Below are 144,179 nucleotides of genomic sequence, written 5' to 3'. Positions count from 1 at the left end.
CCGACAGGAAGAAGATGCTGTGATATGCAAATGATTAGCTTTTCAGAGCATTCACACAAGGTTGGTGCCGGTGGCGACACCTACAACGTGCTGACATGAGGAAAGTTTCCAACCGATTTCTCATACACAAACAGCAGTTAACCGGCGTTGCCTGGTGAAACGTAGTTGTGATGCCTCGTGTAAGGAGGAGAAATGCGTACCATCACGTTTCCGACTTTGATAGAGGTCGGATTGTAGCGATTGCGGTTTATCGTATCGCGACATTGCTGCTCGCGATGGTCGAGATCCAACGACTGTTAGCAGAATTTGGAATCGGTGGGTTCAGGAGGGTAATACGGAATGCATGCTGGATCCCAACGGCCTCGTATCAGTAGCAGTCGAGATGACAGGCATCTTATCCGCATAGCTGTAACGGATCGTGCAGCCACGTCTCGATCCCTGAGTCAACGGATGGGGACGTTTGCAAGACAACAGCCATCTGCACGAACAGTTCGACGACGTTTGCAGCAGCATGGACTATCAGCTCGGAGACTATGGCTGCGGTTACCCTTGACGCTGCATCACAGACAGGAGTGCCTGCGATAGTGTACTCCACGACGAACCTGGGTTCACGAATGGCAAAACGTCACTTTTTCGGATGAAACCAGGGTCTCTTCACAGCATCATGATGGTCGCATCCGTGTTTGGCGACACTGCTGTGAACGCACATTGGAAGCGTGTATTCGTCATCGCCATACTGGCGTACCACCCGGCGTCATTGTATGGGGTGCCATTGGTTACACGTCTCGGTCACCTCTTGTTCGCATTGACGGCACTTTGAACAGTGGACATTTCAGGTGTGTTACGACCCGTGGCTCTACCCTTCATTCGATCACTGCGGAACCCTGCATTTCAGCAGGATAATGATCGACCGCATGTTGCAGGTTCTGTACGGGCCTTTCTGGATACAGAAAATGTTCGACTGCTGCCCTGGCCAGCACATATTCCAGATCTTTCACCAATTGAAAACGTCTGGTCAATGGTGGCCGAGCAACTGGCTCGTCGCAATACGCCAGTCACTATTCTTGATGAACTGTGGTATCGTGTTCAAGCTGCACGGGCAGCTGTTCCTGTACCCGCTATCCAACTTCTGTTTGACTCAATGCCCAGGCATATCAAGGCCGTTATTACGGCCAGAGGTGGTTGTTCTGGATACTGATTTCTTATGATCTATGCACCCAAATTGCGTGAAAATGTAATCACATGTCAGTTCTAGTATAATTTATTTGTCCAATGAAAAACCGTTTATCATCTGCATTTCTTCTTGGTGTAGCAATTTTAATGGCCAGTAGTGTATTTTGCTTGTAATACTTCCGCAACCATGAACGGAAATAGAGGTCATACAGCTCAGCATTTCTGCAGGGGACTTCCCGTGACTTATTGAGTCTATGCTACGTCGAGATGCTGAGCTACGCCTGGAAGAAAGAGGTCAGACAGGGTATTAGAATTTGTCTCATGACTCTCGTCACGTCAGTGCATGTTGCCACTGTAATACGTGTGGATAGTGTACACGCTGTTGAACCAAAGCTCAGTACGAATAGCTCAAAATTTTTCGTCATTTAATTGTAGCTGAGTAGAGCTTCTGACTTGATCCAGGCGGATCGTGGTGACTCACTTATTACGGAGGATTAATTTCATGAACGTCGTTATGCAAGTACACACTGAGACAAAATATTATCACCGCCTGCAGCGTAGCTTGTCGGCCCATCTTTGGAACATAGCACTGGGATAATAATATGTAACAGGCATTCAGTCCTTGGTGGGTTTTCTGAGATACCAAACGTGTACGCAAAGGTCACGCATATACCTCGAATTACGGGCCGGTGGTCTATGAACACCGACCGTACCAATGTGTTCACACCCGCTTCAGATCAGGCGAATTCAGTGGCCATCAATGTGCGTTCACCATCGTGCTCCTAAAACACTGCCGCACGATTTTAGCCTTACGACGAGAGCTATTATACTCAGTCGCCGTCGGGACAACAGTGTGAAGGGACGCGACTGGACCGCAGCAATTTTCACGTAGACCAGTGGTGTCGTGGTGCTTTCGATTAGAACCACTGGTGCCATCTCAACCCAGATGAAACCTGGGTGACGGCGTACCGGTGCACGACGATCGTTCTGGTACAACAGGAAGCGTTATTATTCCGACAACCCGCGTCCACTGCAATTGTAATTGATAACCATATGTATGCCAATTCCCGTCGGATCACCGAAGTTAAGCGCTGTCGGTTTGGGCTAGCACTTGGATGGGTGACCATCCTGTCTGCCGAACGCTGTTGGCAAGCGGGGTGCACTCAGAGGTTGTGAGGCAAACTGAGGAGCTACTTGATTGAGAAGTAGCTGCTCCGGTCTCGGAAACTGACATACGGCCGGGAGAGCGGTGTGCTGACCAGATGCCCCTCCACATCCGTATCCAGTGACGCCTATGGGTTGAGGATGACAAGGCGGCCGGTCGATACCTTTGGTCCTTCATGGTCTGTTCGGGAGGAGTTTAGTTAATTTTTTAATCATATGAATGCCTAGTGTCCATTCTTTCGGACTTGTCCGTAAAAACACCCAGAATCCGCAGCTGTGACACACCTAATGTAAATTGAAGGTGGAGGCGAGAATAAAATAAAGGGAGACAATCCCTGCTGTCAGATGTATTGGGACATTATACAGAATCAGCGGGGACGAGTGAAAATGTGTACAGGGCCGGGTTTCGAATCCAGTATCTCCTGCTTACTAGACAGGTGCGTTAACCACAGCCCCACCTGGGATGCAGCATTATAGCAACTGCACGGACTATCTCGGCACGCCTGAGAGCCGATTCACACTTTCATTGAGCGCCACCTATAGGAGTCCCTGTCCATTTCCTCCGTGTTCGCTACTCTTGAGACTCCCACAGGAGGGTAGACGTATTTGTGCATCCGCACAGAAGAAGCTGGATCCATTGCCCAGTCAGACTAATCAATTATATGAATACGTCGTGTCTGTTCCTTCGCACATCTCAGGGTAGCGAACACGAAGGAAATGAGCAGGGACTGCAGGTAGGTGGCGCTCGAAGGCAGTGTGAATCGACGTGAGGCAAGCAGAGATAGTCTACGCAGTTGCGATAACGCTGTGCCGCAGTGGTTACCTAGTAAGCAGGAGGTCCTGGGTAAGAATCCCGTTCTTGTACACATTTGCACTCGGCGCTGCCGATTCCACGCAATATCCCCAGGCAGCTAACAACATCCTCCCATTCCTTTCCTTTTTTCCCCTTTCCTTCTTCAATTTACATGTAATTCGTAATTTCACTAACACGCAGACTTCCTCTGTTTCAGAATGTGCTGATCTGTGTACTCTAAGAAACTTGTGCCTGGACCTGCATTGCATTGTATCTGAAACCCCTGGGCTAGCAGGAAAGGGCGGATGCGGTTATATTTGTGGAAGGGGGCGAAAATAAGTTACTGTTATTTGCACTCAACATATATACTTTATTTCTTAAAACACAAATCACACAAGCAAGAACCGAAACTTAATTTACATCGGCTGAAGGCTACATCGAAAATCCAAGGCACAAGAACTAAGCAAGGAATTGAGGTACAGGAGTTCTTCTGGAGGTTTCACTTCTTCAAAACAAAAATTTTTATCTTTAACACAGATAGGCTGAAAGCCTCAGCTTAAATTTTTCCCATAGAACTCGGCTGAAGGCATCACATTAATCAAGAACAATGTTACAGCTTAAGGCCGAGACAAATATTTTCAAAGTTTAATCTAAATAGGCTGAAAACTCGGCTGAAGGCCGCATATCAACAAAACAATTTAACGGCTTAAGGCCTAGGAGGAAGAGCTTTCAATTTGAAAAGGCTGAAGGCCTTATCTTAAAATATTTCGTGTAAAACTCGGCTGAAGGCCTCATATTAAAGAATAACAATCTTATGACTGAAGGGCTAGACAAGGATTTTAAATTTTTAATTTATGAGAGATAAAAACTCGGCTGAAGGCCACACACCATGCAGAAAACAATTTTATGGCTTAAGGCCTAAAGGGAAGAGCTTCTCAATTTTTACTAAAATAGGCTAAAGGCTTTCTCCTAAAATGCTTCACATAACTCTCGGCTGAAGGCCACATACGAAACCCAAACAATCTCACGGTTTAAAGCCCAGACAAAGAAATTTCGAATTTTTAATTTAAGCTGGAAAACTCGGCTGAAGGACACATAATAACCAGAAAATATTTCTTTCGGCTTAAGGACTACACAAAATTTTTCAACTTTTGAAATGAAAAGGCTGACAACTCGGCTGAAGACCACATACCAACTTGAAACCAATTTACGGCTTAAGGCCAAGGCACAAGGAATTTTCAATTTTAATTCTGAAATGCTGAAACTCGGCTGAAGGCCACACATCAAACAAGAAACAATTTTTTTAAGGCTTAAGGTGTAAGAAGAAAAGCCTTGCAATGTTAGTATGCTAAAAGTCGGCTGAAGGCCACACAGAATACTTAAGACTAAAAATGAAATCATTATGTAAAACACAAGGAGCGGCGCTCAGAAGGTTCCAAGGATCAGTCTGGGAAGGCAACACTAATGCACGTTTAGGTGAGACAGGCAGCCAGACCGACAACCTCTTAATTGGAAGGCAACCCAACGCAAAGCCAGCCGAACAACCAACCAACAAGATCAGTTCTGCTCCACCCGACCAGCAAAATGACAACAAGATGTCAATAACACAACCTTCTGGATACTGGTGCCCAATCCTGCCCAGTCAGAATAAACGCCTAAAATTACCAACAACACCTCAACTGTCTGGCTACACGCCGCGCTGTACAGGATCAACACGATGAGGAAAATACACTGTAAAAAAGTAACTCAACGACCAGGGCTGGTGACCCGAACGTCAACGGCCACAAGGTAGCACATACCGCTGGTACACTTCACTAAGGAAGGAATGAATTAAGTTAAACACCACACAGGAAGACGGCTGAAATTCTAGCCGACTTCAATGGTTCAAATGGTTCAAATGGCTCTGAGCACTATGGGACTTAACATCTGAGGTCATCAGTAGCCCTAGAACTTAGAACTACTTAAACCTAACTAACCTAAGGACATCACACCTTAGCGGTCGCGCGGTTCCTGACTGAAGCGCCTAGAACCTCTCGGCCACACCGGCCGGCGCCGACTTCAATGCACACACATAGTTGCTTGCGGGGATCTCCCAGAAAGCGACAACCGGGATCAAACGAAGAGATGTGATAGCAGTTGAGGCTTGATAGTAGGTTACGTGGGGACTCCACTTTAGTGTCCAGGATCGGTGGGCGACGAACTTCGTAACCTTCGCAAGAAGCGCCTCACAACTCCAGCCGCGCGTGCACGCCGCCAGCGGCTCCGTTCAGACAACGCGCCGTGGAGACTCCCTCCCTGCTCTGCCCCAACAGACCGACCGCCACACACAGCACAGCCAAATATATCCGCCACACCAAAGATAGTACAGCTGTACTAGTATCGATACACGTTGCTGCTGCCACGCACAGAGAGAAGACAGCAACGTTATGGCGGTAGCAGAAGAGGAAATAAGACACCACTGGACCGGAACCAATGATAAAAAGACATGACGCGAGCCAGCCACAGCTCAGTATCATTAGATCTGCCACAGATCGCTGCCTACCCTTCTTTTTGCAAAGCACGCAAAACTCAGACATCTGTGGCGAGGGGTGGCCGTCCGGTATCTTGTCGTCTACTCGTGGTTTCACCGTCTTCAACCACTTTCCATAGTTGCTTGCAACAGCAGCATACGGGCAGCCCACTAATTTCGGGGTTTCCGAGGTGGCCTTCCCAGGAGGCAGGCAATAACAATCCGTCCTTCGTCTAAGTCGCATTTGTGAATGAACATCCCCATTAGCGACCCGTGCTTGTTCCCACAAAATTTCCGCATTGGTCTCGTGTCATCTTACTTATTACCTTCACTGTGTTACGCCATCGCATTTTATCTTGAATAATGAAACCAGTGGCTGTATTTTAATGTAATGTCGTTTATTCTTCATAAAACACGCTAGCATTTTCGACAACACATGGTGTCATCTTCAGTCCCCGCACGTAACCTGCCATCCACAACCGTTTCCATGTGCAATTAACTGAATCGTATGCAGTGGGCCAAAATTAACTCGATTATGTACCTTCCGCCCGCTGCATACGACTCTGTTCATTGCACATGGAAACGGTTGTGGATGGCAGGTTACATTCGCGCCCTGAAGATAACACCATTTGCCGTAGAAATTAGAAGCATGTTTTATAAAGAATAAGTGACGTTCGATTCAAATACAGCTGCTGGTCTCGTCATCATTATTCAAGTACTGTGTGTCCGGAGGCAGTCCAACCTGATGGATTACCAGAGACGCATTTTATCTGGTGATGGCCAGCAGACATAATGTTTTGAACAGTCAGCGTGTAGTGATTCTTTGATTCTTCATTGACAATTGATTTTCACCTTTAGAGTTGTATCGTATTTCTCATTTCTGAACAATTATCAATCGTCCCTGGCTTAACACAATTAGCACTATGTATCTATGTCTAGATGACTTGTCTGACGTAGTGGTAGTTTTGTTTACAGGCCGCTGCGTAGACCTATGACTGCAATTCAGTGAAGAGCGTCAGATAACTGAATATCATCCCTCTTACAAACGATCTGTAGGATATTGCAGCGTCTGTGTTGTTAAGAAGAACGTTGCAGTGCTCCTTCGGACATGCATGTATGCATGCGTCTCCGGAGGAACAGTAAATCGTTCTTAACAACACAGCTACTGCCTTACTGTATTTGGTCCAAATGACTCTGAGCACTAGGGGACTTAACATCTGTGGTCATCAGTCGCCTAGAACTTAGAACTACTTAAACCGAAGTAACCTAAGGACAGCACACACATCCATGCCCGAGGCAGGATTCGAACCTGCTACCGCAGTGGTCACGCGGTTCCAAACTGAAGCGCCGAGAACCGCACGGCCACACCTGCCGGCCAAAATTGTATTTGTCCCCCCCCCCCCCCCCATATCAGACAGCGACTTTCAATTAAAAATATCGTCTCCTGCACAGGAATGACATAAAGTGAGTATGAGTAAAGTTTGTGACGCAGGAACGATGACATGTGGAAGATGTGCACGGAGAGCCAAAGTCGTTCAGGCGACCGCTCGCGTAAAACGGGGAATCCGAGTTCGAGACCCGGTAGACCACAAATTTTCAGGACTCCGGCGCCTGTCCGGCAACAGGTACGTTTTCTGTTTGACTATTTTCCCATATTTACTGTCACACCTCGTAAAACACACAAAAATAATTTTAATATCAAATACATCCAAATGATTTAGGGAGTCGGCTGCATCTTTTGCCTGCCGGTCAGGGGAGCTCGGCAGCCTTTAATATATATATATATGTATTACTCCAAGTTCTTCCGTTCACCTTTAGATGACAATACCATCGTTACTACAGCGGCGGTCGACTTTAATTTATATGGTTAAGCCAGTTTGCATTAAGTATTTATCAATTGTACACACAAATTTTCTTCATGAACCAGCGGCGGTGGACTTTAATTTATATGGTTAAGCCAGTTTGCATGAAGTATTTATCAATTGTACACATAAATTTTCTTCATGAAGCAGTCTATCTATCAGTGAAAACAACTTAAAAATCACTACTGTAGTTAGCACAAACAAACAGAGAGAAACAGCGGTGCCGGTCTTTAATTTACATGTGTTGAGGTTATCACACGTGACAGCTGTCACGATTTCTTTTACGAAATTTCTTCCTACCTTCAATTTACTCTCTTCCAACATATCTTTAAATATGTATGCATGTACCGAGATCTGTGTTATTTGCTGTTTCGCTTTAATGGAGAAAGATCCGAAGCTGAGGATAGCGGAAAGTAGAACGATTCTGACTAGGGCCTAAACTGAAAGGAGTATAAGTTGATTTCTCGGCCTTTGCGGGTGATCTAGCCATTTTCGCCAAGGAAATAACCCAGCAGTTCTAAACATTGCTCGATAGAGTTCTCTGAGAAAGAATGATTGAAGGTCTCCTTCCAGAAAACGAAAAATATGACAAACATAAGTGACTTATGAGAACGGATGTTTTTAAACAGATACCTAGTTGAGGTAAACCAGCAGAATGTCTTAGAATAGGAACCGGTCAATCGAAGGATTTGTAAACTGGATCAGGAATACCACCTGCCAAAAAATTTCTATAATAAGAAGTCGCCGAGTATTGGTGCCAAGTTAAGACGTATCATTTGACAAACCATAAGGATTATAAGTTTCAGAGTCTTTGATTGTTAATAAATGGGGATTAGTAGAAATATTAGTCAAAAGAGAACACAGGATACAGAGGAAGATTTTAGGCAACAGATGCATTACCAGACACACAGTGAGGCGCCGCAAAGAATGTTGGAACAAATACGTTGGATTAAATCGAAAAGCTTGTCGTTCTTATTGGCACATATTCAAAATAACCGATGATCGTATAAAAAAAGAAAATCTGGAGTTTCAATATGTCAAAGGCAAAAAGAACTCGATGTAATCTTAAAGAAATACAAAATCGTGGGTAGGAATAAACTTATGCAAATAGTGGAAAAGAACCGAAAATACCTTTCCATTCTCCTGTCATTTGGGTGTGCAATAATGGTGTAAATACAACTGCTCTACTTAAGATTCACATCACTCCAGCTTAATATTCATTAGTTTGAATTCTGACGGAATAAAGTATGAGCCATTTCGAAATTCATAGAATAATGGAGAATCAACATTAATCAAAATACTGCCTCAGATGGCTGTTTACTAATTGAAGGTGATTTCAGCAAATGGTTGACTTGGCCGCAAAGTCCATCATCCCTGTCACCTATATCACTTGTGGCCAATCAGCATGGTCCAATAATATACTATGCTTGACAAATGATAAGTAATAACTGTAACTTGATAAATAATAGCTGCCGATTGCAACAAAACACCCGATTAATGGTAGTAAAAGGAAATGTAGTGAGTAGGACGTGACAGCAGCAACAAAGCCTGTGCACAAATGCCCTGTATGCTTTCGACAGTTTATACAGTGGTGTTTGAATAAGGTTGATGCGGAACCAATTAGTGCGACACTCCATGTGTTACAAGACATTATTTGAGTGATAACGATCGTGGACGAGCAATTGGAGCAATTGGACGGCTCGAAGCCGGCCGAAGTGTCGCTACTGTGGCTACAGTAATGGGTGAGTGCAAAAGTGTCATCTCGAGATTAAAAAAGGACACCGGCAAAGTATGTCAGTGGTCGCAGACAGGCCACCATACCACAAGAAGATCGATACACATCCCTTGTGTTAAAAGCGAACAGATATTTTACTATATGAATTGAAGGTGAATAGGGGAGAAACAAAAGAAAAGGATGTAATGATATCACCTGCATGAGGACTTCAAGAAGCATCAGAGGCGATGAGTGAAAATGTGTGCCAGACGAGGACTCGAATCCGGGATTTCCTGCTTACTAGGCAGCTGTGTTACCACTGCAGCACCCAAACACAGTGTTCATCTCAAATGCGCGGACTATCTCGGCACGGTCCACAGTTGACCCAGACTTACACCCATCACTACCTAGCGCTGTCCATCATCCACGTCCTCCAAGTTCGCTAATTTCAGATTCCAGCTGGAAGTCGACATAAATGTGCATCTGCTTTAAAGATTGTGGATTCATTGCCCACTGAGGCTACTCAAAGGAAGGTATAGTATCTGTTATTTTGAAAGCGTCCGGATTGTAGGTTATCGCAACAGTCTACGAGAGTCATTCAATAATTAAAGAGACAAATTGGTCTGGAGAAAAAACCGTTTATTTTTACAAAACAACACTTTTTCTACTTTTCATAATATTTCCCTTTAACATTTATGCACTTGTTCCAACGGGCTAGAAGCTTTTTTATTCCGGCTGTAAAGAACTCTTTATCTTGGTGTGTGAACCAATTTCCCACAAACTTTTTCGCTTTCTTGTTGTCCTGGAACCTCTTCCGACGTAATGCCTCTTCAGTGCATACCAAACAAATGGAAATCACTAGGTGCTAAATCAGGACTGTAAGGGGATGAGGCAGTACTTCCCAGCCCATTTTGTCGATGGTATCACAGGTTAGTGAGCCATTTGAGGACGTGCGTTGTCTAGCTGGAAAATCATACCTCTCCTCTGAGATCCACGACGTCTCTCTCTCATGGCTGGCTTCACTTTGTTCAAAATCAAATCCGATTAGTATTGACTTTATTCTACGCAGCTCTTCGAGATAATCACAAAAAGCTGGAACTTCAGCATCCCAAAACACCGTCAACATTACTTTTCCTGTTGATGCTTGGGTTTTGAATTTTTTCTTGACAGGTAAGCTGGTGCGCTTCCACTGCATGCTTTGCGTTTTTGAATTATGGGTCAAAATACTGAACCCAAGTTTCATCACAAGTTAAAATTTTGTTGAGGAAATGCTCACTTTCTCTTTCATAGCATTCCTTTGTGCACACTCTCAAACTACTTCCCTTGTGTAGCCGCGTCGACTCCTTTGGGACCCATCTTGCGCGTGTTTTACGGTACTTCAGCTTGTTCAAATGTGTGTGGGTTCTTAAGGGACCAAACTGCAGAGGTGATCGGTCCCTAGAATTACACACTACTTAAACCAACTTAAACCAACCTATGCTAAGAACAACACATAAACCCATGCCCGAGGGAGAACTCGAAACTCCGGCGGGAGGGTACTTCAGCTTGTTACAGATAAAGTTATGAACTGTGCCAGTACTAACTTAAATCATATCAACTATCATTTCCACAGTCACACGGTGGTCGGCACGAATAATATCATCAATTCGACTTTCAAATGAGGGAGTTGAAGCTGCAACTGGTCGGCCAGAACGGTGGTCGTCAGTCACTGAGTATCGACAATTTTTGAACTGCTCTACCCACTTGTAAAAATTTTCAAGATTCATACACCCTTCACCAAAACCCTTACACATTTTACAGTATATTTTCACTGGTTTCTCGCCTTCAACAAGTAAAAAACGAATAACAAAACGTTATTCAACTAAAGTGGACGCTTCAAGTGGACTCGCCTTGCTGAAATGTATTTCTGAGACTATAAACAAAACACTGTTGATACGTCAGCTGATCAGGGCTCATCCCAGTGATGCCAACATAAAGCCATTAAGGATACAAACTTGTCCTACTAACAGTTTTTTTCCGTGGACCAATTTGTCTCTTTAATTATTGAATGACCCTCGTAGTAAGCTGGAGATACCAAGTTCGAGTACTAGTCCACTAGTCAAGCACACATATAAACTCGCCGCCGGTGTTTCCACATGAAGTCCCGATGCAGCTGATATCAGTAGTTCCGTTCGGACATGTCCGAAAGAACAGACATCACGCATTGATATAAAACGTATCTTACACCGAGGCACATAGCTGCAGAGGCTGCAACTGCTGTTGGTACACATATCCGTGTCAGAACCATTTCGCAGAGATTAAATCAGGCTGCTCAGAAGCCAGTTAATTGCACACAACTTAAATACGACGTCGTCGAAGAAGAGGTAGTTGGTGTAGGGAGCATGTTGGTGAGCGTCGCAACAATGGTCCAATGTGATGTTCCCCGACAACTCCCACTTCGCTGTGGAGAGTATTCTGGCCACCAGCTGGTGTGGAGAGAGAGGGTAGCACGTTACACACGACAGATAATTCATTAACACCAGTGGTATTGCCTAGCATTTATGGCGTGGGTAGACATTATGCACAGAGGCTGGATCATGTCCGGCAGTTTAAGGGTGCATTAGTTACCGACATTCTGTTTATAGACGACAACGCCCCCCATACACCTCCGCTGAGGTATTGGGGCGTTGGACACACTGTGAAGTGATGATATTGAAAACGTCGATTGGCCTATGTACTTTCTGTAGATCATGCCTTGGTTGCTCTTGGCAGACGTGTTTCTCAACGAACACTCCTTTCCTGAACCGCGAAAGAACTTAAAACAGCCTTGAGAAATGAGTGAGACAATTTCCCCAAGGACTACTCAACAGTTTGGTAGGCAGCATGAATAACAGCTTCAATATGGCGTTAGTGCCCAAGGAGGGCCTCTTCCTCACATTAAGTGGTTCTCTGCAAATGGGCTCTCATTAAACTTTGACAAAACACAGTGTATAGAGTTCCGCACAGTAAATGGAATGACATCATTAATAAATATAGACATCGATCAGAAATCGCTAGCTAATGTAGAATATTCAAAATTTCTAGGTGTAAGCATTGATGAGGGTTGAACTGGAAAAAACCACACTGAAGATCTGCTGGAACGTTTGAGTTCAGCTACTTATGCTATTAGGGTCGTTGCAAATTTTGGCGATATACATCTCAGTAAATCAGCTTACCACGCCTATTTTCATTCTCTGCTTTCGTATAGCATCATATTCTGGGGTAATTCATCACTGAGTAAAGTAGTGTTCATTGCACAAAAGCGTGTAATCAGAATAATTGCTGGAGCTCATCCAAGATCATCCTGCAAACACTTATTTAAAGAGCTAGAAACCTTCACTGTAGCCTCACAATATATATATTCACTTATGAAATTTGTTATTAACAATCCGATCGAATTCAAAACTAATAGCAGTGTACATGGCTACAACACTAGGAGAAAGGATGATCTTCACTACTCAAGGTTAAATCTAACTTTGGCTCAGAAGGGGGTAAATTATGCTGCCACCAAAGTCTTTGATCACTTACCTAATAGCATCAAAAGTCTGACTGATAGCCATATAGCATTTCAAAGGAAATTAAAAGAATTTCTGAATGGCAACTCCTTCTACTCATTAGATGAATTTTTGGATATAGTAAGTGGGTAATTTCCCCACCCCCCAAGCAAAAAAATTAAGTGTCATGTAATTTTTGGTGTAATTTTATATCTTGTATAGACACCTTTTATTAACCTGACACGTTCCACATCATTACGAAGTGTCGTATTCTTGATCTGTGGAACAAGTACTAATCTAAACTAATCTAACCTACTGAGCGTTCGAAATCTTTATGTTGGGAGTCTGACCAGTGTCAAACATGAACATTATCCTGCTTTCCCATATGGTGAAATCTGTGCATTTTTCCTTATAAATATCTCAGCCCACCTATAATACGTATGTGCTGTGTTCCATGTCGTCGATTATTGCTTTTGATTATTCCTGTCCAACAATGTCTCTGTTCCTCAGCATTTATCAAACAGTGTACTTACTCTACTGACTTTTTTTTTTTTCAAAATTTGACTGCGAATTTTCTTTAACACACCGACGAGTGTATCGGCTACATATTTCATGAAAACGAGAATATCCACGAGCTGAAGCGACAGTCATTTATGCAGAAACAACTTCCTGCAATGGCATTGTTAGTCCATTTGCGTAGCCGTGGTGCTAGAGCGAACGGTATTCGCAGCTGTAATTGTGTCGAGCAATTTGACCGTGCATCGTTTAGCTGTGCTAACCCGTGTGTGCTGTGTCGGTTTCGGCAGACGATTTTACGCAGCTGTGGTGCGGCGGCGTTGTGAAATGAATAAACTGTAATTGCCTGGAATAATTTAAGCCCTGCGCCGGGGCGCGATGGGGTGGCTGGCTCGCACGTTCCAGCGGGGAAGCGCTTCCGCGCAGCCAGGCTGGGAGTGTGGACGTGTCCGCAGTTGCCGAGTCGGGTCACGTCAGCAATTAGCCGTGCGATGCCCCGCCACGAGAGGTTGGCAGCACTGCTTTGTAATCCGCTCTCCCTCCTAGCGCCCGGACTAATGTGCTCTTGTAGCTGCGAGCGGACGGCCTTGATTATTTGATTACTACAGCGGAACTGCGCCACAGCAAGACTCCCCGACATCGGCAGGTGGCTTAGTTTCCGCGCTTCGCGCAACCGTGTTCGAAACAATTAGTGGCCAAGAGCGAAGCTCCGAAGGATGCCCAGAATACTACCGTCAAATGTGCAGGTCTGAGTCCACTTGGACCGACAAAACGGCACACGGTTGAAGGAAGCTTGGCATATTTTTTCCCTCAAAATGATTTGCCAAATTTGAAAGACTTAATGTCGCTGTGGGAGACTGCAACACTAAACACCAAACACAAAAGTACCGACCACGTAGGAATTATCCTAACGGGATGAAAATCGGTAGATGTGATGTACATGTGCTAACAAATGATTACAATTTCAGAAAAATTTGATGATTCATTCAAGAGAAAGAGCTTCCCAAGGTGAGGAAGTCAATAATGATTTGGTCCACCTCTGGCTCTTATGCAACCGGCTTGCACTGATTGACACCGAGCGAGGTGGCGCAGTGGTTAGCACACTGGACTCGCATTCGGGAGGACGACGGTTCAATCCCGTCTCCGGCCATCCTGATTTAGGTTTTCCGTGATTTCCCTAAATCGTTTCAGGCAAATGCCGGGATGGTTCCTTTGAAAGGGCACGGCCGATTTCCTTCCCAATCCTTCCCTAACCCGAGCTTGCGCTCCGTCTCTAATGACCTCGTTGTCGACGGGACGTTAAACACTAACCACCACCACCACTGATTGACAAAGTTGCTGGATGTCCTCCTGAGTGTTTTCGTACCAAATTCTGTCCAAATGGCGCGTTAGGCCGTCAGATTCCCGAGCTGGTTGAAAGGTCCTGCTCATAATGCGCCCAACTGGCCAAGGTCGGGTTTTGCAAACACGAAGACAATCAATAAATACTCTTGCAGTGTGTGGGCGGACATTATGTTGTTGAAATGTTTGCCAAAGATGGCTTTCCGTGAAAGACATAGAAAAACGTCGGCGTACTGCTGTGCTGTAAGGGTGCCGTGGATGACAAAACAAAGGGTTCCTGCTATAAAAAGAAATGGCACTCCAGGCCACAGACTCTTGGTTGTCGGGCCGTATGGTACACCCACTACTGGGGCCTCTCCAGACACGTCTTCGGCATGCAGTTTTAAATACTGGAGTATAATTGTGTTCAAGGATGAGACCTGCTTCGAAATGAGCATCGATAACCAGTGAAGACGAAGTGGATAATTCCTTTCTGGTGCTTTTTTTTAGTGTAAGTTCTACCCATTAGAATTAACAGTTCCACGATATCTGTCTCAGTGAATGATACCGGTTAGAATCTTGGTGGTAGAAGAAATTTTTAGCACCAGCATTTGGTCAGTGGCAAGACAGGATGTGGGGTCGCCAAGTCCCTTTGCCACAGTGGCCTGCATTATGCTTCAAAATATTTCCAAACGACTTTAGTGGCTTTTCCCAGAAGAATGCCTTACCTGACGTAGATGCGAGCTGCATGAAGAGATGGCCAGTCGTCTTGGAGCACAGCGCCAACATTTGGGAATAAACTTTGTTCTGTGAGACAGATCTCATCATCCAAAATTGTCGCATAGTCCTTGGCAGCAATGCGAAATTGTGGAGTAACCTTAGGTCCCATGGAACACAAGTATATGGCCGCCCAAACTATCAAGGAATCTTTGCCATTTTGACTCTTGGGACGTAAACTCGGTCAGCCCTTGGAAACAGTGTGCAACAAGGCACATCCCACCAAATGACTTCTTTTTCACTGCTCCATAGTTCAGCTCTGTTGTCTACATAGTTCCGCGTAGTCAGCGCGTACACAACAGCGCAGGTGCAGTGCTCGTTCGTCTCTGCACTACGAGATGGCGCTGCCTTAGAGACGGACCAAATTCTGCTTCCACTGATCCATGTATTAATATGTAACGCAGCCAATGAGATTGCTGCTAACGTAGAACCTTTTCTCCTCAAGGATCACACTCGCGCAGTGATACTTGAATGCGCGAGGTATTATAACGAGTGTACAGACCTCCGATTAGTCAGTCTGCATTTTTCTGCACCAGTCTGTACCAGTCTGCATTAGACTGTACCAGTCTATAGTCAAGTTTCAGTCTGCACCTAGAATATTATCATATTCCTGTACATAGCCATGATGATAAATGTATAGACAGTTTGTCAAATATCAGAGATATGTGAGAATAAGATTAACATACCAAGACCAAAGGAACTTCAGATTGTCAATTGTAAATAGCATCCAGAATCAAGTTACGTAATGTTTATGCTTGTTATTATTTTAATAAATGTGTGTGAATATTAATCAAGTTCTGTTTGAAGTTGGTCACCGTCAATCTGCTACTCTAAGCGTGCAAGTGGCATTTCTATCGTCTGACCTAACGGCAGAAGATAAACACGCCACAATAAGACCACGAGACATATTGCTGACACTCGCCTACTTCGTTAGAGCGCCAAGTCAAATAATCTGATGGTGTGTGTACTGAAGGTCTTACAGTACGCACACCACAAGCTTTTATGGCTTCTGCACCATGTTTTCATGTTACGAGCATCTGCATCACTGTTCGGTTGTTTTGAAACTGCGGCCCACGCTGCAATTACCTGCTTATTGATCTCCTTTCATATTGTTTTGGTGCTGACAGGACTCGCGAGAGATACAGTCTATATTGAGTTTTGCAGCTGTCGGCCTATTATTTTTTGTCACAGTCCTCTTCGGTGACTGGCCATGATGACTCAACACACGCTTTTGATACCATGCCTCTTGGAACACCTCGGCTACGTTGGTTACGGAATAACCTACCATACGGGCACCAACGACTAGTCCACTTTCCAATTCACTTGGCTCCGACATAATGCATTCACAGATGCACAGAACTCAGCACGACTGATTCTTGAGACGTACTGAGGATATTGTACGGGTACAGTTTTGGTCAAATACCGCAACGAAACCCGCAGGCTTGGCTACCGTCAGCATTTATCTTCAAAGTACGTATTTTGTGGTGTCACCGAGCACGGGGTCCCGGGTTCGATTCCCGGCGGGGTCAGGGATTTTCACCTGCCTCGAGATGACTGGGTGTTTGTGTTGTCCTCATCATTTCATCATCATCCAGGAAAGTGGCGAAATTGGACTGAGCAAAGATTGGATAATTGTACGGGCGCTGATAACCACGCAGTTGAGCGCCCCACAACCCAAACATCATCATCATCATCTTCAGCTACGTCATTTGCTACGACCTAGCAAGGCGCCCTTATTTGCTATTTATCTTGTGATGCATGTACCGTCAGACCGATGTTCACCAATTATGGATTAAAGTTAAGTATTCCAACAGCTACGTACTTTATTTGCTAGACTCAAATCCTTTAACTGTTCCAGACCTCACGCCAGCCTGCGTGAGCTTAAACGCGTGCCTTTCGGCCAAGTCACAACATATTTCTCCCGGTGTTTCTAAATTTTTGTCCAAACGTTGTAGGCGTCAGTTGCTCGACCGAAACTCCTTGGTCATAAATAAATCCTTGTTAAATAAGATTTTGGTGACTGAGTGACGAAGTTCTTCACTTCAATGATTCTCTTAACAATCGAACCTTACCGCTCCTACGGCCACAGATCTACCGAACATAAAGTGCAATCAGGTTTTGAACGGTTACTGTTCATATTTGCTTGATCTAATGCGTTTGATTGAAGATTTCTAGCCGGCCGGAGTGGCCGAGCGGTTCTAGGCGCTACAGTGTGGAACCGCGCGACCACTGCGGTCGCAGGTTCGAATCCTGCCTCGGGCATGGTTGTGTGTGACGTCCTTAGGTTAGTTAGGTTTTAGTTCTAAGTTATAGGGGACTGATGACCTTAGAAGTTAAGTCCCATTCAGAGCCATTTGAACCATTTGAAGTTTACTACGTTATTGCGAGAGTGTAAGGAAAAACGATTGGAAAAGCTATTTTCGGATGCTGTGATTGTCAAACTAATTCGGCTCTAATCATTTAGACACGTAAAATATTTTATGTATCTTAAACAAAGCACAGAATCCTGGGAAGAAAAGACAGCCCCCACAAAGTGAGTGTCGGGAATTATCGTAGCACTATCGTGACTTACAAAGAATTTGGATGTGTGTGACTATGACTGCTATCTACCGTCAGCAGTCTCAAGAAATCTGATCTCGACGCTATTGAAGTAATTATTGCTGTTCAAATGGGTGCTTGTACAAGGGTTGCCCAGAAAGTAATGCACCGCGTTTTTTTCTTCTCTTTACTGAACGTAATGAGAATTACATACACGAAAGAGCCGGTCGGTGTGGCCGAGCGGTTCTAGCCGCTAAAGTCTGGAACCGCGCGACCGCAACGGTCGCAGGTTCGAATCCTGCCTCGGGCGTGGATGTGTGTGATGTCCTCAGGTTAGTTAGGTTTAAGCAGTTCGAAGTCTAGAGGACTGATGGCCTCAGAAATTAAGTCCCACAGTGCCCGGAGCCATTTGCACCATTTTGAACACACGAAAGAATGGTGTTTCATGTATACACAGTATTTTTCCATGTAATCTCCATCCCGTTCTCCAGCGCGAAACAAGGGCGTATATGCCCTGTCGGTACCAATCTTTGTCCTGGTGGCGGAGCCAGTGCTTCTCTGTGATAACTTGCTTTGCTGATTGACAGATGCAGCGCCAACTGCCGAGTCGCAATGCGTCTGTGTCTGTACTCGCGAATGGCGACATCAGCTTGCTGGAACATGTCAGGTGTGACAGTCGTCGATGGTCTCCCCGACCGCTGTAAATCGTGGAGCTCCGCCGAACCTCTTTCTGATGACCTCACCCTCCGTCCACAGCGACAAACTGCAGTTCTGTCGACAAGCGTTTGTGAATACTCCCCACAGTTTCTTTCCCTGCAGTGAGAAATTCAATGACGGCACGTTGCTTGTAACGTACATTTTGAAACTGTCCTACAACAACGCTATCTGTCAGAAGCGACGCAAACATGTCGCGCTTACTCAGGAGACTTCAAATAAAACATACCTAACGTTTCGCATTCGTAGAATTGTTTCCGAATAAGTAAAAAAAAAAATGTGGTGCATTACTTTCTGGTTAACCATCGTATTAATATCTTCAGAAGAATAATTTTTGCGAACAGATTATTGTAATATTTTATCCATGATGTTCCTTGCAATATACGCGGATGTAGCGGAGTCAAAAGTTGGCAAATTACCTAGCTTTAAAATGTCGGGAAAGTAGAATGCAAAAGAAAAGCATGCGATGACGAAGTATGTCATCTAGTAGTACTTTTGGCTCTGAGCACTATGGGACTTAACATCTTAGGTCATCAGTCCCCTAGAACTTAGAACTGCTTAAACCTAACTAACCTAAGGACATCACACAACACCCAGCCATCACGAGGCAGAGAAAATCCCTAACCCCACCGGGAATCGAACCCGGGAACGCGGGCTTGAGAAGCGAGAACGCTACCGCACGACCACGAGATGCGGGCAGTAGTACTTTTAATGCAGTCAGCATCCATTTCTCTGTTAGGTAACTTGTTGATACTTCAGGTAACTGAAGGACAATCATTTACGTTTATATTCTCACAGAAAAAGAGTCCGCGCCGAAATGGACGTCAGACGCAAACATTTTCGTATATGTTACTCTTCAAATACACAGAAATTTCATTTCAATCAAACGCGATTACTGTACTGTTTACTGTAACGACAGTGTATTAATTACTGTTTATAGTAGGTGGGTCTGATGTTTACTGAGGATGTGGCGCGTGAAACAAGGCAAATATTGGACGGTCACTCTCAGACCCAATTAATACGTAAGAATTTTATGAACGTTTTTCGCCACAGCAGATTCATAACAGACTTAATAGGTGAATGAAAAGATATGGAGCAAGATATGACCTCATAATCGACCAGCGAGAGTTTATGGCGATCATTTATGCTGTAAGATACTGTTGCATGCGGTCCAACACTGTTTTATGAGTGTTTGGGTTTCCTTATCTCTCTTCGAAGGAACGTCGTTAAAAGAATATTGGCTTTCTTGATCACGGAGAGGTCTTCAACGTGACATCTCGATGTCAGAAGAAGGAATGCACATGCTGTATTGTATTTTCCCACTGATCATTAGCGCTTCATACCCTGATTGTTTCCATTTACTTTCAAGAACTGTGCAATACCGAAACAATCAATATTCGTTTAAATGACATTCTCTTGCAAATATTAAAATTTATGATAAATATATGCCATTACAAAAAAGTTTCGCAGATTTCATATGATAATATCGACACGACAGCTGGGTTAATTAATTTTTTGATTTAACTAAACTGACATGAATTGTGGCATGCAATTAACTATTCGTCCGCATTTCCCAGATGCCTTCGACAAAGCCGCTTATAATACTGCAAGAATTAATCTTTATCTCTGTAGGGAGTTGCGCGCTATTATGGACTTTCGTGGCAGATTAAAACTGTGTGACAAACGGGGACTCGAACCTCGAACGTTGTGTTTTGCGGGCAATTATCTTGCCGAGTGAGCTAAACAGGCATTACACTAATCCGCCCTCACAACCACTGCCTCGACGTCGCTTTTTCTGGACAAAATAGAGGCAGCCCGTAATCATCCCCATTCCTCATTCTTTAAAGAATCGACCGCCCGGGCATAAAACAACTTCAAACTTCTGACTACAAATGAGTTAATGTGTTAGATATTTGGCATTAGGCAAGTTGTAGTTGAAAACACAAAACGCTAATTATGTTGCATTCATTAGTTTCAGGTTATTCACCCATAGACTAATGAAAAAATAATAATCAAAAGTTGTAACAAGTTGGAACGTCATGTTTAATGGTGAAGTTTAACCACATAAACGATGATGTTGTAATACGTTATAAACTGTTTTCCTTTCAGTATTCTTTGGGGCTGTAATGTAGGCGACAAAAAGCTTACAAAAGTGTCTGAAGTATATTCGAAGCTCGCTGAGAGTCACTAGGTGCTCTCATAATCAGACACTGCATAATTTCAACTCCGTATTAAGAAACGTGGGTTATTCACGCATCCCATTGTTTATGGAGTTAGAGTTCATGAACTGTGTGTCATCCAGTGAAATGGTTTTGTAGGAAAATTCACTGAAATATAAGAATACTGTGTCCAAGATGTCTTGGAAATCAGAGTAAGTAGTAAGGAAGTGGTAAATTAATGCGTCATGGGTGATGAAGCTTTATTACACCAACAGCGAAACAGCGAAAACATTTTTCCTTTCATTGTTCTGTGTAAGTTAGGGAGGAAAAGATTCTAAAACATTTGAAATTAGGAGAAATTAGTTGCAGGTGGATAATTACACTTACTTATACTAAACAGAAGTGTACAACAAGCGTGTCTGCCTTTTTTCTATTTTATCACGCTAATCTCTTGTACCACCTGATATATTTTCGTGGGGTTTTCAGAAGCGACTTGAGCGGAGTTTTGGGTGACCTATAAACTTTATTTGATGAAAATCGGATCACGAGAAAGGAAGATAACTTGATTTAAAGTTTCAGTTACAACGGTCTTGCATGCTTGTCTGAACACTCTAATTCCAAAACTACTGGACGAATATTCGTGGGGTTTTGACTGGTAACCTGAGTGTAGCTTGGGGCGACATTTAAGTTTTAGTTCACCAGAATCGGTACACAGAAGAAGAGATATCGTAATTTAAATCTGCCTCGTTAGTAGTTTCTATGTACAATCATCATGATGCATTATATTAAAGAACCAATAGATAGCACTGTTAGTTTCTTAATAGACCAAAATGTCAATAGATGGCGCTGACGATTTTTTTAACTCGCTGACAGACGTATTTTCGGAAGGTTACATCACTGACATAATCAAGCGCCGCACTCTTTACGAATACGAACTAATAGCTACATTATGTGATGAAAAGTATCGGACACCTGGCTGAAAATTACAATTTCTTGGCGCCCTCCATCGGTAATGCTGGAATTCAATATGGTGTTGGCCCACCCTTAGCCCTGACGACAGCTTCCACTCTATCAGGCATACGTTCAATCAGATGCTGGAAGGTTTGTTGGTGAATGGCAGCCCATTCTTCACGAAGTGCTGCACTGAGGAAAGGTATCTATGTTGGTCGGTGAGGCCTGGCACGAGGTCGGCGTTCCAAAACATCCCAAAGATATTCTATAGGATTCAAGTCAGGACTATGTGCAGGCAGTCCACTACAGGAATGTTACTGTGGTACAACCACTCCGCCACAGACAGTGCACTGTGAACAGGTGCTCGATTGTGTTGAAAGATGCGATCGCTATCCCCGAATTGCTCATCAACAGTGGGAACAAAAGAATGTGCTTAAAACATCAATGTAGGCCTGTGCTGTGATAGTGCCACGAAGAACAACAAGAGGTGCGAGCCCCCTCCATGAAAAACACGACCACACCATAACACCACCATCTGCGAATTTTACTGTTGGCACTAGACACGCTGGTAGATGACGTTCACCGGGAATTCGCCATACCCACACCCTGCCATCGGGTCGCCACATTTTGTACCGTGATTCATCACTTCCCACAACGTTTTTCCACTATTCAATCGTCCAGTGTTCACGCTCCTTATACCAAGCGTGGCGTCGTATGGTATTTACCGGCGTGATGTGTGTCTTATGAGCAGCCGCTCGACCATGAAGTTCAAGTTTTCTCACCTCCCTCCTAATTGTCATAGTACTTGCAGTGGATCCTGATGTAGTTGGGAATTCCTGTGTGATGGTCTGGATCGATGTCTGCCTATTACAGATTACGACCCTCTTCAACTATCGACGGTCTCTGTCAGTCAACAGACGAGGTCGACCTGTACACTTTTGTGCTGTACGTGTCCATTCATGTTTCCACTAAACTATCACATCGGAAACAGTGGACCTGGGGATGTTTAAGAATGTAGAAATCTTGCGTACAGACGTATGAGACAAGTGACATCACCTGACCACGTTCTTAGTCTCTTAGTTCCGCGGAGGGCCAGATTCTGTTCTCTCACGATGTCTAATGACTATTGAGGTCGCTGATACGAAGTACCTGGCAGTAGGTGGCAGCACAATGCACCTAACATGAAAAACGTATGTTTTTGGGGATGTCCGGATACTTTTAATCGCATAGTGTAAAGACTTAATCCACTGAATTGACTATGTGTATTAAAACTTAAAGACAATACTTTGCTTCTTTCTAAATGTTTTATTTATATTCATTGGTAGGAAAAGCGAATCTGTTATGTTTGGCTTGTGACTACGGTGCGTAGTCATCACAATTTGATGTCGTTTTCTTTAAGAATGTATCTGAATACACCATAATGGCTAATAGATTGAGTACTATGTGGTTTCAAAAATCTAATGAAGATCGTGAGGCGAGAGTTGGTGTAGCTCAAGAACATCAGGCTTTAGAAATGTTTCCAAAAGCGAGGTTCGACGTTACTCCAGTGGAGAGCGTTACGCGTGTTCTCGCTCCTCAGAAAACCTTTCCCTCCAACCTAACATCATAGAAGCATATTTTTTGACGGGAAGTGGCGCAGAAGTACGAGTTTTTACACTCCAAATCTTACTTATTGCTGACAGTTTTACATTTCGCTTTAAAAGTGAATTCCTTGTGAGCACAAGGCTGGGCGTGTTGCAGGCGTTGACCGTAGTGTCTTTCTTTTCGGACGTCCAGCTCTACGCAGATGTCTCCTGTTAGTGAAGCAAACAAGCCTCCCCAATTATACTAATTGAAATGCTGCATACAAGGACGCTTTGTAAGTCAAAAATAAATTCCGTGCATAAGAAATCACGGAGGCACCTCTAAACAAATCCTCGAGCCATGCCGGATTTCTCAGCTAGTTCTCAGATATTGGATGATGCAGGCTGGATATTTGGCGCTATGAGTTACGCAGCCTTAAGTCATGTAAACTGATAAACCAAAACATAACGACCACCTAATTAACAACTGAAAGATGATATCGTCTTCGGGCAAAACACCAAGCATTGAAGGGACGTAGGTGGTTCGCAGTTCTCAGCGTATGTTTGATTATATACCACAGCCGTTATGCAAGCGCAGTAGAATGTCTTCCATAGCATTATACTGCTTACACCAGCCTATGTGCATAGGACGCAATATGTTTCGAGCCAAAGTTCACTTCGATGAGGCGTTTATGAAGACGACAAACGACCTAGTTATCAAAAATGTGATTCACCGGAAGAGCCGACGCGTTTTCTTTGGTCGAACGTCGAATGCCGATAGTCCCGTGTCCCCTGTAATCGTAATTGACGATGTTGGTGGGTCAACATGTAACACGAAGAGGTGGTCTGCTGTGGATCTCCGTGTTCAACAGTGTACGACGAACGGTGTGCTCTAAAACACTCGTGCTTGCACCAGCATGGAGCACATTCGGCGAAGATGACCGAAGTCTCCATCTATCGTGCTTTACAGACCAGACAAGCATCCAATCCCCACATTCTCGAAAGAGTCGTGGACGTCCAATCATTTAGCGCCTAGTGGTAATTTCACTGCCTTACCTCTTTCCTTGTATGGGGAGTAGCACGTGAACACTCGACCAGATTCGCCGTTTTCGAGATACTTGTTCACAGACTCTGCCTAATAACGATCTGCCCTTTGTCAAAGTCGCTTGTCTCAAATGATTTCCCCATATGCAGCTCATGCCTTCGCTTGGGTGATCCCCGTCCGTGTCTGCTGCACTCACACACTTGTGTGTGCTGTCATCTACTGCTGGGCTCCCCATATCAGCGGGACCGATGACCGTCGCAGTCTGGTCCCTTTAATCCCACAAACCAACCCATATCAGCGATCTCAATAATCATCCGACATCGTGAGAGAGCAGAATGGGACACTCCGCGGAACTCACGGAAACTTGGAAATTTGTGGTGATATCTCATGGGACCAAACTGCTCAGGTCATCGGTACCTAAGCTTACACACTACTTAATATGACTTAAACCAACTTACACTAAGGGCAACACACACACCCATGCCCGAGGGAGGACTCGAACCTCCGACGGGTGGGAGCCGCGCGGACCGTGACAACGCGCCTCAGACCGAACGGCTACCCCGCGCTGCTCACAAACTTCGAACGTGGTCAGGTGATTGGGTGTCACTTGTGTCATACGCCTGTACGCGAGATTTCCACACTTCTAATCATCCATAGGTCCGCTATTTTCAATGTGACAGTGAAGTGGAAACGTGAAGGGACACGTATAGCACAAAAGCGTACGGTCCGTCCCCGTCTGTTGACTGACAGAGACCGCCGATAGTTGAAGAGCATCGTAACATGTAATAGGAAGACATCTATGAAAACTTAATTGTAGTGACACACCAAAATCACAATAGTAAACCGTTGTAGTTTCTACATATTTTATTACAATCAAAAGCATTACAAAATCACAATCACAATAACACAGGAGATTGCCCTACAAGGCCAGATCACTTGGACAAACAACAAATAAATTTCTTTAACCGGAACAAGACCCATAAAATTTGAAATTTGGATACGACTCGGTAAAGATACTCAGGTAAAGCTTTACTTAAATAGTACAAATGCCCATCAAATTCCCAACAGAACCCTCATTACTTCCAATCAGCTGAGGAACAGATGAACGGTAAGAACACAGATCTTTTAAGATTCGGCTAGGCAACTTTCCTAAACAAACCTATATACAAATAACTAAAACAATTAAGGAGGTGCTTTAATTTTGACCAAACCAATCATCAAATTTACTTACTCAGTTGATTAATCAACAATATTCTTTGATTACAACTAGAACATGAAATACCCCTAAATTGAAATTGCTTCAATATTGCGTGTGAGTTAGCGATAGACGCGAGCAGACCAAGAATTCAAATCACTACGAGAGAACCACGAGACAGAAAATCATATAGAAATTATTCAACTTTGCACTGCAATTGAACTTCAAATGCTGTAATTCTCCACCTGGAAGATGTAATCACGCGACAGTGACAACATAACACAAGATGTAAAGGAGAGGACAGGGCCTTAAATATGTCACTGCCCCCGTCGTGCTCTGCTCCCAGTATGCTCGCGTCGACCGCTGCCAATTATCTGTAACACAACACACATGAACGGCAGACAATATTCTGAGACATAAACTTCACAATCTTATCTAGAGGACATGTGAGCAATACAACTGAACAGAAACAAATTAGCCTCCGTGAGTTACTTGGGCTGTGCCAGCCCTTAAACTTTAATTAATAAATTCGATAAAAATCATGCCCTAAAGGTAAAATGACAAAAATTATCTCTGGGCACATTTACCCGCCAAACTACTAAATGAACCAGAAGGTAGAATAGAGGACGTATCTCGGCGTGTCTTGAAACGCCAGAGCCGGACTTACTCACTACTCGTTGACCTTCTAGATGCGTCTTTAACCACGCTTCATGTCGGTTGGTTCGGCGTAGCCACACTTCGTCAACTGCCGTCAAGAGAGTTAGTCACGACACCGAGGTAAGTGACAAACAATTACAAAGGATTTTTAATACACTATATTCAATTAAGCAGCACGCAACCCACCGAAGCAACTCGGCGACTCCAATCCAATCGGTCGGCGTAGCTCATAACAGACTCGAAGGAGCTTGTCCTTCCGACCTCTACGAAAACCAAATCACCATGGGGAGTGGATCTGCACTCACGACTCAACACGCCGTAGCCGCTGCCCCGCTCCTTCATTGTCGGACTCGTCCTCTTGCCGTCCTGCCTACGTACACAGTCCCACGTGACTCTCGCTCACCGCCGATCCCGACACACCTCCCCACAGAGCCCACTCGCTGCCGTTAAATCCGCGCCGTCAAAGATGAGCAGAAGACAAATAAGCATCGAAGTCGACTCAACGATCCAAAACGACGATCGATGGAAAGTGGCGCCAGAAACGCACCAGCTCAGTCTATCCAGACCATTACACAGGAATCCCAAACAGCACCAGGATCCACTGCAACTACTATGACAGTTAGACTGAAGGTGAGAAAACTTGGATTTCACGGTCGAGCATCTGCTAATAAGCCACACATCACGCCGGTAAATGCCAAACGCGCCTCGCTTGGTGTAAGGAAAGTAAACACTGAACGATTGAACAGTGCGAACACGTTGTATGGATTGACGAATCACGGTACACAACGTGGCGATCCGATGGTAGCGTGTGGGTATAGCGAATGCTCGGTGAACGTCATCTGCCAGGGTATGTAGTGCCAACAGTAAAATTCGGAGGCGGTGGTGCTATGGCGTGGTCGTGTTTTTCATGGAGGGGGCTTGCTCCCCTCGTTGTTTAGCGTGGCACTATCACAGTACTTGCCTGCACTGATCTTTCAAGCAAAATCTTGCATCCCACTGTTGAAGAGTAATTCGGGGATGGCGATAGCATCTTTCGACACGATCGAGCACCTCTTCATAATACACGGCCTATGGCGGAATGGTTACACGACAGTAACATCCCTGTAATGGACTGGCCTGCACGTAGTCCTGACCTGAATTCTATGGTACACCTTTCTGATGTTTTGGAATGCCGATTTCGTGCCAGTCCTCACCGACCGACATCAATACCTCTCCTCAGTGCTGCACTCCGTGAAGAATAGGCTGCCATTCCCCAAGAAACCTTCCAGCACTTGATTGAACTGTGAGAGTGGAAGAAGTCATGGAGGCTAAGGGTGGGCCAACACCACATTGAATTCCAGCAATACCGATAGAGGGCACCACGAACTTGTAAGTCTTTTTCAGCCAGGTATCCGGATGCTTTTGAGCACATAGTGTGTAATGTAAAACTATAAAAATAGCTGTATACGTGATCTATCAGCCATAAAACCACATGTAAAATAAACACCAAGATAACCGGATACATAACCCATCCCTCATGAATCATCTAAACCATGAAGTGTACCTTGAACACACCAGCCGGCTCCGCCGTGGTTTGGGTGGTTCATGACGTATGGGCTATGTATCCGATTACCTTGGGGTTTAGTTTATATTATATGTGGTTTTATCGCTGATAGGTCACGTATACAGCTACTTTTACTGTGTTACATTATATGTGGATTTATGATTGATGGCTCACATATTCAACTGCTTTTACACAATGTGATGATGCCTCCAAAGGGTGAAATGCGTCACTGACATTAAATAATGTCGCCACCGAGACTTTTTTTTTTCTTCTGATCATCTAGCAACAATTCTCCTTGCACGACTGGAGGGAATATGACCACACAAGCACAATGGAAACATATACTTCCCTTGTTTTTAAAACTATTATTTTCAAAATATGTGAATTTCTCCCGGTGAGTTAATTGTATCCAATGATCATTTCATTTTTATATTTGCAACACATTAAAATTTATTCATGGTTTTAGCGCTAAGTACTACTTGAGTCAATATCCCCCAAATTAAATTGTTTGTGTGTTATTTGAATGTAACATTTATGAAACTAGAATGATGACTCTTATGTTGAACAGCTGTTATACAAAGCACCTTCAACAATGAAAATATTATTTCCCGATTATTTTTCTACCTGTTGTTAGGGTATCTTGCATCCGCTGTTGTAGTCTTCCTAGTATGACTCCAATATGAATTTTTTTTATTTATTGAACGTATTTTTTACGAAAATAGCATCGTTAGTGTTACGTTAAACTGTAATGTTACATTAAACTGTAATGCACGTTTTTATGTTATTTCATTAAAATACTGCCAATGTATCCGGCGTCAATTACTTGTGGTCTATATGACCACAGTGGTACTCAATGACAAAAAAAATCATGGTACGATAATGACTGAAGCAGGAGAAATGAATTCAAATTTGCGCTCCGGCCAGGACTCGAAATAAGGTTTTTTTTTTGCTTGATAGGCAGAAATTCTAACCATCACACCACCACAGCACTATGATTAAAATTGCTGCACCAACTAGAAGTTGAGTCCCGTCTTCAAATCACATCTTCTGCTTATTTCCCGTTACATCGTCACTACTGTGATATCTTCTGCTTCAGTCATTATCGTAAGTAAAGAAGAGACTTGAATGTCTCAGGGAAAAATGTCACTATAAGAAGAATCATGGTAGTAGGAGGGTTAAGTAATTGTAATGAAGTTAATATAAACAAGTCCTTGAAGATGAACCTGGTGGATCGAAACTGGTAAAGCATATCTCTTTATAAACACAACAATAGCTAGTTGTTGTTTTTATTTCCTGGGAGAATGGACCTATAGTTTCACACTTTCTCAGTGTTATTACGCCATTATTATTTATGAAACAGTGTGTGGTGAAAGATAAGTAAAGTAATTTAAAGCCGACTTGCACCAAGAGCAACACAGTCCAAAATGCACTGTAAAGTGCAAAAAACCGCTGGTGCTTGCCACAACGTGAAATTTCTTGTGCTCTCTCAAAACGTATTTAGCCGTTCTCCTAAAGGTGTCACTCGGTCAGCTATATGAAAAACTTATTCGACATTGTCACCTTCGGTTACAATCAGTGCCAAAAATATGCTTCTATTTCCGTTACCAAGTCGTGTAGGACCGCCCTTTCTGCTGCTGTTCTAGTGTTGAGTATTCCTGATGGTCTACGATGTACGAGCACTGTCGTAGAATAGCGCAAAGCTTGGTTAACAGTGTCCACAGGCTGAACACAGATTGCCTACACATTCCGAGGTACAGCAGACAGCCTTTGCCGTTCGCCACGCAGCTCTCGTCGCCACAGCAAATACTGGGACGGCATCAAAGTAATGCTCCCAAACGGCGCGCTTTTAGCTCCGACGTGCATCACTGGAGTTCAGATGTATTACACACCTCGTTTGCTCCGGCGTTAATGTTGGAAAAAAAGCAGCAGGAAAAGCGACTACAGACACACAGCCGAGCCTGTACGCTGAAGAGGGGAAGAGTACGAGAGCAAGGACTGTGCCGGTGCAAGGTGGTGCACAGTGGCAGTCGCTACCGGACGATTATACACCGTATAAAAAAATGTGCGGCACAAATTGCAGGATATCTTCCTCCCAAGTAGCCAAAAAAATTATTTTATATGAACATGGGTCTAGAAACGCTTTGCTCCCATGTTATAACTCATTTATTCCAACTCATTAATCATGGGAAACATACAAGAACAGAACGTTAGGATCACGGGGAATATGCACTTTTGATGATGTCTGGTGAAGCTGTGCACCACCAGTGTTTTGTTTTACATGTCTCTGTTGCCATGCGACGCACGTCATTACTTGTTTACAGGTAACATCAACTGTTCCAACGATCCGTACAAGCGTTGCAAGGACACAGGTTACTATGTACAGTTAGTCACAGACTTGGCACGTGCAATGGCAGCGTACACAAATGCAGAGACGGCAGATGCCTGTTTGACGTACGAATTAGCTAACGGCAATAGCGCTCGCCCGGGACGGATTACCAGGACCCGACAGGAAGACGTTTAAAGCCATTGATCGTCGTCTTAGGGAACATGCGGTATTATTTGTGGGGGCATATGAAAGCTTTTGTGTATGTAACCCCAGTGCAAGGTGTTCAGAGTCGCAGTGCACGTATTATGGAAGGCTGAAAAACCATACGCAGTACCCAGGGAAACGACGGCGCATCCGAGATTCTCTACGACGGCGGGTTGATATACATATCAATGCCCACGGAGGACAGATTGAACATACCTTGTGAGAAAGAGTTGCATGTGGCATACTGGTGCGTTCTGTTCGAGCGTGTTTCTCATGATTAACAAGTTGGAGAAAATGAGATGTAACACGGAAACAAAGCATTTCCTGACCCATGTCCATATAACAAAATTTCTTCGTCTACGTGTGAGGAATGTGTCGTGCAATTTGTGCCGTACATTTTTGTTACACCCTGTATAGCAGCGGTACTTATGAAGTACGTTCCATGTCTGCAGACGAGAGATTTGGGCCATTTAGTTTTTTTAACAGTGTTGTGTCGATATCTGAGGAGCAAATGGAGCATTAGAATGCACACGTGGTACTGGCTAACGTTTATAAGGCTCGAAAGGATAATTCTAAGAACTGTCGAACAGTCAATAGGGAACGCGGTGACAGTCACAAGTCCTACGGGAGGACTATCAGACCCGTTAATCACGCGTTTTGATACGTCTTAATTACGTTGTCGAGGGACAACTCCTGTGTATCTGGCTAGCGGCTTTTCATGCGACGGCCACTAGTTCCCGAGAAAAGCGATGTCGAAAGTTTATGAGGAGCTCTCATATCAGTAACGTAAAATACGTTTCGATCGAACCAGCGTAAGGCAGAGGCTAAGGTTCACGGCTACCATGCTGGCGATACGGGTTCAGACCCTGTCGATGTACCTTTCTTTCCAGTTTCATCGTATAGGACATCATTAAACACTGTACGTCTCGGAAAAGTCAAACTCTGCCGATGTACCTTTCTTTCCAGTTTCATCGTATGTAAATACATTAAATAGAGTCTGTCACGAAAAAATCAATACCTGTTGATGTACCTTTCTTTCAAGTTTCATCGTATGTAAACACATTAAACAGAGTCAGTCACGAAAAAATCAATACCTGTTTATGTACCTTTCTTTCCAGTTTCATCGTACAGGACATCATCAAATAGTGTACGTCACAGAAAATCATTCAAAAATAGCCGGCCGGGATGGCCGAGTGGTTATAGGCGCTACAGTCTGGAACTGTGCGACCGCTACGGTCGCAGGTTCGAATCCATGCCTCGGGCATGGGTGTATGTGATGTCCTTAGGTGTAAGTAGTTCTAAGTTCTAGGGGACTGATGACCTCAGAAGTTAAGTCTCATAGTGCTCAGAGCTGTTTGAACCATTTATTCAAAAATAGACGATTACGTCGTAGTAATTTTGTTAGTATATCAATCATTACAGCACACTTTCTTCAAATGTGTATTCTGATTGTGTTTCGTAGTTAAAATTCCAAATATTTTGATGGCCCCGAAGAGTTCTCAAAGATGGACGAAGGGTTAGCAGCTCCGGAAGGATTCCAAATACGCACGAAAGTACTCATCCGTAATTTTTGACCTTAAGTAATTAATACCGATTAATTTCCCCCCCCCCCCCCCCCATGAACCATGGACCTTGCCGTTGGTGGGGAGGCTTGCGTGCATCAACAATATAGATAGCGGTACCGTAGGTGCAACCACAACGGAGGGGATCCTTTGAGAGGCCAGACAAACGTGTGGTTCCTGAAGAGGGGCAGCAGCCTTTTCAACAGTTGCAGGGGCAACAGTCTGGATGATTGACTGATCTGGCCTTGTAACACTAACCAAAATGGCATTGCTGTTCTGGTACTGCGAACGGCTGAAAGCAAGGGGAAACTACAGCCGTAATTTTTCCCGAGGGCATGCAGCTTTACGGTATGATTAAATGATGATGGCGTCCTCTTGGGTAAAATATTCCGAAGGTAAAATAGTCCTCCATTCGGATCTCCCCGCGGGTACTGCTCGAGAGGACGTCGTTATCAGGAGAAAGAAAACTGGCGTTCTACGGAACGGAGCGTGGAATGTCAGATCCCTTAATCGGGCAGGTAGGTTAGAAAATTTAAAAAGGAAAATGGATAGGTTAAAGTTAGGTATAGGGGGAATTTGTGAAGTTCGGTGGCAGGGGGAACAAGACTTTTGGTCAGGTGAATACAGGGTTATAAATACAAAATCAAATAGGGGTAGTGCAGGAGTAGGTTTAATAATGAATAAAAAAATAGGAGTGCGGGTAAGCTACTACAAACAGCATAGTGAACGCATTGTTGTGGCCAAGATAGACACGAAGCCCACGCCTACTGCAGTAGTACAAGTTTATATGCCAACTAGCCCTGCAGATGACAAAAGAAATTGATGTAATGTATGATGAGATAAAACAAATTATTCAAGTAGTGAAGGGAGACGAAAATTTAATAGTCATGGGTGAATGGAATAGGAAAAGGGAGAGCAGGAAACATAGTAGGTGAATATGGATTGGGGCTAAGAAATGAAAGAGGAAGCGGTCTAGTAGAGTTTTGCACAGAGCATAGCTTAGTCATTGCTAACACTTGGTTCAAGTATCATAAAAGAAGGTTGTACACATGGAACAATCCTGGAGATACTAGAAGGTATCAGATTATATAATGGTAAGAACCAGGTTTTAAATTTTAAGACATTTCCAGGGGCAGATGTGGACTCTGACCACAATTTATTGGTTATGAGCTGTAGAATAAAACTGAAGAAACTGCTAAAAGGTGGCAATCTAAGGAGATGGGGCCTGGATAAACTGAAAGAACAAGAGGTTGTACAGAGTTTCAGGGAGAGCATAAGGAAACAATTGACAGGAATAAGGGAAAGAAATACAGTAGAAGAAGAATGGGTAGCTTTGAGGGATGAAATAGTGAAGGCAGCAGAGGAAAAAATAGGTAAAAAGGCGAGGGCTAGTAGAAACCTTTGGGTAACAGAAGAAATATTGAATTTAATTGATGAAAGGATAAAATATAAAAATGCAGTAAAGGAAGCAGGCAAAAACGACTACAAACGTCTCAAAAATGATATCCACAGGAAGTGCAAAATGGCTAAGCAGGGATAGCTAAAGGACAAATATAAGGATGTAGAGGCTTATCTCACTAGGGGTAAGATGGATACTGCCTACAGGAATTTTAAAGAGACCTTTGGAGAAAGGAGAACCACTTGCATGAATATCAAGAGCTTTGATGGGAACCCAGTTCTAAGCAAAGAAGGGAAAGCAGAAAGCCGGCCGGTGTGGCCGTGCGGTTATAGGCGCTTCAGTCTGGAACCGCGTGACCGCTACGGTCGCAGTTTCGAATCCTGCCTCGGGCATGGATGTGTGTGATGTCCTTAGGTTAGTTAGGTTTAAGTAGTTCTAAGTTCTAGGGGACTGATGACCACAGATGATAAGTCCCATAGTGCTCAGAGCCATTTGAACCAATTTTGAAAGCAGAAAGGTGGATATACAAGGGGATGTACTTGAGGACAATATTATGGAAATGGAAGAGGATGTAGATGAAGATGAAATGGGAGATATGATACTGCGTGAACAGTTTGACAGAGCACTGAAAGACCTGAGTCGAAACAAGGCCCCAGGAGTAGACTACATTCCATTAGAACTACTGACAGCCTTGGGAGAGCCAGTTCTGACAAAACTCTACCAACTGGTGAGCAAGATGTGTGAGACAGGCGAAATTCCCTCAGACTTCAAGGAGAATATAATAATTCCGATCCCAAAGAAAGCAGGTGTTGACAGATGTGAAAATTGCCGAACTATCAGTTTAATAAGTCACAGCTGCAAAATACTGACCCGAATTCTTTATAGACGAATGGAAAAACAGGTAGAAGCCGACCTCGGGGAAGATTAGTTTGGATTCCGTAGAAATGTTGGAACACGTGAGGCAGTACTGGCCCTACGTTTTACCTTAGAAGAAAGATTAAGGAAAGGCAAACCTACGTTTCTAGTATTTGTAGACTTAGAGAAAGCTTTTGACAATGTTGATTGGGATACTCTCTTTCAAATTCTGAAGGTGGCAGGGGTAAAATACAGGGAGCGAAAGGCTATTTACAATTTGTACAGATACCACATGGCAGTTATAAGAGTCGAGGGGTATGAAAGGGAAGCAGTGGTTGGGAAGGGAGTGAGACAGGGTTGTAGCCTATCCTCCATGTTATTCGATCTGTATATTGAGCAAGCAATAAAGGAAACAAAAGAAAAGTTCGGAGTAGGTATTAAAATTCATGGAGAAGAAGTAAAAACTTTGAGGTTCGCCGATGACAATGTAATGCTGTCAGAGACAGCAAAGGACTTAGAAGAGCAGTTGAACGGAATGGACAGTGTCTTGGAAGGAGGGTATAAGATGAACGTCAACAAAAGCAACACGAATATAATGGAATGTAGTCGAATTAAGTCGGGTGATGCTGAGGGAAATGAGACACTTCAAGTGGTAAAGGAGTTTTGCAATTTGGGGAGCAAAATAACTGATGATGGTCGGAGTAGAGAGGATATAAAATGTAGACTGGCAATGGCAAGGAAAGCGTTTCTGAAGAAGAAAAATTTGTTAACATCGAGTATAGATTTAAATGTCAGGAAGTCGTTCCTGAAAGTATTTGTATGGAGTGTAGCCATGTATGGAAGTGAAACGTGGACGATAAATAGTTTAGACACTAAGAGAATAGAAGCTTTCGAAATGTGCTGCTACAGAAGAATGCTGAAGATTAGATGGGTAGATCACATAACTAACGAGGAGGTATTGAATAGAATTGGGGAGAAGATGTGCTTGTGGCACAACTTGACTAGAAGAAGGGATCGGTTGGTAGGACATGTTCTGAGACATCGAGGGATCACCAATTTAGTATTGGAGGGCAGCGTGGAGGGTAAAAATCGTAGAGGGAGACCAAGAGATGAATACACTAAACTGATACAGAAGGATGTAGGCTGCAGTAGGTACTGGGAGATGAAGAAGCTTGCACAGGATAGAGTAGCATGGAGAGCTGCATCAAACCAGTCTCAGGACTTAAGACCACAACAACAACAACCGATCAATCAAATGCTAGTGCCATTCGGCGTACAACATATCCCTTGGGGAATAAGGAGAGAAAACCTACTTGAATAAGATGCGTCATTTCTTCACGGGACTGTACATGTAACTGCTACGTGCTAGATATTTTCTAATGTTCATACAGTGTTAGCTCTCACAGCCGGTACTGTCTTCAGTGAAACTTCCAGGCTAATACGCCGTGGTCGAAGTATGGTCGAATTTTATACATCGACCAAAGCCAGTTAGTCAGGAAGATTCGAGCGAAGGTATTATCTTACATTTTCTAATTTATTTAAGAACAAAGTGTAAATTTATTCTGATTGCTGACGGCTTATAAATTAAAAAAATGTAATTCTGACCAACACGAAATGAGGGAAGTTCACGAAAGTGCTGCACTAGAGCTTTTAAAATCTGACGTTCTTCAATACGTGGCGTAAGAATAATTTTCATGTTTACTTTTAGAGGCAGTCTAAAACTTTAATGAAAAAATTCAAAATGCTCCTGAGTTTCTAAATACAAATAAAGAGATCGCTTCGAGGGAAGATTCCATCGATTCTGTAATCTGTTCTGTAGCAAAAGGAATACACATTTGAAGAAAGTGTGCGGTAATGATTGATTTATTGATGAAGTTAGAATGGTGAAAAGGACTATTTTCGAATAATTTTCCATCACTGTATTGTACTTAATGGTATTTGGTACGACGAAATTGGAAAAGAAAGAAGTACGTGGGCAGGGTTTGAACACATAACGCCAGTTTAGAAGCCATGAGCCTGGGCGGCTGCGCTACGCTTGCTCAGTCGAAACTTATTTAACGTTTCGGATATAACAGATAGGTCTAAGCACAATAATTTAACATTGATTTTTCTCGGAAACTAGGGGCAGCTGTATGAAAATCCGCTAACCAGGTACTCAAAGCAGGTCCTTCCACAACATTACTAAGCCTCATCAAAATCAGTAATTAAGGGGGGAAACCAGATTAGGAGGTTCAAAAAAACAGCTTTTTTTAAATTGCATAAATTGTTAACTTAGCTATCCAAGAATACGCTGTAAAATTTTCAAAGCGAAATTCGCATTCGTTTAGATTTTATGACCATAGAACCGAGTGCACATCGGGTACAGGTTCGAGCGCTGATAGGGCGACATATTATCGTACTAAATTTGTTATTCTTGGCTGAAATCATTCAAAAAAATTCACAAACACTGTTCGAAATATCAATGAAATTATGTCAAAATTTGATAAAATTTTAATTAGTTCTTCCCACCCAAACAATTCCCCAAAAATCAGTGTCAAACAGCCTCCTAAATTGGTTTCCCACCTTAAGAAATTTGATGGTTCCCTTGTTTGCTGCTACATGGCGGTCTAAACTCAAACCACAGTAAGATCATAATGTTGTGAGTAGGATGTAGGTCAGCAGTAGTCAACGATTTTTACTTAACGCTCATATTCCTATCTCTCTTACAAGGGAACCTACCCATCGCACCCCCCTCAGGTTTAGTTAAAAGTTGGCACAGTGGATAAGCCTTGAAAAACTGAAAACAAATCAGTCGAGAAAACAGGAAGAAGTTGTATGGAACTATGAAAAAATAAGCAAAATTTACACTGAGTAGTCCATGTGCAACATAGGTTTCATCAAGGATAATGCGAGCGCAGGAGCGCCGTGGTCCCGTGGTTAGCGTGAGCAGCTGCGGAACGACAGGTCCTTGGTTCAAGTCTTCCCGCGAGTGAAAAGTTTCCATTCTTTATTTTCGCAAAGTTATGATCTGTCCGTTCGTTCATTGACGTCTCTGTTCACTGTAATAAGTTTAGTGTCTGTGTTTTGCGACCGCACCGCTAAACCGTGCGATTAGTGGACAAAAGGACGTGCCTCTCTAATGGGAACCGAAAACATTTGATCTCACGGTCATAGGTCAACCGATTCCTCCACAGGAAAACACGTCTGATATATTCTATACGACACTGGTGACGGCATGTGCGTCACATGACAGGAATATGTTGTCGACCCACCTAACTTGTACAGTTGTCGAATAGGTAAAAAGATTCTTCTACCTTGCCCGACTTAGGTTTTCTTGTAGATGTGATAATCACTCCCAAAAAAGTGATGAAAACATAAGAATTTGTCACGTAAACTGCAACAAATTAATGCAACAGTTTCACAGTCGCACAGTTTTCCCTGTGCTCTGTCAAAACATATGTTTTTAAAGTTTTCAAATTTTTCCGTGTGTAGACCGTCAAATCCGGCATATGTCCAAACAAATCTGAACATGTCCTGGAATTTTTGAGAGCGAAGTTGATTATGTGAGTGCCTGAACTTTGATAACTGTCTGAAAATAAAACATTAAAAATTTCATTGGAGTGAAGACTTGAACCAAGTACCTCTCGCTCGGCGGCTACTCACGCTAACCACGGCACCACAGCGCTCCTGAGTTTGTAGACTCCTCAATTGGTATATGTTGCGCGTGGACTACACATTTTGTCTATTTTGCTTATTTTTTTCATAGTTCCACACAACTTCTTCCTGTTTTCTCGATTGATTTGTGTTCAGTTCTTCAAGGCCTATCCACTGTGCTAACTTATAACTAAATCTGAGGGGGGTGCGATGGGGAGGTTCCCTTGTTAGCAGTAAAATTTTCTAACCTCCCACGGCTTCCACCATAATGGTGATTTATGAAGTACGGAAGTAGCTTTATAAAATTTAAAAAGCAGAGTTACAGCAAGTTAATGCATATGATAACAATTACTTACCAAATACTTTATGCCAGAATTTTATGAAATCTTAATGACAATGTTTTTAAAATCCGTACCTTCAGTTCCCACCATGAAAGATGAAAGGCGATTAGTGGTCGGTAGAGAGCAGGTTGGCCACCACAGGTGTAGGCAGTTTCTAGGTCGTGGCGACAGTTTTCTGGATTTTGTTGATGTTTTGTGTTTTTGCAGTTTTAAGCACTCAGTAGTTGATATATTTAACTCTCTTCATACACTCCACAATTTGAGAGGGCTGTACTCTAAACGTTTTCATTAATGTTATAACATTTGCACAAGGTTAGTCTGCATCAATATTGAGGTTAAGTTCAAGGTCTATTTTTCCAGCTCTTTTCTTGTATGAAATGTCTGTTCGAGTTCGGTTGTCACAAAAATTTCGGGGGTGGTTACCATATGCGACAACTTATGCCGGCAAGTTTTTGGTAGTTTTCCCCACGTTTCAGGTAAAATTATCTAGAAATAAAAAAAAAACACAATGCGAGGAAAAAGTTTCACCAGACGTCATGCTTGCACCAGTGAAGAAGGAGATGATAAAAATGAAAGGATGTTTTCCTGACGTCACCCGACAAGGAATCATCTGCACTCCATCTGCCTCCAGCGTATATCTATAGTTAAGTGTGAGAACGTTTACTAAATGCTTGCATGGCGTGTACCTGAGACAGGATGTGATTCACCTAATTAGATATGAGAAATCGCCTAAGAGTCACAACCAGGCTGGTGGGACCTTCAGCCCTCGTCATTAGTGCACGAGGCAGATTGGATTGAGAACAGGCACGCCTCCCCATATCCCGCAAGTGGCACGCTAACGCGCTCGGTAATTAAGACGGATCATGAAAGTAACTGTGAAGCACATATAAACCCTGCAAGAGGACAGTTAATTAAAATAATTTTGATTGACTTACATTCTATTTGCTGCTTCAGTCTCAAAACGAAGTTCATTCTATATAATTAATACAATCATTTTCTGATGGCCTCAATACCATATGTATGTCACTACGTGTATGACTAAATATTACAAATTTGAAAGTTTACTAAAACGATGTGAATGGTGGACTCCAGTGCACAGTGGTCACTCCCTCAGTCTCCCATTTTCGAAGACTGGAGACTAGGTTGTATACAACCGTAAGGTGGCAGAATAAGTGAAGGTCAATTAGCCACCTTACATAAGAGTTTTATTCGTCATAACGGGAAGGTGAATATGACACCTAATTTACCTCAGCGGTAATGGGCAGATTTGCCTATAGGTATGTAATGAAAAAGGGATGACACTCAATCGACAGTGTTAACACACCGCTCCTATGTAATGCATGTCAATGAGCAGAACGTGAAACAAGGAGCGATAGGAAATGTTTTGTGTGGAAGGAAGTGCGGACAGAAGCAGAGGCCGCCCCACGGGAGGTACCACAAGAACCTCTTACGGGGCGTCTCGTGGCGCATGTCAGTGAACGGACAGAAGTAGGACAGGAATAAGCTTTAGAAAACTGTGTTTCGGAATTCCAAATGGATGCGAACAAACCAGTGACCCAGTTGATCATGTGAACAGCGAGTGGTACAAATGCGATGTGTGCATGCAAATGTTAGGCGTCTGGAGTGGGCGCAAAATGTCCGATTGTCGGAAACAAAGTAGGAAGGTGTAAAGTGCCGAGATTTCGACGCTGTTTAATGGTAGGGCCCTTGCGATTGACAGAGAGAGTTTCCACAAAAATAAGAGGAACGCTCCTATTGGTCGAAAAAAGCTGTGATGTGGAGAATGATAGAAGCCAGTTGGGGATACAGTTCGGCTAGTAGAAAGACAAGAGCGAAATTTTTGGGGACTCTTCTCTGAACCGGTGTCAAGTGCACAACAGGGCACACAATGCTCTGTACGACGCAGAGGAGAAATTTGTGTGAACACCGCATTCACTGTGGCTGACATTAAGCTAGATATCAGCTGTAGCGTCATTGAGCTCCAACTGTGGAGAAACGAACCAGCCAGTTAGTTAATTGTACTTGTGAGGACTGAGATGGCATTTTAATGTGAACGCTGCTCCAGCCATGAGCATGCATATCGCCATATTCCAAGAGTAGGGATGAGTACGTGTTTTCTCACATAACCAGGAACATAGGGAGAGTTTCTGCTGGAAAAATCAGGTATGGCTTAATTAGTTTTTATAGGAATTTCAGAGGATGAGAACAGCCATACACATGACAGCTCATCGCAGCTAAGGTAAATACCGTGAGCAGAGGTGTAAACGTGTTGGTTCACCAGCTTGCATCCACTGTAAACTTGAGCGACTTTGGGTAACACTTTGCTCAACTTGCCACAAAACTAACCATCCTCCGTAGACTTGTTTGTCATCATAAATAGTACTGAATGTTGCGGACTGACAAGACAGCCAGTCCACAGTGACGGGTAACCGAAAGGCACGCGCTTAAACTCACGCAGGCTGGCGTGAGGTCTGAAACAGGATACGTAATGAATGCTATAAAGAAAAGTACGTAGCTGCTGGATTACTTAACTTTAATCCACAATTGGTGAACATTGGTCTTGTTACTGCACATGCTTCATTAGATACATAGCAAAGGATAAATGGCGCCTTGCTAGGTCGTAGCAATTGACTTAGCTGAAGGCTATGCTAACTATCGTCTCGGCAAATGAGAGCGTATTTGTCAGTGAACCATTGCTATGAACGTCGGCTGTACAACTGGGGCGAGTGCTAGTACGTCTCTCTAGACCTGCCGCGTGGTGGCGCTCGGTCTGCAATTACTGATAGTGGCGACACGCGGGTCCATCGTATACTAGCGGACCGCGGCCGATTTAAAAGCTACCACCTAGCAAGTGTGGTGTCTGGCGGCGACACCACACTGAACTTGAACCGGGATGATTTATCGTAGTACTGGCCAACATAATGATGAGGTCATAAGAACAATTTTGTAAAGAAACTTCTAGTTAAAATCTGCCATTGTTGTGTTTAGGACTATTCGACTTTCTGAGGACGAGATGCATCCGCTTGACAACTGTCATAACACTGTCTCAATGTAAACTGTGCAAATGTGTGTATTTCTGTGATACGATTGCAACACTAAACCAAAAATGATTATTTACAGCTTACACAGTTGTTGTTCTGTCCTCAGAACCTTGCATAACAACTTCATTTCTTCGAGAGAATATACTAAAACTGGAACGGGAAACACTGAACAGATACTGACTGTAACGTAAGCGCAGGGAACTACTACTTTACTATGCTACATTTAGGTGGTCGGGTCGACAGATACGAGATACATAACTACGCCAATATATTTTATTCAAATATCACAGAGTGGTGCGCTAATATGTTACACAACACCTTTATTTCTCAAATGAAAACTTTCACATTTTACATACAAGTAGTATGGCCCATTGAAAGTGCATTTCACTTGATAACGTGTTCAGGTTTCCGCTCCATTGCAGTGGACAACATCGCGAAGGCGGCTACACATATTCCTTCCAACTTTGAGGCTCAAGTCTTCATTTGTGTTATTGCACAATTGTACTGTCTGGGCACGTATTTACTTAATATTCTTTGGTTTCAAAGGAAAATTTAAAATAGCCGCAAAAAAAATCACATGGGTTTGATCCTGCACTTGAAAGTGGTCAAAAGAATCAACCATAATGCTGCCGCGGGTAGCGTTGGGACATCACATTTTTTCCGAATATTGCCCCGTAGAAAATCCAGCACAGCATCTATGATGTAAGATGCTGTACCATCTTGCATAAACTATTATGTGCTCGTTGCAAGGTTGGTGGCACCAAGATGTGGCACGAAGTCATTTTCCAAAACTTTCCTGAATTGGTCAGCTTTGGCAGTTACATTGAGGAACACTGCTCCGATTAGGCCATGACTGGATAGGCCTATTCACACTGTCACTTTATTGTCCTGCGTCGTTTTTTTATGTACATGAACATTTTGCGTTTTTCTCTATCCCAAAATCGCACATTTTGATTCTTTACTGGTCCATTGAGGTGGAAATAAGCTTCGTCGGAAAATCATGTTTCAACATTATTTGCCTTTTCCTTGTGTCCACATAGAATACTGAAGCTAAGGGTAATAAGAAACAACTTAATTTTTAAGCATTTATTTTTAAAAATAACAATTTTACCGTTTTTATTATGAGATTGAAAAGCCGGACTGGAAAAAACTCTTAGTTTATAAAACCGAACTGACCTTTCAAATCCCTGAAAATCGTCATCTGAACTTTGTTCTTCTTCTTCTTCTTCTTCTTCTTCCTCTTCGTCGTCATCGTTGACCTCCTTGTATACATGATGGTCTTCACTGCCATTGACAGCATTACTTAAGCCCCACTTCTTAAAATATTTAACAATAATGTCTTCTCTCACTCTAGATCACGACTGTATCATCCACTGACACACCTGCTTGATTGTAGGTCGTTTTAAAGCTCAATTCGGCGTGAATCATGTTGGCTTTCACCCATTACCGATTTGTCCCATTGTTGTCTGACACGCACTCTAAGTGGATTATTTATTGGGACATTAAGACGGCGCAATTTTGAAATAAGTCCTCCGGAAATAACAGCCAACTCTGTATTTCCTTCTCTCAGTTTCTCTTTCGCAGAATTTACCAATGAATACTAAAATGGTCTAGCAAAAGAAGAGAGCTCTTCTTCAATTAAGCTCCCTCCCTTCCGTCCCACAGTCTGTTAATCTGTAATTTCATATCGGCCTCGTTCATCGAACCCTTGTCATGTTTGCGAACAACACCTGGAGGTATTTCAGAAGGTTTTGGCATTGTTTTGCACCTGAAAATGATCATTGGATTAAGTTTAGTACCGTCAGCGCAACATGAAGGGACAATAGAGTAGTGCATTTTTTAATGTCCATTTGATTTTGTAGTTACAGTTTCAGTACCCATCATGGCAACAGTCCTGTTACTTGGCTCATCAAATGTCATAGGAGGTTCGTCCATATTCGCTACTTGGCTTAGTTCCACACTGGTTTTCTTTCGATGTTGAATAATAAAACGACGGAGAGATAACATTTTCTCTTCTTACTCTTGTTGTACTTTCTGAGATATTTTGGTTTTGGTTCGCATGCTAAGTACACTGGGCAACGGCCTTGCCGCAGTGGATACACGGGTTCCCATGAGATCACTGAAGTTAAGGCTGGCGCGCGTGGTCGACACTTTGATGGGTGAGCATCCAGGCCGCCATGCACTGTTGCCATTTTTCGGGGTGCACTCAGCCTCGTGATGCCTATTCAGGAGCTATTAGACCGAATACTAGCGGCTTCGGTCAAGAATACCATCATAACGACTGGGAGAGCGGTGTGCTGACTCCACACCCCTCCTATTCGCATCGTCCACTCAGGATGACACGACGGTCGGATGGTCCCGGTAGGCCACTCGTGGCCTGAAGACGGAGTGCTTTACGCTAAGCACATGACAGTTGATAAACCTGTAGCAGCAACCAAATCCACCCTTAAAGTCAGTTAAGTTCCACCATAGCGCTATCTTACGAACGTTTATTTGACTCATTCTTGTACTAATTCCAGTGCCATTTTGACGGTCTCCTTGGTACCATTCAATACATCTTCCAGTTTTGGCCATTTTGCATTCAGTCCTCGATCTGCACATTTAGCCTTCTTCACTTTTTCTTCATTACCCAGCCAATCGTAAATGGTTTTTTTTTCTGTTGGTCGAGAGTCGAAACACCGTTGTTCTTCTGCATATCATGTTACTTTCAATTTAAAGCCCCTATCATTAAAATACCTTTCATTTTTTTTTATATTACTGAACTACTTACTAACAAAAGTATTGCAGTGTTAACGATAGCACAATCACTTTCAACTTCACTGAGACCGTAGATTGCAATGACGCATCATAGGCTAGACAGTGTTCTGGGTTTGTGATGGTGAGGCGGGAGGGAGATTTTATTGGTCAGCTTGTGACTCCCCACTCCGATTCATTTTCGCCTCATTAGTGCACTGCTGCTGCCAGTGGATTCCAATGTTGCCAGATACAGATAGCTTTCCCTCGGCATCGAATATATGACCATTTTTAAGACTGGCGGATATTTTAAATCAAACACTGGACATTTTGATCTTAATTTCGAGTATAAGACGTACCTGAAGCTTGGACGGCATTTTGTAGATGAAAAAAGTGCGTCTTGTAGCCCGTAAACTACGGTACTCCAGTCTTCTCCGTTTGTTCTGCTCGGTCAGTTGTTGTAACACATTTTGTAAGGGAAGAGCCTGAGTTCACTCCATAAAATTCTTTCTACAGAACAACGGGATATCCTCATTTCCCTTTCTGCTCGTCGGGATGAATTATTAGACTTCGTTGAATGGCGATCCGTAGTGTTGTTATGAAAGGACTCCTGTGTCCATGGTCGTTTCCGCTATAACAAACCACCTTCTGCTTCAGATTTTCTCTTTAATCATAGAAATTTGTTCTTTGATGGATCACAGCACGTGTGGAATATTGCCCTATATCTCCTTTGCGTTGCTGTGTGACTTTTCAATTCAGCATAAACGCTGCTGAAACAAGGGACTGATGATGTAGCAACACGACCTTTACCGACATTTCGATGAAACAAAACACGTACGAGCGACAGTTGAATGAAATGTAACTAGACGTACAGTATTTATTTAGTGTTAAAATGTGTCAGCTATTCGTGCGCCACTCTGTAACACTCGAAACAATGTCATCAAAAGTTACTCAAATATTCTTCCTTTGAGGACTGTCAGTATGCTTACTCCCTGAGCTACGCTCTTTTAATTTACAATGTGACCAGAAACTTGAGGGTCCAAAGTTACAGTTGGGTAGATCTGGTGTAACGTAGTCTCCACCCGCGCCCACTGGAGAATCTAGCAAAGAGCTGAACATGAAACGGGCTAACGCGCCAGTGAACAATACCGCGAGAGAACCACCTATCCGGAAGATATCGCTCTTACGCCCGACACGAGAGAGAACTTTCATCAGCAGCAGACTAATGGTGAAAATAAGGAAGGATGATGAGAAGAGAGTAAAAGAACTAGGCGAGGAACAAAGAAAACTGACAGACCTCTTTGATTCCGATCAATCGCCTGCAGCAGAGTGGGGGTGGCTTTGATCTGTGTGCTGCGAAAGCGTCTGTCTTCTCTAGGGGTCCCGATTTTAATTCAAGCCGTCTTCGCGGGCAGACTGCTCTCTTACAACTTACCAAAGTGTAGTGTTTCTGCGAGAAAGCATAATTTATTCGTCACATACGAATAAACGTTAACGTCATGTTTGCCTTGTCCACTACGTTAATATGTCTTCCCGTAATGTATTTTCGAATTTATACTTTGCTACAGAACCATTAAAATATGGATACGATGAGGATCTAAGGATCTTGTTTCATTTTTATCTTTATAGATGAAACAACAATAACAAAAACTATAGCAAAAACAAGATACACTTTATTCTTTTCTTCGACTTTCTGTTTGTTCGCATTGTGGTTTCTCAAAACCATGAAGGGAGCTTTCCGGATATTCAAAGTAGAATGTGGATGGTAAGGGTTAGTGTATCATTTGAGAGATACAGAGGCGAGCGAATGTGCCGCGATTTACCCCAGTTCACTGCTACTAGCACCACATCGGCAAATCGTCTCTGTGCGTAAAACACAAGTATTGCACCATAATTTAAAAATAAAATTAAAAGTTAATGTTGCTTTTCCTAATTTTGTCACCATGTGCATTAGTAAGTTAATGTTTAAACTGTCAAATCTCAGATTGATCAGATGAATATTTTTCCCTAAATACATCGTTGTACGAAAAATTAAATGGCGCTAAATAATAAAGCTAGGAGCCCAAAAATTGGTCATAATGTGCAGATGTACGTCAAAATTAACTGGTATACGTTTCAAGGTGATTAAAGAAAAATTTTGGTCAGAATCCACGTTTTTAAGAAAAATTCAAACCGCTGAATATAAGATATAGAAATATGAAAATTTGTATGAAGCTGCAGTTTAGCATTGAAAAACATTAATCACGTAACCTCATAGAGCTACCTCTGATAGCTTTCGAGTAATTTGCTGAAAACTAAATTTGAAACAAGAACATCCTTATTTGTAGCAGATGAATTATCTGTTATACTAATGCTAGAAAGTTCTGGTTACAGCACGTGATGAAATCCATTAAATAGTGGAGCTACAACAAGTTTTAAGGCCTGGATGTAAATGGGAACAAGTAGAAGATCAAAGTTGTAGTTCAGAGGTCATGTTCTATTGTCAGTTCTGTTCTAAAAATTCTAGACGGCAACGATTATATGCACGCAAGCTAAAACTTTTTCTGTGATTTTAACCAATTTAACTACGTTCATACAAAAATTACGAAGATTGCAAATCGATTCATAACAGTGTTATAAGATATTATGTGTCCGAGAAAGCGGTCGTTTAGAGGCTGCTACCGTGGGCATAGAGCGGATATCAGCAGGTGTTCTCTTAGCCGTCCGCTGCGCCAGTGTATAAATACAGCCCGAGAGGCAAGACTGTTCTTCACCGGAGTACACGATGCCTCGGATGACGTCACAGCCACACTGCAACTAATCTCATGTTTTCGATACAAATGGGAAGTGAAATCGCGAGGACTGTACACCGTCCCTGGGTCGCTTAGATTTCACAGAAGTAGCTGTTAGCGTGCCGCCCGTAGGGTTAACAAATCTGTGTGGCAAGTAGTGACTTTTGTAGAGAGCAATTATTTTGATTATCAGAAGTCAGGGCGAAAGACAGTTTAACAGGAACTTACCGTAGAGGTCGTCTCTAGACTGCTCACAGCGTTGTTGTCCGCCCCTGGTAGCTGATTGGTCAGCGCGACGGAATGTCATACCTAACGGCCCGGGTTCGATACCAGGCAGGGTCGGAGATTTTCTCCGCTCACGGTCTGGTTGTCGTGTTGTCCTTATCATCCTCATTTCATCCCCATCGACACGCAAGTCGCCGAAATGGCATCAACTCGAAAGACTTGCACCAGGCGAACGGTCTACCCTACGGGAGGCCCTAGCCACACGACACTTCCATTTCCATAGTGCTGTCTAGAATAGAGAGATTTATTATTAGTATGAACACAATGAATATTACTATGTTCTGCGTGTGAAACTTTACCTAATGTACTTATCAATTAGAACTCAAAATCTTCATTTATAATCTTAGTCCTGATCCTGCTGAGCAATTAGGGAATAGAAACATTTCTTTCAGTGGGTTGGACAAGAATGTAGACTTGCAGACTGGGAACTATGCTCAGTATGTTCTCCATCGCTTTCTGGCTGACAACAGAAACAATTTCCAGGCTCTCGTAAAAGACGGCGAACAATATTACAAATATTCCGTTGTTTCCGCCTACTACTTACGAATTGTCATCATTCTTATTATTAACCCACCGCCCCACATTAGGAGCAAATGATTTTACAAAAAGTATTTTGTATTTTATCCATAATCGATGCAGTTGAGGAGTAAAATAATATAGGAGTAAACTAATATTCTTGCTTACCTCATTGTACCTCTACCGCCGGCCGCTGTGACCGAGCGGTTCTAGACGTTTCAGTCGGCAACCGCGCGCCTGCTACGGTCGCTGGTTCGAATGCTACCTCGGGCATGGGTGTGTGTGATGTCCTTAAGTTAGTTAGGTTTACGTAGTTCTAAATCTAGGTGATTGATGACCTCAGTGTTAAGTGCCATAGAGCTTAGAGCCATTTAAACTATTTTTGTACCTCTACCGACCAAACATGTAACCTATTTCGGAAAAAAGACTAAAAGTTGCTGTAGTATATGCGTCACGATAGAGGTGCGGGAAAGTGCATGGTTGAAAGTACGACACCTCCGAAACCTCCCACTGTCAGTCACTGGTGCTTGTGTCACGTGCTACCCTCGGTTTTCCCATTATACAGTTCGGTGGTGGCGGCTGTAGTACTGTAGACAGGTGTGTTTAAAAAGATCGCCATCACAACAAGGTGATCACCACAACATCTTTTGTCTCCTTCGCATCAATATAGTTTCCAAAGACAGATAATCTAGATTTTTCAGTAATGTTCTCCAGCTTTTAAAATATTCTCGAATGTTAACGAATGCGTTCCAGTGTTCTACACTATTCTCTCATGTTATAGAATACAAATTAGAAACGGCATTGATCCCTTATAATTTGGTAACAGTTTTTCCACCGTCTAATTCATAATGACTCTTTTATTTACTAACTAGGGAACCTCCCCATCGCACCCCCCTCAGATTTAGTTATAGGTTGGCACAGTGGATAGGCCTTGAAAAACTGAACACAGATCAATCGAGAAAACGGGAAGAAGTTGTGTGGAACTATGAAAAAAATAAGCAAAATATACAAACTGAGTAGTCCATGGGCAGGATAGGCAATATCAAGGACAAATTGAACTCTGGAGTGCCGTGGTCCCGTGGTTAGCGTGATCACCTGCAGAATGAGAGGTCTTTGGAGCAAGTCTACCCTCGGGTGAAAAGTTTAATTTTTTGTTTTCAGATAATTATCAAAGTTCAGGCACTCACACATAATTAACTTCGCTCTCCAAAATTCCAGGACATGTTCAGATTTGCTTGGACATATGCAGGATTTGACGGTCTACACACGGAAAAATTTGAAAACGTTAAAAACATTTGTTTTGACAGAGCACAGGGAAAACTGTGCGACTGTGAAACTGTTGCACTCATTTGTTGCAGTTTATGTGACAAACTCTTATGTTTTCATCACTTTTTTGGGAGTGATTATCACATCCACAAGAAAACCTAAATCGGGCAAGGTAGAAGAATCTTTTTACCCATTCGCCAAGTGTACAAGCTAGGTGGGTCGACAACATATTCCTGTCATGTGAAGCACGTGCCGTCACCAGTGTCGTATAGAATATATCAGACGTGTTTTCCTGTGGAGGAATCGGTTGACCTATGACCTTGCGATCAAATGTTTTCGGTTCCCATTGGAGAGGCACGTCCTTTCGTCTACTAATTGCACGGTTTTGCGGTGTGGTCGCAAAACACAGACACTAAACTTATTACAGTGAACAGAGACGTCAATGCACGAACGGACAGATCATAACTTTGGAAAATAAAGAAATTAAATTTTTCACTCAAGGGAAGACTTGAACCAAGGACTTCCCGCTGCCGCAGGTGCTCACGCTAACCACGGGACCACAGCGCTCGTGAGCACACACTACCATGATGTTGCCTATCTTACGCAAGGAGTACTCAGTTTGTATATATTGCTTTTTTTTTTATAGTTCCACACAACTTCTTCCTGTTTTCTCGATTGACCTGTGTTCAGTTCTTCAAGGCCTATCCACTGTGCCAACTTATAACTAAATCTGAGGGGGGTGCGATGGAGAGGTTCCCTTGTAAGAGATCCACAAGTCGGGAAAAGGTGTAATAAGTTTTAAATTCGTCAACCCAGTTTTCTCTGTTACATATGACATCACTTATTTTATAACTAAGCCGCTTTGGGCTAGATAATGGTAAGCCACATACGGAGCGAGATTTCCTTGTCTGCTAGTTTGAAAGCCTTTGATGGAATAGTATCTGAAGAGACAAGGAGATGGCAGCACACACTGGGTTTATATGTATTACACCAAGACACACCACGTCATTTTTATGCCTTAGCGCGGTAAGCCATACCAAGATGGCGTCTTTCAGAGGAAACAGAGCGAGTTGTTCGAATGAAAAAAAATGACTGTGAAACAACTCGGAAGCTAATTGACATGCGAGTGCATCGCCGGCGCTGATAGGTTTGTGGATGTGTATTATCAGCCAAATTCGTGTGATATTGCTTCATTATCAGAGATTAGCATCAACAAAATGTAATCTCGTGACATACCATATTACAGCATGTGACTATGTGGCTTACCGTGACGGTGCGTTACGTGCAGCACTCTTAAATAATGCTAATATTTAATGGAATCATGAACTGTGGAACAATTTCTAAAATTATAATCTGTAATATATTACCCATAAACTATTGTTGTGCGTGTAATGGGCATTACTAGGTGCCTCCTACAGGGTTTATTGTGGCTAGCCGTTAAGTAGCTGTTGAGTTGCTGTGTTGTTCAGCGTAATTTCCTAGGTCCGTGCTGTTAGTCGTTTCTGCATTTTTTCTTCCGTGTGAAGGAAGACTTTATTTATAACGAAACAGAAAGAAATTAAGCAACAAATGAACATCCTGTTAAGTTTTCAGCAGCTGCAGTGTTAAAATTTTTTGCTTCAAATTCTGATTCAAAATTCCTGAAACACACTGTTCACGAAAAACTTCCGTGAAATAAATGTCAATAAGCGTGGCCAGAGACAACATGGATTACGACCGTAACACCAAAATATCATAGGCCTATATCTGTACAGAATAAGAAACTAACATCATTACGCCTACTTCTCAACTTACACCTGCGATGCATCATGGAAATTATTTATCCCCAACTCAGCTCGCAGCCATTGAGCAAGATTGTAAACGTGAATTAATTGATTGCAGTCTCTTAGATTGCACTGTGAGCAACGTGAATTGTGATCGGTGAGTCCCAATGTTAGCACCGAAAACTTTTTGATATGTAATGACAATCCACAAAATTATATTTAATGTTTTCACCAGGTGACAACCAGAGCAGCCCTTAAATACTTTAGAAAATGGATTTTAAACATCAGATGCTTTCTTTGATCTATATACAATCCACCGATTAGGCCATAGACCATCGTCATTGGATGTAAGGTAAAACGAATCAATTAAAAACATATTCCACTTTCCTTTTAAACTGATACATCATCGAGGCTGTGACAACTAAAACAACTACCGCAACCTATTCTTGAAATGCTATCCCCAGTTGTAGTTTTCAGCTTCTGGGTAATAGTTTGGAATCAAATAATAATAATCGATGATTTTCCTGTTCTGTATGATTACTTATGGGTAGAGATTACTAGCGTATTTCAAGGACGGGCTACAACAGTTGTTTGGGTGGTTTCATTGTGACAACCGTTACGTTGTATTAGCTTAAAAGTAAAATAGGATAGGTTTTTAACTGATCTGTTTCACTTTACATATGGTGACGATGGTGTGTGACCGAAACCGGCAGATGATATACAGGGTGGAAAGTATTTAAACCGACAAACTCTGGGAAGTTGTAGGGGACATCAAAACAAATATTTTTCCCTAATGTCATTTTTTCCTATGAGGAGTATTTAAACCGGTAGAGGAAGATTTCTCTGGCGGCAAATTGATTAAACCAACAAACACTTTTCCATTTTTTTATGACCAAGAGACAACACATTAACACAACCCAATTTCAATTACAGTAGATTTTCAAAAATGCTTCCATTGACACCTAAACAAAGGTTACACCATAGGATCATGTTCTGTCCGACACGGGCAAACACCGCAGGAGTTTCCTGTATTGTTCCTGCTGGTGCTACTATTCGGGCAACCAGATCCTCTTCTCATGCAACAGGAGTTGCGTAAACAAGGTTGCGCATCTCTCCCCACAAAAAAAAGTCCAAAGGGGCGACATATCTGGGGATTGAGCAGGCCGTGGTACAGGACCATCTCTGCCAGTCCACGTTTCTGGGAACCGTCGGTCCAGGAATCGACGCACACGACGACTGGAATGTGCCGACGCCCCGTCATGTTGGAACCACATGCATTGCCTTGTAGGGAGCGTAACGTCTTCCAGCAATTCTGGCAATGCTCAGGCGAGAAAATTGTAATAGTGCCTGCCATTTAATGGTCTAGGTAGCAGATACGGCCCAATTAAACAGTCCCCAACAACACCGGCCCACACATTAATGAAGAACCGCACTTGATGAGCGCTAGTAATTGTGGCATGTGGGTTGTCCTCACTCCAAACATGCGAATTGTGCATGTTGAAGACTTCATCATACCCGAACGTTGCTTCATCGGTAAACAACATAGAGGATGGAAATGTAGGATGCATTTCACGCTGTTCGAGGTACCACAGCGAAAACTGTGCTCTGGGTGGATAATCAACTGTTTCCAGGTTGTGGACACGCTGTAAGTGAAATGGACGTAACAATTGCTCTCGAAGGACTATTCTTACATTCATCTGATTCGTCCCCATGTTACGTGTAGTGCTGATTGAAGAATCCCGCTCCACATGCTGCAAGACAGCTTCCTCAAATTGCAGCGTTCTTACCGTGCGACGGCATCCCTGTCCAGGTAATCTGCTAAATGATCCGGTGTCACGCAGACGTTGGTACACAACAGTAAAGTTCGTATGATGCGGGATACGGTGATTAGGATATTGTTGTTGATAAATCCTCCTTGCAGTTCGTCCGTTGTGGTGCGCTACGTAGTACGCACCAACCATATCAGTGTACTCACTCCAGGTGTATCGCTCCATTAGTAAACAGAGAGAAAGCATTACTACACTGGTGGACAGCAGTTGCCTACAACTTAAGAGCGTAATACGCCCTCTAACAACTGAAGATCGTAATACGGCCTCTAACAACTGAAGAGCGTAATAGGCTCTCCACCGGTTTAAATAATCCTCACAGGAAAAAATGACATTAGGGAAAAATATTTGTTTTAATGTCCCCTACAACCTCTCAGAGTTTGTCAGTTTAAATACTTTTCACCCTAATAAGTTAAATAAAACAGCTGATGGTTAAAATCCATTTTCTAAACAAAATTATATAAATCCCTTGTACGTAATTTTGATTTTCACTACGCGTATTATCTAAATACGTTGTAATTAATGCAAGAAAAACAACTCAAAGTACACAGTACCTTATAACACAATAGACATTGATCTTATGTCGATCACCTGATTTATGAAATGTCTGAACCTTCATACGTCCCGTCTATAAAATTTATTCAATCTAGCTTACCATTATATAGCCCCAAGCACCTTAAATTTGTTCCTATGTACGATGGTGTGCCGAAAATTAACGCCTCCGAAATTGAAAAAGGCTTTAAGAGTTTTTCAACAATCGTCATTAAAATTCTACAATTTTACTCTTCATTTCTGCATATTTATTTCTCAAGATAGTCGGCCATGGAGACGAACATATTTCACCCTACGAGAGACCAGTTTGTTTATACCGTCACTGTAGAATGTTTGACTTTGTTAACGGAGCAACAACCTCACCTCTGTGTGCACCGCTTCATAGTTATCCAAAGGAAGTCCTCGAAGGTTTAAGTTCTGAAAACAGATGAAAATTGGATAGGGCGAAGTCGGGACGGTATGGAGTGTGGTCGATGACAGCGAACGCAACGCGTCTGATTGCTGCAGATGTCGCAGCGGTCGTGTGTGGCCTGGCGTTGTCATGCTGAAGGAGAGTCTGCTCCGTGTGTCGACGAACTCTTCGAATTCAAAACTTGATTACAGCACTCTGTTTCTCACGCACCGACATAGCTACGTAATAGATAGCCATGGCCATTAAAATTGCTACACCACGAAGATCAAGTGCTACAGACGCGAAATTTAACCGACAGGAAGACAATGCTCTGATATGCAAATGATTAGCTTTTCAGAGCATTCACACAAGGCTGGCGCCGGTGGCGACACCTACAACGTGCTGACATGAGGAAAGTTTCCAACCGATTTCTCATACACAAACAGCAGTTGACCGGCGTTGCCTGCTGAAACGTTGTTGTGATGCCTCGTGTAAGGAGCAGAAATGTGTACCATCACGTTTCCGAATTTTATAATGGTCGGATTGTAGCCTATCGCGATTGCGGTTTCACGTATCGTCACATTGCTGCTCGCGTTGGTCGAGATCCAATGACAGTTAGCAGAATATGGAATCGGTGGATTCAGGAGGGTAATACGGAACGCCGTGCTGGATCCCAACGGCCTCGTATCACTAGCAGTCGAGATGCCAGGCATCTTATCCGCATGGCTGTAACGCGTTGTGCAGCCACGTCTCGATCCCTGAGTCAACAGATGGGGACGTTTGCAAGACGACAACCATCTGCACGAACAGTTCGACGACGTTTGCAGCAGCATGAACTATTATCTCGGAGACCGTGGTTGCGGTTACCCTTGACGCTGCATCACAGACAGTAGAGCTTGCGATGGTGTACTCAACGACGAACCTGGGCGCACGAATGGCAAAACGTCATTTTTTCGGATGAATCCAGGTTCTGTTAACAGCATCATGATGGTCGCAACCGTGTTTGGCGACATCGCGGTGAACGCACATTGGAAGCATGTATTCGTCATCGCCGTAATGGCGTATCTCCCGGCATGATGGTATGGGGTGCGATCGGTTACGCGTCTCGGTCACCTCTTGTTCGCACTGACGGCACTTTGAGCAGTGGACGTTACATTTGAGATTTGTTACGACCCGTGGCTCTACCCTTGATTCGATCCCTGCAAAACCCTACATTTCAGCAGGGTAATGCACTACCGTATGTTGCGAGTCCTGTACGGGCCTTTCTGGATACAGAAAATGTTCGACTGCTGCCGTGGCCAGCACATTCTCCAGATCTCTCACCAATCGAAAACGTCTGGTGAATGGTGGCCGAGCAACTGGTTCGTCACAATACGCCAGTCACTACTCTTGATGAACTGTGGTATCGTGTTGAAGCTGCATGGGCAGCTGTACCTGCACACGCCATCCAAGCTCTGTTTGACAATACCCAGGCGTATCAAGGCCGTTATTACGGCCAGAGGTGGTTGTTCTGGGTACTGATTTCTCAGGATCTATGCACCCAAATTGCGTGAAAATATAATCACATGTCAGTTCTAGTATAGAATATTTGTCCAATGAATACCCCTTTATCATCTGTATTTCTTCTTGGTGTAGCATTTTTAATGGCCAGTAGTGTACGTTACACGTACGTTCATCCGAAGAAATGACGTTTTACCATTCGTGCACCCAGGTTCGTCGTTCAGTACACCATCGCAAGCTCTCCTGTCAGTGATGCAGCGTCAAGGGTAACCCCAGCCACGGTCTCGGAGATGATAGTTCATGCTGCTGCAAACGTCGTCGAACAGAAGGCTGCAAATTTCCAGACGTGGAGAAAAAAGACGTAGGGTGTTAACAACGTTTGTTTTATTTAAAATGCTGTAAGAGTTTTGACTTGAAAAATTCTGAAGGGTTAGTTGTCAGAAAGAGACAGTATTATAGACCAATCGACAGCCAGATTGATACTTCAGTAGAATGGTAGAAAGAACAAAAATGCTCATGGAGGAATATTAATAAACTAAGTCGCAGTTTGTAAAGAAAAATTATAGAATCAAAACCAAACCTGTCGTCAAAACACAGCAAGAGGGATATGTTGATTAGTCTTTCATTTGCGTTTTCATTCCACGCTGTCAGAATATTATATCAAACCATACTGCTATTATACATTAAAAGAAATATTCAAGAAAACTCACTCTTGGCAGACAGCCTCTGACACCTTCTTTCGTTGCAGTAGTTGTCAGCCTCTCGTCAATCGCCTGAAACGAAATAACAGTAGTACACGATCAATCCATTCTGTATGACTGCTTATTCACAGAGATTAGTAGTGAAAATATATAAATTAATGTGTAGGGTATTGATACCTAGTTGCTGTACTATGCAGTTGACGATTAATTTGCAAGACCAGGAAGGCTACTACATAATAAAATATTACTTATCCTGCATAGGCAGTACAGAAGTATAGAGAGTGAGCCGCTAATTATTGCCACCTAGAATAACTCCGAAAGTATGACAGGAGCTGAAAAGCTTGTGGGAAAAAGTTGCGTGGGACAACAGCGGCCATAATATGTCGTTGGTTTTTTTTTTTTTTTTGTTGCTAGGTGGGGTCGCTTCAGAAATGTAAAGGTCAACCTTGTTTTTTTTAAATGGAATGCTACAGTTTGGTACTTGTTTTCTGATAGCGGCTATCGAGACGAATCCAATGATGTGTAAGAGTAAGGTCTTTGAAGGTCAACGAAGGTCCAAAGGTGGCGTGTATGTCCATTTACAGAAGGGGTTCGAAGTGATGGTCAGTGGTATCAATACAGTGCTGCAATCGTCTATCATGGATTCAGTGGTATTTCTTATCACTTTGGCACTTGCTCTGACAATTCTCTGTCGCAAACCTTCAGGTGTAGTTGAAACGTCTTTATAAACAATACCGTTTACGAATCCCCACAAGAAAAGATCAATGGGCGTCAAGTCTGGCGAACGAGCGTCCACGACACATATCCTCCGCGTCCAATCCAATGATTTGGGAATTATCTCTGCATCTCATTTCTAGCCATCAGCGAAAAATGTGCCAGACACCTATAGTGTTAATATCATAATCTGTTCCTTGTTCCTAAACGTATTTCTTACAATAACACACCTAATGTTTCTTGCGGCAATGTGGCGAACTTCCTACCATTAAGATTTCCTTCGATGAAATAGGGGCCTGTCCTCCAGAATCCCACACCATACATTCATCGACCACTGTTTTTGGTGTGCAACTTGCAGCAGTCAACATGGATTTTCAATTGGCCAATAATGCATGTTACCCAAATTAACATTTCCATGGATCGTGAGTGTAGCCTTGTCAGTAAATAAAATCGAATTAATTAATGTGTCATCCCTCTGAATTTGAGCCCATCGGCAGAGTTCAATGCGACGCATACAATCCGCACCAGTTAATTATTGGTGGAGACTATGGTGAGGCTGATATTTATGGCGATGAAGAAAACGAGCAACACCACTCTGTCTCATGCCAGATTCCCTCGCGAGTTGACGCGAACTAACACAAGGATTTCGAACAACAGTGGCAAGAGAACCAATTTCCGTTTCCTCGTTAGTAACTTTCTTTTCGCGGGTATGTTTCCGATGCGTTAAAGGTCCAGTTGTTCTCAAATTATCACACACATATTTAAATGTACGTTGGGGCTATCTTTCAGCGTATAAATCTCTAGCATTGACTGAATTTCGTTGGCATTCTCTGTAAATGAGAAGCATATCGACTTGTTCTTCGAAGGAATACGTGATTCACATTCGCTTTATTCGACGACACTAGTCTTACCACTCCTATTACTGTTGTACCGCGAAACCGTCGAATGATATTTACATGTCAATGGCAAGTTAGAGGGATACGCCATATTTGGCGAATATTTACTATTTGCACGATATACGAGAGAGAATTGTTAGAGCATGAGCTTCGATAAGTGCCAAAGTGATAAGGAATACCACTCAATCCATAATAAGAAGACTGCAGCACCGCATTGATATCACTGGTCATTACTTCGAACACCTTCTGTAAATGGACGTTCATGGCACATTTTTGACCTTTGACCTTCAAAGACTTTACTGTTACACGTCATTGGATTCGTCAAACTATAGCATCCCATTCAAAAAAAAAAAAGTTGACGCGGCCCCACTTAGCAACAAAAAACCAACCTCATATTATGGCCCCCGTTCTCCCAGGTACCATTTGTCCTACAAACTTTTTAGTTACTATCATACTTTCGGTGTTATTCTAGATGATAATATTTAGTGACTCACCCTGTAGATACAGCCTGAAGTAGGTGAGGTAAAAGACTACAGGATGCGAAATTTAATACACAGAGCTGCAGCCTCGGGCTGCAACAACGGTTCTGAACGACTGGTTGTGGAGTGAACTGAGCTTCGATGAGAGATGTAAGTACTGTGCGTACTTGCACGCTGTTTCAGATCCATGCCAATCATCAATCGTAACTGCATGTCACTCTCTCAGCAACCCCTTACCAGGTGTTTTCAGTGGGTCAGAGTTTTAGTGTAGGTGCCGGCCAGGGTTAACAGTCGATTGCCTTCTGTACCAAGGTATACCAGGACAGCATGGACAACATGCCATCTTGTTGAAAGCTGACGTTATGGAGACCTCGAAAACAGAGCACAGAAACACAAGAGAAATGTGGCAGCTGCTGTTCAAATCACCGGCTGCGCACCCAGAGGGTATATAACTTATTGGTTGGCACTACACACCACACCGCCAGGTGCTCTGCCTGTATGACGATGATGAATGCCTGGATGCAACGTTCATTCTCTTCAGAGTTGCTACACACAGATACACCCATTGAGATGCTTTTCATAGAATTCTAAGTAGTCTGAAAATATGAAGTGAGGCCAGTCCTCCATCCAGTGGTGTTGCTGGGCTTAGCGACTGTCGCAGTACATCCTTCTGATGCTGTGCCAAGGAAATCCCTGATGACAGTGGAGCCACCGGTTCCCTCATACTGTCTGTGTCAGGGGCGGCCAAGAATTCGGCTCGGGAGCGTGCCTTTGCACGAGTGCCATAAAGATCAGCCGCGCCGCACACTCCCACCACTGCTACGTCACACTGTCTGAGTGCAAGGAGGGGGAAGGGGGGAAACTGCAAACATGCCGCATTTAAATGGCAGTTCAGTCGCACTGCACACGACTTTCAAATTTCTTACAAACTTAGATACCAAACCCAACCAAATTTTCAGCACTGTTTAATTATTTTTAACGCATTGAAGACATGTTACAACTTTTAATTTCCTACAAACTGTCATGAGGGGGCAACAAATAGACAATTTCACACATCTCTGCACTCAGGTCGCCTTTTAATTGTCACTCACCTAATTTCATAATCTAAAATAAGTCTTTCACGCATACATATTGATCGAAATATTGTAGCACTTTCGGCACCTCATAACAGATAGATAGAAATTCTACCTGAAAAAAAGCGATATAGGCGTCCTGAACAGTTTTTGCGTAAAAGGATTTGTCTTTAAAACCGAAATTATCTTGAAGATCAATTAGTTATATCCGCGCATGAACAGGGGCGTTTTCAATTCAAACAGCAAGCGGTCTCAGAAACAAATACAACACTGGTAGTGTCCTGAAAACGTTTACCAAACTCTCACTGTAATTCCTTCAAGGCCGCAATGAGTTCCTCAAACATCATGTTTTCGTTAACACCAGTGAGCACAGGTAATTGCACTGTGGTTATCGGAATGTGTCCCTTCTTTTTAAATCAATCTCAGTCAGGTCAAAAAGAAGTTGCCTCTGACCTTGCAGTGTCTTGCTGTGGGAAATACGCAGTCATTTCCATTTAAAATTAGAGGTCTGCAATCCATTTCGCATGTTCTAATTTTGGTTCCTGCGCTCGTTTTTGCTTCATAAATTCAATTAAATCAAAAAATCCGTTCCAGGCATGGCTCTTGATTTAACCATAGTACTTGGCACTAACATATAAAGACTCCGTAGTCTTCGTTCAATTCATTCCAAGGCTGTTGCAACCGACAGTGGAATAATGCGACCTTCTTAATGTAGGGGATAATGAATCCCATTTGTCGATCGTTGTAATTATTGACCTTGCATTATGAATGAAATCTTTAAATTATTTCTGTGTGGTAATGTATCGTCGTTTCATTGCAAGTTTACAGTAAACGTCACCTATACGAGTCCAGAATATACATTGAGAATTCTCATCCCTCTCTTCCGTCGCGACATTCAGTTTTAAAGGCTTCTGACGATAGATCGCTAGACTGTTTTCTTATGTGCAAACAGCAAATAGTGAAAGGTAAACAGCTCTTACACAACGGTTCTGCCGAAATGAAGAATCTCGAGGCGAACGAAAAATACCGCACCGCAGCACTAAATGAAATGTCGCGCTGTAGCAGGTACTTCCGAAGAGGACTGAGAAAAGCTGAGACAAGCCGATTTTGTCCACCACGCGGCCCACACACCCATAATGGGTAAAGTTTGGCACTCCGTCTATGTGGATACTTGCTACAAACAAACGCATTCCAAGACGTACTGTGCGATCCTGTATCACTGAGTCAACAATGCGTCTGTACTCTTGGATGCTGGAGGTGTATGGTTAGAATATGGTCCCCGTGAACCCACCGATTCCATACTGCGGATTTCAGCTATCGTGAGCAGAAATATCGTGCTGTCACAAGCCACTGGCTCGATGGCAGCCATCCTGTTGCTATTAAATTCTGTGCTGTGTTGGTACAAATTTCTTCATCTTGAAGGAGACATAATATAATTTTCTGACAGACATACGAAATTCATATCGAATTTATGAGTGAGACCAGCTACATGACCTTTATTTTGAAGCAAATTGCTAACGGCTTTATTTCTAGCTAGGATTCTGTTTGAATGGTAAATATTTGCATATCCAAGCATGAGGCACACTTCATGTGAGTTTAAATTCTGTTACACGCCACTTACATGGTGTTTCAATTTTAGCGAGCAACATTGTACTCTGTACATCTACGTATTGTAGCACGGTTTTATTAGGCCGCTTTACTGTCCGTTTGCTCGGTACTAATTTTGCTATTGATTTTAAGCTAACTTACAGCCAAGGTAGATACTTTAAACTTTTTTTTTGTCTGTGTAGTACACATAGTACACATTTGGCAATTTATGTAACTAACTTCCCGAGGAGCTAGCGACAAGAGACTTTCATATAGCTCAGAACTGGATTACAATGCAATATTAACTCGCTTCGCCTCTGGTGTGTGGCGGTGGGTACTTTGTTTTTCTGTCTCTCTCTTTGTTCGATGCAAATTTTGCAACTGATTTCTAACTGATAAGTCAGCAGGTCACAACTGGGCGACAAACCAATATCTACTCGCTTTTTTGTGTAGTGTGTGACGGAGGGGGCTCTAAGGAGCACTGTCACTCTACATCTACATCTACATCTACATCCATACTCCGCAAGCCACCTGACGGTGTGTGGCGGAGGGTACCTTGAGTACCTCTATCGGTTCTCCCTTCTATTCCAGTCTCGTATTGTTCGTGGAAAGAAGGATTGTCGGTATGCCTCTGTGTGGGCTCTAATCTCTCTGATTTTACCCTCATGTTCTCTCCCCGAGATATACGTAGGAGGGAGCAATACACTGCTTGACTCTTCGGTGAAGGTATGTTCTCGAAACTTTGACAAAAGCCCGTACCGAGCTACTGAGCGTCTCTCCTGCAGAGTCTTCCACTGGAGTTTATCTATCATCTCCGTAACGCTTTCGTGATTACTAAATGATCCTGTAACGAAGCGCGCTGCTCTCCGTTGGATCTTCTCTATATCTTCTATGAACCCTATCTGGTACGGATCCCACACTGCTGAGCAGTATTCAAGCAGTGGGCGAACAAGCGTACTGTAACCTACTTCCTTTGTTTTCGGATTGCATTTCCTTAGGATTCTTCCAATGAACCTCAGTCTGGCATCTGCTTTACCGACGGTCAACATTATATGATCATTCCATTTTAAATCACTCCTAATGCGTACTCCCAGATAATTTATGGTATTAACTGCTTCCAGTTGCTGACCTGCTATTTTGTAGCTAAATGATAAAGGATCTATCTTTCTGTGTATTCGCAGCACATTACACTTGTCGACACTGAGATTCAATTGCCATTCCCTGCACCATGCGTCAATTCGCTGCAGATCCTCCTGCATTTCAGTACAATTTTCCATTGTTACAACCTCTCGATACACCACAGCATCATCCGCAAAAAGCCTCAGTGAACTTCCGATGTCATCCACAAGGTCATTTATGTATATTGTGAATAGCAACGGTCCTATGACACTCCCCTGCGGCACACCTGAAATCACTCTTAGTTCGGAAGACTTCTCTCCATTGAGAATGACATGCTGCGTCCTGTTATCTAGGAACTCCTCAATCCAATCACACAATTAGTCTGATAGTCCATATGCTCTTACTTTGTTCATTAAACGACTGTGGGAAACTGTACCGAACGCCTTGCGGAAGTCAAGAAACACGGCATCTACCTGTGAACCCATGTCTATGGCCCTCTGTGTCTCGTGGACGAATAGCGCGAGCTGGGTTTCACATGCCCGTCTTTTTCAAAACCCATGCTGATTCCTACAGAGTAGATTTCTTGTCTCCAGAAAAGTCATTATACTCGAACACAACACGTGTTCCAAAATTCTACAACTGATCGACGTTAGAGATATAGGTCTATAGTTCTGCACATCTGCTCGACGTCCCTTCTTGAAAACGGGGATGACCTGTGCCCTTTTCCAATCCTTTGGAACGCTACGCTCTTCTAGAGACCTACGGTACACCGCTGCAAGAAGGGGGGCAAGTTCCTTCGCGTACTCGGTGTAAAATTGAACTGGTATCCCATCAGGTCCAGAGGCCTTTCCTCTTTTGAGCGATTTTAATTGTTTCTCTATCCCTCTGTCGTCTATTTCGATATCTACCATTTTGTCATCTGTGCGACAATCTAGAGAAGGAACTACAGTGCAGTCTTCCTCTGTGAAACAACTTTGGAAAAAGACATTTAGTATTTCGGCCTTTAGTCTGTCATCCTCTGTTTCAGTACCATTTTGGTCACAGAGTGTCTGGACATTTTGTTCTACCCCTTTTCATGTCCCAGTCGCACATTTGTCTGTGGTTAAAACGATTGCTGGTAAGCCTCGCAGTGAGATCAAATCTCTCTCATCTTTACTATCACGATCTTTACGTGGGATATAGGTAGCATTAAGCTATATATTGGTTCAATCAGAAGAACACACTCTAATAAACCTAAACATTACCATATGTCTCTGCTGTAATCTTATGAAATGTTCAAATAGATTGAAAAATTTCACTCACACCAGGCTGGAAAACATAAAATGTGTATCAAGTAACTCCTTAATGTAACACGTTTTTGAAACGGACTAGAAAGCATTAAATAACTTCTCCTAGTCCCAGACAGATTCCTAATCTCATACACCTAATCTTGAAAACTTGTGATTGCGCATTTTTAATGGCAATGATAATACTTGTAAAATTTAAAACTTAAAGCTTGGGACAGATGCAACAGATAATTGATGATGAGTTGCTAACAGTTTTGTTGCACTGAAATGATATGAACCGTTGTGCATTCTTCCTCAATAAGAGATACTCCTTGCTATTATTTACTGAATTAAGCCTCGTTTTTCATTTTGAATTTTATAAATATGGTTATACCTACTAAAACTTCGCAAGCACAGAGATTCAGGATTATCGCTATGGGGTTATTAATCTGTATGCTGCTAGGAAAAAGTGTTCTACACATTTTAGACCGTTTAAAAAATGCGTTTTATTAAAAGGGCTTTTACATAGACAATTTTTTAGAGGTCCTTCCTCTAGGAAAGTCGGTAGAATGTTGGTAAGAATTTGTGATTCTATTTAACCCATTAGGGTTATTTCATTGAAATAAGGACCAGTCACTTACGCTACAATAACCCTGCACCAAACTTTCACGCCGGCCAAAGTGGCCGTGCGGTTAAAGGCGCTGCAGTCTGGAACCGCAAGACCGCTACGGTCGCAGGTTCGAATCCTGCCTCGGGCATGGATGTTTGTGATGTCCTTAGGTTAGTTAGGTTTAACTAGTTCTAAGTTCTAGGGGACTAATGACCTCAGAAGTTGAGTCCCATAGTGCTCAGAGCCATTTCTGAACCAAACTTTCACACTATTGTGCCTTTGATGTACAACCTGCCATCACAATTCATGCCTCCCATTTTTGATCTGCCACCACAATTCCACTTTTAAGTCGCCTCTTGCCTGTTGGAAGTTGGAGTGCACCGTCGGTCTGATAGAACAGCACCACATTACAGCACGAACTTCCGCAGAGGACCGTAATCCGTTTCATATGCGAAACTGATTGATACTAATTTTTAAATGTTGTAAATACTCCGAAATTAATAATAGGAGCTTTAAAATAGATGATGATGGTGTCCCATAGTCCGAGTAGCGTAGGGGACGATGCGGGAGACCCGCACCGCCGACTAGGCAAGGTCCTTGCGGAGGTGGTTTCCCATTACCTTCCTCCGACCGTAATGGGGATGAATGATGATGATGACGACGACACAACAGAACCCAGTTCTCTCGAGGCAACGAAAATCCCCTACCCCGGCGGGAATCGAACGCTAGACCTCGTACGCGAGTAACGCGAACGGTACCACAAGACCACGAGTCGCGGACTCTTAAAAATGGGTATGCCATTAAATTCTTCTTTTTTAGAACTACGAGAGTAGTATCAGAAGTTACCATAGCTCCAGTTGAATAAGTAGAGTTGGTACAAATATTAATAAATTAATATTAATAATTTAATAAATTAATACAGGTATGAAAAGAGGCTATACGTCTTTAGTGAGCACTTTCTCACAGTTCATCTGGACGAAAACAGGATTACGATATCTTAAACGGTTCCGGAAATTTTTAAGATTAACTGCTTAGGGGAGTCAACCTACGTAGCAAGGTCGGCCAGGGCGTGCAAATCCGCACACGTGAATGATGTGATACACGAGTGCAGTGCGAGCCTTGGCATGTCTCAGCACATTGTGCTCATGTGGGAGCGATCTAGGTGGTTGTGAAACAATAAACTGGTAGCCAAGATCGCAGGAATTCTTTTTATTCCATGATTACCGGTTCCGGCGAAACTAAAGGCGCCATTATCGGACTAGAGAGGACTGAAAATGCTATAAAAGTGGGCTTAGATTCCAGTTATATAACATGTATACATATAAATTAAGTTACATACCTTATGACACATACAAGTTACAAAATATACATTTTTGTAATTCCGCAGTTCTCAGGAAATTTGCATTTGCTTTTCGATATGTCATATATCTGACCAGGCAGATCTGCAATTGTGTAGGTCTGCAGCTTTCATTAAGTTTTGTATGTGTTTACGTGATACAATAATGTCTAGCATTATGTACAAGCCCTGATGACGTTGACCGAGCGAGGTGGCGCAGTGGTTAGACACTGGACTCGCATTCGGGAGGACGACGGTTCAATCCCGCGTCCGGCCATCCTGATTTAGGTTTTCCGGGATTTCCCTAAATCGTTCAAGGCAAATGCCGGGATGGTCGCTTTGAAAGGGCACGGCCGACTTCCTTCCCCGTCCTTCCCAAATCCAATGGGACCGATGACCTCGCTGTCTGGTCTTCTTCCCCAAAACAACCCAACCCAACCCTGATGACGCTGTGTTACCACACACGCAGAGCCTGCTATGACGCGAGTTGTGACAATCATTGGCGCCTTTCTGCTGGCGCCATCTCGCTACGCGGCCTATAGTGTAGTAACAGAGCCGGGGTTGCTGTAGTACCTAGCGTGCGCTTGTATGTGATGGATACACTTAACATTTACAATGTAATCCCTCTTAGACGTCTATGTGCTGCTTACGACAATTTTGCAAGGCCTGCGTGTTATAGGCAACTATTAATATGACCATTGTTTGCCTTTATGTCGTAACCTGTATGTTTGCTAAGGTATGTAACTAAATTCATATGTATACATGTTATATAAGTGTAATCCAAGCCCACTTTTACAGCGTTTTCAGTCCTCCCCAGATCCGATGACGGCGGTTTCAGCTTCACCTAAACCGGTAATAATGGAATAAAAAGAATTCCTGCGATCTTGGCTACCAGTTAATTGTTTTACAACTGCTCGGTACGTTTCGCCTTCGCTCGATCCGTCTTGGAAGCTCTAGCCACAGGGCGACATATCATTTAACAGTGCGGTGCGGCATTTTTGATCGGCACGGCGTTCTTCGTTTTGGCAGAATCCTGGGACAGTGCTGTTTATTCTTTGCTATGAGTTCAGGATATAAAATAAGAGGCTGTTTTCACTAAAAGATGCAGTCTAGTGATCATTCGTCACAAGCCTTTTATAATGAATGTAAACGACAGAAGGATGAGAATTCTCAATATCTACTATGCAGTCACATAATCGACGAATGCTGAACATTTGTGGCGGAATGACATTACAAAACCGTGAAGAAAGACTTTAAAGATTTGGCGGTCGGTGAAAGAGCAAAAAATTACAACTATTGACATACGATTAGTACAGGATTCATTGTTCTGTGCATCAAGAAGCTTTTTATGCCAAATTTGCAACCATAGAGCATGTGATGGAATTGATGGTTTTACAGCGTAAAGTCAAGTGCCGGCACTCCAGTCGGGAACGATAGAGAAGACATGGCTGTGACAAGACGTCCGCCGATCGCACGCTGACCGGACCTCCTTCCAGGACGACAACGCGACAACAGTGGCCCCCATGTGAAGGGACATAAGCGCCGCGACCGACTGGTCGCTGGCCAATTCAAGACTAATGACTCGCATAGCAGCGACTTAGAACTGCTTGTACTGAAGATACTTATTTTGTATGTCGCCCTCTGCTTCCGACACATCTCTGAATTCGCAAAGTATTGTCACTTTTCATTTCATAATAAAACTCATTAATACGACTTGTTTGAATTGTTTGTTTAGCGAACGGGTACGTAGGATTCATAGACACCACACATTCAACGATGAGCATAGGGACATAAAAGATGGAACCTATAGCAAATTTTCTGAAGTTGCGTCCATTGTTACACTATCAGTTGCAACAGTTTTTCATGGAACTGGCTCGAAGAGTATAGATATTTTATATATTACTGTAGAGTTCGTTGGTTAAATCATAGGGCATGCTTGGAACGACCTCTCGAATTAAAACGCGCTATTGTTGAATTTCTGTAAAAAATAAAAGCAGAAACAGTAATTAGAACATCTTGAATGGATTATAGACCTCATAGTTTAAGTTGAAATTACTGCACACTGCCCACTGTAAGACACTGCAAGGTAAGAAACAACTAAGTTTTGATGTGGTGGGGATACATTTAGAAAGGAAAATCGTATTGTGGAAGGGACACATTCTGCCGAAAAACAAAGTTCATTTCTCTAGGCCCATTAGTGTTATAGAAAACGAGAATTTTAAAGACTTTATTGACAGAATTGCTTTTTGAGGTCACTGCCAGGGTTGCATTTGTTTCTGAGCTGTTTTCGAGGCCATTTGCCACTTCAGCTGGAAGTACTCGTGTGTATGTGCAGATGGAACCGATCAATCTACAACGTCAGTCACATTAAAAGACAAACTCTTTGTTATTAAAACCGCCCAGGAGTTCTCCGTTGATTTCCGAAGGAAGAGTTTCCGTATCTGCATAATGAGGCTGCAAACATGATATAATATTTAGATCAACGTATACGCATGAAAGCCATTTTTTATTACTAAACTAAATAAGTCACGATTATTTGACCTGTTTGACAGAATTTGTGATATTATCTACATCTGTCCACATGTGGCAGATCGTACCAAGTAAAAAGTTGATTATGTCTGCAGAGCTTCAAAAGTAATCGAATGATACTGAAAATTTGTTTCGATTCTGATCTCTATTGTTGAGAAGTGTGGAATGTCAAACCAATCGACATGCAAGCTATTCAGTGTTCCTTTGAGACAGTATTTCCATCTAAATGCAGCATGTTCATGGTTTCCGCTTCTTCCCCCCCCCCCTCCTCCCTCTCCGACGGTGTGTTGTGGTAGTATGGGAAGTGTGCAGCCAGGTGGTAGAGTTCTTCATGCGTACGAGAACACTCCACACTTGCCAATTTGTTGGCCACACCCGCTGTACTGTAATGTTAGAGAAAGAAACTTGTACCTGTGGCACCATGCGAATGCCATTCACCGATTTCTACGATGAACGACAGCATAATTCCAGAATATGCGTGTAACCACCTCAGTGGCAATTGTTCATAGTTTTCTGCTGTGCATCTGGCACCTTACCTCCATTTGCGGGCACATGAAGTTTTTATGAAACTAAAAAGCTCGCAAGACACATTCTATCCGGGAAACAGCCACAGTGCTTGTCTGCGTTACTGAACATTCACCATTACTAATGGGTGGTTACTTTAACGAGTACCCTTCTCCATAATGAGTGTGAAAAAATGCCTGTCTCGCCAGCGACTGGCTGCATATGTGGCCGCACCTAACGAAGTCTTGCCCCGTATGTGAGCTCGCTAATGACGTACTATTATACGCTCGCTACTGCACATTTGCTTCACTTTGCGGGGCTCAGCGGCTCGGGAGTTGTTGATGAGGGAGACGTTCCAGCAAACCACGCATTTTTGCACAGTTACCAAAAACACGGAACTGCTCCTTAACCACAGAAAACTGTTCTTAACCTAGTATGTTTTTCGTGAGTTAAAAATTTTCTACTCGCAATTCGTAAGTCCATTTACACGCCGTCTATGTAGGGTCCAAAATAGGCTCCCACAGCAAAATTCTGAAAAATGTCCTTGTTTTAATATGGTAATATAGATCGCTTTATAGTCGTAGAAATTCTAGAGTAATTGCTTTCCGCAGGTTTATATGACCGAATTGTTCAATGGATAGTTGATAGCAACCTTGTGTCGTCCATGTTGGACTGTGGTTCGGAAATTGCGACAGTTAATGACAATCGATGATTAATTAAAATAATTACCTGTGTCAGCCATTATTTATTTTCTCTCACGACACTTTCATCTTCAGGTCGATCAGTGGCTCAAATTAAATTTTTGTTTATTGGATGTAGCCAGCTGTCTGTTTTGAGTTTTATTTAGCTACAAATAATATATAATCAGCACATGTTAATTTAGTATCCCACTAAGATTAAACGTTTCAGGCAATATTAAAGCTATTTACGGTATATTCTAGCAGAAAAGACCCTGAGGTTCGTCAGAAGTATACGTTTTCACCTTTAAATGGCACACAAACACGGGACAGCAACTTAAACACGGCAGAGATTCTTAAAGATGAAAGTCAAAGAGCATTCATTAATAGCTCTAATTGTGAATCAAAGATACAGATAACAAATATAAGAAATTAACTCTTTACAACCTTTTCGCTAGGAATTCTATAATTCTAAAAAAATGTTCCAGTTTGATGAACTGGGAGTTTTTTGGTTTAGGCCACTCGAAAATAGAAAACTTACTGTGCATCATCTAGAATGTTTGAGAAGCTTCTAAGAACCATCAATGCCACTTTCGTAGCTTTGTTAGTGAGTGTGTTCTGCCCAGGTTTGCCGCTGTGAATAAAAATATCAAGTTCTCCACAGAGATTCAGTCGGTGGCCTTTGTTTATTTTGCGAATTTAGTTACATTAGATTATTATCTGCGTTGCCAAAAATATGTCCTGTCTGTTAACGTAAATAGCTGTGGCAGATTCATAGGGGATATTGTACCTAAATTGATTTATACGTTCTTTAAATCAGATGTTTGTTTTCATTTATCTCTTGCCAATTGATACAAATTATATCAGCGTTCGCTTCTCAAACGTCCAACTCCATCGCGTAAAATTCGCAGTGAATACCCTTTATAACCGGCGGAATGAATATGTCACTCTAACGAGAAAAAAGTTATACGACTGTTAAAATAATGATAAACGGAATTTTGACTATTTGGATTGAGTTCTATTATACAGAAAGTAGAATGTGGATAGAGATATGGCTATTCTTCCAGCGTTAAAAGACTATTTTGATATGTTAGGTACATTTCGTACAAAGAAACATATGGCACACATTCACCAAAAGTTGCATTTGCAGAGACTACAACTTTTACTGCAAACTTTTCGAAATATGTGCGGTATTACTTCATTTACAAGCACCAAATTAAATATAAGCGATATCAAAAAGATATCTAGTTGATTATCATGCTCTGATGTCGAACTATAAGGTGTGAAAGACTCAATTTTCTTTATTCATTAGTTTCTTAAAATAAAAGAATTAGGTTCGTAGCAGAGAACACATCAAATTGAAATTAGCGGTATTAAATTTTTTATGTGAAAAAGACAAGGTTTACTAAGAAACTAACTACAGAGTTGGAAGCTGCTTTGCTGATTTAGATAAAATTACGTTTACTGAAGCCAGAACACCATCATCGTCCAAACAATCCATGCTGCCACATTACTTGTATTGGTCACAAACCTGCCATGTACCTGCTATGCCATTCATAAAGTCGCTTATCACACTGTGTCCGTGGGCGTCCTGGCTTACATTTTATTTTACACAGTGAGACCTGTAACGTACATCTTCATCGACACTCCGCAAGCCACCTTACGGTGCGTGGCTGTATCATTACTAACCATTTCCTTTCCTCTGCCACTCGCAAATAGAGCGAGGAAAAAACGACTATCTACACGCCTACGTGTGAGCCCTAATTTCTCGTAACTTATCTTCGTGGTCCTGAAGCGCAATGTATGCTGGAGGCAGTAGAATCGTTCGGCAGTCAGCTCCAAATGCCAGTTCTCTAAATTTTCTCAATAGTGATTCTCGGAAAGAACGTAGGCTTCCTTCCAGGGACTTCCATTTTAGTTCCCGAAGCACCTCCGCAACACTTCCGTGTTGTTGGAACCTACCGCTAACAAATCTAGCAGCCCACCTCTGAATTGCTACGACGTCTTCCTTTAACCCGGCCAAGCACGGATCCCAGACACTCGAGCAGTACTCAAAAATTGGTCGTATCAGCGTCCTATATGTGGTTTCCTATATAGGCGAACCACTCGCTCCTAAAATTCTCCCAATAAACCGAAGTCGACCATTCGCCTTCCCTACCACAGATCTCAGATCTACATCTACATCAACATGGACACTCTGCAAATCACATTTAAGTGCCTGGCAGAGGGTTCATCGAACCACCTTCACAATTCTCTATTATTCCAATCTCGCATAGCGCGTGGAAAGAATGAACACCAATATCTTTCCCTACGAGCTCTGATTTCCCTTGTTTTATCTTGTTGGTCGTTCCTCCACACGTAGGTCGGCGTGAACAAAATATTTTCGAATTCGGAGGAGAAAGTTAGTGATTGGAATTTCATGAGATGATTCCGTCGCAACGAAAAAGGCCTTTCTTTTAATAATGTCCAGCCCAAATCCTGTATCATTTCTGTGACACTCTGTCCTAAATCTCGCTATAATACAAAACGTGCTGCCTTTCTTTGAACTTTTTCGATGTATTCCGCCAGTCCTATATGGTAAGGATCCCACACCGCACAGCAGTATTCTAAAAGAGGACGGACAAGCGTAGTGTAGACAGTCTCCTTAGTACATCTGTTACATTTTGTAAGTGTGCTGCCAATAAAACGCAGTCTTTGTTTAGCCTTCCCCACAACATTTTCTATGTGTTCTTTCCAATTTAAGTTGTTCGTAATTGTAATAGCTAGGTATTAAGTTAAATTTACGGTTTTTAGATTAGACTGATTTATCATGTAACCGAAGGATGCTCATTCCATTTCATACTGCTTTGCAACGATACACCCAGATATTTAAAAGACTTGAGTTTGTTAAGCAGGACACTAGCAATACTCTAACCGAACATCATAGGTTTGATCTTTCTATTCATCCGCATTAACTTATATTTTTTCACATGTACAGCTAGCTGCCATTCATCACACCGTCTAGAAATTTTGTCTAAGTCATCTTGTATCCATTTCTACACCTTGCTGTACACCACAGCATCATCAGCAAACAACCGCAGATTGCAATTTACCATGCCCGCCAAATCATGTTTGCATACAGAGAAGAACAACGGTCGTGCAACACTTCCTGAGGCATTCCTGACAATACCCTTGCCGAGGACAGCATACGGGATTCGATTATTTAAGAAGTCTTCGAGCCGTTCACATATCTGAAAACTTATTCGGTATGCTCGTACCTTCGTTAATAGCCTGCTGTGGGGCACCATATCAAACACCTTTGAAAATCTACAAATATGGCATCTTCCTGGTGCCCTTCATCCATAGTTCGCACTAAGTCATGTGAGAAAAGGGTAAGCTGAGTTTCACACAAGCGATGCTTTCCAAAACCATGCTGATTCGTGGACATAAGCTTCTCAATATACACTCCTGGAAATTGAAATAAGAACACCGTGAATTCATTGTCCCAGGAAGGGGAAACTTTATTGACACATTCCTGGGGTCAGATACATCACATGATCACACCGACAGAACCACAGGCACATAGACACAGGCAACAGAGCATGCACAATGTCGGCACTAGTACAGTGTATATTCACCTTTCGCAGCAATGCAGGCTGCTATTCTCCCATGGAGACGATCGTAGAGATACTGGATGTAGTCCTGTGGAACGGCTTGCCATGCCATTTCCACCTGGCGCCTCAGTTGGACCAGCGTTCGTGCTGGACGTGCAGACCGCGTGAGACGACGCTTCATCCAGTCCCAAACATGCTCAATGGGGGACAGATCCGGAGATCTTGCTGGCCAGGGTAGTTGACTTACACCTTCTAGAGCACGTTGGGTGGCACGGGATACATGCGGACGTGCATTGTCCTGTTGGAACAGCAAGTTCCCTTGCCGGTCTAGGAATGGTAGAACGATGGCTTCGATGACGGTTTGGATGTACCGTGCACTATTCAGTGTCCCCTCGACGATCACCAGTGGTGTACGGCCAGTGTAGGAGATCGCTCCCCACACCATGATGCCGGGTGTTGGCCCTGTGTGCCTCGGTCGTATGCAGTCCTGATTGTGGCGCTCACCTGCACGGCGCCAAATACGCATACGACCATCATTGGCACCAAGGCAGAAGCGACTCTCATCGCTGAAGACGACACGTCTCCATTCGTCCCTCCATTCACACCTGTCGCGACACCACTGGAGGCGGGCTGCACGATGTTGGGGCGTGAGCGGAAGACGGCCTAACGGTGTGCGGGACCGTAGCCCAGCTTCATGGAGACGGTTGCGAATGGTCCTCGCCGATACCCCAGGAGCAACAGTGTCCCTAATTTGCTGGGAAGTGGCGGTGCGGTCCCCTACGGCACTGCGTAGGATCCTACGGTCTTGGCGTGCATCCGTGCGTCGCTGCGGTCCGGTCCCAGGTCGACGGGCACGTGCACCTTCCTCCGACCACTGGCGACAACATCGATGTACTGTGGAGACCTCACGCCCCACGTGTTGAGCAATTCGGCGGTACGTCCACCCGGCCTCCCGCATGCCCACTATACGCCCTCGCTCAAAGTCCGTCAACTGCACATACGGTTCACGTCCACGCTGTCGCGGCATGCTACCAGTGTTAAAGACTGCGATGGAGCTCCGTATGCCACGGCAAACTGGCTGACACTGACGGCGGCGGTGCACAAATGCTGCGCAGCTAGCGCCATTCGACGGCCAACACCGCGGTTCCTGGTGTGTCCGCTGTGCCGTGCGTGTGATCATTGCTTGTACAGCCCTCTCGCAGTGTCCGGAGCAAGTATGGTGGGTCTGACACACCGGTGTCAATGTGTTCTGTTTTCCATTTCCAGGAGTGTATACGAAAGAACAGTTACTGTTGATGACCGTGCAGCTTTTTCCTGGAATAATTGATAACTAACTGACAACCTCAGCTGCCGACAGGTGTTGTTGTTATACCTCGATGTGGACAGCTGAAAATGTGTGCCCCGACCGGGACTCGAACCCGGGATCTCCTGCTTACATGGCAGACGCCCTATCTATCTGAGCCACCGAGGACACAGATGAATAGGGCGACTGCAGGGACTTATCCCTTGCACGCTTCCCGTGAGACTCACATTCCCAACTATCCACAATTCGAGTAATGAGTGGATGGGCAAACATCTATAAGGTACAATACATATGTAGAATTGTGGACAGTTGGGAATGTGAGTCTCACGGGAAGCGTGGAAGGAATAAGTCCCTGCAGTCGCCCTATTCGTCTGCGTCCTCGGTGGCTCAGAGGGATCAGTCTGCCGCCGGCAGTGCTGCGAGACGGTCACGCACCAGAGCGCTGCGGGTGAGGCGCGCACGGTGTGTTTGTGTTTACTTCGGCCGCTGTAAGTGCCGTTTTTCTTCTAGACCACCATGGCGCACAACTATCGGAAGAAGACATTACGTTGCACCTTTTGTTTCGACTTCGCCCGACCCAAGGCCCTGGAGGTAGAACGATTTATACGCGATGAAGTTAAAATACCATGAACGGATCTAATTGGTATCCACTTGTCCATATTTAGCAGTACCGTCTAAGTCAAAATGATCAACGATGCGGCGTGCGACAAGGTGCTTCAAGAGGCAAAACGTGGACTGCGCTTCTGTCATTCCGACGGCAACGTCGGACCCGTTACCGTCGATCACGCAGGTCTCGGCACACGGACGATAAGGATCTTCGAACTGCCGTTCGAACTACCTGCAGACGTCGTCATCGAGGCGCTCCGCCCCTATGGCAACGTTCTGGAACATGTTGCCGAACGATGGGTACAATTTCAAACCTATCCCGTTTTAAACGGTGTTCGACAGGTCCGCATCGAGTTGCAGAAACACGTGCCTTGCTATCTACGTATCGGAGGCTGCCGTGCCATTATAATGTACGACGGCCAACCTCGGACCTGTTCCGGTTGCGGGAAAGGTCACCTACGGTCTGAATGCATTCAACGACGTGTCGCGCAGCTCCCGTTGTCGGAAGCGTCCGTCACACCCACGATGACCGCCCTGCCGGTCACTTACGCAGCGGCTCTTGCCGCGTCTACAGTTTCGTCCAGTCCGTCGCCCGGTCCTTCCGATCGGCACGTCCCACCGTCCCAGACACCAACGGACGGTGCAGACGTCCCACCTGACAACCTTGCCGCCGAACAGGCTCCCGCACTGGACGCTGAGGAGACCAGTACATCTTCACAACACCTGTTTGACAATTTCATTGTACCCACCGACGCCTTCGAAGCAGGTCGACGCTCCTCCTTGCCGTCGTCCGACACTGAGGAACACGTGCGCAAACAGCGCTCGCCACGTAGGCGCAAACGCCGTCGCCGTTCACCCACGGGCTCTCAGAGCGTTGCCACCCGCGACGACGAAGACGACACCCAAGCAGCCGACATTTCCACGCAGAGGTCGGCGGACAACTTTCACGATGAACAAGACGTTTCGCAAGACGGGACCACTATGGAGGTCGCCACGCACAATGTAACGATCGGTGCGCCGGTTGAGACGCCTGTCTCCCCGCCGACAACTCCAGATCTCTCTCACCACGACGCAATTCCCATGGACATTGGACAGACCCACGGCACAGGAGCATGGGCCGACGACATTGATGAAGATACGCCCCCTCCTCCGGATGAGTTGCCTCCGCCGGACGAGGCTGCCTGTTAACATCAAAAGCGAGGCACTGCAGCTGATGGGACGGGACTTTCTGTTGGTGCCCTCCTCTTACTTCCCTTGGTGATGGTAGATGCGCGTCCACCACCACTGAAACAAACGTACCGGTTTGCCACACTGAACATCAACATGATCGGCACTGCACCCAAGCTGCAACTCCTATGTGACATGCTTCGGGCCTCTGACGTCGACGTCGCCCTTCTTCAGGACGTACGCGTTGCCACACTACCACCAGTCTACGGCTACGATTCATACACGTCCACATGTGATCCATCAGGGCGTGGAATGGCTTTCTACATACGCGAAGGAATCCCACTCACGGACACAACAATCCTTCCCTGTGGAAGAGGCATGGCTGTTACCATCTTCGACACGCGCGTCATCAATATCTACGCTCCGTCTGGCTCCACGAACCGTCGGCAGCGGTCCATTTTCTTCGGACATGACGTGGCTCCCCTGTTTTCTGGACGCTATGGTCGCCTTATCATGGGAGGCGATTTCAACTGTGTCCTCCATCCGCAGGACCAAGTGCCTGGTTATTCGCCATGCCCGGCGCTGCTCACCTTAATCGAAGATTTTCATCTAGTGGACGTTTGGGAGAAAATTCAAGGCAATACCTCCAGTTTTACCCATTATACAGCACATTCTGCGAGCAGACTGGACCGGTTTTATGTCTCTGCTCACCTCGGCAATGTAGTCGCCCAAGCTGAACGATGGCACTTTGCATTTTCGGACCATTGCGCAGTCATTTGCTCCCTGGCTCTGCCACCTCAGTCAGTGTGGCGCAGCAGAGGTTACTGGAAGCTTAATACCTCCCTCCTTAATGATCCACACTGCCGACAATGTATTGCCACTACATGGGCGTCTTGCGAAAGACGCCTTCCGCAGTACACATCCACGTTCCATTGGTGGCTCAAATGTGCCAAACCTGCGATCAGAAAGGCCTTCATACTATGTGGCAAGGAAGCAGCAGCATGGCATCGAGACACCACAAATGTTCACTACGCCGTCCTCCGTGAGCTCGATGCGCTCCCTCCCTCACCAGACACCCACAGGGAACGACAACGTACTAAAGCTCGTCTCCTCTCTCTTCAACGTGCACGACTGCATGGTGTCGTGGTGCGTTCCCGACGACAAGACCTCCTCCATGACGAAACCCCATCCACAATCCATGCTGCATCCGACCACAGTCGTCGACGTCGGCGTTTCGTCCCCAACATCACGACCTCCGACGGTGTTCACCACACAACACAGGCGGCAGTCGTGTCTGCCTTTGCTTAACATTATCGCCAGTTTTATGATGATGAACCGATGGCGACGCCCATTCCTGATGATCTCCGTCCTTCCCCTGATCGGACCCTCACCGTAGCGGAGTCAACGTCCGTGATGTCTGCAATCACCGCAGAAGAGGTGGTAGATGCGATCAACAAAGGGGCCAAGAACAAATCACCCGGACCAGGTGGTCTACCAGTGGAGTTTTACCGGGCGTTCACCACATTAATGCTTCCTCGCTGGACGGAAATGATTCAGGAACTCTTTACTTCGTCCTTCCCAATTCCACCTGAATTCGTCACTGGCATTCTTCTACCTGTGCCTAAACCGAAGGTAGGGTCTCATGTCTCTGCATACCGCCCCCTTACACTCTTGAATGCAGACTATAAAATCTATGCACGCCTCTTAGCAGCGCGCATACGCACCGTCTTACCTACGGTCCTTTCACCTGAGCAGACTGCACGTGGTTGTGGGGCCACCTTACAAACAGCCCTAAGAGAATGCCGTGACCTCATTGCACTGGCGTCGGTTTGTCGCCTTCGTGCAGCACTGGTATCCGTCGATTTCACGAGTGCCTTTGATCGCGTTCGGCACCCATTCCTCCTCATGGTGGCGACACGTATGGGGTTCCCATTGCTTTTTGTCGATGCCATTCGCCGGTTACTACTTCCCGCGGTCTCGATGGTACAAGTCAATGGGAGGCTTGTAGGACCGATTCCTATACGCCGCTCTGTGCGTCACGGATGCCCTATGTCTACTTTACTATATGCCATTGCACTTGAGCCCCTCGTCACTGGACTTACCTCTAGACTGCAGGGCCTCACTTTGCGTGACCACACCTTTCACTGTAGGGCTTATGCGGACGATCTCCTCTTTCTCACCTGCTCCTCCACGGAACTCAATGACGCCATCCAATGGATCCACCAGTATGGACGTTTTTCTGGTAGCATTCTTAATGTCCGTAAGTCGACTATGATGCACACTGGGCGCGGCCTCCCGGCTATGGTGCCGACCCCACTCCCAGTCAGTGCCACCCTTCGTTACTTGGGTATCGAATTTACGAGCTCCACACACCGCACAGTGGCCCTGGCTTACCGGCGGCTTTTCCAGTCGATTCGGCACCATGTCCGCGGTCAAGTGAACCGTAACTTAAACCAACTCCAACGTGTGTCCTATGTCAACATCTATGTCGCCCCTAAACTGGTACACGTCGCCCAGATCCTCCCAATGCCGTTACTCCTTGGCCGCCGCATCCAATCAGCCTTTGGATATTTCGTGTCAGCAGGGGCACTTTTCAAAGTCCGCTACAACACACTAACACTGCCTCCTGCAAAAGGTGGCCTCGGACTCATCAACGTGCGGGCACGCTCTTCTGCACTCTTTGTCCACACACTGTTGCGGCACTGGCAGGGCCCGGTCCCGTCCTTAACACGCAGTCTCTTAGATATCCTCCGACCAGCTTCTCTCGAACCACCGATCAATGTGGCACCTATTTCTCCATTATTGTACTACGTCGCCAATTGTTTCATAGAACTCAGCTACGTTCGGGCCGATCTTCCAGTCACCCGTCCTCCCCGTACAAAAGATTATTATCGTTTGTTTATGCTGTCCAACCCTTGCGACCCCATGGTGCCACAGCATCCTGACATTAACTGGCGCACGGTTTGGGGGTGTGTGCATGCACCCTTTTTACTGTCGTCTGTGTCCGCACTCTGGTATGTTTTAGTCTATGGAAAATTCCCAATGTCGACTTTATCGCATAGGACTGGCCACCTCCCCACTCTGCCCTGACTGTCAGCTCGAAGACACCGACGAGCAGCGTCTTACGTGCCCCCTGAAACAAAACGTATGGCTCCTCATCCAACGAATCGTGGGCTTTTACCTCCGTGCTCCGCCAACGACGGTAACCCCGGATTTCCTGTTGTTGCCCCAGACATTTCACTACCCTCTTGCTAAGCACCGTACCCTAATATGGTTTCGAGGACAAGCTTTAGAATATCTCTTTCAAAGTGGTCCGCATACAGTCCTTGACTTCTGGTACAAAGTTGTGACCGCGCATAGCAACCTCACCCGAAAACCATCTTACCGACAAACTTTTGCCGGTTATCTCCGCAGCGTCTTCCTTGACCCCCCTCAAAGTTGGGGTGTACCATGCCTACCTGTCACATGATGCACCACCCTTATCCACGTTCTCATGCATCGACCAAAAACAAACACAAATTAAAAAAAAAAAAAAAAACAAGGAAGAAGACAGAATATGTTATATTTTGTTGTATTTAATGTTTTTCTTTTTTAATATTTTTTTTGTTTAACTAACAGTCATTTGTATATTTTTAAATGGTACCTTGAAGAACTCTTGCATAGTGAATATATATGTACTTTTAGTTTGTTCAATAAAAAATTTTAAACAAAAAAAAAAAGGGATAGAGCGTCTGCCATGTAAGCAGGAGATCCCGGGTTCGAGTCCCGGTCGGGGCACACATTTTCAGCTGTCCACATCGAGGTATAACAACAACACCTGTCGGCAGCTGAGGTTGTCAGATAGTTATCAATTATAAGCTTCTCAGTCTCAGGAAAGTTTATTATATTCGAACTATGTAGGCTTCACAGACGGAACTAGCATCAACGTGTTCTGGAAGAGCTGCGCCATGTTTTTATTTTAGGTTTACTTGCGTTGCCAATATTTTAATTCAATATATTTTATGGGCCGTGTACGAAAATGCAGTTTCTGATGGAGTTAAATTATCGACATGCAGGAAACATTTTTGTTAGTGAATTCAGATTTCCGGCGGAAATCTTAAGAACATATCATATTTGTATCTTCTCTAAATCTTAGCTCTGTCAGAGACCTCTAAAGGAGATAAAATGTGACTCTCATGTGTCGAAAGTAAGCGGCCAACCGACTCGTTTCATAAGAACTATCAATAAGTTTTGTGATAGAACTTTCTATGAACTTCCAGCACAACAAAAAACTATGCATTTTATTCGTCACTAGGAAAAACTTACTAGTTTCGAAGAAATAAGCATTACGATATAAAATCTTGTAGCAGTTACATCGTCAGTAGCGAAAGAGTTTCATTTTGTATGATAAAGACTAACTTCCTGTGAGAAACATCGTGTAGACTGATAGTTCCGTAGTTATTCACAGTCAAAACTTGTGAAAATATGATCTTGCTATGCAACAGCTGGGTTGCACGCTCCAAAATTCTGTTGAAACCACTTGAACGTCTTCTTATGGCGCCAGTGGAGAACTCTACTGACAGGACTCCCGTCGCTGTCATAGATCCTTGAAATGACGTTTAACGATGAGATCATTTTCTCTACTCAACTTTCAAAATTAGTTTCGTTATGGCATGTTTTCTGAATGCTGCGCTGAGTACATTTCACTGCTGACTAGTTACATTGACGAGCACTTCTTATACTGACCTGGCTAAAAGAGCGACGTCGTACTTTTACACTAACATATGACGAACATGGTTATGGTATTGTTCAATATCACACAACACGCAACAGTAGTAATAACTGATCAAATATAAACTCTTCAACTGTCAAAAAATAGGACAGTAATACGAACAGGACCCGCGCTCTGAGGGTTCGGTTCAAACTGTTATCTCTGTAGACAGTTCTTCGAAGCCGGGAATCGAAGATAAGACGATTTTTGGCTCTGATTTTCTACTCATTAGAACGTTCATTCCCTTCAAAAGAACCTGTAATTATTAACCACTTTCACTGAGGATGGCAATGTCATCAGCGAATATTAACACGATATCCTTTCACCGTGCATTTTAATTCCCCTCTTGAACATTTCTTTTATTTCCATCACTGCTGCTTCGACGTAGAGACTGCACATAGAACCTAACGCTATTTTGCTGTCTAGGTTGCAGAAATCCTTAACTTCATCTACTTAGGGATGACCAGTTATGTTAAGTTTCCTATTGATCTCTTCTCCGCTATTTATCATTATTTTCGTCTTTCTTAGATATACTCTCAAACCATAATCCATATTCTCAGTCCATATCTGAACATAGAAACTAGCGTTATTATTCCGCCAAGGGACGACAGACCTTAGTAGGTGAGATAAATTTCAATTGTATATGTCTACTTGTTACTGATGAAAAGCGGTCTTAAGAAATGGGTGGATGTACACACAGTATGATAACAAACAACAATTTTTTTGTGTTTATGGTTCTTCGGTTCTAGTATGACAACGTAAAATGGTGCAAGATGTTCGAAATTCAGAGAAAAATATACAAGAGCCAAGAGGGAATAATAAGAGTAGACGACCAAGAACGAAGTGCTCGGAATAAATAGAGTGTAAGACAGGGATACAGTCTTTCGCCCCTGTTGTTCAATCTGTACGTCGAAGGAGCAATGATGGAAATTAAAAAAAAAAACCTTCAGGAGTTAAATTGAAATTCAAGGAGAAAGATTACCAATGATAAGGTTCGCTGATGACATGGCTATCCTGTGTGAAAGCAAAGAAGAATTACATCGAATGGAATTAACAGTCTAATGAGTACAGAATATGGGCTGAGAGTAAATCGAAGAAAGACGGAAGTAATCAGTGACGGACGGAGCAAGGTGGACATCAAAAGAAGACTAGTACTGGCAGAAAGGGCACTCTTGGCCAAGAAAAATCTACTGCTATCAAACATATACATTGGTTGCAGGAAGAAATTTCTGAGACTGTACGTCGGGAGCACAGCATTGTACGGTAGTGAAACATGGACTGCGGGAAAATCAGAAGAGAATCGAAGCATTCGAGATGTGGTGCTACAGAGGAATGTTGAAAATTAGGTGGACTGACAAGGTAAGGAATGAGGAGGTTCTGCGCAGAATCGGAGAGGAAAAGGATATGTGGAAAATACTAACAAGGCGAAGGGAGAGGGTGATAAGACATCTTTAGACTACGGGACATGGCTTCCATGGTACTAGAGGAAGCTCTAGAGAGGACAAACTGTACGGTAAGATAGAGATTGGAACACATGCAGAAAATAATTGAGGAGGAAGTTGCAAGTGCTACTCTGAGCTGAAGAGGCTGGCACAGGAGAGGAATTCGTGACGGGCCTCATCTAACAGGTCAGAAGACTGATGACTCAACAAAAAAGTACTAAACCTTGTTTCTTGACCAATTTCATGATTCTAGATCAACGCGAGGCACCCTACAGATTTTTATGATTGAGTTTGCGAGTATGAAAATATGTGACATAAAAGAGCATATCTTTTGGCTGCCTTTCAGTTAGAAACTAATGTTAATTTGATCGCCAAAGGCGCATAGAACTTAGTTTGTCACACAAATTATAACGTAATACATCTGCAAGATCCAGAGGAAAGGAGTCTTAATCGACAGACAGGCACACGGATAGTCTGACAACTGTTCTTCGTGTGCTGTAATTGCAAATCACCAGTATTAGATTCTTTCCTTTAGTTGTACTGTGAAACTTCTTCTTTGCGAATTTCATGACTATAGGTCAACGGGATGTATCATACTGGTTTTGATCACTAGTTTACGAATACCAAAATACATGACATAAATGGCTGTATCTTTTGACTGTATTGACTTACAGTCTTTACGTTTGTACGTCTCTAAGGGATCATAGTCTTTAATCTATAACAAATTTTCCAAGACAAAGAGTTTTGAACAGTAAGACAGACAGACAGACGTAAAACATAATAATCCTGTAATGATTACGTTTTTACCGATTCAGGGACGGTACACTAGATACAAACAAAGTTACAGCACACAAAGTATAATGCTACTGAACAGCAAGCTGCTTAAACGTGAAGCATGGAGAAAGTGTGGTGGGTTGTAGTGATTGCAGTGAATGGTAGCCGCTTGCGCTACAAGTTTTTTGGCATTGACCGAATGAGTGTAGTGTCTTCCGGATTGATAGCCCTGCACAAGGCCGCACGTATGGAGACAGAGCTCTCGTGAAAGATAAGTTATTTAGGTTGTAATTAATTGTAGTTGAACACTTTTAACTAATTAAATACGGTCTTTAGTGTACTCTTCAAGCTCACCATTAAAAGTTTTTCTCTTATTTGCGTAGTGTTCCACTAATCGCGAAAAGTTCGTTTTGTTTATATTCCGCGGCTTTGCCTTACTTTCGGAGTGTGCATACTTAGCGTTATACCGCAATCTTAAGTGCATTTGGTATAGATTAACTAATCAAATACATTTATTAGAGTGCTCCTCAAGTTTGCCGTTAAAGGTTTGTCTTTTATTTACGTATTCTTCCACTTATCGCAAAAAGTTCGTTTTGGTTACATTCGGCTGTTTAGGCCTAATTTTTGATCGTGCATATTTAGCGTTATACCACAAATTTCAGTGCTTTTGCTAATAGGTTACTAACATATTAGTTTCCAAAACATATTTAGTGTCCTTTTGCATCTGTATTTAATATATTATCGTTATCACTTAGTAAATCTCTTAACTAATTTCCACACTACCATGGATACTAAGTGTGTGAGCTGCAGTAGGAAAGTTAGTTCAGGGGTTTTGTGCAGCTGTTGTGACAGGTGGTTTCATTGGGGAAATTGTAGCGGCGTGCGGATTGGGGAAGCAAACGAGACTCTTCCATTCTCTTGCAGGGTTTGCTCAAGAGATAGGATTATAGCTGAACAGCAGGAGAAAATTAGAGCCCTTCAGGCTGATTTGGACAGAGCGAGGGAGGAACTTAAGAGGCTAAGGGGGGAGGAGGGCAAACAGCGGTGGGAAGTGGTAGCTGGGAAGAGAGGCCACAGAAAGAGGACAGTGTCTGACAGTTTCCCAATTGGCACAACCAATAGAATTTCCTTGCTACCACAGTTAAGTAAGGAAGAGGCTCCAGTAGAAGTAGATGTAGTTAAGATGCTACATCATCTCACTAGGAAACCAACTGTTTCAAAAAAAGTAGAAAGTAAGAGGAAAGTTCTGTTGCTAGGAAGCAGCCATGGAAGATGTGTGGGCCAGATTTTGCAGGAAAAATTAGGTGACAGGTACCAGGTCACAAATTTTTTCAAGCCAAGTCCAAGTCTTAGCCAGGTGGTAGAGGATATAGGTTCCTTGTGCAAGGGATTCACAAAGCAGGATCATGTGATGATAGTGGGTGGAGTGGGAAACAGTATTGATAGGGATTATGGCTACAGCATTGAGTGTAACCTGGTTAAAATAGCCTCGGCAACGACCCATACCAGTGTTGGGCTAGTGCCTGTTTTAGTATGGCATGATCAGCCCCAGTTGAACCGCTCTGTGAGGAGGGTAAATATGGAGTTGGATGAGTTGCGTAGGGCGGCCACTCTGTCAGACGTTGGATTGGTTCCTGTCGAGGCTATTGATAGGAGGGATTTCACAAGGCATGGCCTACATCTCAATAGGAAAGGGAAGGGTAAACTGGCAGGGTTGTTAGCACAATCCATAAGGGGGGACACTAGTTCTCATGGATGTACCTCTTTTTTAGACCAATATCAGTGTCCAATGAGAAGATCAGGCAGGCAGGTGCTAAAGAGGTCCAAAACTCACAAAATTCTCACAACAGGAAAGTAAATAATAATGTTACCATATTTAACCAAAATATTGGTGGATTAAAGAAAAAAGTAGATTCTCACAAAAGTAAAGTAAAAAATAATATTACCATTTTTCACCAAAATATTCCGGGATTGAAGAATAAAGTAGATGAGCTACTGGTTTGTTTAGATGACATTGGATCTGATAATGTAATAGATATACTATGCCTGTCTGAGCATCACATTGTGTCTGATATGGAAAAGGTAAACATCAGTTGTTATAAACTAGCTGCACATATGAGTAGAGAGAATCAGGTGGGAGGAGGAGTTGCCATATATGTCAAAAGTTATCACTGTGTAGAAAGCTTAGATACAAAAAAGTTTTGTCTAGAGCAACATACAGAAGCATCTGCCTGTCAACTTAAACTGAAGGAGGGCTCTTTTATAATTGTAACAGTATATAGGTCCCCTTCAGGAAACTTTCATTTATTCCTGGAAAACTTGGATGCCATGTTGTGCTATATGTCAGATAGGGGAAAGCAAATTAATATTTGTGGGGACTTCAACGTTGATCTACTGAAAGAGTGTAATAGGAAGAATGACTTGGAAGTCTGGCTCGGTTCTTTCAATTTGACATCTGTCATTAATTTTCCTACTCGGGTAGTAAAGGACAGCAGCACGTTGATAGATAACACATTTATAGACCAAGATAGGTTTAAAAACATAAATTCTTGTCCTGTTGAGAATGGGCTTTCTGATCATGATGCTCAGCTAGTTACAGTATATGACATAGCTCCATTCAGTAATTCAAAACCACCCTCCAAAGTTGTGCATTCAATTAATGACTCAACAATTAGAAATTTCAGAGAAAATCTTCAGCAGTTAGACTGGGATGAGGTGTATAAAGAACCCAATGCTAATTTAAAATATAGCTCATTTCATGATACACTTGTAAGAGAATTTGAAAACTTTCCCCAAGAAAATAGTTAAATCTAACTATAAGAAACCATGCAAAAAACCTTGGCTTACTAACGGAATAAAAATATCTTGTAACCACAAAAGGGAACTGTATCTAACAACAAGAAAGAGTAATGACCCAGAAACAGCCAAATATTAAAAAACTACTGTGCTACATTAAGAAAGGTTATTAAAAAGTCCAGAAGCATGTGCATCATGTCTGAGATTAACACCTCTGATAACAAAATCAAAACAATTTGGAATATTATTACAAGGCAGACAGGACAACCAAGAGTACTGGATGACGGCATCACCATAAAAGCGAATGAAAACTTGATAAACAACAAGCCAGAAGTCGAAAACATTTTGAATAATCATTTTCAAATGTTGTAGATAAAATAGGATCTAAATGTTTATTAGAAGAAACAAGGCAGTTAATGGAAGTGGCCTTACCCACACCATTTGATACAACTGAAATTCCACCCACCTCTCCTTCTGAAATTAGGAAGATAATAAACTCTCTCAAGAATAAAAGCTCGCATGGAATTGATGGCATTTCCAGCTGGATAATAAAAGCTTGTTCCCAAGAAATAAGTGGGATTCGTACCCACATATGTAATAGCTCTCTGAAGTAGGGTATTTTCCCAGATAGACTGAAGTATGCCATTGTTAAACCACAGCATAAAAAAGGGGATACGACTGATGTTAACAACTACCGCCTAATCTCTCTTCTGACTGCCTTATCCAAAATTCTTGAAAAAGTAATGTATTGTAGAGTAGCTTCACAACTTTGTAAAAATAAAGTTTTAATAAAATGTCAGTATGGTTTCCAGAAGGGTTTCTCAACGGAAAATGCTATATATACTTTCACTAATGAAATATTAAATGCTCTGAGTAACCAGAGGTCACCTGTTGGGATTTTTTGTGATCAAAGGCTTTTGACTGTGTAAATCATGGAATACTTCTAGATAGGCTCAAGTACTGTGGTATGAATGGGACAGTGCTCAAATGGTTTAAATCATACCTAACTGGAAGAGTGCAGAAAGTTGAAATAAACAGTTCACATAATATGCAAAAAACTGGTGATTTCTCAAACTGGGGAACAATCAAGAATGGGGTGCCGCAAGGTTCGGTCTTGGGTCCTATGCTGTTCTAAATATATATTAATGACTTGCCATTCCATATTCACGAAGATGCAAAGCTGGTACTTTTTGATGATGATACAAGTATAACTATAACACCCAACAGACAAGAATTAACTGGTAAAATTGCAAGCGCCGTTTTTCAGAAAATCATTAAGTGGTTCTCTGCAAATGGGCTCTCATTAAACTTTGACAAAACACAGTATATATAGTTCCACACAGTAAATGGAATGACCCCATTCATAAATATAGACTTTGATCGGAAATCGCTAGCTAAGGTAGAATATTCAAAATTTCTAGGTGTATGCATTGATGAGGGGTTGAACTGGAAAAAACACACTGAGGATCTGCTGAAATGTTTGAGTTCAGCTACTTATGCTATTAGGGTCATTGCAAATTTTGGCGATATACATCTCAGTAAATTAGCTTACCACGCCTATTTTCATTCTCTGCTTTCGTATGGCATCATATTCTGGGGTAACTCATCATTGGGTAAAAGAGTGTTCATTGCACAAAAGCGTGTAATCAGAATAATTGCTGGAGCTCATCCAAGATCATCCTGCAAACACTTATTTAAAGAGCTAGAAACCTTCACTGTAGCCTCACAATATATATATTCACTTATGAAATTTGTTATTAACAATCCGATCGAATTCAAAACTAATAGCAGTGTACATGGCTACAACACTAGGAGAAAGGATGATCTTCACTACTCAAAGTTAAATCTAACTTTGGCTCAGAAGGGGGTAAATTATGCTGCCACAAAAGTCTTTGGTCACTTACCTAATAGCATCAAAAGTCTGACAGCCATATAGCATTTAAAAGGAAATTAAAAGGATTTCTCAATGGCAACTCCTTCCACTCATTAGATGAATTTTTGGATATACACTCCTGGAAATTGAAATAAGAACACCGTGAATTCATTGTCCCAGGAAGGGGAAACTTTATTGACACATTCCTGGGGTCAGATACATCACATGATCACACTGACAGAACCACAGGCACATAGACACAGGCAATAGAGCATGCACAATGTCGACACTAGTACAGTGTATATCCACCTTTCGCAGCAATGCAGGCTGCTATTCTCCCATGGAGACGATCGTAGAGATGCTGGATGTAGTCCTGTGGAACGGCTTGCCATGCCATTTCCACCTGGCGCCTCAGTTGGACCAGCGTTCGTGCTGGACGTGCAGACCGCGTGAGACGACGCTTCATCCAGTCCCAAACATGCTCAATGGGGGACAGATCCGGAGATCTTGCTGGCCAGGGTAGTTGACTTACACCTTCTAGAGCACGTTGGGTGGCACGGGATACATGCGGACGTGCATTGTCCTGTTGGAACAGCAAGTTCCCTTGCCGGTCTAGGAATGGTAGAACGATAGGTTCGATGACGGTTTGGATGTACCGTGCACTATTCAGTGTCCCCTCGACGATCACCAGTGGTGTACGGCCAGTGTAGGAGATCGCTCCCCACACCATGATGCTGGGTGTTGGCCCTGTGTGCCTCGGTCGTATGCAGTCCTGATTGTGGCGCTCACCTGCACGGCGTCAAACACGCATACGACCATCATTGGCACCAAGGCAGAAGCGACTCTCATCGCTGAAGACGACACGTCTCCATTCGTCCCTCCATTCACGCCTGTCGCGACACCACTGGAGGCGGGCAGCACGATGTTGGGGCGTGAGCGGAAGACAGCCTAACGGTGTGCGGGACCGTAGCCCAGCTTCATGGAGACGGTTGCGAATGGTCCTCGCCGATACCCCAGGAGCAACAGTGTCCCTAATTTGCTGGGAAGTGGCGGTGCGGTCCCCTACGGCACTGCGTAGGATCCTACGGTCTTGGCGGGCATCCGTGCGTCGCTGCGGTCCGGTCCCAGGTCGACGGGCACGTGCACCTTCCGCCGACCACTGGCGACAACATCGATGTACTGTGGAGACCTCACGCCCTACGTGTTGAGCAATTCGGCGGTACGTCCACCCGGCCTCCCGCATGCCCACTATACGCCCTCGCTCAAAGTCCGTCAACTGCACATACGGTTCACGTCCACGCTGTCGCAGCATGCTACCAGTGTTAAAGACTGCGATGGAGCTCCGTATGCCACGGCAAACTGGCTGACACTGACGGCAGCGGTGCACAAATGCTGCGCAGCTAGCGCCATTCGACGGCCAACACCGCGGTTCCTGGTGTGTCCGCTGTGCCGTGCGTGTGATCATTGCTTGTACAGCCCTCTCGCAGTGTCCGGAGCAAGTATGGTGGGTCTGACACACCGGTGTCAATGTGTTCTTTTTTCCATTTCCAGGAGTGTAGTTACTGGTTGGTTGGTTCAAATGGCTCTGAGCACTATGGGACTCAACATCTTAGGTCATAAGTCCCCTAGAACTTAGAACTACTTAAACCTAACTAACCTAAGGACATCACACACACCCATGCCCGAGGCAGGATTCGAACCTGCGACCGTAGCAGCCCCGCGGTTCCGGACTGCAGCGCCAGAACCGCTAGACCACCGCGGCCGGCTATAGTAACTGGGTAATTTCCCAACCCCCACGAAAAAAATGGTAATATTGAGTGTCATGTAATATTTTGTCTAATGTAATATCTTGTATATACACCTTTCATTAACCTGACACGTTCCACGTCATTACAAAGTGTCTTATTCATGGTCTGTGGAACAAGTACTAATCTAATCTAATCTAATCCGTGTGAGCATCACTCCAAAACTTCCTTGGCAGCTGTCAACCCCACAGTAATTTTAAACATGCTATAGTGACTAGGTGTAGAAGAGACTGACATAATTGCAGGCGGCAAGACGACAAAACAATTATAACTTGGTAGCGATCCAGGAGCGTCAGTAGTTTGGACGGCGGCCTACATAGCAGAAGTAATCAGATCGATAGCTTGCAGCGGTGTTGAAGGTGGGCCGGAGGAGCAGGGTGGCTCTTGTAACCGCGGGTAATCCATCATCCTGAATGGCATCTGGCGGTCGCCGAGCCTACAGGCCTGCCTAATAGGCTGCCAAACCAGGGCTAGAGGGGAATCCGGATTAGCCCCCGGAAATTTGCTCTCCTTTCTACGGGAGAAAATGTGAATTTTTTTTTCGTGACACTTAACATCACGTTCATCAGACTTCGCAGAGGTTTCTCATATATAACATTCTTGAATGAAGTACAATTCTTTTCTCATTTACTATACAAACATGTTCCCACTACATACAATCTGAGGCAAAATTGTTTTCACACCGTCGATATGCAATGAGCTGACAAAAGTCATCGGGTACTTCGTAATATTGTGTCCGACCTCCTTTTGCCCAGTGTGGGGCAACAACATAACGTGGCCTGGACTCATCATGCCGTTGGAAGTCACCCGCAGATGTATTGAGCCATGTTGCCACCACAGACGTCTATAATTGTGAAAGTATTACCGGTGCAGAATTTTGTCCACTGACTGGCCACTTATGTTGAACTGGGTAACCAAATCATTCGCTCGGATTCTCCAGAATAATCCTCAGACAACTCGCAAACAATGTGGCCCGCTGATATGGTGCACTTTCATCCACGAAAATTCTAAGGTGCATGCGTGGCTACAAATGACTTCAGCGTATGAGGTGAGGAAAACTCCGCTTACAACTTGTTGTTTATTAAGACTCGACCGGTTTCGCGGCTTACATATGCGTCATCAGGTGAATCTACGTGGTAAAGCCGCGAAATCGGTCATATATCGGTCATCGGTCATATAATAAACAACAATTTTACCAGTTGTAAGTGCAGTTTTCCGAAGATGACGGCTTTCAACAGCAGCGGTTGCCCGGAATATAAAATAGTTTGTGACTTTGGAGTAGCCGAACATAGCCTTTCACAGTCAGTTGGCAGTTCAGCTTGACCAGAGAACCCAATCCATTACATGTAAACACGACACACACCGTTATGGAACCACCACGAGCTTCCACATTGCCTTGTTCACAACTACAGTCCTTAGTTTCGTGGGGTCTTCGTCACATTCGATCTCTACCAGTCAGCTGTTACGAACTGAAATCCGGTCTCATCTGACCATACCACAGTTTTACAGTCGGCTAGGGTCCAACCGAAGAGGTCAAAAACCCGAGAGAGGCACTGCCGGAGATGTCGTGCTCTTAGCAAAGGCACTCGCGTCGGTTGTGTGCTGCCATAGCTGGCGAATACTTACGAATGTCCCCATCGATTTCTGCGTTTAATTCATACAGTGTTGCTTATCTGTTAGCACTGACAACTCTGTGCAAATTCCGCTGTTCTCGGTCGTAATCTGCTCATCGGCCACTGCGTTCTCAGCGGTAAGAGGAAATGCCTGAAATTTTTCTAGTCTCGGCATAGTCTTGACATTGTGGATCTCGGAATATTGAATTATTGTTGAGAAACTTCCTGGCAGATTAAAACTGTGTGCCCAACCGAGACTCGAACTCGGGACCTTTGCCTTTCACCGGCATGTGTTTTACCAACTGAGCTACCCAAGCACGACTCACGACCCGTCCTCAAAGCTTTACTTCCGCCACTACCTCGTCTCCTACTTTCCAAACTTTACAGAAACTCTCCTGCAAACCTTGTATGACTAACACTTCTAGAAACATCCCCCATCCGCAGTATCCTTTCTTCCAGAAGTATTAGTCTTGCAAGGTTCGCAGGAGAGCTTCTGTGAAGTTTGGAAGGTAGGAGAGGAGGTACTCGCGGAAGTAAAGCTGTGAGAACGGGTCTTGAGTCTTGCTTGGGTAGCTCAGTTGGTAGAGCACTTGCCCGCAAAAAGCAAAGGTTCCGAGTTCGAATCTCGGTCTGACACACGGATTTAATCTGCCAGAAAGTTTCATATTAGCACACACTGCGCTGCAGAGTGAAAATTTCATTCTGAATTATTGTTCCTGATAAATAATGTGAAAGAGTGTCTCGGCGGAACAAGTCGGCTGTTCGCCCTCCGCTGCCGTGAGACGCCAAGCAATTGGACGACCACGCCTCATCACAGAACGGGGATGAAGGATGCTTTCCAGCTAAGCAGAACTTCGGGGTCTCTGATACATTTAAAATATCTCTATAAAAACACGAAAACCAATGAGTAGAAATTCATAACATAAACTGTTATCCGCATTTGACATTCAAATAAAAGAGCTAAATGAGATGCAACAAAGTACACTTGCATAAAAATGAGTGTACTGTGAACTACGTCGAGTTATATAACTCCGAGGAAATTTTATATGTCAACTTTAAAATGTAAACTTGAATATCATCTTGTTTTTATTCGTTGAATATTCATGGCGAAAAATACATCAAAACTAAAAAATTCATAGCAGAGTTTGCGTGGTGAGAAGCTGTGTTATCAAATAGGTCACATGGCTCTGAGCACTATGGGACCTAACTTCTGAGGTCATCAGTCCACTAGAACTTAGAACTACTTAAACCTAACTAACCTAAGGACATCACACACATCCATGCCCGAGGCAGGATTCGAACCTGCGACCGTAGCGGTCGCGCGGTTCCAGAATGTAGCGCCTAGAACCGTTCGGCCACTCCGGCTGGCCGATGTGTTATCGTTGGTATCATTATTTGCTATTTTATCCTTTGATTGTGTCATGCATTTAATCTGTAAATCTATGCCGCACACCGTCAGGATGTGGCGCTCTAAACGGAATAATATAGATGTAAATTGTAATCGGTCTCAATTCCTAGCGCTAGAAAGGCTGAGGCGGCTACCTGCTGGCGTAGCAGTCGCTGACCAAGGGGTACTCATCGTCGGGAATTATCTAACTTCCTACTCTACGTAACTAAGGGAAGGATATTTCGACAAGGTCATTGTACGTAAATGTGTGCTTTTTATTGTGTGCACTGAGTATAGTCGATGACTTGATCGATCTCCAAAATTACCACGATGTGTAAGTTACGACATCTGCAGTCTCTATATATACACACATCAAAAAAAGTTTTGCATCACCCCGGCTCCTAGAACTCCAGAAGATAGACGTTGACTGTGGATATTGTATCACAGACACAGTCCCTTTAACTGTTCAGAGATGTCACTAAACCCGCCCAAAGATGTAAACTACCATGCATGAGCAGTGCCTATTACACGAAGGGGGTCCGAAAGCCGATCAGTTCCAGTCATTCTACCAGGAAGGAGGTACATGGCTTGTGTTGTCTGTAGTTCAACCATGCCTAGACGATCAATACCGCGGTTAGATCGCGTCCGCATTGTTACTTTGTGCCAGGAAGAGCTCTCGGAGGTGAACCAATGCGATGCTATTCGGACATGGAAGAGATACAGAGAGACACGAACTGTCGATGACATGCCTCGCTCGGACTGCCCAAGGGCTACTACTGCCGTGGGTGACCGGGGTATGGCTCGGAGGAACACTTACAACAACGGTACCATGTTGAATATTGAATGCTTTTCGTGCAGCCACAGGACGTCCTGTTACGTCTCAAACTGTGCGCAATAGGCTGCATGATGCGCAACTTCACTCCCGACGTCCATGGCGAGGTCCATCTTTGCAACCACGACAACATGCAACGCGGTACTGATTGGCCCAATAACACGTCAAATCGACCGCTCAGAATTAGCATCACGTTCTCTTCACCGTTGAGTGTCGTACATGCCTTCAACCAGACAATCGTCGGAGACGTGTTTGGAGGCAACCCGGTCAGGCTGAACGCCTTAGACACACTGTCCAACGAGTGCAGCAAGTTGGAGGTTCCCTGCTGTTTTGCAGTGGCACTATGTGGGGACGTCTTACGCTGCTGGTGGTCATGGAAGGCACTGTAGTGGCTGCACGATATGTGAATGCCATCCTTCGATCGATAGTGCTACCACATCGGCAGCATACTGGATAGGCATTCTTCTTCATGGACGACAATTCGCAACAACATCGTGCACATCTCGTGAATGACTTTCTTCAGGATAACGACATCGCTCGACTAGAAAAAATGGCTCTGAGCACTATGCGGCTTAACTTCTGAGGTCATTAGTCGCCTAGAACTTAGAACTAATTAAACCTAACTAACCTAAGGACATCACACACATCCATGTCCGAGGCAGGATTCGAACCTGCGACCGTAGCGGTCGCTCGGCTCCAGACTGTAGCGCCTAGAACCGCACGGCCACTCCGGCCGGTCCGCTCGACTAGAGTTGCCAGCAAGTTCTCCAAACGCGAACCGTATCGAACGAGCCTGGGACAGATTGAAAAGGACTGTTTACGGACGACGTGACCCACCAACCACTCTGAGGGATCTACGCCGAATCGCCGTTGAGGACTTGGATAATCGGGACCAACAGTGCCTTGATGAACTTGTGGATAGTATGCCACGACAAATACAGGCATGCATCAATCCAAGATGATGTGCTAGTGGGTATTAGAGATACCGGTGAGTATAGCAATCTGGACCACCACCTCTGAAGGTCTCACTGTATGGTGGTACTACATGCAATGTGTGGTTTTCATGAGCAATAAAAATTGTGTAAATGGTGTTTTTGTTGATCTCTATTCCAATTTTTTGTACAGGTTCTGGAACTCTCGGAACCGAGTTGATACAAAACTTTTTTTGATATGTGTAAAAGGCAATGTCCTGACTAACTGACTCATCATCGTCCAACCCAAACAGCTAAGGACAGAAACTTGAAATTTGGAGGTGTAGATCTTATACTGTAGCAGTCGTTTCACAAGGGATATTTCGACATTGGAACCGTGAGGGGGTGAAACTGGGGCTGAAGGTCTTTAAAAAAAAAATATCTATATTAAGGCAATTTTGAAGCCAGACCTACGAAAATTGGTATTTGGTTTCTCGGTCAGAAATAAAGAAATAAGTATATCAGCATTTTTTGTAAATATAACCCTGTGGGGGTGAAATGGTGAGTAGAAGCCTTTTTGGAAAAAATATCATTATTAAAAAATTGCTGAAGTATTTTTTAAACTACATCTACGAACATTGGTATTTGACATCGCGGATACAGATAAAAAAAAACACTTGTTTCAGCATTTCTGGAAACAGAACGAATAAGGGGGTGAAACACGGCGTGAGATTTTTTATGGAAATATTTTGTTATGAAACCATTCAAAAGGTAAATCTATGAACATTTAAATTTGGCTTCTGAGTTAGAAATAAAACATACCCAAGTCACTGTTTTTGGAAATTCATTCCCTAATGGGGTGGAGTAGGGTCGGACTGATTCACTGACTCATCAACGCCCAGCTCAAACCACTAAGGACAGAAACTTGAAGTTGGTGTGGATCTTATACCGTGGGCATCGTCCTGTCCGAAATTCCACACCTGAGGAGGTGAAACAGAGGATGAAGTGCTTTCTCAAAGTATGTCGCTATGAACGGAAATCTGAAGCTAGACTACGAAAACTGGTGTTTCCCTTTTCAATGAGAAACTAATGTTTCACCATTCGCGGGAACTCAACCGCTAATGTGGTAAAATTGTAGGTGGAAGTTTTTTTTAAAAATTGAGTAATCACTAAGGAACTGCTAAAGGATTTTCACGGGTACATCTATGACAGTAGTTATTTGACTTCTCGGTCAGAAATTTAAAAAAAATAGGTTTTTTTAGTGTTCCTGGAAATGCAACCCCTAAGGGAATGTAATAAGGGATGAAAATTTTTAAGAAAATATTTCTTAACATTAAAAAATGGTAAAAAGAAAATTATGATAATCGGCATTTCAACTTCCGGTTGGATATAAAGAAATATGTGTTAGGGGATGAAATATCTCCACACGAACTCGAAAGGACGCTAGTAATGCAGTGGGCGCTAAGCTAGCTGATTATACAAAGAGAGTACTGGGTGCCAGCTACAAGAATGTGATTTAGATTCATTGCAGTTACTACTATTAACCTTGAGTCCTTAGTTTTTAGTCTCGACTAAATTTCATTGCAGAAAATTACTCTTGAATGGTATGCGGCGTGAATGATTCAGAATAGGCAAAAGTTATTCTCTTCGCTTCACCGTTCCTCATATGAGTGTGACAGCCCGGTAATGTGGAAGGGCAGCTGCCTAATTTGGAGGGGGAGGATAAGAGGATTTAGCGGAGTAAACGCTCGAATCGTTCTACGGAATCTACGTGGACTACTCAATATACGAAAGAATCGGTTTCCAATGGAAATTTTGTATTATCTCTCAGAATCATCGCAGGGTAAGGAAAACCACACGTGTAAAATGCGAATGCTCCAACAAGCAGATACCACTGCTTTAGCCACGAAGACATTATCAAAACTGCTACTCTTACGTGTAACACTCGGTTTAAAGTTCTGATACTGATTTAGGTTTGTGTAGCTATCTACCACTTTCCAATAAACAACGTTCCCTTTAAATACGAAAGCACGCTTAGAAATATGATGTTATGCCAAAGCTTCGAAGGCTTATATAACTTAAACGCTTTCGCTACGTTAGTAGTCAATCTCGCCTATTATACCTCAGTAGATCACCTCAGTTAAGCACAAGATAGAAAGGAGAAAGACGATGGCGATTGGGTTCCCAAATGAAGGTACCTTATTTGCCCTGTTTCATCTATTTTACATTTCACGAAACGATACGTTATTTACTATTTATAGTGAAACCAGCCTGCTATTCCAAGAATCGAAGAACATGAAATGGAGGCAGTATTTGAGAAAGAAATGGGGCAGGTTGTTACTTATTCCTCACATTGTTCAGTCTCTACACTGAGCAAGCAGTGGATGGAACCAAAGAGAAATCTGGACACTTCAACGAGGAGAAGTAAAACCTTTAAGGTTAGCCGTTGACATATTCTCATGGTCAGCATATCACTTGGAAGACCAGTTGAATAGAAGGAAAAATATCTTGGAAAGAGGTTATGAAATGAATATCAAGAAAAGTAAAAAAATATAGTGAAACTACGTGTACAGATGAGTACGAGAGGGGACGCTTGCTCAAAGCACTAGAGGAGTTTTGCGATTTCAGATGGAAATTAAATGACGTTGGCAGGAACAGAAACGATTTAAAATGTAGGCGGTAAGTAACAATTGAAGCGTATTATGAGAAGAATAAATATGTAAACATAGGATATAAATTTAGAAGGGGTAGTGGTAGTAATAATGTTCTACTTATCACCCCGAAAATATTAAGATACGTAAAGAGCTGGAAAATCGTCCCGTAGGGGCGGGGGAGGAGGGGGCACAAAAAAGGCGAATCTGCTCATCTTTTAAAAAATCTGACGGAAAAGGAGGAACAGCTGCCTCAATCCTCATTCCGCCTTCGTCATCAAAAATTTTGGCATGTGAACATTCACTCTGTGATCAAAAGTATCCGGACACCTGGTTGAAAATGACTTACAAGTTCGTGACGCCCTCCATCGGTAATACTGGAATTCAATATGGTGTTGGCCCACCCTTAGCCCTGATGACTGCTTCCACTCTCGCAGGCTAACCTTCAGTCAGGTGCTGGAAGGTTTCTTTGGAAATGGCAGCCCATTCTTCACGGTGTGCTGCACTGAGGAAGGGTATCGTTGCCGGTCGGTGAGGCCTGGCACGAAGTCGGCGTTCCAAAACATCGCAACGGTGTTCTACAGGATTCAGGTCAGGATCTTGTGCAGGCCAGTCCATTACACGGCTGTTATTGTCGCATAACCACTCCGTCATGGGCCGTGCATTATGAACAGGTGCTCGATTGTGTCGAAAGATGCAATCGCTATCCCCAAATTGCTCTTCAACAGAGGGAGATGCAAGAATGTACTTAAAACATCAGTGTAGGCCTGTGCTGTGATACTGCCACGTAAAACAACAAGGGGTTCAAGCCCCCTCCAATGAAAACACGACCACACCATAACACCACAGTCTCCGAATTTTACTTTTGGCACTATACACGCTGGCAGACGACGTTCACCCGGCATTCGTCATACTCACACCCTGCCACCGGATCGCCTTATTGTGTACCGTGATTCGTCACTCCACACAACGTTTTTCCACTGTTCAATCGTCTAATGTTTATGCTCCTTACACCAAGCGAGGCGTCGTTTAGCATTTACCAGCTTGATGTGTGGCTTATGAGGAGCCACTCGACCATTAAATCCAAGTTTTCGCATCTCCCGTCTAACTTCATACTACTTGCAGTGGATCCTGATGAAGTATGGAATTCCTGTTTGATGGTCTGAATAGATGTCTGCCTATTACACATTACGACCCTCATCAACTGTCAGCGGTCTCTGTCAGTCAACAGACGAGGTCCGCCTGTACGTTTTTTTGCTGTACATGTCCCTTCACGTTTCCACTTCATTATCACATCGGAAACAGTGGACCAAGGAATCTAGGGATGCTTAGGAGTGTGGAAATCTCGCGTACAGACGTATGACACAAGTGTCACCCAATCACCTGACCACGTTCTAAGTCCGTGAGTTCTGCGGAGCGCCCCATTCTGCTCTCTCATGATGTCTAATGACTACTGAGGTCGCTGATATGGAGTACCTGGCAGTAGCTGGCAGCACAATGCACCTAATATGAAAACTATGTTTTTTGGCAGCATCCGGACACTTTTGATCATCCTTCGATGTACTGTCAGTCCATATTCTATACTGGTCATTACATTCAACAGATCATGTAACTCTCCTTCACTTCCAGTGAGGATAGTAATGTCATTGTTGTGTTTTATCATTGTTGTCATTTCACCGTGAATTTTAATCCCAGTCTTGAACCTGCGTTTTATTTCCGTCATTGCCTGTTCGTTGTACAGATAAAACATCCCTTTCTAACACCCTTTCTAATCCAAGCACTTTGCTCTTGCTCTTATTGTTGCGCCTTGTTTCTGGCACATATTGTGCATCAACCGTCTTTCTCTATACTTTACTCATCCTGTTCTCAGACTTTCGACTTCCTTGCACCAGTTTACATTATCGATCACTTTTTCCAGATCGACAAGTCCTATCAACGTGTATTTTATTCAGCCTTGCTTCTTTTATCAACCGTAAAATCATAACCTTCCTTACTGGTGCCTCTACCTTTCTTAAAGCTGAAAAGTTCGTCATCTAACACATCCGCAATTTTCTTTTCAGTTCTTCTGTATATTCTTCTTGTCAGCAACTTGGATGCATGGGCTGTTAAGCCGATTGGATGATAATTGTCGCACTTGGTGGCTGCTGCAGGAATTTTTCCGAACGTGTGATAGTGTATCGCCTTCCTCATACGTCCTAGACACCAGCTCGACTAGTCGTTATTTTTCCACTTCCCGCAACCATTTTAGAAATTACGATGGATTGTAGTCTATTCTTTCAGCATTATTTGATCTTAAGTATCCGAATCTGATTCTGATAAAATATTCCGTACGTTTTTCCTGTCCTGCTTCTTCTTCCATCACCTCATCAGAGAAGTCCTCCCCTTCACTTCGGCCTCCAGTGTACTTTTTCCACTTATCCGCTCTCTTCTCTGCATTTAACAATGGAATTCCCGTTGCACTCTTAAATTTACCGCTCTTGCTTTTAATTTCACCTTTCTTTTCTTTTCTTTTTTTTTTTTTTCAATACGCTGAGTCAGTCCGACCAACAATCCATTGTTTTCGATTTCTCCACATTCTATATGGAGCCATATCGCCTTCATTTCCTACAGTTCCTGTTTATTTCATTCCTAAGAGATTCGTCTTTCTGTACTCCTGAAGTTTCCTGTACGTTTTTGTACTTCGTCCTTTCGTCCAACATTGAAGTACTTCTTCTGTTACCTAAGGTTTCCTCGCACTTACCTTCCATGCACCTATGCTTTTCGTTCCAATTTCTGTCATTGCGATTTTTGGAGACGTCCATTCCCCTTCATATCAACTGCCGACTGAGCTATCCACTGTCGCTGTATCTACAGACGCAAAGAACTTCAAGTGTATCTCTTCATTCCTTACTATTTCCGTACCCCGTTTGCGCTCTTCTTGACTCTTAAATTTTAGCCTACACTTTATCACTGTAAATTCTGATATGAGCTTATATCTGCTCCTAGGTATGCCTTAAAAATCAGTATCTCATTTCGGAATCTCTGTCTGTGATGTAATCTAACAGAAATCTTTCCTACCTCCCGGTCTTTTCCAAATGTATCTCCCCTTGTTGTCATTCTTGAACAGAGTATTTTCTATTACTAGCTTAAATTTTTTGCAGAACTCAATTAGCATTTCTTCTCTCTCATTCCTACTACCAAGTCCATATTCTCCTTCACGTACAACCTCATTCCAATCCCCCATAACTATTAGTTTGTCATCTCCCTTTACATACTGAATTACCCTTTGAATACCCTCATTTAATCTCTTTTTCCCTTCATCTTCTTGCGACTTCGGGATGTGTATCTGCACTATTACATTCGGTGTTGATTTTCCATCAATTCTAATGAGAACCACCCCATCAATGAACTAGTTCAAAGTAACTCACTCTGTACCCTACCTTCCTGTTCATAATGAACCCTAATCCAATTATTCTATTTTCTGTTGCTATTGATATTTGTCTATACTCTTCTGATCTGAAAACTTTGTCTTCTTTCCATTTCACTTCACTGGCCACCACTATATCTAGATCGAGCCTTATCATTTCCTTTTCAGATTTTCTGGCTGCCGTACCATGTTCAGTTTTACGACATTCCACGCCTCGATTCGCAGAACGTTACCCTTTTGTTGGTTTTTCGCTCTTTTTCTCATGGCCACTTCTCCCTTACCAGCCCGTTCCCGGAGACCCGAATGGGGGACTAGTCCGGAATCTTTTGGCAATGGAGAGATCAACATGACACTATTCCAATTGCATGCCACATGTCCTGTGGATATACACTGTGTGTCTTTCATGGAATTATTTACGTTGCCTTCTGCACCTAATGCCGTTTAATGAAGTCTAAAAATGTCTGAATATAAAGTGACGAGACGAATGTCTGGAGTTAAGTCTGCATAATTTCTGCTTCTTGCCATCATCGGACAGGATACAAGGAAGGTTTACAATAGGTAAACAGCATATGGCGTGCGTACCAACGGGAGAAAGGCAGCAGTGTAGACCATAACAAGCTCTTTAACACAGCAAAAATGTCGTTTTCCAGAGCAATGCGGGATTTAGTTGAGAGGAAAGTGCGTGACTTTAAATGGCTACCACCGTTAACAGCGACCTGAGTCGCAGGGCATTAACTAAATGGCTGAGAGCCGGCACGTTAATGTGCCGAGGAGCGAAGGCGTGCGTGCAGCGGCCGGCTTTTTCCGAGGAAACATTCCGTGCGGTGGAGGAGAGGGGGCGACTGTTGTCCGGCGAGGAAGGATATTGCACTCGCTTTATAGGCCGGAAGACATCGCCGACCCAATAGCTGTATTCAGGGCGGCGAGATTTTCCGGGGCCTCACACGCGTTATTTACTCACGGATACGCCGGGACGTGCGGATAGGGCCATACGATAGAGACTGCACGCGACGTAACTTGTGGCTCGTTAAAGACCGCGTTATTTATATATTTACAAGGCTTTTGCCCGCGTGGTCGCACGCGTAGTTGTATGTCACGTACATTTCCACACACACACACACACACACACACACACACACACACACACACACACACACACACGTACACACCAACTACCATGAAGTATTTATCCAGAAGGTACGGAAATCAGTAGACGTTATGTAGATGCATAGATAAACAGCTGATTACAATTTCAGAAAAAGTGGATGATTTTTTTCAAGAGAAGGGGTTTCACAAACTGAACAAGTCAATAGCGTGTTGGTCCGTCTTTGGCCCTTACGCAGGCAGTAATTCTGGTTGCCATTGACTGAAGAGTTGTTGTGTGTCCTCCTGAGAGATATCGTGCCAATATCTGTCCAGTTGTCATGTGTTAGGTAGTCAAAATCCCGAGCTGGTTGGAGGGTCCTCACTGTAATGTTCCAAACGTACTCATTGGTGCGATATCTATTGAGCTTGTTAGTGAAGACCCTTGTGCAGGCGGGCATTATCTTGCTGAAGTGTAAATCCAGAATATCTTGTCATAAAAGACAACAAAGTGGGTCGTAAAATATCGTCGATGTGCCGCTGAGCTGTAAGGGCGCCGCGTGTGACAACCGAAAGAGGTCGGCTATGAAAAGAAATGGCATCCCAGACCTTCATGCCTCGTTGTCGGCCGTATTGTGGGTGACAGTCAGGTTCGTATCCCACCGCAGTACGGAGAGTCACGGGACCTGTTTTCCGCCTGGATTCACGCTGAGTGGAATAGAACCGCCATCAGTCTGCAAAAACAGACATAATGTCTAACGGGAAACCGCAATCACTGGTTATACAATGTTACTTAATATCCGTCTTGATTGCAAAAATGTTTATTTAGATGACCGGTTTCGGTTCATCTAGAACCATCTTCAGATCTGCAATTTCGGTTACAGAAGTAACCTTTCCACACACAGCAGCAACCTTCACATGCTGCGTATGTGCGGGTGACATTAAAAATTTAACTCAGGAATGTCTGGAGTAATTTCAGTCAAATTTTTAATATAGCTGGCTCTTTATTCACTTTTTCAGAGTGACACAGTATGTGAAGTTGCTGCGTGTGGACGGGTTACTACTGTGACCGAAATTGCAGATCTGAAGATGGTTCTAGATGAACCGAAACCGGTCATGTAAATAAACATTTTTGCAATCAAGACAGATTATAAGTAACATTGTAGAACTGTCTTCAGTCATTAATCCCGCTTCCAACTGAGCACCGATAACCAGCAATGACCCCAGACAGCGACGGGATACCTAGCTGACTATTTCCCGCCATGCAGCCCGCCAGCCAGGACTGATGATTGAGGTGCCTTTTGTATTTCGTAGCAGGGCCCTTTGTTACCTGAGGCACCTCTAGAGCACAGTAGTATGCCAGCGATATTCTATGGTCCGTTTTGTTGCTCTTCGTGGCAAGCCGTCCCGATCTTACATTTTCAGCAACATGATACCCGCCGACAGACGGCGAGAGTTAATTCCGCTTATCTTCCGGCTTGGCAAATCCTACTTTGGACAATAAGGACGCAGGATCTATCCTCAACTGAGAACGTTTGGAGCATTATTGTCAGGGCACTCCAACACTACATGCAGTTCTGAACTTGTAAGGTGTGTCCCACGAGTATATGCCTAACATACGATGACAAGCAGGAGGAAGAGGTAGACAGTGTTAAATTCTTGGGATTAAAGTTTGACAATAAATTCAACTGGGAGGAGCACACCACAGAACTGCTGAAGCGTCTTAACAAATCTCTATTTGCAGTGCGAATTGCGTCAGCCATAGGGGATATGAAAATGAAAAAGCTGGTATGCTACGCTTACTTTCGTTCCATAATGTCATATGGTATTATTTTTTTGGGGCAATTCATCAAGCCAAGCTAAAGTTTTCCAGGCACAAAAGCGTGCAATAAGAGTTATATTTGGTGTTAACTCAAGAACACCTTGCAGAAGCATGTTTAGGGAACTAGAGATACTAACTACTGATTCCCAATATAATTATTCCTTAATTAAATTTTTCATTAAAAATATACCACTTTTTTAAAGCAGCAGCTCAATTCATGGAATCAATACTAGAAATAAGAATAATCTTCACAGGGATTTAAAGTCACTTACTCTTGTACAAAAAGTTGTGCATTATTCAGGCACACACATTTTCAATAATTTGCCAGCAGCCATAAAAAGCTGATCAACCAATGAAATTCAGTTTACGAGAAGCCTAAAGGATTTATTGGTGGCCAACTCCTTCTCCACTAATCAATTTCTCAGAAGAACCAACTGATTTGTGTGTGTGTGTGTGTGTGTGTGTGTGTGTGTGTGTGTGTGTGTGTAAGTACAATCTAACTTCTGCACCATTTCAGTGTAGTAATATGAGTTATATTGCATGTTTATAACCTTATGAATAAAAATACATTTTTTTTAATCTTAAATTCAGTGCATAAATGCGATATTAGTAAATGAATGCTTGTAAAATGATTCTTTCATATTGTGCTTATTAAAAAGAATGACGATCATTCCACTTGGGACCTGTGGCACGTACATTAGCTTATTTGTTTCAGTTGTAAATATTTGTCATGTGTTATTGTTCTTCTGAGATGTTCTGCATCGTGGAGGACCTCCCCAGTGCGGATCAATTGGAATGAAAGTAAATCTATTCTAATCTAATCAACTAACTAGGAATTTTGAAGATCTAAGGCGCCTGTCGCACAGAATCTAGCTTGATATCTCTCAGTGGGACACCCAACAACTCTGTCAAACAATGCCAACCTGAATAAACGCTTGCATAAGGGCCAAAGGTGGACCAACGCGTTACTGATTTGCTCACTTTGTGAAATTCTTTCCCTTGAAAGAAATCATCCTTCCTTCTGAAATCACTTGTCTGTTCGTGTTCATTACGTCCATCCGGATAATTGTTTCGTGGTACTTCGTTTCTTTTTCTTTCACATATATTTCATCGTACCTCTAGCGAATTTTGCCCTGCAGTTTCATCTAAATTCTAAGGAAGCTTCTGTCAGTATCTGATTGTCATATGGAGAAAAAAGGTTTTCACTGGCAACCCTCTCATTCTCCACTCTTTTACACCATGCAACAATGGAGATGATATTAAATGTGTCTTTCGAATTAAGCCACTTGGGATGATGTTGGCTTCGAAACACGCTTGCAAAATTATTGGCTGTCTAGTGTACTCATTCTCACGATGTTGTTGACTCATGGAACAACCAAATGAGAGACACGTTCAGCTTCTTATTTTTAAAGTGTTCCAACTGCTTACAAGAAAGATGTATTAATATGTTGTTTCCGGGTGTGTCTATATGTTATACCTGCTTGTGTCCACCGTCACCCCTACCGGCGGTAGAGATACCTTAATTCTACTGTGCTTTTACGCAAATAATTATTCGTGTATATACGAATTTTGATTGTACTTGCTCCAGGCGTTCCTGATTTGTCCGTATGTATCACCCCTTTTTGCACGAGATGGTAAGCCAAAGGGTTACTACGATTGTCTTACTGTCACTGTAAATTCTTCCATTTAGTTAGTGATGTAGCTTCAGGCACTAGAGAGAAAAGATGCCATATCATTATCATTAGAACTCCCCCCACGCCACATCTGACCTGCTCCCTTATATAGGGGTGAAATGTTATTATTGCTATCGCCAAGAAGCGTAATGACTCTCAGACCTACGGATTTGATACTAACACGAGCCAAATATTTTGGCATGTGACATGGTTGGGGTATATTACTCCACAATGTTTTTATATAAATAGTCAGCTATATTAAAGTTTGACGGAAATTACTCCACACATTCCTGAGTTAAATGATAATTAAACCGACATACAAACAGGCGTTGATATACATCACTGGGGACATGTTGAAAATGTGTGCCCCGACCGGGACTCGAACCCAAGATCTCCTGTTTACATGGCAGACGCTCTATCACTCAAGTTGATCGTTGATTCCTTAACTCAGTTTTTTTTTATTACAGAGAACACCGAGCCCTCTGACCTAACACGTTCAGCTACCATGCCGGCATCCATCTGAGCCACTGCTATGTAACAGGCGATCTTGGGTTGGAGTCCCGGTCGGGGCACACATTTTCAACATGTCCCCAATGATGTATATCAACACCTGTTTGCAGCTAGGGTGTCGATTTAATTATCATTTCATTCCAGAGAAGCTGCACGGTCATCAATGGTATCTGTTCTTTCGGGAACAGATAATACCTTCATATATTCATGAGTTAAGTTTTTATGCCGCCCGCACAGAAACCTTTAAAGGCAGGTGAAAACTCACCAACTTTTACTGCTATCGAATGAATGGTACAGCAACAAGCTGTGCACTCTGTCAGATCCAGTACCCTTCTATAACCGTAGAAGGCACCACTGGGCAGGGAGACCCCAGCACTGGTACCTCTAGTTACGATGAGGCGCCACATATGAGCAGATTGCGCACGCGAAAGGAAGCTTACTATGATTCCACCACAAGAAATTTAAATAGCCAAATCTATCTGCTGACAGTTACGTCTGCTGCCCACAAAGAGCGTTGACAGCACGAACTATTTCCTGCACCGCCAAGTAGAGCATATATGACCATTCTTGCACTGTTCGCGGGTAAAAGCGGCCGCACACCTCCAGTCTGGCGGCTTGCCGACCAGTTCCACCTACCGAACAATTGTCACAGTTGCCGACACTTTCTGGTTCTCTGCCGTTGCCGTAATGTAGCCCAGCAGTTATCAGTGAGTGATTATCGGACAGATAACGTCGAGTGTCAGTCTTATAATGTTAGTGCCTGAAGTATAATCTGTCTAAATACAGTACTGACTGGACTATAGGGTTACTTAATCACTGAGGCCAGTGTTCATACAGGGTGTTTCAAAAATGACCGGTATATTTGAAACGGCAATAAAAACTAAACGAGCAGCGATAGAAATACACCGTTTGTTGCAATATGCTTGGGACAACAGTACATTTTCAGACGGACAAACTTTCGAAATTACAGTAGTTACAATTTTCAACAACAGATGGCGCTGCAAGTGATGTGAACGATATAGAAGACAACGCAGTCTGTGGGTGCGCCATTCTGTACGTCGTCTTTCTGCTGTAAGCGTGTGCTGTTCACAACGTGCAAGTGTGCTGTAGACAACATGGTTTATTCCCTAGAACAGAGGATTTTTCTGGTGTTGGAATTCCACCGCCTAGAACACAGTGTTGTTGCAACAAGACGACGTTTTCAACGGAGGTTTAATGTAACCAAAGGACCGAAAAGCGATACAATAAAGGATGTTTGAAAAATTTCAACGGACTGGGAACGTGACGAATGAACGTGCTGGAAAGGTAGGGCGACCGCGTACGGCAACCACAGAGGGCAACGCGCAGCTAGTTCAGCAGGTGATCCAACAGCGGCCTCGGGTTTCCGTTCGCCGTGTTGCAGCTGCGGTCCAAATGACGCCAACGTCCACGTATCGTCTCATGCGCCAGAGTTTACACCTCTATCCATACAAAATTCAAACGCGGCAACCCCTCAGCGCCGCTACCATTGCTGCACGAGAGACATTCGCTAACGATATAGTGCACAGGATTGATGACGGCGATATGCATGTGGGCAGCATTTGGTTTACTGACGAAGCTTATTTTTACCTGGACGGCTTCGTCAATAAACAGAACTGGCGCATTTGGGGAACCGAAAAGCCCCATGTTGCAGTCCCATCGTCCCTGCATCCTCAAAAAGTACTGGTCTGGGCAGCCATTTCTTCCAAAGGAATCATTGGCCCATTTTTCAGATCCGAAACGATTACTGCATCACGCTATCTGGACATTCTTCGTGAATTTGTGGCGGTACAAACTGCCTTAGACGACACTGCGAACACCTCGTGGTTTATGCAAGATGGTGCCCGGCCACATCGCACGGCCGACGTCTTTAATTTCCTGAATGAATATTTCGATGATCGTGTGATTGCTTTGGGCTATCCGAAACATACAGGAGGCGGCGTGGATTGGCCTCCCTATTCGCCAGACATGAACCCCTGTGACTTCTTTCTGTGGGGACACTTGAAAGACCAGGTGTACCGCCAGAATCCAGAAACAATTGAACAGCTGAAGCAGTACATCTCATCTGCATGTGAAGCCATTCCGCCAGACACGTTGTCAAAGGTTTCGGGTAATTTCATTCAGAGACTACGCCATATTATTGCTACGCATGGTGGATATGTGGAAAATATCGTACTATAGAGTTTCCCAGACCGCAGCGCCATCTGTTGTTGAAAATTGTAACTACTGTAATTTCGAAAGTTTGTCTGCCTGAAAATGTACTGTTGTCCCAAGCATATTGCAACAAACGGTGTATTTCTATCGCTGCTCGTTTAGTTTTTATTGCCGTTTCAAATATACCGGTCATTTATGAAACACCCTGTATCATTTAATACAATGACATCCCTGCTCATCTTCAAACTAGACATAAATATTCATCTCCTACATTACTTCAATAAATGATTGTTATTTATGGTGTCGCCAAAGTTATTCGTGTTAAGATAGCCTGTCGACGAGATTAGTTGCAAGTATTGAACCACGCCAGCGAATTACAGCAGCTACTTTCCTGTTCAATGGGTTCGCTTCCTGCTAGCTCTGATGTTGACAGCAAAACCTATTTGGTGAACACACTTTGGTGAGAACACTTAGAACATGAAGAAACAAACAAAGAAATATTAATTTTTATAAATTAGATTTATGTTTCTGGTTCTGTGTATTCGATTCACTTATCTGGTTCTGTGGGACAATGTCAATTCTAGCTATTTGGTATGAGTCTGTACAATTTTTATAGAATGTTGATTGGGCATTATATTAATCACTAATTGAAGAATTAATAAAACACAAAAGGTAGAGTATACGAACAAATAATACATTACAGAGAAAAATTCTCAACTATTGCAAGGAGAGTGTACTGGGTGGTTCATCTGCCCTTATCGATGGATTTCATTCAACCTGCAAAGCCATCAAAAATCACACGTGAGATTTTCATCTTCTGTCAGTCACTAAGAGCGAAATATTAGTCCTGCAAAAAAAAAAAAAAAAAATGAACAGCAACACAGTTTTCGAACCATTCCATAAAAACGCATTTGAGGGCCACTTTCGTCCACTTCTCTTGAATAATTCGAAAACTACGATATTTAGCAAAAACGTATACCTCTGTTACATTTAACAACATAAAAATTCCCAGAAAAAGGTCCCGCTCATTTTTTGTATAGGACTAAGTTTGCAGGCAGCCAGCTAGAGAATTTTTATTCACAAATTCTTGATCGAATTCGAGATGATGGCAGCAAAATCGGGCCCCGGCAGGCAAAGCGCGAAATGTAACCTGTTTTTTCGAGAAAATTTCCCTCGCCGCCTGATCTTGAGGGGCAGTCGTAAGTGGCCTACCTGCTCGTCCCATGTAACCGCTTGCCGCTATTTTTATGGAAATATCTAAAATCCATTATTTACACCGATCGCCGAAGATCCATGCAGAATTGAAGAATATCCACCACGCACTAATCCGCATATCCATCATTCTGCTCGAAAGGGTCTATTGGAACATTAGGGTCCATGTGTCTCATTCCGTTCATAATATGAAGTGTCATTTACCGGATAATCGTTCCGAAAGTGTAATTTAAAATTTGCCGTTATGTACACGACACGATAAATACATTTTTTTCTCTTGTGTTATTGAGCTTTCAGATCAGTAAGTTACAATTCCACACTTTGGACAAAGTGTTCACTGGTTTGCTTTACTGTTATTATAAATAGTTGTAGGTACGTAACTTGTGGTTACCTACATAGTAAGTGATACGGCCGTGTTGTTGTACATAACCTCATAAGCGACTACATGACGGGTAACAGGGGGATTTGCCACCGCTGCACCCGCCTTCTCTCCCAGAAATTTTCGCACAGAATTTTCATTCGTTACGGAATCTTCATGCACTTCTATAAGTGATTTCCCGTGATTGTGATACACCTCTTTGCTAGCTCGTTATACCATTACGTGAATGATTACAGAGACAATAGTACGACTTTAACAGCTGATGTATAACGTATCTCTAATAGACAGTTTTAAAGTGTTGATCCCTCCCCCCTTTCCCCCACACCAACCTGGAATAATTTCTGCCTACGGCCAGACATAACCTCTCCCTTTCTTGTGCAGTTCTCGATTAGGTAACGAATATTCTTCGCACTGAATAAGAGGCGATGAATCGAAAACGTGAAGATGAAAAAAAGTAAGTAAACTATTTATTACTTCAAAAGTAATCACCTTAACAGTCAAAACATTTATCCCACTGTGAGACAAGACGGACCTTGTCGGAACGGGCAGAGATGTTGCCCAAGTTGTTCCGATGTTCTGCAGAAGTCTCGCTTGGCAGGCCTTACATATCCTCTATGCTCTGTTGCTCTCCCCATGCGATTTCCTTGTTTTTGGATCCCTGAAGAAAAGCATTCACGGCCGTCTATCGGCTTCGGTCGAAAGGATGCATGCCTGGGTACATACATTGTTCCGTGAAGGCACTGACGGTCTATGTCTTGCAGTTGGATAATTATTCTAACATTTATGGCAGAGGCGGTTCGTGCGAAATTATACCAGTGTGCTACAATACTATACTAATAAACAGAAGACAAATTCACACCAAATGTATTAAAATGAAAAGCAGTACTATCAGTGACGAAAAATAAAGTCCATACGACGTTGTTTTCTGCTGCAGAATTTATCCATAACTTTAGGTTTGAAACGTTCAACATTAATTACTAAACTCTTCCGAATACACGACATATTCGGATAAAACTTCTAAATGTTTGGACAAGGAGGAATATAAATGTCATTGCTGATCCCAGAATTTGTTACAAACACGAACAAAGAAAAGAAAGTTAGCATAAAACAGGATACGAACCTACTTCCTTCAGTTCCGTTATTCGATGTCTCTAATCTCACGGTCTTACTGATCACACGCAACACATAACAATACATGTATTTATGCTACGAATTTCAAAAGTCTATTACTCCCAATGTATCTTTAATTGACATTTATTTGTAAGAAATCGCAGCAGGAGTGACGTATGGTTCGACTGTGATTTCCAGCAAGCATTCGAAGAGAAGTGACATAATTTTAGAGCGATATTTACAGCGGGTTGCAGCACATAAGCACATATTCACCGGCCTCTACTGAGTTATGGCGATTCCTTTTTAAATAATAGACAGTTTACTTTTTTCAGTCCGTCTCGTTTCCATGTGATTTTCCCTTGTATTTATTTTCTGCTTATTAATTATTTAAACTTACAGCCGTTATAACCACAAATACATAGCTCTAGTACAGCGATACCGCGGAAATCAGTAATATTTTAACTATAATGTAATCATTTATCACAGCAGATTGTCGATTTCTCAGCAAGTTCCGTCGCGATTTTTCAAAAATATGGATGCAAAAAGTGTAAAAAAAATTGTAATCCCTAAAGCTGAGCGTTAATTTCTCATTTGTTCCTTTTGCGGGATCCCTTTAGTTCGGGTTCGTCCGGATACTTCAAGTAGTTCCGCTCCCTCCTTTTTAATTTGCTTGGTCTCACACAGAAGATGATTAGACTTTAAGGATCGATTCAGACATCAAATAAATTCAATGCAGTGAAAAGTTACATTGCTTCACCAGCCATAAGTCATGATGAACGTGGTATTGCTTTGACTATCTACGAGAACGAGATATCTCAGCCATTTACATGGGAAGGTAGAGGAACGACGGTGCGATTTTGTTTCTCACACAAACAAAACCTTTGTGTCAAAGCGTGGAACCAACTGAAATTAATCTGCACACTTACGAACTCGTTTTGTTCATTCTTTATTATTGGGGCACCAGTACGTATGTATTGCGAAATACATTACATGGCTTGCCCTGCAATACCTTTAATCATTGACCATTCCGCCATCTTCGAAAATGAAAATCTGAAAATACAACAAGACAAAAAACACCTACACGGACTGCAACTATATTGTTGCCGTCCACAGACGCAACTATCAATTCACAACACGATACTGTACAATGGGAAAACCTACAGAAGCACCAAACATGAGACCATTGGTGGATATGCCGGGATGTTCCGCTAAAAACAACGGCATTAGCATGACTTTAAATAGGTCGTTGTTTACTTACCAGATAAATTCGCACAAAACCGCGACATGTGGAATTCACTGTGGTTTGGAAATGGAAACAAGTTCCGTGTTGAGACTATTAAGAAGTAGTGCAAATCCTTGGTAATTAAGAAGCAGTGGAAGTGGAAAGTCTTCTGCGAAAATTGCACATTATAACCGTAGAATAAAGAGACCATACACAATGACAATTACAAGGTTGGCATCTCTGAAAATTGAGGATGGGTGTCCATACAACTGTTGTTCCGCAGTGTGCTTGTAGTTTTACGGCGTCAGGGAAAATGATTACGTGAGAAACTCGAGATTTGGATAACAATGATGTTTAAGCTTCAACTTTCATGTTTTGCGATAGTTACGCATGTAAAACACCTAGTGCCTTTCCTTCAAAATAAATGTCTTCCTTGCCGTGTCTTACTATTTTAACTCATGTTTCATCCTCACAATACCAATATAATTCTACCAGTGCAAGCAGGTGAGCTGGTACGTAGTTAATTCTCGCAGAAGTGGCATAGATAACAGTTGCGCTAGAACAAGGCCGCTGACAGCCTCGCCGCATTACGGCTAGAATAATGCTCCGTCTGCACAATCCCTTGGAATGAGAGACAAGATCCGGCCCATTTCTATTGCTTTTCCCCGGCGGAACAATCGAACGCCATTTCTCATTACTGCAAGCGAGTTTCTCGCGCGTGCAGTCGATACTCCAATCTCGGTTACATTACGCAAACTGGGTCCCCGCGTCGGAAGCAAAATGTTCTCGCTTTAAAGAAGATAGTCTGCGCGGTCATATCATCCACGCTGTGGGAAGAGCTCCACACACGCATGTTTGAACATAGTAGTGTAGTTCCAAATATCTACTGACGTCCAAATTTTTCTTTCTATTCAAAGCTATCTAATCATTTTTGCTATGATATGCCCGAGTAGCAAGGCAGCCTTACTATGTAATATTGATACTGTAATATTGATAATGCTTTAATTCACAAACATAACTTTGAGCACAATGGATCTCACACACCAATGATAAATACTGCATACATAAAATATTAGGTAGGTACACAAACTTTACTGAACGGAATTAGGTGAAAATAAAGATACTTTGAAGGAAAACAGATTATGTTGGGAAAGACTGGTAAGTCTGCAATCTATAATACGTATTCTACTGATGAAACATAAAGAAGTCTCAAAAGATTTGCAGCTAAATCGGTTTTACATAGTGTCTGACAACATTTACAAACACTTTATTCTATAAAGTAAATACAGGTGTGACACAGTGTTTGACTTTTCCAAGATCTCATTGATTAAGTCTTCGGAAATGATAAGAAATGGTAAGAAATCAGAACTAAAAACTGAATTATGATTGATGTTAGGTACCTGACTTTTGTACGTGATATCTGTGTAGCGGAGTAACCTGGATATACAAAAATTTAAACCAGTTGAAGAAATGATCTGCAGGACAGGCCTACGAATGCATATACACTCCTGGAAATTGAAATAAGAACACCGTGAATTCATTGTCCCAGGAAGGGGAAACTTTATTGACACATTCCTGGGGTCAGATACATCGCATGATCACACTGACAGAACCACAGGCACATAGACACAGGCAACAGAGCATGCACAATGTCGGCACTAGTACAGTGTATATCCACCTTTCGCAGCAATGCAGGCTGCTATTCTCCCATGGAGACGATCGTAGAGATGCTGGATGTAGTCCTGTGGAACGGCTTGCCATGCCATTTCCACCTGGCGTCTCAGTTGGACCAGCGTTCGTGCTGGACGTGCAGACCGCGTGAGACGACGCTTCATCCAGTCCCAAACATGCTCAATGGGGGACAGATCCGGAGATCTTGCTGGCCAGGGTAGTTGACTTACACCTTCTAGAGCACGTTGGGTGGCACGGGATACATGCGGACGTGCATTGTCCTGTTGGAACAGCAAGTTCCCTTGCCGGTCTAGGAATGGTAGAACGATGGGTTCGATGACGGTTTGGATGTACCGTGCACTATTCAGTGTCCCCTCGACGATCACCAGTGGTGTACGGCCAGTGTATGAGATCGCTCCCCACACCATGATGCCGGGTGTTGACCCTGTGTGCCTCGGTCGTATGCAGTCCTGATTGTGGCGCTCACCTGCACGGCGCCAAACACGCATACGACCATCATTGGCACCAAGGCAGAAGCGACTCTCATCGCTGAAGACGACACGTCTCCATTCGTCCCTCCATTCACGCCTGTCGCGACACCACTGGAGGCGGGTTGCACGATGTTGGGGCGTGAGCGGAAGACGGCCTAACGGTGTGCGGGACCGTAGCCCAGCTTCATGGAGACGGTTGCGAATGGTCCTCGCCGATACCCCAGGAGCAACAGTGTCCCTAATTTGCTGGGAAGTGGCGGTGCGGTCCCCTACGGCACTGCGTAGGATCCTACGGTCTTGGCGTGCATCCGTGCGTCGCTGCGGTCCGGTCCCAGGTCGACGGGCACGTGCACCTTCCGCCGACCACTGGCGACAACATCGATGTACTGTGGAGACCTCACGCCCCACGTGTTGAGCAATTCGGCGGTACGTCCACCCGGCCTCCCGCATGCCCACTATACGCCCTCGCTCAAAGTCCGTCAACTGCACATACGGTTCACGTCCACGCTGTCGCGGCATGCTACCAGTGTTAAAGACTGCGATGGAGCTCCGTATGCCACGGCAAACTGGCTGACACTGACGGCGGCGGTGCACAAATGCTGCGCAGCTAGCGCCATTCGACGGCCAACACCGCGGTTCCTGGTGTGTCCGCTGTGCCGTGCGTGTGATCATTGCTTGTACAGCCCTCTCGCAGTGTCCGGAGCAAGTATGGTGGGTCTGACACACCGGTGTCAATGTGTTCTTTTTTCCATTTCCAGGAGTGTAGAAAATAATATTTATACTATCGTGACAAAAATGAAATCACAGTTAATAATGAATGTTCATGAAATCTTAAGCTTCTAAGAAAAAGTTTATGAAAACTCCACGAGGAAATCTAGTACAAATGAAAGGAAACCGGAAAAATCGGAATACTGTAGGGAAAAATTAATAATATCAATAAATGACATTCAGTCGGAAATCAAAAAATTACAATATTAACATGTAGAGATATAAAAATTTGATACTCAACTGCAACTTACAGAAGGTGGATAAACTGAATAAGAATATTGTAGACTAGTTCAAAACATTCTAAATTAAAAATGGGTGATCAAATATATTAAAACATACAATTCGTACTCCTAAGCGCCATAAGAAATACTATTATTATTCCTTGGATCCTTGGATATACATACTGAGCAACAACATTAAGCTAGCAAAGAAAATTTTGAAGTGTGTTCGGAAAAGTAGATAACAAGTTGCATGCACGGATATATTTTCAAGTGTGTTCGGAAAAGTAGATAACAAGTTGCATACACAGAACTATGTAAGAGTATAGGGCAACAAAAGCAGATTTAAAAAGGTGCAATGCAAATCCAGTAAATTAGCACTAGAGAATAAAAGGAGCTGTAAGAAAGTTAAACAGAATCTTATGACTGGTAAAAAATAAATAACAATAAGAGATAACGAAGAAACTCTAGAGCGTGTAAGGAATTTCTACAGTAAACTATATGAAAATCTGATGAACATCTTTTGCGAATGAAACTGAGGATGTCAAACGTCCTCCCAAAAGATATAAGAAAAGCTAAAAAAGAAGTACAGAATGGCAGAGCAGGAAGTCATGATGGTCTGACGACTGAAATGCTTGAGTCTACTGGCGAGAAACAGAAAAACAACTAACTAATAAAGAGAGCACTTTTGCTAAGGACGTTTTAAACCATAGTGTGATTACATGAACTCCATGTAACTTTTTATTCTGATAAAGCTTGCCCTTGTGCGATCGAAACCGTGGTCTATTGACAAAATTTTGTGCAACAAAAGTGGCTGTATATGCGTTCTGTAATTAAATAACATACTGTTGCAGGATCATAGCCAATAAAATCTTTAAAATTTCAATATTCCTGCCTGCCAGGGTTTCTAAGGCTCTTACGAAGTATAGAGACTTATCAACTGACTAATATCTTTACTGCTCTTATAGAAAAGGCGACATTCCCGCTTACTGTAACAAAGCTAGTATAATCCTTCTACAAAAAAGGAAGAAATCACCATTTGAAAGATTACCATCCCATCAGCTCACTTCCTATTATTTAAAAAACTTCTCACTTAAGTTTTGACACATCGCATCAGTGCTATTGTGGATAACGCACAAGGAATAAAACACTCTCGATTCATCAGTGGCTACACACCCTGCATGAAATAATTTGTTAAATAGCGAATGTGAATGCCACTACGCAACCTTTTATAGACTTTGAGAAGACGTTTAACTCTTTCAGCCATTCCGCACTGAGAGAATGAGATGTGGACACAAGGTACTTAAACATATTCTGACATATGTGATACCTAGATGGCTTCAGTCAGCGTTGCCTATTGGATAAGCAAGGTGACTCGAAATCCCCAAAGCTATTTATGACAGACCTCGTGATGGCTATGTCCAAAATTAATTGAAAACGAAGGGGAAATTAAATCAAGGGGAAGCGACATATTAACTCGACATTTGCGGACAATATGACCGAAAAATAATTCTCTATAAAGGATTTATCAGGTATCTGCGGAAAAGTGGGCCTTAAGATAAATCTGTCCGAAATAGATACTGTAAACAACAAGTAGGTAGTTGCAGGAGAAGTACTACTAACAACAACCGTCTAGAAAATGTTAAAGAATATGTTTATCTGGCACAGCCAACGAACTTAATGAAGTTTGTTTTCGAAAAGTATTTTCTTCCTAAAATCATTAATGGCTGTGGAATGAGTTTTCTAAAGGAACACTACGAACATCTCAGAGATCTATGAATGATCAGTCCTGTAAGTGAAGACAAAACAGCAATAACAGGTGTTCTTGATGTCGTGGGAAGGCGAAGCTCCTGAATTGGAAATGGGTACGACATATAGTGCCAACAAATGACGGAAGATAGACAAAGGCGGTAATAATGTGAGGCCCATAGAAAAACATAGACCACGAGACAGATCATCCGACTGGCAGGATAAAGAACTGAAGAAACTCGAGGGGACAACAGAGAGGCATGGAAACAGCGACTGAAATAATTGTATTTGTTAGCTTCTTGTTAAACAGGCTGCACCTTGTAAAGGTCGAATTAGCTGAACCATGTATATACAGACCTGTCAGAAACAGTTCAAACAGCTTGTGGGGATGAAGCAGAGGAGGTTGTGTTGAGAAGTAATTGCTAAGAAAAGAGTTCTGTACGTTGTGCCGTTTCTGAGTTAATTAACATTGAAGGTCTTCGCTCGTGTAAATTCAAGCAGCCTGCCAGAAACAGTGTCGCCAAATGTGTTCTTCCTTTGGTCTCCTCAGATCAAACTAACGTAGCATTTTCTCACCTAGCTTAAATTCATCGCTTCCTAGAAATGCTCGTTTTAACTGGTAGTGAGCATTTCAACAAGTGGTAACTCAAGGACCCACAGATGTCTGTTCATTACTGAAGTTTGGCCTGTACCATTGCATGAATTGGCATACACAGTGACAGAACTGGCTAACTTTAATGCCAAATAACTTGGAAAAGACTCAATGTATTAATTTTTTTTCTTAACAATTATTTGTCAGCATAACCTTCCCTGGAATGCCCTTACAAGCTTTTCAGATTGTTTCTGACCACTGCATATCTATAAAAATGTTTGTGGTCTATGTACAGATATTGTGATAATTGGCACGTTAATATATACCCACTTCAGTGTGTTAGTTGTTTCTCCTCTGCATCTAAGAGTCCCCCACGAACACGTCACACAATTCACTACCGGGTGTTTTCTGCACCACTAAGTGGCTTTTGTGGATTCGTAGCGCCTGCTCCGTTCGCCACCATCGTCTACTATCATGGTGGTAACGGTAGGTCTGAAGATGATCTAAAAGAGATCCAAACCGGTAACCTCATAAAAGAAAGAAATTTCTTGTGGTTGTGACTGCTCACGTTCATTTTTAAGTAAAATAGACCGCTGTTGTCGAAGAGAAATGTTCTCAAAAATTACTAACCGCTTTGTGTCCTCGCGTCCGCACTTCAACGCCTGACATGCTGCACAGGAGATATTCATCATTAACGGTTTGTTTTTGCCACATACTACTCTCAATAGTTAATAGTCTACTAATAAGCAATTATGGATATAATGTTTTCCAATGCACTGTCTTCAGTCACAAACAAAAGTATCTATACTAATATCCCCCACAGCATATATATATATATATATATATATATATATATATATATATATATATATATATATATATATATATATATGCGCGTTAGATTTATTTCAAGCGTCAACTTCGCTCAGCAGTTTCTCGGGATAAAATTGACGTATTGCGATGCAACCAACGGCACTCTTTTTGTCATTATTCGTGTTATTGATTGCTTGAAAAATAAAAATGCAGTGTCAGTTTAAAAAAGATAAGTTTGTCTTTATACTAATATTTTTCTTCCGTTTCAGAATGTCTCAAATTATTTATTTTCATGAACCCCTGTCTTACACTGATACCAGTTAAAGCCATTTTCAGTATCTATATTTTTCAGAGATATTTGCACTGAAACCCTTAAGTAGGCCAGCCGTGTTTGTACACGCATTAGTGATAACATACATATTCGATTCCTGTTCACCATTTTCGTCTTTGTCACCATTGACAACACAAACTTGAATAGATTAGTTTACATCTGTCTGTACTAAATCCGCTTCAACTCAACACTCTTCCTGTTTCAATGTGACTACAGTATGTGGTTTGGATTTGACAACGGCGATGAACGTTGACTGCTTGAACAATGTTTGGCCTGAACGATCGTCACAGGTTTAGGCAGAATAAATTAACTGATTTCCCGTGCACTGGATATTATTTGAAGATAAACCAATGTAAATACTCAGCTTAAGATGAAAACTTTTCATAGAAACTCACGTTGTTACCACAAACTAGAGCAGGGAAAAGTTTCATAAGTAGGACTGTAGCCCGTAGTTGCATGCGTGGTCCACCGTTCTCCAATTCCCTAACCACTGATTTTTCAACTCATGTAAATATGGTCCTGACAACACCATGTAAATAAAGATAGACAGAAATACGTGTATTCAATTTTTTTTTTTTTTTTTGAGTTCTCGATCCTCGACTGGTTTGATGTGGCCTACCACAAATTCCTCTCCTGTGTCAACCTCTGCATCTCCGAGTGACACTTGTGCTCCAAGCGTACATTCTCCGATATTTCTTCCTGAAATTAAGGCTTATGTTTGACAGTAGTAGACCTCTCTCGGCCATGAATGCCCTTTTCGCCTGTGCTAGTCTTCTTTTGATGTCAAAAAATGGTTCAAATGGCTCTGAGCACTATGGGACTTAATATCTGGGGTCATCAGTCCCCAAGAACTTAGAACTACTTAAACCTAACTAACCTATGGACATCAGACACATCCATGCCTGAGGCAGGATTCGAATCTGCGACCGTAGCAGTCGCGCGGTTCCCGACTGAAGCACCTAGAACCGCTCGGTTACCGCGGCCGGCTTTTAATGTCACCTTTGTTCCATCCTCCATGAGTTATTTTATTGCCTAGGTAACAAAATTCCTTTACATAATCTACTTCATGATCAGTTAAGTTTCTCGCTGTTCTCATTTCGGCTCCTTCTCATTACTTTATTTTTCCTTCGATTTATTCTCAGTCCATTATGTGTATTCAGCAGATCCTATAATTCTTCTTCACTTTCACTGAGGATAGCAATGTCACCAGCGAATCTTATCACCAATACGCTTTCGCCTTAAATTTTAATTCCACTCTTGAACAGTTCTTTTATTTCCATCACTGTTTCTTCGATGGGTGGATTGAACAGTATGGGCGGAAGTCTACAGTCCTGTCTTACACCCATATAAATCCGAGCGCTTCGTTCTTGTTCGTTCACTCTTACTATTTCCTCTTGGCTCTTGTATATATTGTATATTACCAGTCTCTCCCTAGAGCTTACCCCTAATTTTCTCAAAATTTCGGACATCTTGCAGCATTTTACATTGTCAAACGCTTTTTCAAAACCCTATGAACGTTTCTTGATTTTTCCTTACCCTTGCTTACATTATCAACCGCAACGTCCGACACGCATCTCTGGTGCCATTATCTTCCCTAAAGCCAAACTGATCATCACTTAACACATTTTAATTTTATTTTCCATTCTTGTGTATATTATTCTTGTCGCTAGATTGGATGCATGTGCAGTTAAGCTGGTTGTGGGATAATTCTCGCATTTTTTCAGTTCTTGCAGTTTTCGGAATTGTGTGGATATCTTTTCGAAAGTCAAATGGTATATCGACAGACTCATACATTCTACACACCAATGTGAAAAGCCTTTATTTTGCCACTTCAGCCATTGATTCTGGTACTGTATCCCCTGTCTCTTCTATATCGACTCTCGTTTCTTCTTCTATCACACCAGACAAGTCTTAACCCTCATAGAGGCTTTCAGTGTCCACTTTCCATCTACATCTACATTTATACTCCGCAAGCCACCCAACGGTGTGTGGTGGAGGGCACTTTACGTGCCACTGTCATTACCTCCCTTTCCTGTTCCAGTCGCGTATGGTTCGCGGGAAGAACGACTGCCGGAAAGCCTCCGTGCGCGCTCGAATCTCTCTGATTTTACATTAGTGATCTACTCGGGAGGTATAAGTAGGGGGAAGCAAGATATTCGATACCTTATCTAGAAACGCACCCTCTCGAAACCTGGCGAGCAAGCTACACCGTGATGCAGAGCGCCCCTCCTGCAGAGTCTGCCACTTGAGTTTGCTAAACATCTCCGTAACGCTATCACGGTTACCAAATAGCCCTGTCACGAAACGCGCTGCTCTTCTTTGGATCTTCTCTATCTCCTCTGTCAACCCGACCTGGTACGGATCCCACACTGATGAGCAATACTCAAGTATAGGTCGAACGAGTGTTTTGTAAGCCACCTCCTTTGTTGATGGACTACATTTTCTAAGAACTCTCCCAATGAATCTCAACCTGCACCCACCTTACCAACAATTAATTTTATGTGATCATTCCACTTCAAATCGTTCCGTAAGAATACGCCCAGATATTTTACAGAAGTAAATGCTACCAGTGTTTGTTACGCTATCATATAATCGTACAGTAAAGGATCCTTCTTTCTATGTATTCGCAATATATTACATTTGTCTATGATAAGGGTCAGTTGCCACTCCCTGCACCAAGTGCCTGTCCTCTGCAGATCTTCCTGCATTTCGCTACAATTTTCTAATGCTGTGACTTCTCTGTATACTACAACATCATCCGCGAAAAGCCGCATGGAACTTCCAACTGTGGAATTCCCGTTGCATCCTTAATATTACAACCCGTGCTTTAATTTCACCCAATTTTGACTTTCCTATATGCTGAGTCTGTCCTTCCGACCGACAATCGTCTCCTTTTCGATTTCTTTGCATTTTTCATGCAGGCATTTCGTCTTAGGTTCCCAGTACTTCCTATTTATTTCATTTCTAAGCGGCTGGTATTTCCCTGAACATATCTGTATAATCTTCCTTCATGCATCAGCTGAAGTATTTCTTCTGTTACTCATGGTTCCTTCGCAGTTAATTTCTTCGTAAGTATATTTTTCTTTCGAAATTCCGTGATTACGCTTTCCAGAGATATCAATTCGTCTTCAACTAAACTGCCTACTGTGCTATTTCTTACCCTAGCATCTGTAGCCTTAGAGAATGTAAAGTGTAAAGTGTATCCCTTCTTTCCACACTACTTCCTTGCCCAACTTCTTTGCATGTTGATTCCTCCTGACTAGTCTCCTAAACTTCAGTCTGCTCTTCATCACTGCTAATATGTGATCTCAATGTATATCTACTCCTAGGTGTGACATACAATCTAGTCTCTGATTTCGGGATCTCTGCCACATCGTGATGTAATCTAACTTAATACAAATATATATCTCCCTCTTGTGATTCTGGAACAGAGTATTCGCTATTACTAGCTGAAATGTATTTCAGAACTCAATTAGTCCTTCTCCTCTGTCGTTCGTAATACCATACCATATTATCCCATGAACTTCCCTTCTACCCCCTCTCCTACAACTGTATCGTCTCCCAAATGAGTATCAGATTTTCATCTTCCATTATGTACTGAATCCCCTGTTCAATATTTTCATCTTCTCTTACGTACTCTGTTACCCTTTCAATATCCTCATATACTTTCTCTATCTCATTGCCTTCACATTGCGACGTTAGCATGTATACCTGAACTATCGCTTTATCGATGTTGGTTTTCTATCAATTCTGATGAGAACAACCCTTTCACTAAACTGTGCCAAGTAACACACTCTCTGCCTCACCTTGCAGTTCATAACGAATCCTACTTCCATTAAACCATTTCCCGCTGCTGTTGATATTACCCTATCCTCACCTGAAAAGATATCTTCGCCTTGTTTCCATTTCACTTTACTGACCCAACTATATCTAGATTGAGTATTTGCATTTCCGTTTTCAGATTTTCTAGTTTCCCTTGCACGTTGAAGCTTCTACGCCAGAGTCGTAGAACGTTATCCTTTCGTTTTTTATTCAGTCTTTTTCTCATGGTCGTACCACCTCTGGCAGTCCCCTCCCAGAGATCGGAATCGTGATTATTCCGGAATTTTTAGCCAAAGGAAAGATCATTTTTACACTTTCCAATTACAGGCCATATGTCCTGTGGATGCTCATTATGTGTCTCTAATGCAGTGATTTCCATTGCCCTCTGCATCCTCATGCCGTCGACATTGCTGATTCTGCCCCCCCCCCTACCCCCCCCCCCCCCCCATGGCCAAGAGAGAGTGTCCTGAAACTCCGTCCGCTCCTCTGCCCTCTCTGACAAGGCCACTGGCAGAATGGACATCATATGACACCGTTTGAAGTTCATCGTTGATCCCTTTACTCAGTTTTTTTTTATCACAGAAAGTAGCCAGCTTTCCCACCTAACGCACAGAGCTACCACGCGGTCTGACCCGTAGACCATGGTTAAAGCTTTATTTATAGTTTTGACACTTACTGAGGTACAATTTTCGCAGTACTCCACTTGATGATGACCAGACGGGCGTGTATTTTACGAATAAATATTTTTATAGTTGAAGGGGACCATGATGTTCATCAATTTTTGTTTTTGTTTTTAGGTTATCTGTCTTCTGAGTGATGACAATGCCCAGGAGAGCGGTGTGCTGACCATATGTCCCTCCATATCTACATCGTGTGACGCCAAGGACTAAGGACGTCACGGTCTCTCATCGGTACCATTGGACGTTCAAGGACTGTTTGGACAGTGTTCGTTTGTGTTTAGTAGACTGCTTCTCCCATTCCGTGTCTCGTGCAGTTCACCTTCGCATTCACTGAGCATACCAACGTCAGTGAATGACGTTACAATAGTGTTTCATTCGAAGCCGTTGCTATCAGGTTTTCAAATGAAGCACAAGTGTAACGATTTAATTCACGACATCCAGAGATTTATGGCTCTGTATGACATTTCCGTTTATGTGGAGAGATGCATGTGTGCCCGGAAGGTGGCGCAGTGAAATGATGAAACAGGTAGCCTTCAAAATAAAATAATAAGTTACACGGCTGTTGGGAATTTTATTGACATTGACATTTAATTAAAAACAACACATCTCAAGTGTTGAAACTAACACAGCACATCGAAGATGGTTTTGAAAGGGAAGAGATCACAGGAGCTGTACTTATAGATCTGACAGAAGCTTATGACACAGTTAATCACAGAAGAGTTTTTATGAAGCTGTACAATACCACTAGAGACTACCAGCTAACCTGTTTCATAAGGAATCTCCTTGAAAATAGAAGATTTTTGGTTGAATTTCAGAGCAAGGGAAGCAGATGGAGTTCACAGAAAAACGGATTACCCTAGGGAAGTGTGCTTGCTCCAGCTTTGTTTAATATCTACACAAATGATGAACCACTACGTGAAGGAATACAGAGCTTCATCTATGCAGATGACTGTGCTATCACCGCCAAAGCGAGCTGCTTTGAAACTGTTGAAGAGAATCTGTCCAAAGCATTGAGAGAACTGTCTGCTTATTACAGGGAAAACCAGTTGACACTAAATCCTGGTAAAACACAGACTTGCGCTCTCCGGCTTAAAAACCGGAAGGCAGCTAGAGTCCTCAGAATCACCTGGGAAGAAACATCACTAGAACACTGCAGGTATCTCAAATATCTAGGGGTCAACCTTGACGGTGCATTAACATATAAGAGGCACTGCCAAAATACCAAGCAAAAAGTGACAGCCGGGAACAGTATCATCAGAAAGCAAACAGGCACAACGTGGGGAGCACACGTCAACACCGTGAGAACCTCTTCCCTTGCATTGTGTTACTCTGCCGGAGAATATGCAAGCCCAGTGTGGTTCAATTCTTGCCATGGCAAAACATTAGATGTCGTTCTTAATGACAATTGTATCATCACCTGGTGCCTGAAGCCTACTTCTCTGGATAAACTGTACAGCATCGTGGGAATTGCACCCCTCGACATCCGCCGAGAGGTACCAGCAAAAAGTGAGAAGAAAAAATCAGAAACTTATGAAGCTCACCCCTTATATGGCTATCAACCAGCAAACCCACGACTAAAACCCAGAAAGAGCTTCCTCAGATCTACGGAGGCTCTAGTTGGGGCACGACAGCAATGCCGAATCGAACTATGGCGTGCAAAGCTTACCAGTGCTGTGGGATGGATTACACCAAGCGAAAGACTACCACCCAGCTACACAGATTACTGGAGTACATGGAGATCCCTCAACAGACTACGCTCGGGTGTCACGAAATGTAAGAGCAATCTGACTAAATGGGGTTTCTTAGAGGAGCCGCCACTCAGTGTGTGTGGAGAAATGCAGACGACCTTCCACATGCTCCAATGTACCCAATGTCCAACAACATGCACAACAGAAGACCTGCTACATGCAACGCCAAATGCAATAAGGGTCGCTAACTTCTGGGAGGCAAAAGTGTAAATAATTGTCTTGTAAATATTGTAAGACGTCATGGTCTCCTGACCTTCATTGCTTACATATTCCGCCCTCACAATCATATTCTGCACATCAAGACGCTTCATTCGAACCCAAACTCGATAAGTTAAGTCAATGTTGTATGAATTCATGTAAATGATATGCAAATTACTAATAAATCGCAAATACGCACCGAGATTGAAATACTCGAGGCTGGCGTACACACACACATTCAAGACACGACGGTCACAGGGGCTTTTAGTTCAGGAGACGCAAACCGCACGCCGGGTGGCCGGTCCCTTCAGAGGACGACTAAACCTATCTACGTTGGCACGCGACCGCCCATAGAGCAGACAGCGTTTGCCCGAGTGAAAAGAAGAACGACCCCATGTTGAGTTTAAAAGCAAATTCCGCTACATTGTGTGGGAGCGCCCAGCCTACGCATTATTTACAAATATAGCACACAGTTTCAGAGATTTTCACAGGGAGACAGCATACGCCAAGAGTCGATGTTACAGATTTCCGGATTGGTTGCCTTAAACAAAACATCATTTTCCCATTTTAGAAGAGCAATGCTGATTGGCAGATGATATTCCTGATGCCTTGAGCTGAAGGACTAATGGAAGAGACTAAAGATATACCCCTTCACGTCTGGCGTGGAGAGGGGCCGTTTCGTTTTGCTCTTGGAGCGAGAACACGTAATGAGAGCGTTTGCGCTCGTACGTGTACTCAAAGAGTGAGGAACAAGTCTCTCCTCAGTACTTCACTGGGAGAGCACCTCTGTTGAGAGCAAAATGGATTGCGACTCTATATTGAGTCCTTGCGATTAAGCGTTGTTCACATTGTTGGCCGCCACACTTATTGTGTGGTGTGAATGGATAGAGTTATAGTTAAACAGCTGTGAGAGAATTTTTGAGTGGCATTGCGGAGGACTGGTTATCTGACTAGTGTACCACGCCAATGGTTGGACTAGGGGCGAATAGGAGTCATTGACTTCATCAAGGCATACGGAGAGTTTGATTGGCGAAGGTCAATCCAGATAGAACGAGAGTTATCTTCTTTGTCAGCAGCGAGCGGCGCAGACAGCAGTCATCGCAGCTCACAGTATTGTGCGCTACAGCTCTTGTGAGCCCCATCTTTCCTCCACAACAGTACACTTAACAGCATTTCACACGCAATAGCCTCGACCGTACCTAGCAACATTCTAACAGATAATTATTCAAGTTGAGTAGACGCGGCTCTCAGCCATTCTGCCAAGTCAATAACAATCTTAAACTTTGTATAGAAATTTCATTAGCGAATCGTATCCTTGAGAGGTAACTCCACATTCTGAAAAGAACCCGGAACTAACTTGTTCAGTTCATAACTAAAGGTGCCATTGTGATATCTCAGAAAAGGTCCCGAGTTCGAGTCTCGGTCGGGCACACAGTTTTAATCTGCCAGGAAGTTTCAAAATAAATAATAATTTTCGTTAGTTTCATGTTTTTCTTACACTAACTAGCACTACTCCAGTACCCAAGTATCCCAGTAGTTACGTAAGAAATTTTGTCAATTTTTGTGTCATTTCCTTACAGTGGACGACTCCAGAAGATATTTATTGCTGAAAGTTTTTGAGGCATTTCTCTTTAGAACGTTAGGAGCGTCTGACTTCTGTAGTAGTCTGGGTGTGGAAATTGCATCTTGCAGGAGCCACAGGGTAAAGGGTACATCTCAGATTAATCCGTTGCACAGAATGACAGAATAGCACCCACGCCGACGGCAATATACATACACACGACATGTAAATATTGTACATTATTTTGTACATCGTAAATGCTTCTGACACGAATAAAAGATTAATTTTTTTTTAATCTATTCTTCAATGCTTTCACACGGAAACGTAGCGGTAACGAAGTGAACTTTACAGGCATGTACAGGCTCCGATCTCTCGGCAATACGTCACGTGAACCGGCGACTGCATCAGGTGCGCCGTGGCATGCGTCACGCTCCGCACCTCGGTCACGTGATAGGTTACTCCCCAGGTGCACAGTAGTCGCGCAGCCAGGCCGGGCACGCGACTGGTGGCGGCCGTGTTATCAGAACGCCGCTGCTCGGCGCTGATACATTAGGCGACTGCTGCCGCCGCCGTCCGCGCCCATCGATCTACGCAGAACTCACAGCTGACCTGAATAATGCTAATGTGATTCATGTGCCGAGCCGCTTTTGTGGACGACGGTCGGGTCTGGCGGTCCGCTAGCAGCACATATTCATTTTAGGAATACGGCGGGTAGTTGTAACGTGTTAGCTATGAAATGCGCCTGGAACCGCCTAAACTCGTTTCATTCATAAGTTAACATCACACAATACTTCGGTATTCAAAGAATCACGCACGCTGACATTGTGGGATCGATGGTGTACTGACCAGTGTAGGTCTTTGACCTAGGCGTACACGTCACATGTCTCACTGGAAGCTCTTCGGTCTGCAGTGGTCTATGGAACTGCTTGCCACGAGAATGAAGACTTTAAAAAAATTATAAATCGTTCAGTTTCAATTGCATTATCTTACAATATGTGCCACTGAGGTGAAAAATTTATTTGTTAACTTTTATTGAAGGTGCATCTAGATCACATAAATTGTACATTTCACAAGTATCGGTTTCAGCCATCGCCATACTCAGTTCAAACAATTGGTGAATTTACCACCAAATCTAATATATCTACGAAAAGGGGCGTTTAAAAAGTCCGTGCAAAACTAAAAACTACTTATGTATTTGGGGTAAATCTTTTTATTTTTCGACATAGTCTCCTTTTAGACTTAAACACTTCGTCCAATGCTGTTTTAATTTGTTGATCCCTTCCGAATGATAGAAATTGTACAAGTCCGCAAAATAGCTATTAGTTGCTGCAATCACCTCTTCGTTTGAATAAAATCTTTGTCCCGCTAGCCATTTCTTCAAATCGGGGACCACACAGCAGTCCTAGGGAGCCAAGACTCGAGAATAGGGGAGACGTGAAAAGAGTTGGCAACTGCTGAGGTATGTGCTGGTGCATTGTCGTGATGGAAAAGGACTTTCTTGCTGTCCAATCGTCGGCGTTTTTCTTGCAGCTCGGTTTTCAAACGGTCCAATAACGATGAATAATAAGCACCTGTAATAGTTTTACCCTTTTCCAGATAGTCGATGAGGATTCTCCCTTGCGAATCCTAAAAGACACTTGCCATAACCTTTCCGGCAGAACAAATAGTCTTCGCCTTTTTTGGTACAGATTCTTCCTTGGTAACCCATTGTTTAGAATTTTTGTTTGGCCTCAGGAGTATAGTAATGTATTCATGATTCATCCACAGTGACTAAACGACGCTTAAAGCCCTGCGGATTCTTCCTGAACTACTGCAAACCATCCTTGTAACATTTCACACTATTCGGTTTTTGGTCAGGCGTGTGTAATCGCGGAACCCATCTTGCGGATAGCTTTCTCATGTCCAAATGTTTATCCAAAACATTATGTACCCGTTCATTCGAGATGCCCACAGCACTAGCAGTCTCACGCACCTTAACGCTTCTGTCATCCATCACCATATCATGGATTTTATCAATGATTTCTGGAGTCGTAACCTCCACAGGGCGTCCAGAACGTTCAGTATCACTTGTTCACATATGACCACTTCCAAAAGTTTGAACCACTTATAAACTTTTGTAATCGAAGGTTCAGAGTCACCATAATGTTTATCAAGCTTGTCTTTAGTGTCCTGAGGCGTTTTGCCTTTCATAAAGACTTACTTAGTAATGTCTGATCAGCACACGAAATTCTTTTTCGTCCATTTTTTGACAAACACTGGACTTCCTCCATTCACACTAAAGCCAAACACAAAGAAATAGACCAATATGGCTGAAACTTGGTGTGCGTTCTTTACAAAGATGCTACTAACTTAACATGACCTCGATACGCGCCGGTGGTGCCATCTCTCAGACTTTGCACCGAGTTTTCAAACGCCCCTATGTACAAACGAGGGCTGTTTGGTCGCGAGATTGAAACCACAAAGATACGTTGGACAGTGTCTCTAGGACGTCCGTTGATCGCATCATGTCGCTCTTTTCATGCAGTGTTTTGGATGTACAGTGTTTGATCACGCACCATACGGCCTAGACAACGATCTGCAGACCAGCGTAGAGAAGTTGCGGAAAACACAAGCGGATCGGCTGCCTCCTATGGCGATGATACTGGAAAGTTGCTAAAACGCTAAGGCAAAAGTCTAAGTCGGAGAAGCAGGATGAAGGTGTAGTGTTTTTTTTCTTTATTTTAGTCGTCGGTCTCCTGATGGTTTGATGCGGCTCGCAATGAATTCCTCTCCTGTGCCGACCTCTGCATCTCAAAGTAGCACTTGCAACCTACGTCCTAACAGTTGCAAATAAACCATTTTTTTAAATTTTCACTGCGGTTTCCATTTCGCGACCGATCGGACCTTAATAAACGAGTAGCCCTCATTTCTACTAAAACTATGCCAATATCAACACAGTTGCTGAATTCTCTCGTGAAGAATACGTCGGCAATAGTGAGTATCCGTTCTGTCATTCTGAACTCATGTGACATGGGCCCAATTTTTCGGTTCGCTGATTGCTGTTACTTCTACGCCTTGTCTGATTTCCGTTCGTCATTGTGACACAGTGTCACGTTGTTGTTTCACGTCTTGCTGGTGAAATTCTGTGGGCGAGATCGTTAAATGCTGTTGGCTCAAGCAACGCAGTGCATATGCACACACGTAGGAAGAATTTGTTTTCCGATGTTGCGGTCAGATATGGCAGATCTCTTTCCATTACTGTGCTTTGCGATTTAAAAACGGAACTTAACTTCTCTGTGTACGTACTGAGTCGTATGTCGACGTGAACCAGCCTATCCATGATTCTATTGCTATCCGTGATCGTGTTAGATTCTAAAACGCCGTAACGTTAAGATGCTGTTTAGTTCGACATCTTGAAAACGTTATCTATTATACACTAGCGTCTGCTGTACTCAGTTTAGTGTCTTACGTGGAATTTCATCTATTCGTTGTGATACGTCTTAATTTCTAAGTAATTTACAACTCCCTTGCAGTGCATCACAAGTAGTTAGTAGTTACATGTTCCACATGCCACTTGAATGATATTTTTAGAGCGAAATGATGTGGAATGAGCCACTTTACAGGATTCATATTCGTGGTGTATGCTGGCCATTTTCATGTTCTGAATGGCACACTGGCCTTAATTCCATATTAATTAATATATTTCTCATGAAACTGTACTTAAAACCATATGTCTTTTCTTGTTTTAGATTATATTTCTTACATTAGATTTAAAACTTCGCTTCACTACCTCTCACACATTTTGTATTATTGGGCAAATTATCAAAAACTATTCCTTTGTACATATTAAACCCCTTCCTTATTTAGTAAGAAGAAATAAAAATCAGTTTCTCTTTAAGTGTTTTTCGTATGGACATCACTATTCTTGTCAAATCCTTATTGGTTAGTTATTCAAACTTTCATTAACAAATAAATGTACAATGGAGATGGAGTTACAATGCCTAACTCCTTGGAGATATACCTACCAGACGACGGTGAGTGAACACGTCATTATTCTTATTGTGGTATTTGATGCAGTCAGTAATTTCTTTGTAAATGCTGACTTACCACAGTAAATTACCGCATAAGACGTCGTTGAGTGGTATTATGCAAAATATGCTATTGAGCCTTACTAGTTTGTTTCAGAGGCTGTCCGGAGCTGAACGTAATCGTTTGAGGAGCCCAGAAAAATGTTTCTTACAGTTCATATCTAATTTTTGCAGTTTCTTGTACTCCGGATTCCCTATGAAGCACAATTCACTTACATGCATACACTTCCAGCAACATCTCTGTCATTTATACATCAACATTGTATCAGTAGTGCTCCTTTATTCGAACTTGCTTCGTCTTAGCTATGTAATCTCTCTTCACCTTTTCCACTACTAGATGCCAAGATAGTCGTCACTCCCCTTTCTACTACATCGTTTTCTATTTTACGTGGATCACCACTCTTCTGATATTTTCATTTACTTCTATCATAGTTTTCTCGATGTGTAAATGAAATGGTGAAAGCTGGTGGAGAAAATCATGCATCAGTGAAGAGAATGTCGAGCATACTATATTAGTACTCTTGTCAGCTGCACATCGAAAAATTAATTGAGGTCGTGATGGATTTATTACGTTGTCTATATTTAAATCCAGTTTAATCACATTTATTAATTACATACAACGTAATTAAGCGTTGCATTTGAAATCAATAAACATAAACTGATCAGGTGTGCCACAGAAAGTGTGTAATTGCAGTAATTATAATGGCTTATATTTTAAAAAGCACTTATGTTAGATCAGTGTTAATTGCAGTTACCCTTTGCAAAATTACTTATTTTCGTTGTGCGAAAAACATGTTTGTGGCACATGTAAAGTATGAAATAATAATATGCACGTATATTAAAAAATCTCACACTTGTTTTTCTGGGTGTTAGATATTCTTTTCCCACCATGAAACGCACAGACTTACCATTTTTTCCTTTATTGATTTTCGATTCCTCCCCACCTGGGGAGGGGCGAGCTTAATACGCTGCTCTACAGCTGAGAGAAAACCTAAACAACCAATGGTGAGAGAACAAACAGTATATAAAAGGCCATAAAACGGTGACTTCGTTAAAAACAGTAAAATGGCGGAAAGTGGCGGAACGTAAAATACAAAAACACAGCGTTGACGATGCGGATGAAGACACACAGGAAGGAGTCATGCACAATTAAAAAAAACTGTTCACATGAGATGAAAACACAACTAGCGGTATGGTGGCTGTTCGCAGCACTTACAGTGTACACACAACACTGAACTCTCACTTAAACCAGCATTGTAGTGGCGACACGGCAGCAGATGCGGGGGGGGGGGGGGGGGGGGGGCGGACCAATTAATGGGAAAAAAGGGGAGAAGGAGACACAAAGAAAAAAGGGGAGCCAATGGAGGGAGGGGACATAGCAAGAAAAGGGGGGGGGGGCTGGGTGGACGTGAGAAGTAGTGGGAAAGGCAGTGGAGGGGAGAGCGAAAGGACTTGGGGGAGAGAGCGGAGGCAGAGAGAGGGTAGGCAAGGAAAAAAAAGGATGGAAGGGGGGAGAGGGAGCCCAGGAAAAGGACAGAGGAAGTGAGGGACAGCTGAGGATCAGCGTTGATAGAAGGGATAAATGGAGGGGAAGAGGGCATCATCTGGGGAGTCGACAGAAGTCATCTTGGGAAAGGAGATAGACGGTGTATAGGTGGAGGGTACGGGGGACACAACGGTGAAGGCGTGGCAGAGTGTAGCGGTTGGAGAGGACAGGAGCAACCAGGGGATGAGGGGGATGAGGGGGATCAAGGAGGCAGGAGGAGTAGAGGACGTGGATATGTTCGAGAAATATGAACAGATGGGGGAAAGGAATCAGGTTGTAGAGGATCTGTGTGGGGAACAGAAGGCTTATACAGAAGGTGAGGTGGAGTGCATGGCACTTGAGGATATGAAGGGACTTATAGAATGTTGGGGGGGGGGGGGGATATCCAGGTGGGACTGGCATAACAGAGGATCAGACAGATTAAGGGCTGGTAGGTTTGAAGGATGGTAGAGAGGTTGAACCCCCATGTCCAGCTAGAGAGAAGTTTGAGTAGTCAGAGGTGGTTGTAGGCTTTGGATTGGATAGACCAGAGGGATCAAGGTGAGGTGACAGTCAATGGTGAGGACAAGGTAGGTGATGGTGGGGGAGAGGCAGACAGGATGGGCGCAGATGGTAAGGGAGAAACCTAGGAGCCGGAAGGAGTGGGTAGTATGACCTACGATAATTGCCTGGGTCTTGGAAGGATTGATTTTCAGAGCCACTGGTTACACCATGCTGCAAAAAGGTCTAGGTGATTCTGGAGACGGCATTGGGACCATTGAAGGGTAGGAGCAAGGGCAAGGAAGGCGGCGTCATCGGCATACTGCAGGAGGTGTACTGGACGGGGGCATATCTGCTGTGTACAGGAGGTAGAGGAGAGCGAAGAGGACAGAGCCCTGGGCCACCCCTGCAGAGGGGTAGAAGGTGCGAGAATCGGCGTTAAGGATGATAACATAGGAGAGTTTCCAAAAAAAATGTTCGTTCTAAATGCGTTAAATTATATTGGTGAATTTGATGATAGCTCCTGGAACCCACGCCCTGCTGAGTCTTTAATATCTTCCTAGTGAGGTCTGGCAGTTACATATTATCGCCACTAAAGGCCAGACCGCAGAAACGAATGATTAATTCCCTTTTAAAACTGTTGGATAAGGACTGGCAAGGGGAATGTTTTCGAGTATGCTAGTGCGTTTCTCTATCAGGTTATGTGTGGGCAACGTTTGATGTAAATCACTTATGGATTCCATTTGAGAGAGTAGGCAGAGGCATCCTTTTTCTATTAGTTGATGAACAGAAGTGATGAATGCAGGACACACCAAATTGTATGTTAATGGTTTCTCACTGTGCAGAATGTCAGCTATATTATGTATCGTGGATATGTACTCGTCTGCTGTAATATGACAACTGGTGTATAAACCAGAAATACGTTGGCTCAACGATGACGTGTGAGGGACAGGTCAGAAATATTTTAACATTTCAACACGCCCTATAGAATGGCTGCAAAGCCGAAATCATGAGTGTGCAAAATAAATGAACAAGCAACAGTGAAATTGTGGAATTTTTTTTGAAAAAGCTCTTTATGACTGTGGTCCCCTACGAAGGATAGTTCATTATGTAAAAGCAATTGCATGTCTGTCAGAAACAACATTGTTCTATAGTAGTTCTTTCTTTTCTCACCACGAAACGCATTGTCAAAAGTGTTTCTTCTGAATGTGTTACGTTATACTGGTCATTTGGATGATAACTCCTGGAACCCACGTGTGGTTGAGTCTTAAATACCCTTGTGCGCAGGAGTGGCAGTTGTGTATTATCGTCACTGATCGGTAGACAGAGAAACAGATAATCAAGTCCGTTTTACATCTATGATGATGATTCTGGTGAAAGATGCGTTTAGCCATTGTTGTTTGGCAAGATAATTTGCTTCCTCTGTCTGAAGTACAAATACCTGACAATACTGGACGGCCATTACTTTCAATGCAAAAAGAATTCTCTCTACTGTTATGTACACTGCCTGACATAGAAACATGATGATTTTGGTTTGTGGGGCGCTCAACGGAATGTTTATCAGCGCCCGTACAAATCACCAAGATTTTACTGTTTCGTCTCGCCATTTTCCTGAATGATGATGAAATGATGAGGACAACAAAAAGCACCCAGTGCCTGGACGGAGAAAATTCCTGACCTGGGTGAGAATTTAACGTGGGACCCCGAGATCCAAAGGCAGCAACACTAAGGATTAGTCCATGAGCGGCAGATTCACACAAATAGTGAAGCACGCGAAAGACAAGGTCGAATGTCACCGTAACAGTTCACATACACACCATGGTCCTGTACATAAATGATTAGTCGCAATTCTTTGTGACAGATGGAAAGGCCACTGCATTAACTTTGTTGATGTTTAGTGTTGTTAACATGCCTGAAGAGTTATATAAGGAGCATGAACAACCTGAAGTTTAAGTAATCAATATGAAAAACATATGGTGTACGCATTACAGACAGCGTTCTCAGAACCTGAATAAATTCAAAGAGTGCTCATTGCTGATCGCCATTTGGGCAGGTGGTGGAATCATGCGGTACTCAGATCTGTGGGCATTCGGATAGGGGCCCAGTGTGGGATTGCATGGGGAAGTGAGGGCAGGTATAGGCTAACAGTAGTAAAGGTACCGATCCACCATGTCTCATCACCACGAGGAAGGATCGTAGTATTGTGCATCGTAACCTCTTAATATCTGCTCCTGCCACTGGACTGCTATTAATGTACTCCATGCAACATTCTGTGCCGTCTGACACCCCTGACTGGCGACTAGCCGTAGACGGACTAGGAAATTACATTGAAATGAATACCCCTACCTGTATAAAGGCGTTGATATAAGTCAGCGGGTACTAGGAAATTACTGCTCAATGCATAGGCTGCCATACACACTACATCATAAGTGACTGCTTTTATAGTGGTGCCCTGATGGAAAGGATGGACTGTCAATAAATGCCCTTCGCATAGTGTTCAAGGATGAACCATGACACAGTTGGCAAATGTGGCAGCGAAATGGAGAGAGGTTCCGTTCTTCCAATATTTTGGAGAGGCACAGCAGCATTGGGAGTTATGGGCTATGAATTCAGGTCACGGCTGGAAGAGAGATCTGCTTGCATAGTAGTATTGTATTGTATGTTAACCAGTGGCCAAGAAACGATGGAGAGGCTCTGTCTACACCGCAGCCGCAGTGGTCCACAACCCCACGACAACAACCACAGTCCACTTCACCCCTCTGCCGCCCCACACAGAACCACTCTTTCAGGGTTATTGTGCTGCCCTGCCCCCCTGGGCGCCCCCAGGGAACGACTCACACCGGATGAGTGGAGACCCTATGTTTGCGTGGTAGAGTAATGGTGGTGTACACGTACGTGGAGAACTCGTGTGTGCAGCAATAGCTGACACAGTGTAGCTGAGGCAGAATAAGGGGAACCAACCCACATTCACCGAGGCAGATGGAAAACCGCCTAAATCCGTACACAGACAGGCCAGCCCACCAGACCTCCACAAAAGTCCGCCGGGCAGATTCGTGCCGGGGACAAGTCACTCTGTTCCGGGGTCGGTGGGTCAAACCCACTACTCCTGATGGCCGAGCTGAAGCCAGGACCCACCTCGTTCTATTTTGTCAGTAGGCCGAGCAAGCGCAAGAGCGTCAAGGAGCAGTGCAGAGCGATACAGCTGTGTTCGGTAACATTCGTTTATTCAGCTAATTTACAGTACTCGATAGGTGAAGCGTAATGTCGGTGTGACACCCGTGCGCTGTCCCACGAGTCCAGCCCTCTCAGGAACTCCTGGTATGCCGACGCCACTGCTGCCGCCATCAAGGTCGCCCGCCGATGGAAGTCGGCGGCGCTCCCCGGTCGTCGCCCACCGGGGCATTGCGACTGGCGCCGCTCCGCTGCCTGCGATTCTGGAGACTGCTGCAGTCCTTGGACCTCGCCATCCTCCTCCCCGTTTGGCCTGCTCTGTCCGACCATGGGGCGAAGGTGGATGTACTGGTCACCCGTGGCCCTCGGGCTGCCGCTGCTCCCAGGACAGGACCGGACGCGAACCCGCGCCCTCCTGCTGCAACTTGCCGCTAATGGTGCTTGCTGGATGGCAACACCCCCCCTCCCCCCCCCCCCGCCATCTCTGGCGCTGTTACAGTCCTGCTGCGCCTCCTGCAGCGTATGCCTGGCCTGGACTCCGGTACGTCACGTTGGAAGCAAACGTAGCTCATAGACTCAAAAGGAACTGAGCCCCTCCTGGACCACTCTTGGACCATGGTTGGTAGACCGTGTGAATTTTGTGTTTTGGCAGTCTCCCAATTTTTGGCGTCTCTTTGCCTGCTTTAGACTGCTCTTCATCTGGGTTTCTGCTGTGTTTCCGTCGTCTGAAGGCTTCAGAAGTAAACCATGACGGGTGGAGCCAGGAGGACATTAAAGGCACTGGAAAAATCTGCATTCCTGGCCAAACTAAGTCTGCTAATATGAAACATAGGCCTTAATTTAAGGACGAAATTTTTGAGCACAGCATAGTACGGCAGTGAAACATGGACTGTGGGGAAACCGCAACAGAAGAGAAGCGAAGCGTTTGAGATGTGGTACTACAGGCGAATGTTGAAAATTTGGTGGATGGATAAGGTAAGGAATAAGGAGGTTCTGTGCAGAATCGGGGAGGAAAGAAATATGTGGAAAACACTGTCAAGGAGAACGGACGGAATGGTAGAACATGTCTTAAAACATCAAAGAATGACTACTATGGTACTAGATGGAGGTGTAGAAGGCAAAAACTGTAGACGAAGACAGATATTGGAATGCATTCATCAAATAACAGAGGACGAAGGTTGCAAGTGCTACTCTGAGATGTAAAGATTGAAAAAGGAGAGCAATTCGGGGTGGTCCGAATCAAACGTCAGAAGACAGATGACTCCAAAAAAAAAAAAAAAAAAAAAAATTCCTGTTTACGGCTCATTGATAGAATGGTTTCCAAAATTTTAAATTCCGCCATGGTTCCCGCAGACGATAGAGCCCTCAACAGTAATGCCTGCCCTTGCTGGCAGAAGCGTACCGCGTCAGTATGCTCGCACAAGTGTTGGTGGTCAAGCGCCTATATAGCCCGGTTCATGAACGGCTGCCCTACGGGGCCGAAGGGTGACTAAGGCTGAAGTGAGCCCAGAGGTGATCCAACAGCTGCAAGTTGCTAAACGAGCAGCATTGGGCTTAGAGCCAGCAGGAGGCCCACAGTTAGTGAGGACCATGTTATGTGGTGGCTACTCGTAAAACCATGTCGCCACGTACACCTCTGAGGCCCCCTCTAGGTAGTTGGTGGCTTTGACTAAACATTAGCAGTATTTCCGCCGGCTCGGTACGTGTGTATTTTGCGGAAACACCACGTTCGACCACAGAAGCCAGAACAAGCCCGTTGCTTGGCTGCAACCGATACTGCGGTAGGTCTGCCTTTCTGCTGAGTTGTCGTTATTGCGATGCTGTCCCCTTGCCTGGCCATAATTTTGCAATCGACTGGTGATGTTGTTGCATCACAAATAATGGCGTTTTGATTTTTGCAATAACCGTGACAGCATCGCTATCATACACAGTTACAATGCGATAAAGCACACTACAGGTTGCTCAATACACAGACGGATGTACACGATTTCCATCAGATAAACTGCGCACTGTGGTGACAGAGGAGTCTCTGACCACAATGTCAAAAAATAAATAAATGTACCAAATCATGAAAAGTAGCGGAGATGTACCAAATCATGAAAAGTAGCGGAGACGCGTAGACTGTATAATCGTAAGAAAATAAAATTGAAGTCCACTATTACAAATATAACATACAAAATTGCAGAAACGGGGACATACACTCCTGGAAATGGAAAAAAGGACACATTGACACCGGTGTGTCAGACCCACCATACTTGCTCCGGACACTGCGAGAGTGCTGTACAAGCAATGCTCACACGCACGGCACAGCGGACACACCAGGAACCGCGGTGTTGGCCGTCGAATGGCGCTAGCTGCGCAGCATTTGTGCACCGCCGCCGTCAGTGTTAGCCAGTTTGCCGTGGCATACGGAGCTCCATCGCAGTCTTTAACACTGGTAGCATGCCGCGACAGCGTGGACGTGAACCGTATGTGCAGTTGACGGACTTTGAGCGAGGGCGTATAGTGGGCATGCGGGAGGCCGGGTGGACGTACCGCCGAATTGCTCAAGACGTGGGGCGTGAGGTCTCCACAGTGCATCGATGTCGTCGCCAGTGGTCGGCGGAAGGTGCACGTGCCCGTCGACCTGGGACCGGACCGCAGCGACGCACGGATGCACGCCAAGACCGTAGGATCCTACGCAGTGCCGTAGGGGACCGCACCGCCACTTCCCAGCAAATTAGGGACACTGTTGCTCCTGGGGTATCGGCGAGGACCATTCGCAACCGTCTCCATGAAGCTGGGCTACGGTCCCGCACACCGTTAGGCCGTCTTCCGCTCACGCCCCAACATCGTGCAGCCCGCCTCCAGTGGTGTCGCGACAGGCGTGAATGGAGGGACGAATGGAGACGTGTCGTCTTCAGCGATGAGAGTTGCTTCTGCCTTGGTGCCAATGATGGTCGTATGCGTGTTTGGCGCCGTGCAGGTGAGCGCCACAATCAGGACTGCATACGACCGAGGCACACAGGGCCAACACCCGGCATCATGGTGTGGGGAGCGATCTCCAACACTGGCCGTACACCACTGGTGATCGTCGAGGGGACACTGAATAGTGCACGGTACATCCAAACCGTCATCGAATCCATCGTTCTACCATTCCTAGACCGGCAAGGGAACTTGCTGTTCCAACAGGACAATGCACGTCCGCATGTATCCCGTGCCACCCAACGTGCTCTAGAAGGTGTAAGTCAACTACCCTGGCCAGCAAGATCTCCGGATCTGTCCCCCATTGAGCATGTTTGGGACTGGATGAAGCGTCGTCTCACGCGGTCTGCACGTCCAGCACGAACGCTGGTCCAACTGAGGCGCCAGGTGGAAATGGCATGGCAAGCCCTTCCACAGGACTACATCCAGCATCTCTACGATCGTCTCCATGGGAGAATAGCAGCCTGCATTGTTGCGAAAGGTGGATATACACTGTACTAGTGCCGACATTGTGCATACTCTGTTGCCTGTGTCTATGTGCCTGTGGTTCTGTCAGTGTGATCATGTGATGTATCTGACCCCAGGAATGTGTCAATAAAGTTTCCCCTTCCTGGGACAATGAATTCACGGTGTTCTTATTTCAATTTCCAGGAGTGTATATTAGAGAGAACATATATTCAAGAGTTTTTCCCTAGACTACAGATATCATCGCTTTTATTTTACATTGATCCAGCATATGCAGCTTCATTTAACGTTGGGAGAACGCTATTCTAGGACTCCATGCTATATCGCATTATCACTGACGTGAACTGCATGCTACAATCTAATTTAAATTTATTGTAAGTTTTGTGAAAGCTGTCAGAACCCGCGCCGTTCTTTCGACATCCGTCTTTACGTCCTTTACGGGCAGAACGTATTAGCCGAGCGCTCCCGCAACCGGCCCACAAGTCCCTGGGGTTGAGTCCTCCCTGCGGCGGCCGGCTACCACTTCCCCTACCCCTACCCTTACCCCTACCACTACCCACTCACGCCTGTCCCCACACTCCCGCCAGGAGCTGCCTCGGCCGCCACGCTTTCAGCGCCTCCTAAGCTGCCGCTCTTGGCTTGGATAAAGTTTCGCCGCTCCCGGATGCCGACAGACGATGGCTTCTTCTGTTCCAGAGTGCCCGAGGAATTCGATAACTGATACACGCGGTAGGCTGGGTTGCTTAGAAGACAGGAAAATTCCTCGCCAATAGGGGGGGCTGTAGCGTTCACCCAGATCGCATAAAATATCATGAAACTACCAATTTAATTTCGTTAAACTCAGTTTATGATAAAACATTGGTCCATACGTGACATTAACTGGTGACTCTTGCGTAATGTAGAAAGGTGCCGGCCTCAAGAAAGTTAGTTGAAACAAAACAGGCTGTTCTGGCTCACGTTTTATGTTTCTAGAGGTCTGAGTGTTCGTTCGTTGCGTGTCAGTCTCGTAATTTCCTCATAAAGTGGTATCGATCAGTTCACTTTCCCGCTTTCATACGAAATGTTTCGTTAAATCATTGTATGTTTGCATTCGAATTAGTGTTTCTCTAGGTAATGTTTACGCCTGTGTACCTGCCATGTTCAGATAAACTATTAATACTTTTTTATGTTTTTAAAGCATAACATGAAATTAAATCGTTAGAAGTAATTTCTCATTTTACATAACTAAGTTCGGTAAATTCAAATTGTCGCGACAAGTAAAAAGAAACTTAAGAGAAAATCATTCTATTTCATCAGTTCACGTGTATCTGTCTAGTTCATTATCTTTACACATTATTTTTGAGTCATCAATCTGCTGCGTCAACCTCCTCATGTCAGAGTAGAAATTGCAATGTACATCCTCAATTGCTTGCTGGATGTATTCCAATCTCCAGTTTACAATTTTTATCCTGTACTGCTCCCTCTAATACTATGGAAGCTATTCCTTGATATCTTAACACATACCCTACCATCCTGTCCCTTCATCTTGTCAGTGTTTTCCATGTATTCCTTTCCTCACGGTTTCCGCGCAGAACCTCCTCATTCTTTACCCTATCAGTCCCCCTAATTTTTAATATTCGTCTGAAGCACCACATCTCAAATGCTTCGATTCTCTTCTTTCCTCGTTTTTCCACAGTCCATATTTCACTGCCATACTATGCTGTGTTCCAAACGCACATTCTCAGAAATGTCTTCCTCAGTTTACGGCCGATGCTTCGTACTCATAGACTTCTCTTGGCCATGACATTTTTGCCAGTGCTAGTCTGCTTTTTACGTATTCGTTGTTTCATTCGTCATTGGTTATTTTGCTGGGTAGGTAGCATCTTTCTTCCTCCATCGTTGTCCTATTCGAGTACTCCACCTCTAACCACAGATGAAGTGACGATCAATCCTGATTTTACGTTTACCGTCTTCTCATTTCTGCTGTTTCTCATTACTTTCATCGTTCTTTGATTTACTCGCATCCCACGTTCTGTTTTCATTAGACTATTCATGTCATTCAGAAGATCCTGGAATTGCTCTTCACTTTCATTGAGGACAGAAACGTCACAAGCGAATTTTATCATTGATATCTTTTCACTTTGAATTTGAATCTCCGTCGCGAATCACTCTTTTATTTCCATTATTGCATCTTCGATGTAGAGATTGAACAGCAAGCATCCTTGTCTTACACACTTTTTAGTCACAGCATTTCGTCCTTGGTCTTCCACTCTTATTGGTGTCTCTTCGTTCCCATACATTTTGCGTATTACCTTCTTTCGCCATAGCATACAAATATTTTTCTCATAATTTCGAACTTCTTGTACCATTTGGCACTGTCAAACGCTTTTTCCAAGTCCTCAAAACATATGAACGTGTTTTGATTTTTCTTTAGTATTGCCTCTCTGGTCGCTTTACCTCACCTAAAGCCAAACTGGAACTTGGATGCACAACTGCTTGGATGATGGTTTTCCGAAAGTCAGCTGGTATATAGTCAGAACCACTGGCGCCAACTCCATGGGGCCTGAGGAGGCCCGAGCCACCTCAAAAATTCGTTTAATTCAAGAACATTATTAGTTATATTATGCTTTGTAAAATCACCAAATTACGTTGGAATTTTTTATTTTCCTTGTTTGACGATAGTTACTTTTTAAAATACATTCAGTAATGAATTAAAACAAGTAATTATTACAGTAGTAAGCAGGTTAACTGAAAACGAGTGGTATGAATCACGATAGTGTTACGGTGCTGCGGGCACACTTAGAATCTGTCCCGGTGCGCGAACCTTTGGGTACAGTCTGGCGCCGGCGAGACAGCGCTGCGACCTCGGCGACATGAAAAGGACTGTAGCAGAAATGCATGGAACCCTCCACCTCATATTGCCTTGACGCTTCGAGACATTAAAAGGCCGCAGCTATATAAAGCCCATCCTGCTGTTGCAGCCATTCAGTGTGGATAGTTTCGTTCAGTGCTTGCTGCAGACGTTTTCAGTGTTCTGACTTTTATGTATAGTGGACTATTTTATATTACTATATTTCATTCATTTACTTTAGTCTCGTAGTGTATTGTTAATTAAGTTTGCCATGGGTAAATTTGTTACCAAAAAGGCTTGCTTGGAAGTTGATGATACTGCCAGTCACCCTCCAACAATTATTGTGTCGCCAATTGCTTCGTCGTCTTCAGGCGGGAACCATTCACAGCCAAAACCTGGAAAAACCGCTAAGGGAAGATCATTTCAGAAGTCTTGGTTAATCAAATATACATGGCTAGAATATGAAGCATCTACCGAAAATTTATTTTGCAAAACCTGCACAGAAACAGATGCCAAAAATCTATTACAATTTTTTTAAAAAAAAGAAGATGCTTTTACCTTCGAAGGGTTTTCTAACTGGAAAAAGGCTTTGGGAAATTTCCGTTTTCATAAAATATGTTTACGCATAAATAAGGTGTTCTGAAACTAAATTCTATCACTAACCAAAGTGTGGCCTCCCAATTGAATGAACAGTGAGTGATATGATAGAAAGCCGTTTAGCTCTTGAGACAATTTTTACTACCGTGCAATTTCTGTGCTGACAACGACTAGCTGTTAGAAGGCACGAAGATGTAAACTCAAAGTTTTTTCAACTGTTGGAACTCCGAAAGAATGACACACCTGAGTTTAGAGATTGGATAGGGCGTTCAGGGTATAAGTGGACGTCCCATGATATTCAAAACGACGTCATTGAGCTACTAGGAAAGTTTGTGTTGAGAAAAATATTGGCTTCAATCAGGAAGACAACATTTTTATGCTATGGTTGACAAAAGAAGTGATTCTTCGATTCACGAAGAAGTGACATTTTTTATTCGTATCGTCGATGGTTCCTTAATCATCAATAAAGACTACTGGCTTATATGAGACCCCCAACACTGAATCTCCAACTCTGTTTAGTATTTTAAAACACGTATTTGCTTGTTTTGATTTGACAATGGATAACTTAAGAGGACAGTGCTATGATGATGGCTCGAATATGAGAGGTAAGTTCGAAGGACTAAAAAAGTTAGTTTTGGGTATACAACCAAAAGCTCGTTATGTGCACTGCTCTGCTCACACTTTAGACTTGGCAGCTGTAGACAGTCTCCGCCATCTTCCATCGGTGAGGGATATTATGGCTGTAGCTAAGGATTTAGTAAACACCATAAGAGAATCCAACAAAACGATGGGACATTTCAGAAGCATACTTTGTGAGAGCGCCAACTACCAAGCTGGTGCATGACCCCTTTGCTGCCGGCCGTTGTGACCGAGCGGTTCTAGGCGCTCCAGTCTGTAACCACATGACTGCTATGGTCACAGGTTTCAATTCTGCCTTGGGCATGGACGTGTGTGATGTCCTTAGGTTAGTTAGGTTTAAGTAGTTCTAAGTTTTAGGTAACTGATGACGTCAGATATAAGTCCCACAGTGCTCAGAGCCATTTGAACCATTTGAACCCTTTGCCTCACTCAGTGGACTATGCGAGCTTCTAGTATCTTGAGAATATTGAAAATCTTCGAAGAACTTCTAGATTGTTTTGAAACATTTTCTGCAGAAGACAAAACAGAGGCAGGTTACAAATGTGCAGGCTATCTAGTGTCAATGTTACAATTCAAGACTTATTTCTTTTTACATCTTTATTGCCATGCAATGAATCCAGCAGAGGATGTCAACGCAAAAATTCAGTGCCCTCATCTATGTGTAGCGGCACCACCGTTTAGGATAGGGAAAGTTAGTTTTGTGCAATATTCTGAGCACAAGTTACAGCCAGGTGCAGGCCAGATTGCAGTGAGTTATCCATACCAATAGTTGCGAAGTAGAATAGAGGCCACAGGGCTGTCAAATTGCTGAAAGAGTATACATAGTGGTTTTGCATGTCGCAAATCACAGGTAGAAGGGGCCCACTGGCCACCTTACGAGTACGTGACGCAAAGCAGCATGTATGGCAAAACAGAGGTGCATAGCCGCGTATAAATAGGTGCAGGTTTCTAACGACATTCATTCAAGTGCAGCCGCTCTCCTGGATGGCGAGGTAAGTCACACCACCAGCTAAACGCAGCAGCATTGCAGTAGCCGGCAGATCACTGGTACGACCTTCTGAGGCCGACGTGGGGTCCGTAGCCAGGCAGCGGTGGGCCACTCCACGGCTCGCTACCGCAGGCAGTTGTCCTGGCTTCCAACACACGCCGGAGGCATACCGAGGCGAGGGCCGCAGATTCGGACGCCGGATTGCGGGTGATTGTTGTCGCCACGATCTTACCCACGCCAGCGAGAAGCACGCAGCTGGCTGCCTGCAGCTCACACCGAGCGGCGCTGAGCCAGCAGGGACACAGACCACTGACTAATATGCCAGCATCCTGATGACGCCGCAACTCCACTGTCGTACATGGCCGACACACAGCAAGGCGTGCATGGGTTGCTGAGGCAACCATTCTGCATCAAGCCATTACGCAGGCAGTGAAGTGGTGTTCTCAACATTGGAGGACCCGGTGATGCAGACGAAGAGGAATGGGGCCACTGTAACTGGAAACAATAAAACACTTGGAAAGCTCGGATGAGTCTTAAAATGGCGCCTTCTACCTCTTCCCACTGCATTTGGTGTTGCTGTTACATTTGGTGGAAGCAGTAGCCACTACATATGTGTTGCTCATCTGGAAAAAATATATGAGGGCTTGACTTGTATATTAAATGGAAGGTTTCATAGTTTTGAACACTTTTGGGAATCGCATTTAAGAGTTGATGAACCTTCCTCAGAATCGAAGTATAGCAAAGAAGTATGAAGACAACGAATCCCGCTGACCGCACACTTTCAAATCCCCAAAGGAATACTACAAAGTTATTCACATTAAAGTTTGTAAAATGGTGCAGTCTTGCATTACTGAGCGGTTTGCTTCAACTGGACCTACACAGGTCATTTCAGTTGAACAAGAGTGCTTGCTTTTAGTAAACAGATGAGAAAAAAATTTGGAAAAATCAACTGAGTTTTTCAAAAATGGCCTAGACATTGAGAGACTGTGCTTACACTTGAATATATTAGCCGATATCGCTAATAAAACACAACTGCTCTTAAAAAACATGCATGATGTAAGAAAGTAGATTACACAAGAGCCTGCAGTTGGGGAAAAATTATGTGAAGTAGTGAAGTGCATTAATCTTTTCCAACTAGTTCCAATCACGACAGCAACAGCAGAACGGTCATTTAGCGCCCTTAGACGTCTGAAAACAAATATCCGATCAACAATGGGGCAGAAGTGATTGAACAACTTGTCTGTTCTTCATGCCCACCGAGATGTTTTGGATGAATTGGATATCCGACCAGCCATCAACGACTTCGTATTCAGTAATCCAGTCAGATGTTCGACATTTCCGCCTTTCTAAAGACACTCTAGCCCCAATAATGCCATTTATAGCACTATAAAAAATCTTTATAAAATCGAGAATCAAATACATCCATAAGGTTAAATTTTTAGTTTAGAAATATTAGTACAAGTTTAGCACTGTGTTACTATATTACTATTGTAACACAGTGGCATTGAAGGAAAGTCTACGAAATCACAACCCATTTAAG

Source organism: Schistocerca serialis, chromosome 2, assembly GCF_023864345.2.
Source record: "Schistocerca serialis cubense isolate TAMUIC-IGC-003099 chromosome 2, iqSchSeri2.2, whole genome shotgun sequence".
Lineage (NCBI taxonomy): Eukaryota > Metazoa > Arthropoda > Insecta > Orthoptera > Acrididae > Schistocerca > Schistocerca serialis.
The sequence above is the reverse complement of the archived record's forward strand: the minus strand, read 5'-3'. Positions refer to the sequence as shown.